Source organism: Pollachius pollachius (assembly GCF_949987615.1).
Source record: "Pollachius pollachius genome assembly, chromosome: 6".
NCBI lineage: Eukaryota > Metazoa > Chordata > Actinopteri > Gadiformes > Gadidae > Pollachius > Pollachius pollachius.
The window spans coordinates 12,578,909-12,723,087 of NC_136939.1; the positions used below are offsets into that span (position 1 = coordinate 12,578,909).

The window sequence follows — 144,179 nt, forward strand, 5'->3', positions numbered from 1 at the left end:
TAAGAGGCCGCACAATGCCCCACACATGACCATGACACGGATGTATTTTTGTGTTCAAGAGCAAAATGATCTGACAAACGCGGGTATCTCCGGATGCAGCCTGGGTTTAAAATACGCCAGGTAAGCTGCTCCGCACAGAATGAAATCATTCAATAAGCCGACGCTAAAAATCTCCTCCACTATGATGCGTTCCTCCCATTTCTCCTTTGCCTCCCCGGCGGTCTCCGAGACAATGCAGGAAACCACCTCCTATGTTCTCTTTGATGTGCCTCCATTTACCCTAACCTGCCGCCTTTACCATCAATTGAAAAGGCCTTCTGAAAGAGATTACTTTATGACTAAATAAAGCCCTGGCTCTAAGAATGTTCTCTACACCTGCCTTTGAATCTGCCCATCTACCTGTCTTCATGTGTCTGTCCGTCTGTCTGTCTGTCCGCCTTCCCTCTTTATCCTCCCGTCTGTCTCTTATCGGTGACTGCCAATTCCTCTGGCTGTATATTTATGTGTGTGTGTCTACCTGTATTCTATCTGATTTCCTGTGTTGTCATTCTGCCTGTATATCCTGTCTGTCTGTTCATCCTATCCGTCGGTTTGTCTGTCTGTATGTGTTGCTCTCGCTGCCCATGTCCTGTCTGTCTCTGTCGCTCCATCTGTCCGCCAATTTATCTGTCTCCATTTGTCGTTATTTCTGTCTATCTGCCTATCATGTGTCTGTCTGCCTGTTTCGTGTGCATCCCTGTTTATCTGTCTGCCTGTTTATCCGTCCGCCTGTCTGCCTGTACGATGCAGAAACGTCAACAGAGCTGCGTGTGTTAGCAGCTCGTGGTGAGGCTGTCAATGAGATCCACATAATTTTGCGTTAACACCTTAACCTAAATAGGATGCATAGCAGATGGAAGATTGATAGGCTACTGACAAATCTTCAAAGCCCTCAGCTGTTTGAGAGTGAGCTGTATACCACCACATGGAAAAAAAAAATTGAAATATGTTAGAATGTGGGATGTTGCTCATCATAACACCCTAGATTGCGATATGGCACCCAGACTGCTATCTTCACCACCAGCAAATGGAAGAAACAAATTATCGAAGGGGGGGCAGTATAGATTTTTTTTTTTTTACAGGAACCACACGCACATGTTCTCCAGCATGGCAAGTTGTCCGCTTGGCCATGCCTCTATTGCCTTAATGGTCGGTGATTCTGCTTGCCACTCCACTGGCTAAAGTTTCAGAGGTAATGACAGGGGTCATCGATGCAGCACTACAGTCTCCCTGTCTTCCGAGAGGGGAGTTCTCCGTTTAGACTGTCCTCACTGCACGACGCCTTTCAGATCGACACATGCGGTCAACTGGGTCTGAGTCGCTTATCAGTAACCGATCCACTTCAACACACAATGTGGTCCACCCCAAGAACATGCTGTCGGGGAAATGGCAGATCCACCCTTCATCTCTGGAGAGGACGAGTTGTTTATCGAATAAGTCCTCATTATGTCTCGTAGTTTGGCTCCCTAACTCTAAGCTGTCGTTTCTAGTATTCTGTGACACGGTATTATATTGGTATTAATGGGTTTCCAATGCTGCGCACACACACACTGCTAGCCAAGGATGAACAACTAATGTCTCATGGCAGACAAGATCAAATCTGGGCAAATAGGGTTTCGGTTTTCTTTGGCTTCTGATTTATTTAACCAATCATCTTGCTGGGGGCAGGGATCTATGGCCGCATGTAACACGGAATGGGTCTCTACTGGATAATACCTGCCCGGCAGAACCATAACAAACATCATATGGCCGACCATTAATCTTGGGTCCTGAAGAAGACTGATAACTAAAACGATAGCATCCTCTTCCCATTGTTGGTATCCCTCCTTGGCCAGTATTGGTAAAATAAAATGAAGAATAAAACGTCCTGTGTAGTAGACATCATCTTCTGAAGAATATATCCATAACCAAACAGGAAACACAGCGTAACCCCGCCCCTCACATTTTCTGTTTTCTGTCTCTGGCGCTCTTACGTCTCCCGCTGGAAGTTTGGCTTTAGCGTTGTCAAACTTCTTGGCTAGAGCTGAAGTGCAACTCATTCTTTTCCAATAACATCACCCAGGTTATTGACCTGTCTGCATCCAATTCCCTCGCTGTTAACGCGATGCTCGGCTTCTCGATTGCTGGGTAGGTGACCTACCTCAAATTGGATTTTCTCTAGTATTCAGAATGCCGATTTTAGCATTTTCAACTTCGGCATTATTCTGCTTTCAGCCAATATGAGAGTTACCGTAATTACCATCTTCTGACATATAAATACCGTTTATGCCAACACACAACCTGTTGATTACACCTAGGAATTTGAAAAAAAGCGCTGTTTATATCCAACTGTTTTTGTTTACACACTATTCAAAGATGCCCCTGGAAGAAAAAAAGCAGCAGCTTATATCTGTTCTTTTGAACAAGATGGTCTCAAAAGCACTGATATAAACTCATAAGCTGCAAAGATCTCCCTCCCTCTGGGAGGGAGGGAGATCTGTAATTCTCTGGGCTAGCAAGTCAGAGAAAGGGGAGGTGGCATCTTCCCTTATGACGACAGGGAGAAAATTACAAAACGGCGCGTCTGAGCTTCGCTTTTTTAAAGGTGGAGCAGAATGCCTAGTGCTCGTTTTTACACCCAACGAAATTTGTAGCTACTGGGGGAGCATATGTAGGCTAGGGGAACTCATATTAATGTTAGAAAACCTGAAATTTTCATGCCTTGGGATCTTTAATGACCCCTTTTATTTGTACAGATCGCAGAAATATTACAGGTGTGAAATTTTGAACTTGATTAAATGGAACACACACTTAATGAATGCTAATGAGCTACACCTGTGTCTTCCCCCAAGGCCCTTCTGTTAATTACAGCAGTAGAAATATTGGAATAACAAGAACATTCTGTGCTGGTTTTGTCTTATAAACTACACAACAACAATAGAGAGAGAGAGAGAGAGAGAGAGAGAGAGAGAGAGAGAGAGAGAGAGAGAGAGAGAGAGAGAGAGAGAGAGAGAGAGAGACTGGACCTCCTCTTCACATTGTATTATCAGTGGGATGCTTCTCTTACGACTGTGTCTTCCACCCCCATTATCTTGAATGAAAAGCCATCCAGCCTTCTTCCGTACCCTTTATCCTAATTGGAAACCATCTCCTGCCTTCACCCTTTCAAAGTTCAGTTTTCCTCTTCTTTTTTTCTCTCCATTTAGTTGGTAAGTATATATATATATATATATATATATATATATATATTTATATATATATATATAATGTACGTATACGTTGACAAGAAGTAATTTGACGCTGTTACCTATTTAACTGCTTCACTTCCATCCAATACTATCTACATCCTCTGCTGAAGTACCCTGTATTTAAGGGGAATGAGGAGATTTTATTTCACTGAAGTTGCTTTTGAACAAATTGAGATCCAAATTTTTCACTTACTTGTTTGACGAGTAATACATGATTACATGTCAAACATATAGCATACAGTGTAACTGATAACAGACCCAAAATAAACACATTAATGCCTTATTTACCCTGACAGAATCCCTATGGAATAAGTAAACGCAGGGCAACACAATTCGGTTTAAATGTGGTATCCACTGTGTAAAATCCATTTCATGTGTCTGGATTTAGGCCCCTTCGTCTCTTCCCCCTCTGGCTTTGCAGTGCCGTTTCTTTTGAGCTGTATAGAATGGGCCCGGTGTAACAACAGACATGCACTCCACCGTGCTCCTTCTTTGAAACAAGGAGGTACTTAAAGGCAAAAAAAGAAATGTCTGGAGTCAGCTTTGGGAATACCGAGATTAGTGCGCAAATGTCGATTTCCTGAATTGTAATCTCCACTTGAAGATATTTATATGTGTGTGTGTGTGTGTATGTGTGTGTGTGTGTGTGTGTGTGTGTGTGTGTGTGTGTGTGCCTGTATGTGTAGCCATGTCTGTGTCCTAGTTTTCTCACCGATTGTCTGCTGTTGAGGTGTCGGCTAATTTAAGATATTAATCCCCAACAGTGATAGAAATAGATGTACCAATTACAAAATAGCTTTCAGACTAATATCTCTTAAATACTCTATCCAAGGTATAAAAATATGATCAAATGACTAATAGCACATAAGGAACATGACATTGTCTTGATGGAAGAAACGTGAGATATTTCAGTCAAGGTCTGTGGTGTGAAAGTCATATGATTAGGTTGTGGCATTTATTGGCAAAATATTAGTGTCGTGGAGGTGTTAGAGGAGGAGGAGCAATATTAAATGTTATATCTAATAAATGTGTCCTATGCATGATAAGTAGGGCAGGAATATTTGACCAGGGGTACAAACAGTTGACTCACTTGGTTATCCTACAGCCTTTCAATGCTCAATGTGAGCTATTGCATAACGTGCACTGCATGAGATTTTATATTCTAGTGGGACGCTACTCAGTGAACTACCAAATAAGTTATAGCCATAGCTCCATTCAACACAACGCATATTTAAACAAGCATTAAACATGGTTTTGCACCCTGGCAGAGTATGGAAGAAGACTCCTGAACAATGTACTAATGTTGAACTGATATAAGGAGCAGCGAATAAACCCAGTTTATATTTATCCCTGAACGTCATCATGTTTGACCGTTGCTGCTGATAGTAGCACCGTTCAAAGAGGATATCAAGTCTAGTAGCCCAAGGATGACTGCACAAGGGGGAACGATGGGGTGTGAATATTATAAACCATAAATGTCTTATTGGAAGCATAGGATCTAGTGTCGGTGATCAGCACAAGTTGCCCCGAGGAGAGCTTACAGCAGTCAATTAAAATCGCATGATCTAGCGCGCCGAACACTGCCCCGAGCTCTCCACTCCTTCGCTTTATTACAGCATGTGTGCTGCTGATCAAAGATCATTTCCAGCTGAACTGGCTAATACGGGGTCAAGGCTTTTCAATCGGGTGTTTGCAGATTTCTTTAAGCTCTGTATACCTAGGGGTATACAGACCCCCTAGGTATTGATTGGAATAAAGCCATGAAATTATATTAAGACTAGGATAGCAACAAGCTGACCATCTTCATTCCCTATGCCCATATGGTTCAACTTGTTGTTGTGAGTGATAAGAGTACAGGGGGAATTACCAGCACTGGTTTAGAAGAGGACTGAATATGGCCTTGCTGCGCTGCCGCAGTTACAAAGAAGGATATAATACAATATAAATATATAGGAGTTATGCAATATGTTCAGCTAATAAATTCCAGATTTCATATGAAAGTGAAAGTTTAACCTCTAGCTTGAAAAAGCTAGAGGTTAAACAAGATGTTTTCATGTCTCGCCGACGTGTAGACCTACTTGGGCGCACTCATCTCGCTGCGTGAATAGTGTTCACAGTGTGTTCATCCAGAACACCTGACTTTAATTAGGGTTCTTAATTACTGTTCAGATGCTTTAGTCGTGTTGATTTCACAATCAAAAGACTACTTTGAGTTTCATGGTAAAATAAGAAGAATATTGTCATAACTTTGAGTTTGTCTTTGTCATTAATGGAAATTTCTTCTTTGGTTTTGTCTGCCATCATTAAAATGAATTGTTATTGATGAAAGGCTTTTCTCAGGATAAAATAAAGTAAATGCATAAAAAGAATGATGAGTCAATATTTTGGTTTTATTAATGATATTGTCTTCAGTGTAGATTCTAGGAAAGAGTCCATTCCAGCAAAAATATGCTAGGTTTGATTAAACTATTACTTGTTTGTCTGGTATGTTTATTAATTCCAGTTATTTTCTACTTTTTTCTGCCCATATATTCTGTACATTGCTCCACTGCAGACTCGTCTCATGTTTCCTGCTAAGCTGGGCGGCTTTTCTGAGCTTAATGTTGCCCCCGGGTACTTTGAATAGGTGAGTTTGTCATTAATGAAAAGGCCTTCTTTAGTATTGTCTGGCATCATAAAAAGAAAAAGAAAATTGATGAAGACCTTAGGCTTTTCTCAGGATTAAAGCAATTGCATAAATATAATGATTGAGTCAATATTTTGGTTTTATTAAGCATATTGGTTGCAGTGTAGCTGTAATTGATTCAATAAGTTCCAATGCAAGGCTTAATAAAAATAACAATTATTCCCCAGCTTTTAAAAGAAGAACAGACAGACAGACAGACAGAACCTTCTAATGTGGGATGATAAAACAATGATCTGTCTTGGTTAACCTTTTTATATATTCAAACTAGCAGCTGCGCAATTTTAGCAAGAGAACAGCAAGAGAATTACATGCATTATATTCCATAGCTCTTCCTGGAGGATATAAATCTCACCAGCATAAACAGTGTCTGTCCACGGGGGTCTGTTCCCAGGAGGCCATGCCTGATGATCCACCACAAGAGGAAGCTGCCCGGCCAGCGCCTAGCCAGCACTCAGCCAGTACCCAGCAAGCACCCAGCCAGAATGCAGGCAGCACCAAGCTAGCACCCAGCCAGCACCCAGCCAGTACCCAGCAAGCACCCAGCCAGAATGCAGGCAGCACCAAGCTAGCACCCAGCCAGCACCCAGCCAGCAGCCAGCACCCAGCAGCGGAGGCTCAAACTCTAAGGTCCACATGCACCACTAAGCACCTCACCCTATCGCCAAGGGTAAGCCCAGCCGCAAGCAGAGGAGGAGGAGGAGGAGGAGGAGGATGGGGGGGAGGAAGAGAGTGGGGATGGCTTAGATCAGGAGGTAGGAATGGTTGAATGGTTGTTAGTCGCTTTGGATAAAAGCGTCTGCTAAACGCCCTAAATGTAAAGTTAAACACGTTGAGAAGATAAGCCCTCCCCCTGTTATCCTCCATAACTTCCACCATCACCAACACAGCCATCCGTGATAGGGAACACTGGTCACACAGGGCCCCCAAGGCTTTGAGGAGTCACGCCGGCCATCCCACATGATATGTGTTTTGAGGTCAAATCACTCCATGAGGTGTTAAAGCGTTCTCCAAATTTACTGATCTACCAATCACACACACGTCTCGTCTGGATGAGCAAACTCCCATGGTCCCTCGGTTGATCTGTGAGAGATTAAAAAGATTATAAAGTGTTCAACTGTACCGCAGCCTGGCTGGAATCTGCATTGTTCAAATATTGGCCTGGCATAAGCTTCAACCCCTAAAGGCTGAGCATATTCATTCTGAGGCCCTGTCTTATAAGGTATATACTAGACTGGAAGCAACCCGAAAGATAAGTTTACTTTAACAAAATATGTGTACTTAAATATGAAGTGCAGTTAAATATTAATTGCCCTTAATTTGAAGTGTAGGCCCCTTCGTTTTTAAGTACACTTAATGAGAATCGTATCTAACTTAGTAAGTTGACCACACTCATGCTTTCATGACTTTTGGTTTGATTACTATCCTACTTCGTAAATTTTGTATTGATAACTGTTGTTTACCATTCTAGGAAAGTATAATGCTAAAACTACTTTGCATACTACTTCTTTATTTTTCTTGAAGACAGTTCCAGCAAATAAACATGTTGAGAGGAGAAACAGGGTGTTCTCAAAGAAGAGACACACCGAGATGCCTCATTGGCTTGTGGGTCCAAGCCTGACAATGTCCTGTATTTGTAGAAAATGTATATATATATATATATATATATTTTTTTTTATAGACAGGAGTAGCCAAGTAACAGTCAATTCCAGCAGAAAGGTGCTAGGTTTGATTCACCTATTACTTGTTTGACTGGTATGTTTATTGAGTCCAGTTTTCTTCTCCCTATATATTCTGTATATTGCTCCCCTGCAGATTCCTTTCATGTTTCCTGCTAAACTGAGTGGCTTTACTGAGCTTAATGTTCCCCTCAGGAATTTTAGGTGAGTTTGAAGGTATGGTGGCTATAGGCTATATCAACCATGGCAAGTAAAGCCACACACCCCAGTTCGATCCCTCCGCTCAACTACCTCAGCTGGACGTCTGGTACCGCCATCGCTAAGAGCCAGCAAAGGTCGATCAGCGAAGTCACAACTTTTCTCTGTTTTGGGACCTCAGTGGTGGAACGAGCTCACTACCGATGTCAGGATCGCAGAGTCGCTCACCAGCTTCCGCAAAAGACTCAAAACTCACCTGTTCAGAGTTCACCTCGACTCTGCATAGAAACAATGCACAGCCACCATTGAATGTTGTACGTCCTGGCACTTGTACATTGCACTTATTCAAGGTACTTAATTGTGTAGCATCTACAGTAGCTGCTTTCATTGCTTTACACGGGGAATGGGTTAGCCTAGCGATTGTAATACTTGCACTTGGTTCTATGAACATCTTTACTGTACCGACAGCGATATATTGTTTCACTTCTTATGACAAATGTACTTATTGTAACAAATGCACTTATTGTAAGTCGCTTTGGATAAAAGCGTCAGCTAAATGCCCTAAATGTAAATGTAAATGCAAGTTGTTCTTGGTTGTGCTGTTTTGTTTCCACTCATCACATAGCTCTCGCTCTGTCTCTCATGTTTTATGTCCAAGCAATTTTTTAAGCAAAGCTGGAGGCTTTAATGTGCACAGATAAAGTTTCCGAATAGTTTATGTTGGAACATTTGTCGGTTGTAACACCACTCTGGAAGTGCGTTTCAAATCTCCCAGAAAGAGTTAAAGCAGGCTACTTTTCTTGCCCTTACTTCCAATACACTGTGGGTTGTAAGCATTATTTAGTCCTACTACACTTTAGGTTGTAGGTACACATCAAGTCCACCATCAATGTTTTTTTAATTTATTTGTAATTATTATTATTTTTCGGAAGACACTCTAAGAATGTGTGTGTGTGTGTGTGTGTGTGTGTGTGTGTGTGTGTGCACATCTGTGTGTGTGGTAGTAAGCATGCACGTGTGTGTGCGTGTGTCACTTTGGTTTGTTGCAGAAGTGACTACTAAAAAGCCATTTGCTTTGATAACTTTGCATCACTGTCGATTGAGCTATTCGGCCTGATTTCCAAAAAGTGAAAAGTGAATTTCTCCTTTAGAGGATCTAAAAGGAGGAAGCGTGATAGTGGAAGCAAAGATGTTTGGAAGGCTGTGTGCGATGGGATTAGAATGTCAAAAATGACCTATCATCAGTATAAAAAGACTTGAAAAGAAATATATAAATTTTGAATTACAAAGGCTTTCATGATGTTCAAGGCCTCAATGCGTTTCAATTTCAGATTCCAACTTGTACTGCATTATAAAAACTATTACATTCTTTCTTGGGCCAACATTGGTATGAGCAGCATACATAATACTATATACTATCAATGCATGTTTATTGTATTTCATCTCTTTGTCATTTTATTTGGAAAAGTTTTGCCTTATAACAACAGATATTTGTAATGCTGAAGAATAGTCACAATAGCTATTGTATATAGCAATACAATAGCTCTACATTGAATATATATACAGTGGGGCAAAAAAGTATTTAGTCAGCCTCCAATTGTGCAAGTTCTCCCACTTAAAAAGATGAGAGAGGCCTGTAATTTTCACCATAGGTATACCTCAGCTATGAGAGACAAAATGAAAAAAAAAATCTAGAAAATCACATTGTCTGATTTTTAAAGAATTTATTTGCAAATTATGGTGGAAAATAAGTATTTGGTCAATAACAAAAGGTCATCTCAATACTTTGTTACATGCCCTTTGTTGGCAATGACAGAGGTCAAACGTTTTCTGTAAGTCTTTACAAGGTTTTCACACACTGCTGCTGGTATTTTGGCCCATTCCTCCATGCAGATCTCCTCTAGAGCAGTGATGTTTTTGGGCCACACGGACTTTCAACTCCCTCCAAAGATTTTCTATGGGGTTGAGATCTGGAGACTGGCTAGGCCACTCCAGGACCTTGAAATGCTTCTTACGAAGCCACTCCTTCGTTGCCCGGGCGGTGTGTTTGGGTTCATTGTCATGCTGAAAGACCCAGCCACGTTTCATCTTCAGTGCCCTTGCTGATGGAAGGAGGTTTTCACTCAAAATCTCACGATACATGGCCCCATTCATTCTTTCCGTCATACGGATCAGACGTCCTGGTCCCTTGGCAGAAAAACAACCCCAAAGCATGATGTTTCCACCCCCATGCTTCACTGTAGGTATGGTGTTCTTTGGATGCAACTCAGCATTCTTTCTCCTCCAAACACGACGAGTTGAGTTTTTACCAAAAAGTTATATTTTGGTTTCATCTGACCATATGACATTCTCCCAATCCTGTTCTGGATCATCCAAATGCTCTCTAGCAAACTTCAAACGGGCCCGGACATGCGCTGGCTTTAGCAGAGGGACACGTCTGGCACTGCAGGATTTGAGTCCCTGGCGGCGTAGTGTGTTAGTGATGGTAGCCTTTGTTACTTTGGTCCCAGCTCTCTGGAGGTCATTCACTAGGTCCCCCCGTGTGGTTCTGGGATTTTTGTTCACCGTTCTTGTGATCATTTTGATCCCACAGGGTGAGATCTTGCATGGAGCCCCAGATCGAGGGAGATTATCAGTGGTCTTGTATGTATTCTATTTCCTAATAATTGCTCCCACAGTTGATTTCTTCACACCAAGCTGCTTACCTATTGCAGATTCAGACTTCCCAGCCTGGTGAAGGTCTACAATTGTGTTTCTGGTGTCCTTTGACAGCTCTTTGGTCTTGGTCATAGTGGAGTTTGGAGTGTGACTGTTTGAGGTTGTGGACAGGTGTCTTTTATACTGATAAGGAGTTCAAACAGGTGCCATTAATACAGGTAACAAGTGGAGGACAGAGGAGCCTCTTAAAGAAGAAGTTACAGGTCTGTGACAGCCAGAAATTTTGCTGGTTTGTAGGTGACCAAATACTTATTTTCCACCATATTTGCAAATAAATTCTTAAAAAATCAGACAATGTGATTTTCTGGATTTTTTTTTTCATTTTGTCTCTCATAGCTGAGGTTTACCTATGATGAAAATTACAGGCCTCTCTCGTCTTTTTAAGTGGGAGAACTTGCACAATTGGTGGCTGACTAAATACTTTTTTGCCCCACTGTATATATATATATATATATATATATATGAAACAGATAGTGGTTTGCTGTTGGTCTGCCTGTCATTGCCTGTATTCCTCTAACACAGGGAGATGTTTTCACCTGCAGCAGCTCAACGTCACATGATAGATTGATGCTGACATCTATTAAATAAGGAATCATGTTTCTGAAGATCGGTTAGAAAACAAACATGTCTTACAGAACCAGTTTTTTTTATTATTAAAACAATTGATCAAATTATTTATTACACACTCAAAGGCACTATCAGAGGAATATTTGATACACACAAAAGCAAAGCACAGCTTGCACCGTGCACTATCCTCCGGAGCGTGTTGAGAAGACTGAATCTTTGTGCTAAGATAACCCTGTGGCACAATAGTACAGTTAATTTACAATGCATACATAATTTGAAATCATATGGGGCATAATGTATTCATCAAGGCATAAAGCTGGAAAACATAATGTATTATTTTATGTAAAGGCCTTCAGTTAATTGTAACAATGTTCAGATTTGTATATCTAGAAAGCAATTTATGTATTCCATCCTCTGCTGTTGTCTGAGGGTAATGTTATTTTTTCAAACAACAATGTGTTGTTTCTAACTTATTGACTTCTAACTTACAGTTGAATTCACAAATTCAAGTTTTCAAAGTATTTCAAGGAATAATGAATAATGATTAATAACTAAATAATAATCAATAGATAATAACATGAATCCTTGTTCATTATGTATTGCTTCTTAATTCCTTCTGTATTTCTTAGAATAAAGCAAAAGTTGTATTCATTAAATATCATGCATTGCATTATAAAACAAAACTTTTGTATGACCAATAAGCAATGCAAATTATTATTGTGTCTTTTATTTTTTGAAGTGCCATTCAGACCATAGCTACTTTACTGTATGGAATTCTACTATCACAGGGGCGCGTCATAGCGTTTCATTTCCAGTCGAGGGCAGCAATATGCACGCAGCGAGCTCCACTGCTGGGGAGAAGAAGGAGGCGACAGGAAAGGAAAACGAAGAAGAAGAATAACAAGAGCAGGAAGAAGAACATTGGCAACAACCTAACAACTTCCAACCTTACTACAGCTCGGCTGCCTGTAAACGTATTACGGTCATTAGTCAACATGCCTTTGGATGTTCATTGTGTCCGTGTGTTGTTTGTTGTGGACACTGCCATCGCCACAGACGCATGCAAATGAATTTAGAATGGCTATTTTTAACGAGCCGAGCTAGCTGTGCTAGCTAGCAGCTATTATCGCTAGGCTTTGTCGTGGCAACGGAGGTAACTAGCTCGTTATTGGAGTGAGTTATTGTTATCAAACGTTAAGCAAGCAAGTGTGAATATGGCGATTGTCTCTGGATCCTGTGTTCGAGTCAACGGGTCCCGAAGTGGGCCCTCTGTGTCAGCCTCGCCCGCTGGGACGGTGGGACAGTCCCAGCCCATGATAGCGGTGTGGGAATGGCAGGATGATCTGGGCCACTGGCGGCCGTACAGCGGCCAGGTGAGCGGACACATCGAGCGGAGTCTGACCCCCAGACAGGGCCCGAGCGGAGGGGGCCCCAGCCCCACCAGCATCTGTCTCGGACAGTCAGACCCTACACTGTCACCCTATCTCATAGACGTACCCAGCTTGAAGCAATTTCGGCAAGACACAGGTAAAACGGCTGGTGGCAGATGCTCATTTGCACACTGTTTGCATGTTCAATCCGGTAGTGCCTCGCAGAGGTTCAGTAAGTAGCTAACAGGCCTTATGTGGGAAGCGGTTTAGCTGGGGGTTAATCTTACCAGTAAGGTGATCGGTGATCAGTCAACGTTGTCTATTCAAACATCGACCTTGGGGTCCTTATGGACAGTATATTACCACTGTGTTTTTGTTGTTGGGGATAATAACAACTTAGTGTAGCATTCAATCCATTTGAATTATTTCGCTGGTTAGTTTAATTATTTATTGGCCTATATTGTATGTTTGTTATGTCTGTTTTTGTTTGTTCTGTCTCACATTGTGCTGTGTTTTCTTTTGTAACTTATTTTCATAATTTATCTATGAATGTGAAGCACTTTGTGACTGTGTATTTAATAAAATGCTTCATAAATAAAGCCTTATTATTTTACTTAGTTACCCACTGTATCATAGCCTAGACATTTGTGTGATGACCGATCCAGCATGACTGTGCTCAATACAGGCGTCAACAGGGCATGGAGGTCTAATAATAGAGCCGACAATGTCGTGTGAATGTTGCATCTGTGATCCTAAAGACATTAAGACTTTTTGGACAACCATAAATTATTCACGGAAACGTTGTGTCATTGACTTTAATGAGATGTCAACAATGATGCATATGTTTATAAATTTTCTAGATTTTCATGAGCCTAGTCAAGGGTCGATATGGTATAACGGAATTAATTGATCCCTGGGAAAATTGGGTCACATTACAGCTTGTTTTTAAAAGAACCAAACAACGTGGTTTCACTATCTATTTAAAAATGTGAAGCTAGGCAAAGGTCACAGGAAATGATAATGTTCCCAGTTTGTAAAAACCCTAACACTGAGTCATCATTGTATTCACTTTTTTGTGTTTGATTATGTTACAAATGGTTAGTTCAGCAACCAAACTGCTAGACTCACTTTTCTGTGTATATTGTTACATTGATATCCCTTGATTCTGTTTGATAACTTGTTTTCTTTTGTGAGGCATGTACTGCTGTGAGACATCTGTGCAGGTCATAGGTTGATACGCATGCATAACGAAGTAAACACTTATCCATAAAACTCTCCTAGGAAACATGCCTGAGTTGCTGTTTTATGGAAGAAACCCCGCATATCACCAGACTTGTATCGTGTTTCCTCCAGGAAAAACCCGCTCTGTGCGGCGCTCCCTGTTCCCCCAGTCCTCCGGGCTGGGCAGCGGCGTCTACTGGGAGTGGGCCAACGACGAGGGCGGCTGGACACCGTACGAGACGCGCACCTCCATCCTGCTGGAGCACAGCTACCAGGCACGGCAGGGCACGGCCGACCTCGGCCTGCACGGCTACAACTACATCGTGGACCTCACGTCGCTGGCCCAGGTCAACAAGGCCAGCGGGTTCAGGCGGCAGGTGCGGCGCCAGTGCAGCCTGCCGTACCCGCTGGCCTCCGCCGGGCATGCGGCCGGCCCCTCGGGGCCCGCCTGCTCCTGCCACCAGTGCTTGAGCCACAGCAGCACGGGGCCGATGCCGAGCCGCTCCCGCCACTCCCTGTCCTCCAACCAGCTCAACCGGCCCAGCCTCCAGGGGCCCGGGAGGGCCATGGCGGCGCACCCGGCCTCCGTCTACTCCCCCTACCCGAGGAGACCCCTCTCCGTCGGGGGCTTGTCCTGGGGTAGCCCCTGGCCTCCGCCGTCCACCGGCGCACACGCCTCTGGCCCGATGCAAAGCAACTCCGGAAGTGCAAATGGATTGAGGTAGGGTGGCGCTCTTCTGGTCATCCCATTATGTTGGTTCAGCGTTGTGTTGTCGAGTGAATGCTTTTAATGTTTGGCTGTGAGAGGTACTCTTGTTGAAACCTGAGTGGGCATTTGCACATTGAGCCCAATCTTTCCACAAGTGAGTACTGGAGAGCTCTGCTGAAATGCATGTTAAATTAAATGAGTGCAGTCTGTACTAGATACAAACTGGATACCAGATAGTGGCTCCGGTAAGGTGGACTATATTTCCTCATTTGCCTGCGTTTTACCGTCTCTCGTCAGGAATTGAGTTGTGCAGAAATATGAAACATTTCTTGTGAGTCAAGTTTCCTCGTTGTGATGAAATATTGTCTGGATGTTTCCCCAGTGCATACAGTACATTTTATGTTCGGTTGTAACTTGCTTCAGAACAAGTCATCGAATGTGTGTTGCAACAAGGTCTTCTCAGAGTGTGTAGCCCAACTAATCAGAGCCAGACACGGGGCTTTTTGGAACAATAACAAGGAAGATGATGTCCAAGATTGGATTTCAGTTCATGACTTGAAAGTCATGAGAGTCCCATCAGTTAATGTTGAGGACCAGTGCTTTTAGCAAAAAGTCGTCAACAACCAATCTTCTCATCGTCAAAGCTTTCCTTTTTTATGAAGTTTAAAGTAATGTGTGTACAATACACAATACAACAGCACATCACATGCTAGGGCTAACAGTCCCCCTGCAACACGGGGGAAATTAAGCATGAACAATTAAACAGAACATCTGTTGTGATTGCAGCAGCGCTGCGAACATTCCCTTTGCTGTGCTTAGCTTGCTTCATGTCGTAGACGGGCATATTATTCATCCCTGCTCGCCCTCGGTGCATCATAATGCCTGCGATGTGAACTTAAAACATGTCTTTTTAAAAAGTGGTTGGGCTAGCACTCATCAAAAGCTTAATTTCGATGCTAAAAGCATTCTCTGCTTATGCTTGGAGCAGCTGTGTAGTGAGGTAAAAAGGACATGCCTTTCACATTTCGGAACACCGTGCTCATCGTATTGTCTGGTGCTTTTCCTGTTTCCTTCAGAAGTGTCTGTGCTATCTGGGAAATGTTGCAATTGTATTGCTGGGCCCTTTGATTGATGTCTGATTGTATCACCGTTTGGGTTTCTAAACGCAAACATCTTTTGTTGTGTTTCATGTGGTCTGATTGCAAAAATAGAAAATACACTGCATAGCAATGTATAGAATGTGAGCAGAGCATTTTTTTCATCGTCATGCAGGCATTGCTTTGTCCTTTGGTGCACGTCTTTGTCTGTGTCTCACTCTCTCTCCTCTCTCTCCCTCTGTCTCCTCTGTCTGTCACTCTTTATCGTGGGCGAAGAAACAAGCTGTTTAAACTGATCTTGTGTTCTTTGTAATTTTCCACACATCAATGAATTGCCACGTTGGCTGATCGTTGCCCTTAAGAATGTAAACCCGGGGTTCTGGACTGTGTGTGAGATAGCAGATGCTGCATCTGTTGCACATTTCTAATTTAGCACCACACTTTCATGAAAAGGCTAACATAGCAGTAAGCCTGTCTGCTGCTATGTAATCAAAGGTTTATGGGGATTGCTTTCCGCTTAACGTGACAACTTCAATGGGGATGGAGACACCTGGAGTGCTTGAACTGTTGGCAGCTGATCGATCTGGACGATTCCCCGAGGGCAGGCATAGCCCTAATGGTTCATGGGACACAGCTAGCGGGGAAAGGAGCGGTCTGTCACCGCAGAAGAGCCGCCAGGTGGGATGTATCAAACATGGGTCGAACTCTGGGATTACTTTGATTTGTTATATATGGCAAAGTGTTTGTATCGCCAGGTTGTTTTTTTGTTCTTTCAACCGATTTTTAGAGCAAAAGAAAAAGAAGATAATACCGCTTGTCGAATTAATTACACAGGGCGGGTAAGCAGTTTGCATCGTTAAGCGGTTTCGTGGTGTCACGGGGATGAGGCCACGAGCGTAAGAACGATGCAGGTACACGGGGAATGAACAGACACACGACGAGACAACGGCGCTTTCATTTAAACATTTAAAACGGTCGTCGAGTTAAGCCACCGAAGCTGATGCCCGCTTCAAACTCCGAGGCCTTACGGTGCGACTTAGCAGGGGTTGTTTTCTTTGTGCATCTGATGATTTGAGTTATTTCCCCCTGTTTTTCTTCCCTTTCCTGCAGTGTTCCTGCAATCCCTGTCCAGCTGAGCGGATCCACCAGCATGACCTCCGCCCTTGCAGGTAAAGAGGTCGCGGGCCATCCGTCCCAAATCCCGCTTCCCCTCTTCTGTGCCGCAGGGCCCCCTGTCAGCCACCACCACCCCCCCCCCTTGGCTAGCATACAGCTTCATGATCTGGGTTTATGCTATGCTGGGGCTAACTTTTTTTCTTAATCAGTCAGCCTGCATAGGAGTAGCGTTTTGCCCCCGCACAGATGCCATGTACGGGTTGCCAGCACGTTTAGCTATGAAGGCAAAGTTACATTAAGTTAAGTTTCTGTTCATTTAGAAGATTTGTGTGTCTTGTTGGAGATGCCAATAACAAACCAGTTCAGGTGGTTCTACTGCCCAGGCTACCCTTACAGTCGATGCATATACTGCTGAACAATAACAAGGGGTTTGTCTGCATTCAGCACTTTTTAAAATGCCATCGCCTGTACATATGGAGCTTGCTCGCCCACCCTCAAATGGGATAGAATAGCTTCACAGATGAGTTTGTTTGTTTGTTTGTTTGTTTGTTTCCTAAGCAGCTTTAGTATTAATTTTTTCACGGAGGGGGTGGTGGATTTTTGGTTTACAAGACAAATAGAATATGTTTAAAGGATTTCCAATGAACTGCTAGCAGTGGGTAAGCGCTTACTTTTTATTGTCACTGCACTTAAATGGATTCATCGAACAAAGCCATTGTTATTTCTTTCGGAATCCATAACCAATATCACATTGAGCTTAAATCCGCCTGGTGTAATTTGTTTAGATGTGAAACAATATTGTATAACAAAAATATAGTCAACGCTGATTTAATTGTCGCAGGCTTTTGCCCCGACTATTATTACTATTGAATGGTGACCCCGTCTTTGGCTTTATCAGGCTCGCACAATGAAGTGAGTACAAAAGCTAATGTTGTGACAGCAGCATATTTTTAACGTGTGACACAGGACTTGTTAAGAACTCCATCGTCTATTACAGGAGCAAGCGCTTGCTATAATGGTACAAGTGACAACAGAACTTCCCCTGAGGGGGAAATTGGAGAACATCTCCCACGTGGAATTCAGTTCTGTTGACCTTTTTATTCTCAAAGAACAAAGCCGCTGCGACTCGTTTCTGTTTTTTTCCCTCCTTAATGCCGACATCCCCAATGAAAGGAGCGCAAGCAGTCAGCAGACAGTGTTACTTCCTGCGCACAAGTCCCAGTCTGTCTAGCCAACGGCAGATGGATGTGTTCCTTCTGTGCCGTCGACTTCCATTGTTGTCTATGCCATAGTGTTCCGGGACTCTTTTCTCCCCCTTTCTCCCTGCTAAATAGCTGTAGAGACCCAGTGAGGCAGGGCTTGTTGTTTTTTTTCCCCCTCTGCATTGCTGGATGACTCAATTGAAAGGATGTCTCTTGTATTGGGTTTTCTGGACAGCAATGGAAGTCTCGGGACACCATAGTTTGGAGTGGTCCACAATAACAAAGAAAATGTACAGTGTGTTTTTGGGCTTTGAAGATATTGACTGACTGAAGTTCACATTATTAATTTATCAAGTGCATGAAATGTTTATACAGAAAAGTTTTAGTTTATATTGTATTTAATCCTCAATTTATTTAGTCTGACCAAATAAATAGTTAATTATAGTCAATAAAAGGAAAATGAAGATGACGCGTGAGATGGAATGACATCTCATCTCAGAGGCAACATCAGACAACCCGGCTCGCTGACTCAAACATACAGTCTCGTGTGGAAGTTGAGGAACGGCCCTCCCTTCCCCCCTCCCCCACGCTACCGCTTTCCTCCAAAAGACTCCTACATATCTCATACCTTTTGATTTCTTCCTCCTCCTTTGCATACCTCCACTGGCTCCTCCACACCCTTGCCTCCTTCCCTTTCCTTCCCCTCTATCCTGCACCCTAAACCCTCCTCCCCTCCCCCCCTCCCCTAACAACACCGACCCCCTCCTCCCTAACCCACTCCCCACCCCATCATCCCACCCTGCTCCACTCCAGGCATGGCCTCCATTTTGATGTCAGCAGTGGGCCTGGGCGTGCACTTCACCGGCGCCCCCCTCCATCACCAACAGCAGCCGCAGCCGCAGCAGCAGCTACAGCCGCAGCCACCCGTGCTCCTTCCCCTTCCTCCGCCTCTCCTGCCCCCAGGCGGCAGCAGCAGCACCACCAGCACCACCAGCAGCAGCAGGCCTAGCAAGGCCCACAGCACCAGTGGCGGCGGGGGTGGAGGTGGTGGTGGTGGCGGCGGTGGTGGTGGTAGCAGCAGCGGCACCACCAGCAGCAGCAGCAGCAGTTCAGTTAGGAGAGCAAAGAGGCAGCACAGGAGAGGTAGCTACTGACAGCCACCAACACCCCCACCCTGTTCTTCTCCCTCCCTCCCTCCCTCCCTCCCTCCCTCCCTGCCTCCCTCCCATTACCACCGCAGATCCGACCGCCTGCCCGTCTGTCCGCCTGCGCTCTCTGCCACCCACCGCCATTTGCCTTATGGGGGGCCGTCCATCATCATCATCATCATCATCATCATCATCATCATCATCACCATCACCATTCCCATTGCTACAATTTGCATCCGTCTGCTTTTGCTCCACTTTGAGTTCTGCCGCAGCAGTGCATTCCCGCATTGAGAGCAGGCCTTCCAGCAGCCAGGAAACATGTTCCAGCATTTATGTCTTTTTTAGCGGAGTGGGGAAGGGTTGGGGGGTTGTTTGCGTTTATCAGCTATTGGCCGTGGTCCTCCGACCACGGCCAATAGGGTTTCCATCTCTTTTTTCTTTGTATTAATGCAGTCTATAAGTTGTCATTGACCAGGCTAGTAGGATGGGCTATAATTGTCTCCCACTCTCAAGTCCTTCACAGAGAATCGCCAAATTAACACAAACACAACACCGTTGGAGAATGTGTCTGTCTAGAGAGTAGTAGCACTCTCTGAGGCAGAGTAAATATGCTGGGAAGGAGTACATTTTTTTTCCAGGATGGTCATTTCCTGTCTCGATTAAAAACGGATAATATGACTCACTTGAAAAAATGCGGGGGAAATTTGTTTAAATATAAGTTTCGGTACACGTCTTAACGTTTAATTAACTTATCAATCGTGATTGGATGATTTTGTCTTTCCTTGTCTCCGCATATTTATAAACACAATTTTTTTTTTGTTCAATCTCCTTTTTAGGAATATTTGCATGTTTCTTAAGATTTGTATAAATAATTCATCGGGCTCCCCAAGTGTGCATGCTGTGTGTAAACAAGTCATTAAACTAGTCGGAATCAAATCACAGGATTTTAAAGTCGTTTCACACTTGCTTTAGTGTAAGGAGAGAGACTGAGAGAGACCGAGAGAGAGAGACTGATTGAAGAAGAGCGTGAGAATCAACATAAGATATGCAGCACTAGGGGGCGACCTGACGATGGCATGTCTGGAACCTCTTCGCTCCTGTAACCATCGCTGGCACTAGCAGTAGTTCTATCAGCATGTGGTCGACTCAGCGCCTCCCCTGCATGTTTTACTTCTGCTTGGAGGCCCCTACTCAGTTCCACTGTGCAATCTGCCAATCAGCCCTGGAATATTCTACTCACAACACTTGACCATCCACATTCTGTCTCGTAAACAGAGTAGGCCTGAAAAGAGATTTTTGTTTATTTTCGTTCTGTCCCGTCACTCCCTACATGAAGGAAAATCCCTTCACTTATCCACCTCACCTCATCCCATCCCATTTCGACAGAGTCTCTCCTAAAACCCTTTTGGTTTGTTTTTGTGTTTTTCCACCCTACGGATGTCTCACTGAACACCACCTTTACTTGGGGGGGGTGATGTTTTTATCCAGCCCATTCTGTTCCCTGCTGATTCTGTCTCCTTTACCCTCCATTCCTGTGTTCCTTCCTCAGCCTCCAGACCAGAAGACGTCATCCAACGATACATGGAGCACCTACCCCAGGCCCCCGACGAGGTAGACCTTTTCACCTCAGGTTTTCGAAAGAATCGATCACTCTCTATATTCAGTTTTCATATTTCTGCTTCCAGCATTGGACTCGACCGAGAGTCCTGTATTTCCTTGAGAAAACGAAAAGGGACGGGTTTTTTTAATTAACAAGATGATTATCTCAGAACTCTGAGAAAGCTTTCCAAGAAAAAAAGAAATCTCCTGTTTCTGAAAAACGAGATGATTATCTCAGAACTTTGAGAAAAGTATTCATGGTGAAAAGAAATTGGTTGTTTTTCCGAATTAACGAGATGTGTGAATGGAATTACTTAAAGACATGAATATCTCCCTATGCTTAAAACACCAATCAAACTAAAACTGGATTAAACCAAACATGCGGGATATTTTTTCCTCCAAACATCCATTTCTGTTTGAAATCAAGCTCTCAATTGAATGACGGCTGCTCTTGGGTTTTTTAAGATATCTCATGAATTCAGAAAAACGGCGTGTGTTTTTTTTTCTTGAAGAATTCTTTCAGAATTCTGAGATGATAATGTGATTGATTATGAAAAAAAGCAGCAGACACATTCCTTTCGGATAAAAACCTTTCTCTGACTACTGAGATAATTTCTTCCAAAAGACAGGTCAAACATTTCTGAAGCGCACGTATTGCGCCCAGTAGGATTCTATTCACGCTCTTCTACCTGATGTGTTTATTCGGAAAAAGAACAGGACTCTGGGGTCTTGATGGGAAACGTGACCTGACCGGCCTGTAACCAAATAACACCCCCTACTTCCCCATTCCCATTCCCGTGCAGGACTGCATTATCTGCATGGACCATCTGTCCAGCCCCTCCAGCTATGAGGCGGTGTCATCAGAGAGCGGCGGCCCGTGCATCCTGCCCGAGACTGTGGGCAAGTTCATCACGTGCGGACACGCCCTGCACATGCTCTGCATGCTGGCCATGTACAACAATGGAACCAAGGTGTGGGCGCAGCCGCCGTTTGTAGTGGTTTGTTTTTAGACGGTTTGACGTTGCATGGATTATTGACAGTATGGTCACATTGGGTAGACTTTAATCTCACAAATCAGACTTTTAGATATATTATGTAAATTCCGGTGGGAGATGAGCTTAAATCTAGGGTGAGCAAGGCATATTTGTTTTTATTAGTTTCATATCTGTTTCAACCAGTCGGGTTGCTTCAGGCATGGATCTGTTATCGTCTTATTCTGTCTGAACACCGACCTTCTTAGGCAAAGGGTCTGTAGGGTTTTAAATCGACACCTTGTGGTCTTGCCGCTGTAGAAATGCTCAATAAAATCCCGTTCTGAAAGCTTCTTCCTGTCACTCAAATGAGTTTCTCTTTCTCGGTAGAATACCTCAGAAACACAGCAGAAAAGCCAGGTGTAACTCCGGCCCTTTAGGTTTGTGGTATCCTGGCCATGCTCCTGTGCCGTCTCTCCCCAGATCGAGGCCAGGGAGGAACATTTGTGTCCCCTGTTCACTTCTCTCGATGTCACTCTTTGTTTTAGTCCTTTTGAAGGAGTTCTGGAATTTTATTTTATTTTATGGACAATTTGTCCTTATTTAGTTAGAGTTGATTTTAATTTTATAAAAAAAAACATTACCTTGTGAAAGTGGCTTCAAAGTATTTCCCGATCCAATGTTAAGCCCACAATCGATGCTCAGAACCTGTGCCAGCGTGCTCCAAACTTGCCAGTTGGTGCTCCCAGAACCGTGTCAAAGGATTACCCCAACAAAATATAAACAAGTTTCAGGCATGCCAGGTGTGCATGGCTCCAGACCAGACCTTCCTCCCTCTCTCTGTCTCTGCCTCTCTGGCTTCCTCTCTGGCATCCTCTCAGTCCGTCTCTCTCTCTCTCTCTCTCTCTCTCTGTCTCTGTCTCTCTCTGTCTCTCTCACTCTCGCTCTGTATGTCTCTCGCTCTCTGTCTTTCTCGTTCTGTCTCAGCAGGTTGAAGTGGTCAAGGGTTTCAATATTATTATTTATTTAATTTTCTCTCAGCCAAAGTTCCCCTTTGAGAATTACTTCAATATTTACTAACTCAATAATATTACAATTAATTGTTCCTTTATTTAATCAGGTTACTCCCATTGAGATAAAATATTGTTATTTATATATAAATACCTATTTATTTATTTTTCCAAGATGGCAGCCAAGTTGCCTTCCATCTGGTTGCATGGTATTTATTTCCCCTGTCTCATGTTTGGCCCCGTAGGACGGCAGCCTCCAGTGTCCCTCGTGTAAGACCATTTACGGCGAGAAGACGGGCACTCAGCCCAAGGGCAAGATGGAGATCTACAGCATTGGCCAGTCCCTGCCAGGCCACCCCGACTGCGGCACCATCCAGATCATCTACAGCATTCTTCCGGGCCTCCAGGTGCCTCCAAGCTCTCCCCTCTCCCCCTGGTTTATCTCTTGTTGTATCGGCGCCCAGAGTATTATGGGTAACGGAGAGCCAAACTCCATCACTACTTGTTGCTTGGTTTGCATTGGGTAAACCATCACACATGTCAATGGTTGGATAAACATTGATATGGTGATCTGTATCAATGGATATGGTGGATATGGATATGGTTTCCCACATGCCCTGAGTTAAACACACTCTAGGGATTTGTTTCTCACCTAGAGGAAGTCATTTATTGCAAACCATTCTACAAGTGGTGTTTGGTGTTTCCCATAAAAGAGCAGAATTTGTGTTTTTGCCGTTGAAATGGTAGTTTAGAGAAATGCATTGTGTAAGGCCTAGAAGGACTTGCTACGCATCCACATTGCTCTTCGAGTTACAGGCCATAGATGCTCACGTCACCACATAGTTGGTTGAACAGTTTATAATGCATGTCACTTGAATATGCAACATTTCAAACAAAATACTGGTATTTAAACCTTTTGACTACTAATATTTACACTGGCTTTTTCACATTCGAAAGAGGCAACCAGTTCTTGTTGTAAAGTAAGCAGCCCATCTCTTTGGCTGCAATTGCCTTCCGATGTTACTCTTAATGCATATCCCCTTCGTACCTGCAAAAGTATCCTTTTAATGTAGTCTATAATTTAATGGCTTAATATAATCTCTTCACGGACCTCATAATGATGCCTATTCCTATGTGTTTGGCAAACCCTAATAGCCAGGTTTTGCCTTTTCATTAATCTCTGTAATCTCTGCGGTAATGTAGTCAATATGTATGAATTAATGCATTAGAGAAGTGTTTTCCGAGCATATTGATGCCGACACCTCACAGATGCGCTTTTGTGTCGCGAAAACAACAAAAACTGAACATGCACGCCAAGAAGGTGTGTGTGTGTGTGTGTGTGTGTGTGTGTGTGTGTGTGTGTGTGTGTGTGTGTGTGTGTGTGTGTGTGTGTGTGGGAGTGGGAGTGGACCGGACGTGGCTCCGTGTGGTGCCAGCTGGTGTGCATGGTGTAATTAGCTGAGACAGGCCTCAGAGCTACTCTGTCTACCATCGCTCCCAAGAAATGCAGCTAATGCATGTCTCCCCTCCCCCCATCCCCAGGGCCCGGAGCACCCCAACCCTGGCCAGCCGTACACCTGCAGGGGCTTCCCGCGCTTCTGCTTCCTCCCAGACAACGACAAGGGCCGCAAGGTAAACTGTCCGGGGCCCCCGGGGCTGTGTGGGATTTAAGGGTGTCCAGCAGTTTGACCCGTGCCTAGCTTAGTACCGTGGTTTTCAGACTGTGGATCAGGGGATAGCCACCTTTACAATTATAAAATGTTTATTAGACAATATTTAAGGGGAAAATGATGACCATGATATCGATTTACATTTAGGGCATTTAGCAGACGCTCTTATCCAAAGCGACTCATCTCTTTTGATGATCATCATCTCTTTTCGGACATGAGGATGACAACTCCTTTGCCTATTTCGTCCATCATGGCATGGAAATGTCAGTGGAACTTCTGGTTTAGCATTTTCTGAAAGCCCAGATTTCCTATTTGATTCCTATACAAGAGGATTTATTCCAAGTTGAACCTCAGTGAATACAGCTCCGTGTCACCAAAGCAAGTAGGGGTAAGGCCTCTTGCTCAAGGATGCTCCCAGGTAGACTGTGAAGCTGGGGGACGCTGGCTAATGTTTGCAGATGGTTTAGTGAGGTCTGTGCTCCAGCGTGGGTATACATTGTTTAGGTTGCATATCGGCTAGGGCTGGGTGATTAATCGATCTTTGATCGCGATTTCGATTTTAGCGTCAAACGATCACAAAATTAACATAATCAAGTTTTTCGTTAAAAAAATAAATATACATTAATATATATATATATATTTTTATGTTTAGGGAAAGGGCAGAACAGCTGGATACATATCTGTGTATTATTTTAAATTGGAACATTTTCTTATTGATCATTTTGTGTAATCTTTTAAGGCGAAATTTGAAAGTTCTGTTACAAAGTTTTTTTTGGGAGAAACATGCTGAATAAATACAACATGTTTTCAAACTCAAAAATAATCGTTTGAATAATCTTGATTTCAATATTGACCAAAATAATCGTGATTATGATTTTTCCCATAATCGAGCAGCCCTAATATCGGCCCACGATCAATTATCTTATATTATACCTCTTCACAAGACGGTATCACGTCTATAATCAGGGAGATTACCGATGGGATCGCTGTACAGATCTTCATCTTCATTATCATTGAGTGGGAGAATTTCACTTCCCTCAAGGGCACAGTTTTAAGTGCAGTTGGTTGTAAAGAAATTACTTTCTTTACTTTGCTGTACTTTATTTTCTGCTGGGTGGGTCGATCAGTCTCCTCGTGTCATCTCAGGGTGGGCAATGTGAAAACACACACACATATACACACAATGCAAAAACGTCTTTGCCCAATTTAAACGTACAGCAATATATCAATAAAACCTTGGTAGGGGTTGGGGAGGTATTGAAATTGCTGTTGAATTGTTCACGCTTGCAGAAAGGCGTGACTAAGTATGAATGTGCAATTACCTCTCGCCGTCTGCTGCTGTTGTTGTCAAAGCCCTGACTACAGCATCCTTTAAGCATGTTTAACTTATGGTAATTAATCATCACAATCGTGTAAATAACCCTCTTTTTAATTTTGTTAGAACTACAAGAAACCAGTTTACGTTGTCTGAAAGGGTGATATTTTGTTTTCCCTGCACACATGCTACATTCATTTTTCAATTTCAATTACATTTTATTTGTTTAGCCGTTAATTACGGTCGCGGTCTCAAAGGGCTTAACAGCCCATACATTTATGGCACCCCTTGACCCTAGCCCCCCAGAGGGAAAGAAAGAACTCCCTTAATTAGCAAGGAAGAGTTCCTAAGGAGGAACAAGGGGGTCGAGATCCCTCCCTCCAGGGATTGGTTAGGAGTGCAATGGGTGCCAGAATTGAAATGCATAGTAATACAAGCAAACATTTTTATTCATTAAGAAAATCTATGGTGATGAGGTGCTGGCCAGTGAGCAGGCATGTTGCAGTCAGGGGGGTCCAGGCATCCAGTCAGTCACTGCAACAGACCATACATCCATTCAGTCATCGCAATAGACCCGGCATCCAGTCACCGCATTGGACCAGACATCCAGTCACAGTCACTGCAACAAACCAGACATCCAGTCACTGCAACAAACCAGACATCCAGTCACAGTCACTGCAACAAACCAGACATCCAGTCACCGCATTGGACCAGACATCCAGTCACGGCAACAAATCAGACATCCAGTCACCGCATTGGACCAGACATCCAGTCACAGTCACTGCAACAAACCAGACATCCAGTCACCGCATTGGACCAGACATCCAGTCACAGTCACGGCAACAAACCAGACATCCAGTCACCGCATTAGACCTGACATCCAGTCACAGTCACTGCAACAAACCAGACATCCAGTCACCGCATTAGACCAGCCATCCAGTCACAGTCACTGCAACAAACCAGACATCCAGTCACCGCATTTGACCAGACATCCAGTCACAGTCACTGCAACAAACCAGACATCCAGTCACCGCATTAGACCAGACATCCAGTCACAGTCACTGCAACAAACCAGACATCCAGTCACCGCATTAGACCAGACATCCAGTCACAGTCACTGCAACAAACCAGACATCCAGTCACCGCATTAGACCTGACATCCAGTCACAGTCACGGCAACAAACCAGACATCCAGTCACCGCATTAGACCAGACATCCAGTCACAGTCACTGCAACAAACCAGACATCCAGTCACCGCATTAGACCAGACATCCAGTCACAGTCACTGCAACAAACCAGACATCCAGTCACCGCAAAGTCAAAGTCAGCTTTATTGTCAATTCCAAAATATGTACAAGACAAATATAGAATCGAAATTGCATTTTGTCTCAGACCCATAGTGAAATAAGTAGAAAAGGATAAAATTAGGTAAAATGAAATTATAGAAGTAATATTTCGAATGAATACATTTTAAATTGTGCAAAAATAATTCTGAATAGTTCAAAGGTAGGCAAACAAAACGGTTAAACAAAACTATATAGATACAATACAGTTAAAAAAGTAAATGGTCCAGTGTTCTTGGGGGCAGATGGGAGGGGGTTTCAGAGTCCAGAGTTTGTGGGGGCAGAGGGAAGGGAAGGGAGAGAGATAAGCTTCCTTACTGCCTGTTGGAAAAAGTCTGGTGGAGCCGGCACGCAGGCTGCGCTACCGTCTCCCAGATGGCAGGAGGCTGAAAAGGCTGTGAGAGGGGTGGCTGGGGCCCCACGATGCTGGCTGCTTTGCAGTTGAGGCGTTGATTGTTGATTGATTGTTCCGTTGATGAGTGGGACACTGATGATCCCACCAGCAGCCTTCACTGTGCGCTGCAGGGTCTTGCGGTTGGATGCAGTGCAGCTCTCATACCACACAGTTATGCAGCTGGTCAGGATGCTCGCAACAGACCAGACATCCAGTCTCAGTCACCGCAACACACTAAAACAGAGAACACAAGAAACCTCCCCGACCTCCTCCATTGCACTGATGAACATCCCGTCATCCCGAACATCCCGAAGAACATCCCGTTTCTGATATAACTGAACTCCGCCTATGGGCGGAGTTCAGTTATATCAGAGACGGGATGTTCTTCCTGGGTAAAAGGAAGGAACTGATGTCCAAGCACACTCCCAAGCCCCACAGTGCAGAAAGAAGAACTAGCTTTTGCCAGTTTGTATTATGGTGCAGTAAGCTGCCGAGTCAAGTCGACAAGCAAGTGACCGGCTGTGATCCGAACAACCTCAAGTACTCCACCCACAAAGAGTGGTGGTGCAGTTCACTAGAGGCCGAACGTCAGTCATGAAAGGCAGATCTGGTTCTTACAAAATCAGTCCCTTTTAGGGTGGGAATTTTCCATTTTAAAAAGTGGTGCCGGTTGTGTTCAGCTTATAAACACAGACCATTACTCTCCATTCAAACAGGACCCACCGGGGATGTTGGGGTACTTTAAGGGAGCCCCCCCCCCCAACTCTGTTCATTTCTACTGCTCAGCGCGGTGCCGAGCGACACCGCGGGCCTTTCACAGCGTGCTCATGTGAAAAACGGTATCTTAGGGTGTGCAGGTCTAGTTTATTTATTGTCACCTTGTCACCTAGCAACCCTGTGTGTGCTGTCCGCCCCCCACGCGGTCTCTGGTGCGTGTGCCTTCGCTCCGAGGCCCCAGCGGTGCGCCTGACTCCCGCGGCTCTCCGCGTTAAGGGTCCCTTGAGAACAGAGGCTGCAGCAGCCCTGGGGGGAAAGCTCCAGAAAAGATTCACTACCGCTCCGCTCACATGAAGCAGCGGGTCAAAAAGAGTCCAAATCCCAAAATGAAAATAAAATACCTTCTTAAAAAGAAAATACAAAAATACCCCCTTTAAATAAACAACACATGCACACGAAAAGGTTTGTTTTTATGAGAAGGTTTTCGCGAAAACCTTCTAAAGTACACTGTGTCCTTCCTCACCTGAATCTCCCTCCTTATCCTCTCCCTGTTCCCAGCCCTAGCTTGTGCGACCACATCTGGTAAACGACCGCATGTAAATGTTGTGGTGGAGCGGCCCGCAGCCCGGCCTGTAACCACTGGGGTTAATAACAAGCCCTTCAGAACAACGCTCATGATAAACGCTGCTGAACGCACCCTCTCTCGCACAGGCTAATGGCCTCCAAAATGATGCTTCTTCTCTCACCCCCCCCCCGTTGTTACCCTGGCCTCAGAAAACAAATGACTTTGGGCATGGCCCGCACCGTCACCGTCAACCTAGGCAGGCCGTCTGTTTTCTACACCTTTTTTGTTTCTGTTCTGCATGAGGTGAAAGCAATGAGGGGCCCCTCATTCCACCAAATCAGTCTTTCAATCAGAGCTCACCCAGGTGGAACCCCGGCCCCCGGCCCTCCAATGTACTCACCCTCCTGTAACGCACACCGATCTTTGATTTGTGGTTTCCACTCGGAGTCGCGTGAGCCACTGCGGTGGGCCAGTGGCCGCAGGTGTGAATTGATGGGGCTCGTTTAGACGCAGCCTCCCCCCCCCGGAGTCTGAAGTCTCTGCTGGGTCTGAACTACTTCCACCTGTCAGCTCGCTACCAGGAGATGCACCGCCCGGATAAAGTGGTTCCTGCCTTTTCTTTTGTTTATTTATTTACCCCCCCTGAATTGTTGTTGTTTGTTGAGATTAAAGAACAGAGAAGCCGGACGGCGTAGCCTCTGTCGGACGACATAACCCTGACGGAATAGTTTATTACGTGGGTGTTGTTGTCGCGAGCCGAGTCTATTTCAGGAGGACGCAGGGATGGGAAGTGACTCGCCCCCTCCCCCCCCTGAGGTCGGCAGGCCGCTCCTAAACACGCCGCTCTCTCGAATTCAATCTGGTGAGCGCGACAAAAGACACGCTGCGGCTCCACTTCTCGCTGGAGCGAGGGTCCACTTCACTCTCGCTCTGAGGCTCAGCGGCCTCATCTCGCCGAATGAGAAGTCGTTTTCCCTGCCGAGCACTGGCGCTTTGGCTCAAACTCATCTTTAGAAAGGGTTGATATTTTTATTTTTCGAAATGTGACTTGGTAGGCGGATGGGAGTTTTTGTGAGGTCCACATTTTTTTTTCTTTTTAAGGATTGAAGGTTGAAGGTTTTGTCCTTTTTATTGTATGGTGAGTAAGACAGGAAGGTATGGGAAATAGTGGGGAGCCCATGCAGCATAGGACCACGGGCAGGAATCAAACCCCGGTCGCTGTGGTAAGGACTGGGCCTTAAAGGACAATGCCGGTGTAAAATGGATCTGGGATATGTTTAATATGATAACGAGTTGGAATGTTCGTTTGGGAGCAAAAAAGCGCGTATAGACGCATTCTTAAGTTGGTTGTTTTTAGCCGATTATACCTAACCGCAATCTAACCCTATACTACCAAAGAAGTGTCGGGCTACTTCTAGCCTTTTAAGTGGTTTAAAGTAGCGATTTAGTTTTTACCATAACAAATGCCCCCATCGTTCAAAGTTTATAGCGTTTTGGTAGAATTGGCTAAAAACAACCAACTTAAGAATGCGTCATCACGCGCTTTTTTGCTGCCAAACAAACATTCCAACTCATTATCATGTTAAACATATCCCAGATCCATTTTACACCGGAATTGTCCTTTAATGGTGCGCACTCTTCCCGGTGAACCGCTAGGGCGCCCCCGGTCCAAAAAGAAGCCAATTAAATGTTTCTGTATGTGTCTTATGAACGCCAGGTGCTGGAGCTGCTGAAGGTGGCGTGGATGCGGCGGCTGATCTTCACGGTGGGCACGTCGAGCACCACGGGCGAGCCCGACACGGTGGTGTGGAACGAGATCCACCACAAGACGGAGATGATGTCCAACCTGTCGGGCCACGGCTACCCGGACCCCAACTACCTGGACAACGTGCTCTCGGAGCTGGCCTCTCAGGGCGTCGCCGAGGCCTGCCTCAAACACCCAGGGGGCAGCTAGGTCTGGGAGGACCGCCTCACCCCCAGCCCCTCTCCTTCTCCATCCGTGGACCACTAAGACTGACCCCCTCCCTCCCCCGACCCCCGATCCCTGTTGACTGTTTCCCGGGTTCAACCTCAACAAACGGCAAAACAAATTAAGTGGTGTCCATTACCATCCACTGGCACGGAGCGGTCGGGTTTTAACTGCGTTATAGGCTGTAGTTGTCATTGTTAGGAAAGGTGAGTTAAGGCTCTGCAGACTACCAAAATCTTCTTGAGAATCCTGTTGTGAGCGAGCGGACGACGGTGGTCAAACCCCCCCCCCCCCCCCCCCCCCTCTCCCGAAGTTGTCATTCCCCCCCAGAACAGTGAACGGCGAGAGATCCTCGTGGAGCACCGACCCTTGGTAACCTATATTTCAGTTTTTCTTGTACTCCACCAAGTGTGGAAAAAGAGGAAAAGGGTCAACGTGGATGCATTCAATGCTACGGAGGATATTTAGGATTTATTATCTTGTCCGGTTTTTTTTTTTTCCATTGAGAGTCTCTCTTGTATACCGGCGTCATGAAAATGGCAGCTTATGTGGGAGATTAAAAAGATCTCATTGAGCACTTTAGTTCTCGCAGTGCAACTAAGTAACATGGTTAGCTTTTCTTTGAATGGTTTGGGGGTTTCTTAATAGGTCATTTATGCAATGAAAAAGAAATGGAGTATTTTGTTTAAACCTTTGTGTTTAGTGCAAGGCAACACTAAAAAATCTATTAGTAATGAGCAGATGTGTATATTTGCCTAATTAATTGTCAAGGCAATATCTTTGTTGTAAATGTTAACCCCAGCCCAAGCCTTTGATAAAAAAAAAAAATGCATTAATTATGCATTGATCTCACTATTGTGGGATTAATCACTCATTGATAACATTATGGAGGTTATTCTTTCTGTAAAACCAATATCTGGCAGAGTTGCCATTCACAAGTAATGGGTTCTGCCCAGACACGTGGACTGTGTTTTAGTCCGAGGGTACCAGACGGGACGAAACGTCAGTTGTATCGACAGAGCCTCGGCTACGTGAACGACACGGTGTGACAATCAAGACGACGGAGGGATAAAAAAAGCTCTTACTCAGACAAAAAGCAAATGTATATTGAACACCAATGTCTTGTTCATGGCTGGCCCACTGCTGCCTGCTCATCTGATTGTTAGCCTGTGTTAATCCTGCCTGTGACACATTGCAGCATTGTCAAACTGAGTCTTGAGATGTATGCAAACCAAGTATGATTTTAGGGGTAAAAATTGATTTCTGCAATAAAGAACGTAAACTGTAGAAACTGTTTTTTTAATTCGAAAGTCTCTGTTTGGTCTGGCTCCATCCCAAACTGATGTCGTTTATAGAACTGACTGGGTGTGATTCTGGGAAACTTCATTCAGGACTATTTTGCTCACTTACTGGTCAAGAACTGAATACCATGTAATTTGATTGCTGGAAATCAACACTGACTATGGAAAATAGTTTTAAAATGGAATCAAAACAGGAAAGAAATCTTGTATGGATTAAGTTACCTCTGAAATCTAGCTTTCTCTGGCTCTCAAATCACCTATCCTACCTTTTATGTCTGCCTGTGTTATTCACACTTTTATCAGTGAGTACACACTTGTGTCCACAAACACATTGTTTTACTACTTGTTGGAGTAGTGTTACAAAATGTCATCATTTCTGAAATTCAGGTTTGAGTATTTTTTGTCCATTCCTGCAAGTAAGGTTTCCCTTTTTCTAAGGGGATTAATTGAAGCACTTGCTGGTCCAACTAAAATTTATAAACTACATTTTTATGATTTGTGTTGAGTCAGATTTCCCTGACTGTACCAGAACAATATTGCCAAACTGGTCTCACGCTGGTGTGCATAATGTTGAATGAGGAGTCTTTTATTTTACACTTACCTGCTACTATTCAATTTTTAAATATTTTTTAAACTAAGATATTTTACTTTTAAAATATATATTTCTTTATTGTTTTTTAAAAAAAAATGTAAGTGCTGGTGGTGTGTATGAACAGTTGATGGTGTCCGACGGTGGAGGCAGAGGCGGAGCCAGACGTATTTGTACATCCGGGGCTTAGCCCAGAGGGGAGTCTGGGGGTCCTCCCCCAGAAAAATTTGAATTTCTAAAATGCAATTTCCTGCATTGTATTCCATTTTAGGGTGACCTGCTGGACATTGACAAATCCTAAATCTCTGAAATATCAGTGCATTATCATTATCAATTTAATTTAATTTTAAATAATAATGATAATGCACTGAAGTCTTATACATATGCACACAAATAAGTACTACATTGTTTTAGAGGTTTGTCCGCATCTATCACTCTGGTAGAACTCATTTAAAATGGGGTCAAAGTTCAATGAACGTGGATATGGACGCAAGCTGAAAGTAAACAAGACAGTCTAGCACCAGCCACGCATCGGTAACATGTTGGCTGCTGGTCAAACAGCGAATGCAGAAACGCGATATCTGTACATTTCTAATCTAAATCGTTAATAAAGTTCGAGTTTAAAATAACCGATATGTCAGACATGGATATTTTTTACCTCTTCATGATATTCAGTGGACCTCAACATTTAATTTAAGGTAACATTTGGTAACACACAACACTGTACAATATTGGCTGAGACAGAATCACAATCAGAAAAACGGATTTCTGACATTTTAAACAACGCTTGTAATCTATTTTGTGTGAAAGGAGTAATTATCATATCAGCCTAGCTAGCCGATGCAGGCTATTTAGCACTAGCACCAGCACTACTGCTCCCGGCCAGCGCGCATCAAGGTAATCTCACTGACCTGAAACATTCGACAGGTCAATGGCAGGGGCTGCTTATGCTACGGTATCACTGGATGTTGGTTTAGAAAAATAATTTCTAATGTCCATGGTAATGTTTGTTACACACCCTGAGGCTACTTTAACAAGACTGCTGAGAGACGTGAATGTTTAGAAAACGTCACGTTGTCCTGGCAACCGTTCTAAACAACCGAACGAGAGATGGCATTTTCCATTGCTTCCATGTGTTGTTTCTTTCAAAATGAAAATAAATCATGACATGAGGGAACATGTCAGGGTTGTCATAACTTCAAAAGCTTAAAATAGATCCGGGGCTTTTGACGTGAGATTCGGGGCTTCAGTCCCGAAAGCCACCCCCAAGCTCCGCGCATGGGTGGAGGGTCGACTCCTCTGGATCTTCTGGTGACCCTGATGAGGTCGACTCCGTTTAGCGCCCCCTCCTGGCAGGTAAAGGCAACTTCCAACAGCAATCAGAACTTGAGGTGATGTACGGTCATAACCGCTATGGAAGGGTAAGATAGTGACGCGCAAATCTTAATTTTCTTCTTTGCTCAGTTTAGTAAGGTTAAGAATCATATTGGTGATTTACAATGGGGATGCTGCAGACATGTCCCCGACCCTTTTGAAATTGCAGAATTAGTCCTTGACACTTTTGAAAAGCATATATCTTTTAAATATTGGTCTGAAAATTGCTTGCACCACACAATTGAGAACGAGAATGAGAAAGGGTTAGGGACCCGAGTTTGTGAGTCGAACGTTCAGAAAAACTGGCTAGCGAACAGGATAATACATCTGTTCTTTCTGCATTTCTCTATTATTTTGGTAACAATGAGAAATAGCATATGATACTATGTTGTCCACCTACCAAGACTTTTAATACAAATATGACTGTCTTGGGTTAGCTGGCACTTAAAAAAATAAATATTTTATAATACGGTTGCATAAACAAGTAATCAAAGAATATCATGCATGCAACATGTATTGAGGCATGTAAAAAAACAACAGCTTTCCCATCTTTTAACATACCCTTTATGTTAAGAAGCCCAGGTAGTGCAGATCTATTTAACACAATATTGAAGTTGTGTTAAATAGAGATGCACTGATACGATACTGGATATCTGTAGCTCAGTCTTTTCTTATTGCGAAACCAAAACAGATAATACAATGGTGTTTATTGTCGATTCAAAACAGATTCGATTTTTTTTGTTTGGTTTTTTGTTGTTTTTTGTTTTGCTAAACATTTATAACATAAAATACTGTCCGTTACTTTTATATTTTTTGATGGAGTTCAGAAATGGGCCAGCCTTATAAGCTTTTAAATCTAAATAAACGTATTGGCATATGGGATCGGTTGTCTTGCGTTGGCAAATATGTGTGTTGGTGCAACCCTCGTGTGTATACTCTCCATGGTTGGCTAGATCCAAGGGGAGCTGGCAGGCTCGGAACCAGGCACGGCGTTATGAGTGGGCCTGACGGACCTAGGATCACCCTCTGTTCAACAGGCCCACCCAAAATTTTCTTGAAAAAAAAAGTTATATATTTTAATTTGGTATATATATATATATATATATATATATATATATATATATATATATATATATATATATATATATATATATAAAGGCTTCTGAAATGCTTTATTTTTGCAATGCAGCAAACTTTGTTGATATTGATGCTTGATCCGATTTGCGTTAAAATGTAGCCTAGGCTACATTTGAATGCATCTACTTTGTATAATAGGCCAAGCTCAGTCTGTTGCTAATGATATCGAAATATTGTTGAAAACTTAAAACAATTAAACAGAATTCTGAAATAGTTGGCCTCATGTTATACGAGCATAGCTAAACTATGTGGGAAATATTCGATTCCTGATGACTTTTACAGTCATAGCCTACTAGACCTGGTCTATAGAGTGACGCGCTAAAGCACAGCCAGGTATGGTGCGTAATTCCAAAGCGCTCTTCTTTGGTTAGAACCAAGAGTCGTTTTTACACTCCCGGACCCTACACACGCTGGCGGTTTCTTTTTGACGTAGGGTAAATGCGATTAGACGCTCCTCTTTGGTAGAGGTGTTGCTGCGTTGTCTCTACAGAGACAAAAACGCAGCGATAAACATGAGCAGTTCTAACTGGAGAGACGGTGAAATATGCGAGCTGCTGACCATCATGGGAGAGAAGGTGATGCAGTCGCATTTACCAAAGACGTTGAAAGATGGTGCGATCTACGAGAAAGACGCAGAGGAACGTTCTTTACGAGGAAAGGCCTAAGGAGCGATCGCTGATAGGTCCGTCCTATGCACCGAAACTTTTTACAATGCAACAAAATATTTAAAGAGCATCAAGCTATTCAAATCTCTATTATGCACAGATAATATAACAGTATATTAGTCAGTCATTTGTATTAGGTTAAAAAGGGATTTGATAACGTTTTTAATTTAAAGACCACCGACAATTGGTCTGGCCCATCCAAAACTGGAATCCTGGCGCCGTGGCAGAACCAGTTAATCAAATTATGTTGGTCAAATGTAGGTATTTCAGTCCTTTGTTAGGAATGACATACCATCATAGTGGTCTTGCACCTATAGGTAAGATATTAGTTTTGTAAAGGGAAAGTCATTAAAAAAAACTAACCAGAAACAACCAAGCTCACATGGTTATAAATGTCACACAAACCCCTGATGCCTGGGTGTGTTCCTGACAGGTGAGTTACACAAACATACATCGATGTGGAACCTTTCCATAGTGATTACCCCACCCACCAAAAACCCAATTAATGTTAACATGCTAAATAATAATGTTTATGGGGTATACTAGGGGTCATAATGGGGTTTGAGTGCATACATTCTTTGCATGGAGACAGCTTTAACAAGGTTGTGTCATGGTTTACAAACACGCAAAAGGTCCAAGGCAACACATTTTATTCAAAAGGCCTAATTGGCATTAAGGTACAGCATTATTAAATATTGTTAGTCCAGAGACGGTCAATTGCAGAATTACACATACCATTCATTTCCTTTACATGTTACATTCAGTTTGACTTACATGAGTTATTTTTACATACTGTAAATGTGATACTAACAAAAATGAAAAAGTGAGGCGGCTATATCTTTTTTTTTTTTTTTTAAACATTTCTTTTCTTAAAAACCAAAGGTTTTATCATGGGCACGGCTACTACTGCAATTCCAACCATCTGGATAATCTTTCCACAAATGTTTTACAAAGGCTGAAAGGCGAAACGTTCATGTTTATCATCCTGTGTCCTTGACTCCTGATGGCTTGTGTGGGCCCGGTTAAGACACTTCAATGCCGGCTGTGTGATCGGTAGTCACCTCTTACCGCCTACGCTACGCTATGCAGCATCTCTGCCGTTTAGTGTCATTGGCCGTTCAGTAAGAACTTGGTATTCTTGTATTTTACATCCCTGCACATATAATTTTTTCCATAATAAATATAATAAATAAAAAATACAAATATCATAATCAGTGGAACCAGATTGTTATCAAAGACTTGCCTTTTTTTTTGTCAGTAAAGTGTTGCAAAACAAAAGACGGATCCACACGGGATCCACGACGTCACCCACGTGGATGGACACTCAGTTAAATGCAAAGGGGAAATGCATTGTTAGTAAGAAATTACATGTAGCTTTTTCAAAACCAATGACACGGTCGCATCAATCCTCTTTTTCTTCTCCCTCTTGTCTCAGGTAGAAAACGTTTGATAGCCGTTTTTGCTAGCTAGCTTTTCGGCAGTACTGAAACCATCCAGTGAGCCGGCTTGCTGTTGACTGATTCAAAATACATTCCATAGTTCTTCATTCCTACGAGGTGGGTGGGGGGGTCGTTTTTTTGTGGGTTTTTCTTTTTTGGTAGAGAACTTTTCAGCAGCGGCACTCAGGCAAAGTGTTAATGTTCCCTGTGGAATAGCAATAAATACCAGGGTCGTGTCTTCATCTCCGTCCCTCGGACGTCACGGAAAGCTTAACTCCGTCAGTACTTGACTTTCCCTGGAACCTGCACATTCACTCCGCTGTAGTCTACCATGTACATGGGCCATTGCTGGAAGAGAGAAAACCACGTGAGTGATGCTTCTAACTTCGATTGGCCTTTTAGCCATCGCATCGCAATCGCAAAACGGGTGTCAGTTTATATTTTGAGATGATGGTCTGCAAACGGATGTCACAAAAGGTATATAATTTTGGTTACTTTTAATCAGCAGCGCTCTGGACATCAGAACTCTTTGACTCAGCGGGCATGCTTATATATGATTGTCAAATACCCACCATTACTGGAATCTGATTAGGCGATACGCCTGTGTTGGATGATTCAGGGAGTCTGTTGCACTCCTGGACCCGCTTGCGTTTGCGTCGATTAATGGAGACCTCTGTCCCCTCTGAGATCAAAACAAAAACATAGAAGGCACATAAAGGCATGCCTTTCTAAGCACTTAGTGTTTCATTTCATTTATTCAAAACAGACCCCCAAAGGCAGCCCAAGGTTACGTACCTGTGTTGCAAGCTTCGGTACATATTTCTGCAAAAGGCCTGCGTGAGGGGAATACAAGAGAGCTCAGATTGTGGCCCTTTTCAGTTGGAAGATGTTTTTTTCGCCACATCTACAGGCAGGGCTCACACCCAGAGAATTCAAGTTGAATTCTCATGGTGAGCCCTGCCTATAGACGTGGTGAAAAGTACGTAAAACAGTAAAATATAAACGTTGAATTCCAACGTTTATATTTCAATCCTGGCAAGAGAAATAAAGAAGAGTGCATAGTCAATGTTACTCTGATGGTGGGTCCACTCACTGTAGCTGGCTCTTGATGTCGACGCTGACTTGGTCGGAGGCTTGGAGGATCTTCTCGAGGCAGAGCAGGTCGTAGTTGTTGGGGTTCCTGAAGGGAACGCCCTCGGGCAGGCCGCTGACCTCCACCGACTCCGGGCTGGCTCGGATCAGCTTGTACGGCACCACCACCGGCTGGTCCAGACCCAAAGCCTCACCTGAACCCACCGACATCACACGTTTCAGACGCTCATGCATCACATCATATCACATCTTCTGGAGGAGCAGCCAACTACGTGACTTATCACGCGTATCATTTCTCGTCTCTCTAACTTGCGTGTGCGCGTGCATCAACCTCTGTTTTACAACCATTTGAGGCTGCTTGAATCAATGAACTTTTTGAATATTACTCGGGGGATATGGCAATATCAGTTTCTTCAGTATTCCCAAGACGTAATGAAGTTGTTAATTAAGACACTGTGTGCTGTGTGATTGTATACACACGCATCCGTCTCTCAAACAAAAATAAACCTGTATTCACCACCGTGATTTGGCGCCCTCACAAAAGCTTGCTCTTTACCATCAGTAATAATAACCTCGGGAGGAGATATTATATTGACATAAATCGTGTCCACACCATAGCGACGGGCTTTGATAAAACCATGCTACACAACCCCCAGCCAAAGTGCATTGACGCATTAAGCTGCTTTCACGTTGAGAGAGCGAGGGCCGGAGAGTTGTGCCCACCATATTTCCTGTTGAACAGCTCCTTAACCTGCTCTCGAAGCATCACTTTCTCCCCCATGCGGTTGATGTCTTCGTCGTCTGTGGGATGAAGAGCACAGCTTAGTGGCACCATACACGCTGCATGTGTTGTGATGGTGTGATGGCCTAACCCTAACAGCCTGGTGCCGTTACACAAAGTCAAGAACAACGTTGGTGTTAATCCAGTCTTTACCGCTTATGGAGCCGAAGGCTTTCTTGAGTAAGGTGACGCGCCTTGGTGCTGTGAAAGAAATACAAACGAAGGTTTGCTCATATCAAAGGGTACAGTTTTATGGAGGTTTAGAGGTACATGGTAAAGAATTGACATTTTCTTGAGACTTTACTCACCAGGTTTTGGAATGAGTCCTTGGAAAGGTCTGCAAAAAAAATAAATACATGATGAGCATAAGCAAATAAAAAGGTTTAATGGTGACTTTTTTTATTACCAGGCATCATCAGCAGTGCAAATGAAACAAGTACGATCAATGTTCAAAATAAAATGTTAGCACATTAAAATAATAGTCAATTCCTATTGCGATATAAACACCCCTATTGATTCATTCTTACTCACTACTTGTTCCAAAAAGTAACTGAATTAGTAACTGAATGACTCTATAATAAAAGTAGAGTCACCAGGGAAAGTCACTATTTGCGTTACAGTAAAAAAAGAAAGTTGCTATATGTCAAATAATTTGGATTTTTCTGAGCAGTTTTTACTTGGCCTTAATGTGTTAAATGGTTGAACTGCCCATTCAAGGCCCTGATATACTTCCAACTGAGTTTTAATTTGCTTGGTTGCAAAGGCTGTGGAACATCTGCCGAATACTACAGAAAATGCCAACTTTTCATCGGATTGCTCCGGGCTTGCCATTTCTGCTGCTTCCTCGAATCTGTTTGGTGTGTGCGTGTGTGTGTGTGTGTGTGTTTGTGGCGCGCATTTGTGGCGCGCGTGTCATGGCTTGTGTATAAAAACACTGGCTCCGATTGGCTACCATGAAACATGACTGCCTTAGCCAATCATAATAGCTTATCTCGTTGGTAACCCACCCGGTCTCCTCACTCGTTTGTGTTTGGAGCCAGGGGTGCGTTCGGATTACGCAGTTTATTCAATCAATTCATAGTAACGCACTGCATTTAACGTACAGCAACGGTAACAGTGTTGTAACGACGGTAACAGTAATTAGTTAGATTACCCCGTTACTGAAAAAATAACGCGTTACCTAACGCCATTCTTTTAAACAGCGTTATTACAAACACTGGATACAATATGGAACATTGAAACAGTCTAAAATGGGTAATGCAGTCGGAATTCACAATATTGGAGAGTGTCTCTGCCTGGCCTCTCCTCCCCAGACTCAAAGCTCACGCGGGTTGCCAGGTTACTGAATTACCCCAAGATAAGCAGAGAATTCCGATATATTTAGAGAGGATCCCAGTTAGTCTATTTTGATTGGACAAGCTACGAGGACTTCTGCACTGCCGAACTACCCAGAACTTCATTAAGAGCTGTAGCATTGTGGTCGGTGCGTCACGTTCATCCTCCGACACGTCCTCTCTGTGTGTTTACGGACACACCGAGGCGTCCCTTTAAACCCATAAGTTTCACCTGGTGATGGTGAAGCAGATCTTGTCGGCCACGGCCAGAATCCGCTCCAGGTTTTGCGAGCCAAAGGTGCAGGGCTTGCGGAAGGGGATGCCCGGCGGGAGGCCCTCGATGAGCACCGAGCCCGGGTTGCTCTTGATCCGCTTGTAAGGCACTTGCACCGGGTACTTGATGCCCAGCGCCTCGCCGTACTTCCGGTTGAACATGTCCTGCACCTGCTCCCGCAGTGTGTTGGCCAGGTCGGCCCGGGAGAGCTTACCCTCCATGCACTCTGAGTCAGAGAGAGAGAGTTGGATGAGGGCCTGTCGTTTAGAGATGAGAAGGTGGGCTGTACCCAATACATCTTAATAGCATTGGTTGGTACTAACTACCTCCATAATGGCTTAACCGTTGGCCTAAATGAGTGTCACACACATTTTATGTAATGCTGCAAAACATGAGGGCTGGTATCACAAGATTAATAATGTATTCGGGGTAGTTTCAACTTTTTAAAACTTTCTTTCCGCACCGTTACCAAATTTTGTCTCTGTAGCCTCTCCAAAAATATGTTTTTGTGGTATTGACTCTTTCCTTTCATTGTCGTTCATTGCCGTGTGTGCTGTGGTTTAATAGCCACATCCGCTATTAGAGCAAGCCTCAGTTGCCGTGGTTTCCTTAAGTGCTTCACCGTGCTTGCGTGATATACCTCTTACTGACATGTGTATGTGCAAATGCGTGGGTATTCTTTCTTCCTATATATTATACATTTGGCACAAACTGAAAGAAAATTTGTTTTTCTTTCAGTTCTTTACAAAACTGAAAGAAAACACTACATTTGTATTTTCTATTCGCTATGTTGTTGTTATCCATTTGCTTTAATCCAAGGTGACTTGTTGACAGCGAGTCACAGACATGTTTTCCTGTGTGGGTAGGTGGTGGTTACCTGTGTAGCCAGGTCTCTTAGATAAAGGGATCATATCATCCGATGTGGTTAAGGCATCCTTGTTATCCAAGTCTGCAGGGAACGAAAACAATGTTTGTTTATTGATATGCGTTTTCCAGAAATATCCGAGATCGGAGGTTTGAGTCTTCCTTATTTCAGTGACACTTTCAAACTTGGTAATACCATAAAAGGCAACCTGAAATGATATACCTGTTATAAATTATCTTAATGAACACAGGCTTTAAGGCCAAGAAATTGGCACTTCTAAAGGGCATTCAAAAAGGTATTTGGCAGATTAAATTTCTCCCCAACCTTTGTTGAGCGCTATCTTAACATTTTAAAATGCCTAATCCATATATCAAAGTTCACAATAATGAAAGCTGAAAAATGCCTGCTATGCTTGAGCAAGCACAGGCCAGTGATATGTGCGTCATAAAACTAGCATCCAACTCTGTAAACAAACACACACACACACACACACACACACACAAAATATACTTGTATCACAGGCAAGTAAAAAAAGCTACCTGCATCACAGAGAGGAATGGGGGGCATCTCTTGTTTAACGAGCTCTGTCAGCAGTTCAGGCCTGCAGTGCAAGGAAGCAGAATGCAAAACGACACAATTCAAATCACCACAAAACAAACCCATTTTTTTTTTAAAGCTATAGCCCATCCATCCAGTGGGTGGCGCTGTTCTCTTTCTACCGTCTCAGCTCACTAAGACATAATCCTGCGTGTCTCCTTCTTACCTCCGGATGATGAACTGGATGTGACTGCCGACGGCCAGGACCTTGCGCAGCTTGGCCGCCCCGAAGCAGTTGGGCCTCCGGAAGGTGACGCCCTCTGGCATGCCGGTGACGTACAGGTCCTGCGGGTACATCTGGAACTTGGAGTAGGGCACCTTGGCGGGCTCGGGCAGGCCCAGCGCCTCAGCTGGAGGGGCAGGAGGGCAGAGAGGAAGGGAGGGATAGGGTTTATCGAGCTATAGCCCAGGCTCTCTCATCCACACTTAAGGCTAGGGTAGGCAATGCGGAGATCCCGGCCAGAGTCAGCTCAATTTTGAAAGTCTCTGCTTGATGAATCTGAGCGACAGCCACAGGCACAGATGCAGATTATTATTTTTTTTGTCCGAGATTCTGATTTTGGATTGCTGTTGGGATGCAAAGAGAATCTCAACAAATATGACCAAAAGGAATCCTCCAAGATAATCTATCTACCCTAGCGTAACCAGACTGCGACACATTCATCTCAATGCTCCTAAGAGCAACTGGTCCATATAAAAAAGTATAAAAGTGCACACAGTGCGCTTCGTGTCCACTTAGGTCAAGGCGGGCCATAAGTGCAGGACGAGCACACTGATGCGTTTTATTCTGAGATACACACTAAGAGGCTGGGATCTTAGGAAACCATCGATTCAATAATACAAGGTTGTGCGGTTAAGGTTTTCAATGTACTTGCGCATCTCGTATGTGCTTCGCGGTTTAAGCACCTGAGAGCACCGCGCGAGGTACAGAGCTTAGTTATCTGTCCATATTCTGTCTCCAGTCATCGGAAGCTCTACAGCAACGTAATGGTAATTCACCCCCCTGCCCCCCCTTACATTCTCCCTATCCTTACCTTAATTGTCAATGAAACACAGGTACTTCAGTACACATTGGTTGTGTGGTGCAAAGATATTTTTTTAACGACTTGTTTAACCACAGAATCACAGCAGAGGAAGGCCAAACCTTCAACATCTCTTGTAAACACTTGCTCAACGGCAACAACATCCCTTGATGCCAGCAGGCGAAGGCTTATCATCGTTGGCAAAAACAAATTAATGGTTCCATTGCAATCATTGTGTTTTCCCTCCCCCATGTCTTTTCATTGACCATCAACAGGTACTTTCTATTCGGAATCGGGGCGCGCTATGAAATCCCACAGCACGGCGTCAATGAGGGAACCGGCGCCGCCCAGACAGCCAAGGACATCAGCGCTTCGACCCCAGTGGGACCCGGCTGTGAATTCCTAACTCAAAGCACTGGGGCAGGATGTGCACTGTTTGAATTTCAAACAGCTCCCTCCCATTAGGAACACGCACACGCAGTTTAGACACATATTCTGACAGTATTGAAATATATGTTACTCTCCCCCCTGAGATTCGTGGTGTTTTTCGTTTGCTACGCCGTTTGAAAACTTCATGCTGGAATGGTTATAAAACACTGAATATTGTTTAAAATTTCAACTGACGCATCCAATATTCCTAATCATCAAAGACAAGGGCTGCTAAAATACTTGATTGAATACACTGATTGGGCTCAATCCATTAAGAGTGCATTAAAGGGAGAGCTGCGAGTTATTCAAAGTCTCCAGGATGACAGGTGCGTACATATTGGGGATAACCCTTCCCTTTGCTAAAACAACCTTACCGTACTTGATGCTGAAAAGGCTCTCAACTTGTTTCCGGAGCTGGAGAATCATTTCACCAATGTCCTCCACAAGATTCCCTACCGGGCAACAATTAGTGAAAAACAAATGAGACCAAACACACACATTGTAGAACGAGACACACTCTTATTGATCTATCGGTGCGATCAGGAAGAAACAAGATCTTCTGGTGAAGGATGTGAAGTACCTTCAGAGAGTCTTCCGGTGCCGTAGGGGCCTGCTTTGGGTGACATATCTTCAGCTGAAAGATGAAAGCAAAAACACTCATTGGACACTGGCTACACTCCCCATTCCCGACCCCTTCAAAGCCTCCACCGGATAAAGAGGCCATCATGGCTCGATGGTCCAAAATAGGATATTATAAAATTAACTATTTTCTTAAGTTGCATCAATAAAAAACTGTTTGAATGGGTTCTAAAGTTCCCATCCCGGAGCAGAGACAAGGGGATCCAAACATTCCTCAAAGTTGCGCTCATGAAAGCCCCACGCTGCAACAACTTGGCACAGGCCCTCATGTAAGCCTCTCTAGCTTTAGCTAAACTTCCAGGAAAAGCTTAAGGGCTTGCCAGGCGTCGACCGGTAACGGCGGGCGATAACCTTGCCAGATTAGGCTTTTTTTTGAGCATGGAGATATGAATCTTGTGATTCAGATGATATCTCACCCCGCAAAAAAACCTCAGTGCTTGGCTAATTGAAAGCACACGAGGGCAGGGTTCCAGCTTATTGCCATGGGGGGATGCTTGGCCACAGACATATTCTGATCGATGCATGTCTGTGAAATATTGAATCACTTCTCTTTTTACTGTTTATAACTAAGAGAATATTTAAAAAGGTTGCTAACTTTTCTACGTACACCAAACTCACCTTTACTTCACTCCTTTAGTGGTCATTTGTGAAAGAAAAGAAAACTTAAAAAGATAGCAGAAGCAAATTAATAAAAAGGAAAATACAACTGAGTCACTTCCAAAGAGCATTTGAGATAAGGTCCTTGGCTAAACAATTCAATGTTTCCATGCAGTCCCATCGAAGGAGCAACCCTGATCTATTGCCACACTAAAACTGCAATATATATCCCAATTAAATGCAATATATCCCAATTTAATTGTGCTTTTCTGGATAAATATGCCTTATTTAAGCAAAGGCTATCTTCTCAAACACTCTTGGTAGGCTTAATTAAGAGAGAGCCACTGAGCCATTTAAATGACTCACACATTTAGCCAGGAGCTAGGGGTCAGGATTTAAACAAGGGAATCTGAAGGGACCGTTTGGGCACACAGAATTATTCAACAGCAGCCCCAGGTCCAGGACGGGAGGAGGAGAAGGAAAGCTCTGCTCCCCATCTGGAAACACGCATAATAGTCTCAAGTGCAAATAGAGAGATTTCCCTGGATTATGACTTGACATTCGCACCTGTGAGTCATAATTCTGTTGATTTTTGGACTTTGAATGACCCGATTTAAGCCCTGGATCACCGTTGCTTACAATGGACGTGCTTTTTTTCCAGGGTGAGAGCAGAGCGAGGATGAGTGGCGCTTGCTAGTGGGTCTGGGCGAGGGGGGAGACGCTACTGTTCTGGGAGGCTAGACGCTACTCGGCTACAGGGAGCGGTGTTGGGAGGAGAAGGGGGTGGGAGTTGCAGTGGAGAAGTGGGGCAGAGCTGGGGCGTGACAAGGTGTAGGTGAGGAGGTAATGCCTAAGAAGTGGTTCCATACGTGTGGCCGCGACACGGCAACCCCGAAGCAGATGCGCAGCGGGAGCAGGGGGGCCCCAGAGCGGCCTTGTGGTGGTGGTGGTGGTGCTGGTGGTTGGAGTAGTGGTGGTGGTGCTGTGGGTTGTTGTAGTGGTGGTGGTGGTGGTTGCGGGGGATTGTGTTGGGGAGCGTTACAGGAAGAGAGAGGGGTGGTGTGTGAGGTGGAGGTTGGGTCGGGTGGGGGCACGGTTCGGGGGAGCAGGTGTGGGTTACCTGCGTGGTTCTCTGGGAGTTGGTGATGGAAGAGAGGGTGAGGGTGGAAGGGCGCAGAGGAGGGAGAAGTGGTGGCCGGGCACACGGCTGCGACCGGGGTCTCCGCCGCGGGCTCGGGGGGCTGCTCACTGGGCTCCTCCCCACCACCACCACCACCACTGCTGCTACCGCCGGCACCGGCATCTGGCGAGAAGGACATAGATAAGATGGAAGATAAGAGAAGTACACCAGAGGACGCAAGGAGCGACGGTAAAGGAGCAACGGCCCAAGATGACACCCTCAGAAATGTGGTTTCCGCCCTTCCTCCACTCATAAACACCTAGCCGATTAACTCGTTACGAATCAAGTCACGCATCAACACTCGCGTGGAACACTGTTGCACATCTGCAGGGATCACACAACATTTTGGGTGGAACAGGGAAAATTGCAGTTGTGGGTTGTGAATCAATTATTGCCGAACAATTTCATTTGCCCTAGTTCGGATTGTCACCACCTGGCGCCAATTAGAGTGAATTGCCTACAGCTACGGCAATTAGCGGTTGTTTGGTGGCGATCCTGTGGAGTTGAGCCCAGGATTGAGGTGGTCCCCCGGGGATTGAGGAGACTGCATAGAATATCCCAGAATTTGTTATGCATAGCACAACATTTGTTATGCAATGCTACGCTATGACAACCCCTGCAGTAGAGTAGACCACTGATTTATTGGCCGTTGGCATACGTCTCAAGACTTTCCAAACTACTCCATGCTGCTCAGCTCTGCAACGGGGTGAACCAGCGATCTCGTAATATTTTTGTTGTTTTTTGGAAACAAATGAACTCACTGAACCATTTAGCTTATCCTAGAAATTATGGAATAGACGCTAATTTTGCCGACATAATGATATCATAGCATGATGCCAAACATTTTTCTGTTCCGCAATTATTGTCAACTTTCCAACTGCTTCAGGAGCCGGCTAGAGAGAAGTGTTTACAGTTTGTTCATTGTGTCAAAATGAACCCTGTGACCCCAACAAAATGTCAACCACAGAATCCTTTACCACAGTGAAATACCAACACTTCCAGTGTTGTCGCCGTGACTGGAATGAGAAGCACCGTCCCGTACCTGCCACTGTCACCTGGATGATGTCCTCTTCAGAAGGCTCAGTTTTGATCCTCTTCAAGGGAAGGCACTCTCCCGAAGGACCTGGAGGACAGGCGGCAGAGGCAAAATAAACAGGAGGCACAAGAGGTCAATCAGCTCATCTGAGTTTGGCTTGCTAATAGGCCCGCTACCATTGCCAATAGCAGGCCTCTGGCGTTGGTTCCAAATAAAGAGAGGTTGTTTGTGTAGGGTGCCCATGTTTAGATATCCAGGTGTTGTGTTGGCGAGATTGAATGTCAATTCTCTATGGGATGTAAAGAAAAAAAGTGAAACCAAGTTATCATTTGTGTTTCGTAGCACTCACCGGCCTCACAATCGACAAAGGGACTGCCACAGGCGCTGGTTGATCTGCACAAAAACAAAAACAAAAGATCATGTTACTGTGAACAGACAAGCCTGGCGGGTGTGTGCGTGTGCATGTGCATGTGTGTGTGTGTGCACTGGTGTGTGTGTTTGCGTGTGTGTGTGTGTGTGTGTGTGTGTGTGTGTGTGTGTGTGTGTGTGTGTGTGTGTGTGTGTGTGTGTGTGTGTGTGTGTGTGTGTGTGTATGCGTGTGCGTGTGTACCTGCTGCTGCCATGAGGGTTGCTGATGAGCTCCAGGGAGGAGGAGGAGGAGGACGCGACGGCAGGGATGTGCGGGAGACACAAGCTGTCCGGGAAGCCGTCCTCCAGCGAGGAGCACATGGAGCTCAGGTCGTGGCGCCCGTCCTCCTTGGCCATCTTGCCGGCAGCTTTGTGTTGTTGTTTTTTAAAACAAACCCCACAAATAACAAGAAGAAGACAGAAGGCCGAGGAATGAGTCAGATGACCGAGGGGCTTGTTGTTCTTTCAGCACAAATGCAGCCCTGTAATTGATCAGTAGTTGGAGTTGAGCAGTTGACAGCTTTGCCTCAGCCAACACACACACACACACACACACACACACACACACACACACACACACACACACACACACACACACACACACACACACACACACACACACTCTCCAGCTGTTGAGTGTCTGCTGTGTGGCCATTCACTTGAAAGTTAATGTCAACAACGTGTCATTTGTGTCAGGGCACTCTTGCATAGAGACTTCCCGTGACGGCATGTCAAAAGTTGGTAGAGTATTTATCAGCTATGTAATTCTTCAGGCAAAGGAAGGTTTTTACACTATGTTAAAATGGTTTTCATGTTTTCCCCTCATAAACCCGTTCTTGTTTTCCCATTAGGATTTACGGGTCCTTTTTTATCTATTGGTGGACGGGTATGTGCCAGTGGAGTGCTTTTTACGCACAACATAAAACCTCTTGCATAGCTTCCGTTGCAGAAAAAAGCGAGGCGCCCTTAGACCTCCAAATTAATCTTCAGGAGATTACGTGCAAGCTCACAGTGCCTTTGTTAGTGTGGTTATATTATTCTCTGATGGGCGTACGGTCAGGTTGGACCGAGAGGGCGAACAAAGTTAATCAAAAGTCATTTTAGTGTTGTCATTGGCCAACTCCGTGAATAGCAAATTACTAACAAAGAAAACCCATTTCTTTTGAATAGAACGATTGCATGGCCACCACACAAGGTCCTGTTTTAATAACACCTTTTCTATGATTCAGTCCCGAGTGATAATGAGTTCAGGGCCAGTTTGAGAAACACATCTGCGGCTTTCTGTGGGACTGCAGAACTGGGTAAACATTGACAAATTTAGTGGGCTTTGAATGAATGTTTTAGGAGAAAGAAACCAATATGCAGGCCGAAGTTACTTTCCTGTGTTGCTTTCACTCTATTCATGCACCATACTTGACACCTCGTTCGTTCAGCACAGCCAGACTTTTAAGCCTAGCCTAGACACAGCAACTGTTTTAACAACCCGTATGTAGGTGTGTAGCGGGTCCTTTTTGAGTGACATAATATTGCTCTGCCAATTGCAACCATTGCAAGCTTCTGTCCCTGCTAGATGATGTAACAACCTTGGGGATTCAAAGTCCAGTGGAGGTAAAGACATGCAACCTTCTCTTCATATGCTGGATACATGTTGCATAATTGTTAATTAAATGTAGCCTTACCTGTGAAAATCCTTTCATCAAACATTCTGGAATAGAAAATCAAATAAAATGGTGATTAGTAATTGTGGTCACAACCTTTGTTCTCTGGACATTTGGCTGCATTCAAAGTAAACTAAAGTTGCATTTTCTTAACTGCACACCTTTGGAAGATAATAAAGAAGTATCTTTCCTTCCGTGGCAACACTTTTTTCGCAATCTTTGTTATTAAAAGCCCAGTAACAGCTAATGTTTACCTAATTGCATGTGTGTTTAGGTTACTAAAGTAGCATTGCAGCTATCGACAATGCTACACCATAGGCCAACATTGCGGCTGTAATCACTACCATAAGTAGCAGGTAAACAGTAGTGCCTCAATCTCAGTACGACAATATGGGAAATTGAGCTAGATTTAACTTAAGCCAGAAAGAGGCCTGGCCATTCAATTACAGGGAGAAACCTTGCAGCAACAGTTTAGGTCTGTGTTAAATGCCCCCGATTACCATCAGTATTGGTGGCCTATTAACAATAAGTAACACTAACGAGACAACACAGCAGCAACCACATTTCCGTTAATTGTTATCATCCTATATAGCAGCGAACGGGCAGAGTAGTAACAAAGAAACTGATTGCATCAATTGTGCAGACTATCTATTCAAGATAGTGCCTTTTCACTTTCCACTATAATCCATCTAATAAACTGTGCATGCGAGATGAACCGTGGTTATTAGAAACACGTCCACGCTCATACTGCTGAATTAGTGGACGACCACTAGGGTCCAAACATTACCGTTTGACCACGAAGCGGATGGCGTGCCGTTCGTCCAGGATGCGCTTCAGCTTGGGAACGCCATACGTGCATGGTCTCTTGAAGGGGATTTGGTCTGGGATGCCGAAGATCTCCACCGCCCCGGGGTCGCACGCAATCTTTCGGTATGGCACCGGCACCATGTGGTCCAGACCCAGGGCCTCCGCTGGATAGGGAGAGGGGGAGAGAGCCCGATGGACAAGCAACAGGCTTTAAAGCAGGGGTCGGCAATTACGTTTGGACGCGGGCCAATTGTTTTTCAGACAATGGCATCGCGGGCCATAGCTTTTTTTTTTGGGGGGGGGGGGGTCTACTATTTAAATTATTATTTATTTTATTATATTAAAATAAAATAAACATCATCTTACTTTTAAAACGCATTTAATTTAATTCCATTAAAACGTTTATTTGCTTATGTTCGCTGTTTTTATGCCGCCTGCTGCATCTCGTGTCGTCGCTCATGAAACAGGCGATTGCCTAGCAACCTGCCGTATACAAATATTCTTTTAGATGACGTGTAAAAATGATTAGCTGAACATTGCTATGCTAGTTATCGATGCAAAATGTCGTTGTCGAAAGCCTTGAAAAGAAAAATTGATTCAGAATGCAGGACCTACAAAGAAGAATGGAAGCAGAGGTATGCGTTTATCCTGCCTGCATTTATTAATGCCAAGCCTACATGTCTCATTTGCAACGAGGCTGTTGCCGTTTGCAAAGAATATAACATCAGAAGACACCATGAGACAAAACATGGCCAGTTCATAAACGCATATCCTCCTGGGACAGAGGTGCGAACGAATAAAATTAAAGCATTGGAGGCTGGATATGCACACAGCAACAAAATACTTGTCAGGTCATTCACCGAGCAGCAGAGGGTTACAAGTGCGTCCCTTAAAGCAGCATGGGTTCTTACCCGTCACAACAAACCATTTACGGACGCAGAGGTTTTTAAGGAAGTGATGGTGGCTGTTTAGGAGGAGCTGGCTACAGATAAGTCAATGGATGGAGTGATTGCCTCAGTGAAACAAATGCCGCTCTCAGCGAGGTCAGCTTCCCGACGCATAGAGAGCCTATCTGACGATGTGCGCGGATCAATTATGAGTGGCCTGAGTCAGGCCAACTACTTTTCCGTTGCCATTGACGAGAGTACAGACAACACTGATATCAGTCAGATGTGCATATACGTGCGGTATTTTGATGGGAAGGAGTTCAGGGAGGAGTTGTTGGCTCTAATTCCATTAGAAGGGAACACCACTGGGGATGTTATGTTTGCCAAAGTGGAGGAATTGATTAAACAACATGCACTACCATTTGAGAAAATAAAACTCATCGTGACAGACGGTGCACCTGCCATGGTTGGTTGCCACAGAGGTCTGGTGGCCCGATTGAAGGAGATAGCACCACAAATGCACGCACTACATTGCCTAATTCACCAGAGTATCCTGTGCGCCAGACTCAGTGGCGAGCTGAAGAGTGTCATGGATAAAGTGATGAGAGTCATTAATTTTGTCCGGGGTGCATCAAGCACACAGCACCGTCTTTTTCGCCAACTTGTTGCTGAGTCAGAGGCCTGCTACGAAGATCTGCTACTTCACAATGACGTGCGCTGGTTAAGTAAAGGAAAGGCACTGGAGCGCTTCTGTGCGCTACTAGATCAAGTGAAAACCTTCCTGCGAATGAGCAAGATGCGTGCTTCAGACGATCACCTGGCCTTTCTAGAAGGTGAAATGTCCATCTCAAACATCGCGTTTTTAACTGATATTTTTGGACATCTTAACCAGCTGAACCTGCAACTACAAGGGAGAGGGAAAACCATTGTGGACCTGATCGAGAAGATGGATTCGTTTACAAGGAAGCTGGAGTTGTTCCAGTCTGATCTAGCAAGTGGAAGGCTCTTGCACTTTGCAACATTAAAATCACAGGGAGGGGGGCGAGTGACAGGAATTATGACTGAATTCCTTGACAAGCTACGGGACAACTTTCAGTCGCGGTTCCGAGACTACTGTGTCCCAAGGGAAATTGTTGGCTTTGTCCGCGACCCATTGTCCACGCGAAGCGAGGAATTCTCCTCACTGGCCAAAACAACCATGAGCTCGTTGGACGAGGCAACGCTTCAGTTGGAGCTCATCGATTTCCAGTCAAGCTCCCTCGTCCGTGATGCGTTTACTGCGCATTCCGTGGAGGATTTCTGGATCGGATGCTCAGAAGAGTACATGGGTATCAAGAAACTTGCCCTTTATGTGCTGACGATGTTTCCATCTACCTACACGTGTGAGTCCAGCTTTTCGTCAATGAATGCAATCAAGACACACGAGAGGAACCGTCTGACCAATGCAAGCTTGGAGAACTGCTTGAGAATAAAAGTGACATCCCTGTCGCCCGACATCCACAAAATTGTGACCGAAGGGAGGAGCCACTTTTCCCATTAAGTGAGTAGCCTACTGGCCTTTTTAAATAGTAGGCCTAAAAAAATGCCCAGTTATATTGTTTGATCTTATTTAAATTGTAAATTCCCTTTTTTCTGTCTTTATTCAGGAGCAGCGCAGATCCTTCTCCCACGCGGACAATGTGCATTCATCTTTCACTTTCTTTAAGTTTTATTTTATTTGGGCCATTTCACATTTGAGCAGACCTTGTTATGTTGTTAATTTAACGAAACGTAGACTATTTTTTACCTTGCCCACTGGAGGAGGGAGACGGGACACTTTTGGGTTTTTTTTGCACAAGATTACGCGCACTCGCGTGCCAATACCGTTCCGACCTGTGCGTCATGGATAACTGCACAGATGTTCCACCTGTTGTTTTGTCACTTTAGGACTATCATCTATACCTCAATAAATGTTTCGAAATTGATGGGATTGCTGTATGCCTTTTTTTTTTTTTTTTTTTTAAATATGGGGTTGAAAATAATTTTTTTTAAATTAATTATTTTATTTTTTATTTTTTTTACATCAAATTAACGTCATCTCGTGGGCCAGACAGAATAGATGGCGGGCCAAAATTGGCCCGCGGGCCCCTATTTGCCGACCACTGCTTTAAAGGGACGGAAAGTATTGTGGCCATTGCTTCAGTTACAGTCCAGGACTGTGTGACTGCAAGACGGAATACACTTCTGCTGACACTAGGAAAGTAGACATGCTTGTGAGCAGAGTCCAATATTAAATGACTATTAATTGACAATTTTGCAGGTAAAATAATGTCATGTTTGCACTTTAGAACAATGCTAGGCCAGTAGAGTTCTCCACTCTGGCAGCTAGAAAAATTTTGACCCTGCCCCTGGGATTGAAATTATTTAATCCCATGGGAGCACGGCCCCGACAGGTGTGACCTATAGTCTATGATGCAGGCGACCTATGGAAGCTTTACAATTGTGGAAGACGTGCTCACCATATCTGCTGTTGAACAAGATCTGGACGCATTCCCTCAGTGTGTTGATGTCCTCCGTTTCCCGTATGAACGAGTCCCACTTTTCTGAAGAGTAGAGCAGCACAGTTAATAGGCGAATCTGGAGGAATGGTTCGTAAATCCTTTAAGTGGGCGGGAGGGCCGTCTAATAAAACATACCTATACGAGACAAACCAACTTAATGAGAGACTTCTCTCTGGGGGTGAAAGTTTCTTGGTTCAAATCACTAGGGCCATACATGGGAAAAGCGTTGTCTATATTGGCATAAAATGGCTGCGTGTAATGCGATTCTGGATTAATCTTCTCCGATCTACTCAGTCTTTCTAAGTATTGTGTCTAATCGTATTAAAAGATTAGCCTTGACATTTAAACAGCTTACCCCTCAATGGTTTAGAGGTTAGTATATTCTTCGGTGAAAGTGGTTTATCGTTCATTTTTTCGGTCCAAACTTTTCAAGAAGTTTGGACTGAAAGTTTAATATACACACACGCATACTGACACACACCAAACCACACCCACAGCCATACATATAGCGGATATCGTCAAATATTCCTTTGGAAAACCGGCCCACTCTTCTCACCTGATTTCTCATGCACTATGGAGAACAGCAGTCTCTTGGAGATGTGGACACCGGGTGGGCTCTGTCCTAGGTCATTGGGCACTCCGATCATCTCTTCTGAAGACACAAACATATATATAGACCCTCTGGCTTGGGAACAGAATTTCAGGTGAGTAGCCTTCATACACCACAGTGTTTCCACTCACCCTGGCAATAACCGTCCCTGGCCGATGCGCCTATGTCCCCCCCGGTCGCCATGGCACCGGCCCGTTCCTTGCCCAGGTTGAGGAGACAGACGGGCTTGATGTCGAGGTTGCTGTCCAGGGGGTGGGGCTTGGAGGACATGGGCATGCCGTACAGGAAGCTGGAAAGCACCGAGTTGCTGGCGGTGATGGAGGAGGAAGAGGAAGAGGAGGGGGGGCTGGAGGATGTGGAGGGTCCCTGGGGCGGCTGGGGCTTGGCAGCGTTGCCGTGGGCGCCCGGCGACAGCTTGGCCGGGGAGGGGCTGTGGTTGATGTCTGCGGCGGGCCTGGACTCCCGCGGCGAGTCCGCCGACGGTCTGTGGAAATACATAAAAAACATTGAGCAAGGGAACATCCAACCTTGTTGTGGGTTCCTCCTGGTTTCAACGGCTCTCTAAGCAGCTCCCTGAAGTGGTTCTCCCTCGTGTTGTACGAGAGCTGCCCTTGCATGGAATAGAGAGCCTAGCGGTGTGTGTCCATTTATTATAACAAGAGCACACGGCCTGATTACCCTCATATCCAAACCCTGAGGGACTTGTTGTTGTTTCTTTGGAACAGTTCTTCGTGGGATCCTTTCTCTAAAGATGTATTAACAGGCTACGGAGTAGAGATTGATCGTTTGATTCCAACTTGCGATAGCAAATGCGTGCAGCATAATCACCGTCCCTTTTCCAACATGGAGCCGCCATGGCTTGATATTAAATTGGTTTTGTCTTCTTCCCCGGGATGTATAATCTGGTGTCCTTGGATAATGATATCACCTTGTCCTGTGCATCAATATCCCACTGCTGCCCCCTCCCTCAACCCCCACCCACCCCTCCCCTCAGGGGGATCTGAATGTTTTATCTCATCTAATCAAAACAATTATCTTCTCCATCAACAGCTCATCATACGCAGGGGCCCAGACAACCTAATTATTAGATAGACGGGGAGAGAGATGGAGACCGAGAGAGACACAGAGAGAGACCATGAATAAAGCCTCCAGTTAAGTTAATTTTAGCCAATTTACCAGACATAGCTTTCCTGCTTTTGCCCCTAACTCCTCTTTGTCTTTGAGGGGAAGAGTCACTTATACATCTCTTCTTCCTGCACTGTCTATATTTTCTGTGTGCTAGCCGGCTCTCAATTATGTAATTTATGTAAAAGAGAACGTGTTAGTTATTCAGCCTTGAACCCGATTGAATTAGCCTTCACAACATGCTGCTTCAAATAATGAAGCCATAGCAAATTTTTACCCTTTAAACTAGAATACCACAGAGCCATTGCCGGTAGGAAAATTATAGATTTTGTCTAGAAAGACAAAATGGCTTTAATAACACCAAACGCAATGAATACATAATACTACTAACATAATCATTTTTAAGAAGTGAGAAAAAAAGAGAAAATAAATCGAATGCAAAATGATTATCCTACCCACCCATCTTAAAAATATTGTAAATCCTGTTTCTTTGGTTTATAAACCAAAGGGAAATTGCAGTAGACTATTTACTACTACATTATAATGAACTAATACTATATTATACTGAAAACAACACACATTGTCTTCTGTGTTTTTCGCTTGGTGGTAATGTGTGACTTTGCAACCTTGTGAAAGCCAGTGTGTCGAATGCGGCCTAATCACATTAAACTCTATTACCCAGCGCGTTGGAAAAAAACACATTAGGTTTGTAGGGGAGGGAACGTGTGACATCTGTGATGTTAATGGCGAGATGGAGCCTTCATCTTCTCAAAATGGGACAGAAGTTCTCCTTTTTACGGCCTAATAAAACAAATGGATGTTTCGGTGGCTGCATTAGCCATGAAGAGAGGCTATTGAGCTCATGTAATTTATCCTTAATGAGCCATTCACATTGTATGTGTTATAGAGGAGCTACTAGGGCTGCCATTGCGGGGAGTCTTTCGACCGGGGGGTTACATTGTAAGCTACGAATAAAGAATTATTGTAAGGTGTCTTCCACAGGTCGTTTAACATAAGACTTCGGTCGACAAACTCAACAGAAATTGTTAATCTTTGACTCTTTCGGTGGCGTACACAGCTGCAGACGCTCAGCGAAATCCCAGCGTCGCCTGATTCAAAACAGTTGTTAACAGCAACGCTCACCCTGCGCTGTGAAACACATTATCAGCACATTTTGTCCCACTCAATGTCACCATTGAACAGCACAGCTAAAACCGATCCCGCTGTTGCACAGACGCACGGTTTCGTGAGACTCACCGCTTGACGGAGAAGTGGATGCGGTGGCTCTGCTCCAGGATCTTCATGAGGGTCTTGGTGTCGTACTCTGAGGGCTTCTTCAGGCAGACCCCCTCCGGCAGCCCGTGGGCCACCACGCAGCCGGGCTCTTTCTGGATCCACTCGTAAGGCACCGGGACCAGGCTGCTTTGTCCAACGGCCTCGCCTGCAGGGACCAGGGAGACATCACGGTGAAGCGGACTGCCTACTACTACTTAATACTACCACTGTCCCCCTCAGAACAGGGCAACCCCTTAGGCTCTAACGCGGAGGAGTTCTGCCGAAAACTAGCTTTTGGGATACGGGGGAATAAACGTTGTTGATGGGGATTTTTTAACATTGGAAAAAATAACCAAGTATTTTGGCGCATTATCCTCCGTAGCATTAGTAGTTGGTTTTCTTTTCAATATTAAAGGTACCTGCTCATTTCAGAATACTTGATAATAATAGGCTTGATGTATTCAATGATTCCCTTTAGACAGAGCACATTCACAGGAGCGGCAGTGGGTATCAATATGTGACTATCAACTTCAAAAGAGAGGTTCAATAAAAAATCGGGTAATTAGCTCAGCTTCTACCCCATGCTTGGAATTATGATAATATCATATCACTGGTGTAGCATCTTCACAAGCGCTGTCAGCCACTTCTGAGGATCACAGTTGAAAATGATTTGAATAGCTTTTTTAGATCTCATCCCCCTCTTCCCCTCAGACCTCCTCCTATGGGCCTCTGTGCCCCTGCGGCATTACGGTCCTTGTATATCCAGCCAAGGTCGACACTCAAAACTTTGATACCAGAAAGAGAGTTTTCTCTTAGGCGTGCTGTGGTTTGGTGAGGAGGAGATCAGCTTTTTGGCATGTTACCTGTGGTATGGTCTGGGATTCTATTGTTCTCATACTCCTTACTCACACTCATTCCACTGATGTTGCCCCTGCCTCTTTTTCATTGTCTTTTAATGTATTCTATCTTTCTATGCTCGTTTCGGATCATTACAATATCCTGTTTTCGGCACGAAGTGCTCATAAATATACTGTTTTTTGTCGTATTTATGAGAAAGAGAAAGCTAAATTATCATGGTAATGATTATAACACTATTCCTATTAAAGAGGCTTCACGGCCTCTTCTTACTGTAAAGCACGGTGAAGACTTCCTCCACCATCTTGATCAGGACAAAGATGTTGGACTGGGGGTCCGAGAGAGACGTGTGGCTGGGCCTCTGCTTCAGGGTCTCGCCCTCCAGGCTCTTGCTCACATCACCCTCCTGGACTTTGATGTGTGAGTTGGCTGGCGTGTGCGTGGCACTTTGCAAACACGGCACCCCTGATGTTATACAAAGAGAAAGAAAAAAAGATTACATGGTTTGCATCTGCCTTGGCCGATGCACCGAATGCACTGCATGACGGACAGGAGTCACACTGCATCACTTTCATTGATTGAAAATTAAATGTATGTCAAGCTGAAACAAGCGCATAATTCAACAACCATGTGGTGAAGATGGAGAGAGTTCACAACGTGATACCGCAGCAGAGAGAGGGTTATTTGCATTCATAGCAATAAGAAAAAGCAGAGTTTGGAATTACTTAGGTTTGTTCTTCAGTACAAATTTGTTATTGAGGATATCAATAACAAATCATTTATTTGGTCTCACTCCCGTTCTCAGGTCTCACTCCAGCACCAACTATGGTTCGCACACAGAGACAGAGGCATAGAAAGATGCCTTTAAATTAAGTTAACAGTAACAGTGTAGGACACTATTTATTTGTTTATTTTGTGTGTAGGTATGAAGATCTTTAAAAGACATGTTTATGTTGAAACCAATATAGATACAAGTTGTCTCTTGTATTGGTTTGCCCTCTTATGGAAATAATAGTAAAAAGATTATATTCAAATGGTTCCAACCTTAGTGTTTTTTTAAGAGGGAATAATCTTCCAAATTTGTGGGCCAATTTGTAGAGCCCTAGTAACTAAAAATATCCAAGAAATTGACAATTTTAGTTTTAATAATAAAAGCGTCCCCTCTTTTGAAGAATATTAATGTCTTCCCTTTAGAGAAATAATTACATCACAGGCAATCTAGTTGCTTTGTACCTCCACGGGCACATAATGTTTCTGCACTTTGATGCATTTGTGGACGAATTTCAACGACCATTTTATGTGGATATTATTGTAAATCTCAGGATATTGTTTACTTTTACAACTCACAATGCACCTATGCGTGGAGTTTATTTGTTGCCAAAACAATGATAATGTGTTGTGTCTTCAAGCGTCCCATCATTTATTAGTTTGGAAAACTAATTTCACAACGGGATGCAGATTGAAAGTGAGCACTGTTTGCACGGCACATCATTTCCATAAATAGAACAGCTAGCCATGCATACACGTATTCATTTCTATCATTTGAACCAGCGTTTCCTCCATAATCTAAAATTAACCAGTTTAAATTAATTTTAAAATAAATAAAAAAAGATGTTTAAATATTAAGATCTTACGGCAAAACTTGAAGAAGTCTGTTTGGATTTCCCGCCGAGAGTTGAGGAACACCCTGCCCTTTTCTGTGCCCACGGCGATCACACTGTCCTCGTGCACGGTGACACATGCCACTTCTGCGTTCAGCTTGGACATGGCCAGGCACTGTAAAGACAGAACAGCCATTTATTTACATAAAAACCTAGTCAAACGATACAGAAACCAAGGAGTCCGTTAGGATGCTTATAATACAAGTGGGTCATCTTTTTGCCATCAACTGTTAGGAATCTAACACTTACTTGACCGTTAACAACAAGATTCTTGCAATTAGCAGAATTAAGGCTAGATAATGGGTTAAAACTAAACTTTCAGAACACAATAATGTGGACTTCAAATTAAATATTAACCACAAATAACTGACGGTTCAAACTTTCCATTGGTTGAAAAGCATTCTGGCGGTACATGATAACACAAATGCCTCCAGGCGTTTATGAGTGGAAAGCTCTCCATTCATAGCTGGGGGAAAAGCGGGGAGCTTTCCTCTTCTAGCTAGTATCTCATACTCCCTAGCAAGGAGCTGGGAGCTTGGCGATTTATGAAGTGAGCTCTCAGTCCTAACAAGCTAAACGCTACTACTAGCATTTGTAGGTTATTGGGTTTGGGGGAACACTTAGCCTCCAGATAGTACATTTGGAGGTCTGGTCCTTGGCCCTGATGATAGGCATCGAAACAAGCATCAATTTCATAACAGGCCCAGCTAGAACCTTTGCAGTTGCCTAGTCTAGCAGTTGTACTTGGTGGAGCTGGAAAATATAAGCCAAATAACATCATTTACATCGATATAACAAAGCTAAAATGACTATATTTTATGACATTTTAGAGTAACACACATATCCCAATGAGAGTATTAGCATGGTTGGCTGTGTATGCTGAAAGTTAATCAGAATTCAAACATGCTCACTTATAGGCTATACAGTCATAGCAGCTACAAATTACAAACTCATTCTCAATAAAAATAAAGACAAAATAGAATTACGGTCATGGTCTTCATTGAATGGCATGGCCGAATACTGATGTTGGGACGAAGACGATGACCATAATTGTAGTATGAGACGATTAAAGTTCTTGCCTATTGAAACAGGGATGCGACGTTTACGTACCACAGAGTCCAGGGCGGACACCAGACTGGTGAGGATCTCCTGTCTGGTGGAGATCAGCGGGCCAGCATGGTCCGCCCGGAAGTTTGTCCTGACACCTTCACATGCAGACTTTCGTATCTGAGCCATGCCGCTGCAGACAAGACATCCAGATAGACAGACAGACAGACAAAACGAGATGTGGGTTGATTAGTGATACTGGTGGTTTGGTGTAGTGATGCTGGCACGTCTTATGTTGATATGATGAAAATATCCGGTGGAAATGGTGCAGGACAGTGGGACTATTATGGCCAGTCAAAAAATCTGATTATGATAGGCAGGAAAAAAACATGTTATAGCAAGTGGTCCTGTGAGCTGGTTACAAACACTGGGTTCTGGCGTGGATTATATTCAGGCGCCCGTCAAACATGGCCACAGTTTTCATGTTTTCTTTCTTGTGAATTCTATATTCACATTAAGGAGAATTTAAAGTAAATAAGCACAAATTTAAAGAATGGCTAACCACACTTGTACTATATATTTGGAGTATTATAGTAGTAGTGTCATAGTATTATAGTGTTTTTTCTATGTATAACGTTTAGTGTGTAATACTACAGAGAAGCATAACACATATACAGCCAACTCACTTTTCTTTGCATGTTCAACATCAACCCAGATTTAACCGGTTTAACTTCCAAGGACAATCTTTTCTAATCCTATATTCCTGTAGCTTTATTCTTTGCTGTTGTCCCATTTTAATAAAATAAAAAAACGTATCTGATTCCCAATAATCGACTCTAATCTGAAAGGAATGAGTGATACGCTTTTGAAGGATAGTGTGAGTGATCGTTTCAGACTTTCCAGAAACTAGCTAGATACCATGGAAAATACATAAATAAAGTCAACAATTAAAATAAACATGGCTGGGGAATTTGCTCAAATAAGAGGCTTATGTGATGATAACAGCCTTATTTTAAGCAAATAGCCAAGACTGCATAAAGCAGGCTACATGAAATGCAAATACTTTCTCGAAAATTTGAATAAACACCAAAACCAGATTCACTCTCTTTATCCTTGATTTCCTCCCCTGAGAAGGGACACACATTGTAAAGTTAGGCCTACCTCTCAAATGAATAACAAATACACTATTTATCCAATGTGCTAAAAAGCCCATCTGCCTTTTGGCTTGAACAGCCATGTATCCGGATGACTCCTATTACAGAGCACTGCTGACCACCGAGATTAGATTAGATTAAATTACATTAGGTTGCAATTCAATAATCCCTTTAGGAAAATTGGGTTGTTGCAGCAGCCATGAATTGGGGCAGAGACGGGCATTGAACAAGGATGACCACAATACTGAAACCCAGTGGAACCACTGTAGGCAAGGACATATCATTAACGTGTTTAATAAGGGATATGTGTAGAATACAAAGCACCGTAGATAAATAAATGAACAAATAAGATCGATAATTGTAAATAGTAAAAGACAGAAAATAAAAGAAGCTAATGGGAGGGAAATTTAAAAAAAGGGTGCCATCCTAAAACCAGGCAGTGTTTTCTCATGGCAACTGAAATCCGTCACCTTGGAAACTAATCTCTGGGCATTCGAACAATGCAGGTCTGGCCTTTAATCTCTCCAGACACTAGGAGCCATTATGTTAGCCTCCAGCGAGCACCAAAACCCACAGACTAAATGGAGAAGAGAGGGAGGGAATCATCTGCACCGGTTGGAACATGCCAGGTCGGTTTGCCCGTCTAAATCCACCTTCCCTGGGGGCCAGGGTAAACATTAGCCCCCCTCTCTTAAATGATGACGGCCTTGAAATAGACGGCCTCCTCCTTCCACTCACGTACTGAAAGCAAAGGGAGCAACAAGGGAAGCGGAGATGAGAGGCATGCGTGTGTCGTCGTCGGCCATGAGAGAAGGGGTCTGGAATGGTCTGCAATCAGTGTTTCCCTCAGCACTGTATGGTTAAGGCGGCCGCCTTAACAACAATAGGGCCCCGCCTTGACTACCAATGTATAAAAAATATATATATGTTAGAAAAATATATATTTTTAATAAAATCTAAATATTTTTGAATAATTATGCATAAACAAAGTATAAAACTCTCGTAGGGAAAGAAAACATACTTTCATCAGTATAAAAAATAAAGTTAAATAATGCGTCAGTAATACCGTCCACAACAATGGTCGTGCCATGGAAACAGACCACCTTGACGAAGACATTTCCTGGTAATGTTAATGTGGTTCTCATCCTGGGCTGGAGTAGAGGCCCCATTTGTGAAAAATAAATTTGGGAGACTGGATGGCTGTTATATCAACGATCAATAATCAAATGGTATTGTACGCGTGTGCGTGTGAGCGTGTGTGTGTTTGTCATGACACAAGACGAAGTAGAATAGTTTTGGCATCAAGTTACAAGTTACTTATTGGCATTATGGACATTGGGTTCTAGCTTAGTTTAATTTAATTAGATACAAAGTACATTCTCTATATCAAACAGGCTCTTTAAAGTCTGCCTGTTTAAAGTGTGACATTCTGTAAACAACATTTTGTTTGAACATCATTGGCATGTATTGAAAATCTCTGAAAACAATTGAGATGGTCAGAAAAGGCACAGGTTTCAAAGAAGGGTTGGCAACGATGTTTTTCAAAACCACCCCCTTATTCCGCAAACCACTGTACAAATCCTAGGAGAAAAAAAAATGCAAAGTCACAAATGTTATCTAGGGCAAGAAAATCCCCTTTGAAACATCTGCCCTCAGGCAAGCCCAAGCAAAGGCCTACCAATAGATCCCTTCTCCTGTAGATGAAAAACGTCACAACTGTAACAGTATGGCAGTATAAGAGACTGTTTTCTGACTCTTTACCAACTTCTAGTAGTGTCAGTGTAATAACCATATCCAAGGGGCGGAAAATAGCTTGTGATAATCGTTCTACCGATCCTGCCAAGTGAAAGACTTTCTGCCTATAAATTCTCAACTACTTAAAATGTTGTCAATGAGAATTAAAGAACAGCTACCATTTATATAACTCAACGATTTTTGTATCACCCGTCATAAAGCATGATGTGCAATGATCTGCAAATCCTGCTTTAGGTTTGGAGAAAAATAAATCCACCCTGAAAGGAAGGCAATAAAGCCTGGCAGAGTGGGACTTTTCCCCGACAGGATTCAATGTGTAGCATAATAACAGAGATGTTGCCACCAATTATTTATGAAGAAATCCCCTTAAAAAAAATCTTCCAGATGTTAAACAAGTGATCAAAACTTAGAATGAAGCTTTAGCACCTGGGTTTCCTTAATATTAAGACTCTTGTCTATTAAAAGTGCTGCGGTTGCCGAATGCGTGTGAGGTTAAAACATGCATTCAATAACCAGGGCAAACCATTTAAACTGCTGCTGCTTACAGAGGCAAAAGGTGAAAAATGAATCATGGCACCATCGCAAGATAATGCATGCACACATGTATGCTTGCATATCGACTCATTGAGGGTAAGGGTGACGTCAATATTTGACCAACAAATAGGGGAATATAGGGAAGGTCAGGGTGTCTCTGAACAGTCTGTGACTATCAGCATCTGGAGAGTTTGTACATGCATTCCCAGCTGTGGTTAGGGTTTATTAAAATCAATGAGCCACAAAACACACCGAAGCATTGGCAATGTTTTGTGCTGGTATGGTCTTTATTGCTGTGCAATTTGACACTAAATCTGAAAATGATTGTGGGGACTATGAGGATAGAGACTTGGCCTTAAGAACAGATGGTAAAATTGCATTGCTGCTGATCGATTCATACGTTAAAATAGTATTTTTGTATATCTACAGTTGTATCAAGAATAGATATTTATAATGTCTCTCAAGATTAGAAGCATTGGAATTTGGGTTGAATAAGGGCAGCAGAATTATGCAGCGACCATTACTAAAATAGCTCATGTAATCTTGAATGTGCCAACGTTGACCATCCATGATGCAATTAAATGTTCCATAGACTTGTATACCTTTCATAAGAAAACAAGGATGTGAGCATGTAGATATATACTAGGTTATACCACATGTTTGGGCTATTTAAATCAGCAGCAACCTAGTTCCATGTGTGCTGCCTGACTCGTTTATCAAAACGTGTAAGAAAGCAAAAATCGAAAGTAGGAGGTTCATTTTCACAACTTGAAAACAATCCAGGCAATGACAAATCTTAAACAAAACATGTGTGTGTGTGTGTGTGTGTGTGTGTGTGTGTGTGTGTGTGTGTGTGTACATAGGAATAGTACTTGGTCGATGAGTAATAGTCGGGGCAGCAATTGAAAGGGACTAAGACAAAGCGTCTGGAAGTGAACCAATAATGGACATGTTTAGAGGGTCAAAGAGGTTAGACATGCCTTGAGAATATACTAGACAGTTGACAAAATCTGTAATACAGTGTAACAGTCCCAATTCCCAGTAAGGCTTCATGTCCGAGGTATAAATGAACAATACAAATAAATGCTTTATCATTCACGTCCACCTATTTGGATGATTACATTGTAACACTGCGTATTTCGGTTGGCTCAGGGCTGTGAGGTCACTTTACTTTGCTAACAATATCGTTATATGAACAAAATAATTATTATATATATATATATATACAAGTATAGGCTTAGGTTTGCCTACATTGAATAACTGCCTCCTTGGAAACTTTACAGGTGTACGAATGTGTGGCTAACATCTTCCTTGTGCAATACAAACAGGAGAGCTGCTGGTAGAGTTTACGTCCACGGAGGACACATGGATAATCTCATTAGGAACCGCTCGTTTCAATAAACCCCTATATTCTACAAGCCTATTGAAGTTTGTAATGCTGGCCAAGTTATTACGAAGTAATACTGGCGTGTGTGGTGCTTACTAGATGGCTGAGATAGAGTTATATTTACTACGAGGTTTTGTGTATTTCCAGAGAGAGGGTAGGTTTACAGTATTGTAGTGGCTCATTTGTTATTTTCTCCAACTAGATAGCTTGCAGTTAGAAGAGCAAGCACCATGACAGCGACGGCCAGCTTTGTTGTACCAGCGGTTTAGCCATGCATGGATAATAACGCTACCTCTCAGAGCTTTACCGCAAAGCTAAACGAGCTAAAGCTAGCTTCCATGACAGACAAATGAATTCCAAACAAAACATAGTATTGCTGGTGAGTCCACTAGCGAGGGGTCAAACGGACTGTGCGCGGTGGCAAAAGTCATGAACATTGTCATTCCCTTAATTAGTATGCGTGTTTAATCACGTAGGCTAATTAACGGGCTCCTCAGAACGCTTATCTAACTAGCCATCTTAACTGGTTAGCCCCTCTTTGCCTTAGCCTCCATGCTAGCAGACGTTAGCACTCCGCTTTCATCTCCTCCCCGCTGTCGAATTGGGTTATAATCTGTAATTTCAAAATGAACAACCGTGAAAAGTCACGTGCTCCACAAAGACATACTATTGGCATGTTGGTTGACATAATGAATTCTTAAAAATCTTACCTCAATTAACGATTCAATATCTCCGTCGCTACTGTCAATCCCGGAATAGGTTTATTCCCCGTTTTAATCCATCAGAAACACTCACTATTCCCATCTACAATGTACCGCCGCCGTCCGCTCAAACACCGTAATCTGAGGCATCACAACAACACACTCGGTCACAGGCCAGTTTGTTTATTTGTATATTTCAGTTTCTTTTTTTGAAACAGCAGCAGTCTATCCTTTCCCCTTTCTTTGTTCTGTAATCCAGTAAAATTGAAACTCATTCGCTTTTGCTAATCCCAGCCCAACTCAACAACATCATCTATTGGCTGCGATTTACATATAGGATTAGGGAACCTCTGGAAGGGAAAGAAAACAATGGAGGGAATTTACCTGGAATGGGCTGAAGACGTGATGTAATTAACAAAGCTCACATTTAACTTGACCTTTATGTAAGGTAAAAAAAAAACACATGTTTATTATGATGTGTGGCGTTTACATTGTACAATGCACTGCGACCGCATCGCATTTGTTTTAGTTATCAACAAAAATTGCCGGTTACAAAGATGACCTATTGAGCTATCAAACTAAAGTCGGAAATAGTGAAGATTTTTTGTCAACTAATAGTGTGTAAATACTCGTGTGTAAATAAGTCTCACAATAACACGCACGCACGCACGCACGCTCTCTCTCTCTCTCTCTCTCTCTCTCTCTCTCTCTCTCTCTCTCTCTCTCATATTTTTATAAAACCGTGAAGAAGAATAATCTTAAAGTAAAAGTATAAATATATTTAAGGTAATCAAATTACCTAATGTCCTTCTTCTCTTAGAATGGTAAAAAGCAAGCCTTAAAGATTAACTAGATATTTGAAAGTATGGAAAGATGCATACGAAAATGGAATCATGAATGTATATTTTAAACAGTTTTCCCTCTTATATAGATGAGGCCAATACAGTGTCCACCTAATCGTCTATATGGTCATTGTTTATTTGTTAGAAGCAGAAACGCCTTTGACTATGTTTGCTGGTCATACATGTGTAATAAAGTAGGCCTATTTATATTTACTAAACTAATACAAATTCTAAAAAATATCGTTATCTCTGAAGTAGTCGTGGGACAATATTCTTTAGATGCTGATCCCATTCCGACATTCTCTGAATTGATCACTTGATTAGTAGAAATTGATCTTAGGCTACTGAAAGGATAATTATGAACTTTATACTATAGCCTACCTGTTACCTACACAATATCAATTAAACTTAATTAATCCATTTTGGCATGCATAGTAAGGATATTTATCATTTCATCGAGTAGGACTACATGTTCCAACATTTTTGAAGCATAATCTAACATTCAGTCCCATATTACTTGCCTCTCTCCTATCCAGTTTCTTCACCGAAGACCCACAATGAATTGATTATAACCCAAACCTTTATTTGCATTTCAAAACCCTCCCAGTAGAGGTCTCCTGAAAGCCATGTACTGACTTGGATGATACGTGTACCTCTGTATAGTGGTGGGAAAATACAAGCTAATAATAACAGCCCAAATGTTAGTTGGTGAGGGGAGAATTATGTATTTTCACTTTAAGTGAGATGTAAAACTCAAAGCATCCAAATGTGCTTAAAACACTTAAAAGGGGACCACTTAAATTGTGCTTGTGTATAATAATTAGGGTTTGGAACACTGACCATTACTTAATTAGATGTTCTCCTTGCTCAATGTAGACGCTATAAATGTGGAAGGATCTGGTAAAAAATGTGTTTGTTGAAGAAAAGGTTCTTGGTGAATGTTTAAGATAGTAATAGGTTTTACTTTTATAGAGGCTGGTTAAATCTCTAGAATAATTTGTATTGTTTGTGATTAATTGTCGCTTTTCCAGATTTTACTACACATGCCTTCGACCTCTACTGACACTGTGTATTCTTTCTCTTCATTTGACTGTTAGACTGTTAGAAAAAAGAAGGAACCTTATTAATAAAAATAAAGTTAATTCATAGTCTAAAATTGAAATATGACTGGGCTTTAATTAAAATAAAGTTTGAGAAAAATAATGCACTGACAAACTGTGAAATAAAGCACCACAACGCTTTGCCCACATTGTTAATATTTAATGACTCAATCTCTGAAACCGTTGCAGCAATAATCAAGGGTATAAATCTTCCATTGGAGAATATCTTATAAAGTATTCAATGAAAAACAAGTAGCTGACCGAAGTCCCCCTAATACTGATAATAATTTTGTGTCCATGTATCAATGGCTCCCAGAAGGACCTCCTAATGTCAGATAACTACATCCTAGTTGAGCGGTGATTTGGAAATTACAACATTTGGAAGACTTCCAGTATTTAGGTTTTGGTAGCATGTTGGAAAATAATAGCTAAGGTGAAGAACTCCCATTGTTTTCCTTCTACTTTAAGCCCTTTTGTCTCTACCGCAAAAGAAAGGCCTTGATGTGCACAATGTTCAGCATCACATTTAATCACATGAGGGGGTATGGAGGGAGTCATATGAACAGGAACACGGGGAAAGTAAGAGAACATCACTGGAGGCAAGAGGTATAATGGTAGTAGATTGAGTTTTATGGAACGCTTCATTACAAAACGACTTGTTAGTCATTCCATTGACACAAGTGGACATTGGAAACACAGCAGGGCTCTCGATTTAATTAACATCCATTTATTTTCAGTCCTCAGATTAAGCCACTTGTTGGGGGGGGGGGGGGGGGGGGGATCTCGCTGGCCAAACACCACTGACTTGACAGAGCATTGTTACAAGGCATAGTAGCAAAGTATGAGCAATAAATAAAAGAGGCGGGGTGCATCGGCCCCCTTAGGTTCTTCTCAGTCGTTGTCCACCAACTGTCCACCAACTGTCCTCAAACTCAGGATACAAGATTCAAGATTCAGGAGTTTAGGGTTGGTTTCCCTCGGAAATACATGGATCCAAGCTGTCTATCACAAACTATCCCATACCAATTTTTTTATTTTGAAACGATAATACCATGTCACTTTGAAGTCCATTTGCCATCCACATTTCATAGTACATTGAGCTGACTCTGTCTGCGATTGGCTAATAGGTGTTTCCAGTAACAGATAAATTCAGTTTAGAAGGATCATTGTTTTGGTATTAACTGCAAACGGAAGAAGAGTTCTTCAGGAGTCCATCACAGCATTAGGCTGAACATCAAATTGTCTTTACTTTCTCATGTTGGAAATGTACCTCTGTGTGACCCAATTCAAGCTTCTCTCATCCTGGCATGTTCCTGGGAAAGAAAGAGTGATGTAAGAGGTAGAAAGTCTGTATAAATGTAATCATGTATTACTAACAGCCATGATAAATGAAAATAATAAAGAAATACAAACATCTTGGGTCAGGTCGCCCTCTTGCTGATGAATGCCATTAGCTGAATTTGCCCCATGAACCTGTAAATCATTGAAAAAAGCAAAAATTATATATGTCGGAATGGACATTGTAACAGTTATAACCCAACTTCATAGAATTTGTCAAGAATAAAATTTCCCTGCTGATAAAATACCAGCACTATTTAAGTATCGGACAATAATTAAAACTAGGAGCTACTTCTTGGAGTTAATGCAAATAAGTGGAAAAATACCAATGGTTTTGTTTTGTTTTTCTGTGTACTATTGGAGCTGTTCCTTCATACCCTAGCTTATCTTGGGTCACATCGTTTTAGACACCACCGGTATTATGGCAACTTCAATGTCTTACGGGGCTTTTGTCGGGGTGTCTGCCCATGGCCTGCACCAGCTGGTCCACGTGCTGGTTGTGCTCCATGGCGTTCCTCAGGGCGTCCTCTGTGCTCAGCAGCCTCTGGCGCAGCCGTGTCACCTCAGAGTCCAAGGTGGAGGGGTCCAGCATGGAGAACCTCCGTTGGTCCGGGGAGGAACGCTCCCGACCCTGGGGAGGTCACACATTTAAGGAGTCAGCGTGTTTGGTTGTGTTATATTTTATAGATCCCAATTAAAGACTATTAAACACAATATCTGTAGTTGCATGCATGGACTACAGATATTGTATTTCGTTTTCGTAACAAGAAATGGAAACACCTTAATCTAATACACAAAATTTATGTTTTCAGTGTTAACACATTCATTGGGATCTGCGTAAACACAGTGCACTGAAAATGGTTTATATCTTAATGCTAAAAAACTTGACACATTCTCTAATATAGTGCTTGTGTTGTTGTAATTCAGGAATAACTCAAACCAATGAACGGATTTTATAGAGGAGAATGGACTGATTTAAGATCAACCACAGGGAAAGCCAGCAAGTTGAGTCGATCCCGGGCTTCAAATATAACCCCCTCATATCGATGACGTCAAACTCGTTTGTTCACCAGACACAAGAGGCTGTTCCCCAGGTCTCACTCGAGGATTTGGTTAAAACCCGCAAGGACACTGTGGACCTTTGAAAAAATCCTAGCACTCCCCCCTACACCCACACCCTCTTCACCAGTAGGAGCAGCTTGTCACGCAGAGTCTTGATGTCCTCTTGGAGCTTCTGCTCCTTCACCCTCCACTCTGCCTTGTGGACCTCCCTGCCCAGGTCCCGCTCCAGGTCTCTCTCCATGTCCCGCGAGTGGCGGTGGGAGTCCAGCAGTAGCACACGCAGCTCGTTCAGACTCCTGGTGGGGAATAAAAGAAAAAGACCATGGTTGATAAAGGGGTTCCCAACCAACGGTACGCGTACCCTTGTGGGCAATGTGAGTAGGGTCCAGGGTTTCCTCAACATTTTAGCTATACCTACAAAACTTAAATTACCCGAATAAATATTTATAATTATTTAGACTGAACTTAAACTTGAACTTTTCTTAAATATTGTCAATATTGACGAAGACCAGAAATAGCCGCATGCCTTCGCTTCTTCAATTTTAACAGTTTTAATATAATAGTTATTCATTAATGGACATGGCAGCACTTGATGTGTTGGTCTATTGGAAGATGACATGAAATGATGTGGGTCTGTATATGGATGCACACCAATCAAAGTGGGTTTACATTTTTGTAAAACTTGTTTTAAATTAGGTGTTAAATAATGACCACATGCTGCAGACTAACTAGGCAACATTCCTAAATTAAAGGGGCGGTCCAATAAGCTTAAAATAAACCAGTGGTGTACATATGGGTTGGCCTGAGCAGCAGTTGCTCACCTCTCCTTTTTCAGTAGCTCCTGGCTTATGAAAACCAGCTGCCCAGATGCATCATGGGACTTTTTGGTCATGGACTCAAGGTCCGCCTCCAGGCGCAGCTTGTCCCTGGCAAGGACGTCGGCTCTCTTCTCCCCCAAGCGCACCTTGCCCTCCAGAGCTGATGTGAAGGGCACACCATAAAAGTGTCATTGTTTATGGTCACTGTTTTACATGGTTTTACATGAGATGTTAAACATTACAACCAACACTCAAGATGAAAAGATAATAATCAATCACTCCCTAAACATTTCAGAATCATTGTGAAATAAACTCCCAAACAAATGAAGCATAATAATCATGCTAGCCTAGATAACAGCGCTAAGCAATAAGTGATCATTATAATTACGATGTTACATGATGATGCATATTCGGTTATTACAAACTTGCACATGAATTCAGTTTACCGGAGATCTGTGATTTCAGCGCATCCACGTGCGTACTGAGAGTGGAGACCTCTTTTTCTCTTTTCACCAGCTTCTCCATTGTTTCTGAAAAAAATACAAACATAATTTTGCCGTTTGTCTTTTTCAGTAAATAGGATATTTTATTATATTCTATAAATAAAACACAAAGTACCTTCAATATTCTGTCTTCGTGTCTTTTCATCAGAGAGCGCGTTGTCCTCTATAACCTAAACAGGAATGAATGACATTATGGTAGAAGAAATTAAGCAACTTTTGCGGGCGGAAAGTACAATTATCTATATAATGGCACAGACATGGGTATGTTCTCTTCCCATAGCTGAGAGAGCATGTGAATATCTAGACACGACTATCCCCCTTGTACCCACGTTGGCATCGTGGGACATGAAGCGGTCCGTCTGGATGGCCTGGAGTCTGTTGGCCATCACCCTGAGCTTCTCCTCCAGCTTCTGGATCTCCTCCCGGCTCTCTATCTGAGCCTTCTGCAGGGCTTGGTAATCGCTCATCTTCTTCTCCGACAGCTCCAGCCTCTCTCTCAGATCCTGGCCGCTCCTCTCCTGCTCTGCCCGGAGCTCCTCCAGCGCGGCCAGCCGGTCGTCCGCCTTCTGCAGCTTCTCGGTGGCGGCGCTGAGCTCCTCCGCGGCCTCCTTCAGGCCCCTTGTGTCGGCGGGCCCGCCCTGGGCCAGCTGCTCCCGGGCCTCCTGCAGCCTCACGCTGAGCGTCTCGTGCTCCTTGGTCAGGATGGCCGCCTGGATCTTGTGCTTGGCCTTGAGGTTCTCCACCTCCAGCATGTGCTCCATCTTCAGGCTCTCCAGGGAGGCCCTAAGCTCCTGCGGGTCCTGGTCTTGGCCGGCCGGGGTGGCCCGGTCGCCGCTCAACGTGGCTTTCAGCTCCTCGTAGGAGCGCTGGTGGTCACTGACCATGGTCTCTAGCTTCACCTGTCAGTCAAACGCCATGGGAGTCGTCAGTTTCACAAGGATTTGAAATTTGTGGATTTGTGCAACACATTTCAGCACACTCAAAACTGCCCTTTTTAGACCTGCTTTTACACGGTGGTAGCTATAACTTTTTTATGAATGCTTTATTTCACGAAAAAATAAAATAACATCTTACCTTCCAGCTGTCCATCATCTCCATGTTCTCCCTGGTGGCCTGTTGGACCTTCTGCTTCAGCAGGCCGATCTCCTGGTTCTGCCGCTCCACCAGCGCCCTCATCGTCTCCATCTCCTGCCGGCCGGCGGCCAGAGCCTCCTCGTGCTTCTGCTTGAGCTCACTGCTCTCTTTGAGGTGCTCGCGGCCCGCAGACAGCAGCTGTTCCCGGAGGACGGCCTCCGGCTGAGCGGCCGTCACCGCCTGGGAGTCCTGCTGACCGCCCTGGCCGTCTTCGCCGGTGGAGAGCTGCTGAGCCTGGAGCTGAGCCACCTCGGCCTGCCTCAGTGTCAGCTGCTCCTCCAGCTGCACGATGCGGCTCTTCTCCTCCACCGTTGTTTGCTGGATAGATAGACAAGGGGAGCCGTCATGAGGAGAAGACTCTGGTATCCGGGGAGAGGGGGGGGGGGCAGAGATAGTCTGCCTCCTGTTCAAAGGCGGTATGGTGAATTGGTGGCACACTAGCTAGGGTGACACGATCAAAGCAGAAACACACTGACATATTTTGAGGTATTTTGAGCAAAAAGCCTGCCACCTATAGAGCAGCAGAACATTGACACTTTAGAGATGTTCTGGTGGATAAGTCATGAAAAACCTGCAGTCCAAAAGAGTCATCATCAGTAACAACCCCAGAATATCGGAACAGTGGCAGATTGTTTTCTGTTTTAGCTCCCGCTGTACTAAATATGTATTAAGCTAAAACATTTTTATTCATAACAATATCTCAAATTCCAAGAAACAATGTTTTTTACCATCAGATTACATTTTGTCTTTCTTTTAGGTCAATCTATTATGCATTTTGTAAGTACAAAGCTAAAAGACAAACCAATGTGCCACTGTATCAAAGATTTGTAGGGCCTATTAAATGTCTAAAACAGGAATTGAGGACAGCAAAAGCCATTCGTATTGCCTAGCAACTGCCAAGCGAAAAGGAAATAAAACAAAGGAGAAAGACTCAAACAAGCAAAGATCAAATATTGTGGCATAATTCTGCCATCTACATATGGACAGGCACTACCAAACAACCTAAAATATATACCTATCACTCAAATGTCAGAGAAAGGGAAAAAGAGAGGAGAAAGGAGTGTAGATGTTATTTAAACCACCAGGACACAAAGTGTACTACATTGCGGTGTTGCAGTGTTGCGGTGTTGATCGAGTCTGGCGGCATCAGATTGTGGACCAACACGCGATAGAGAGAAAAAGATGAAAGGTCTACGAAAGGTTTGACAGCCTTGACGACGTCGCAAGGCAGTTTGAAGTCAAGACATGAGATAAGTCAGCAGAGAATCAATGCCACGGCGTAAGTTCTTTTTTCACCTTGGTTCTCTTACCCAACCTCAAGGCCACTGCATCATGGTTGGGCCTTCCCTGTTGGCAAAAGCAGACCTTTTTGTTTTGTATGGATTTGGATAGACGTGTCGATTGTTCCGAGATCTCTCAACCTTTGGTTGCCATGGTTGATGATCAAGGCACGGCCGTTTAAACCGTATTTGAATTCAACTTTACATATTTTTACCTTTGGACCTTTTTTCCTTTGACTGAGGTTTGTTTGTCTGCAGAGTTCAACAGAGGAATGATTTTGAATGTCAGAGGGAAGGGAGAGTCACCTAAGTCCACGTGTGCCAACCAAGTATGGACCAATATTGATTGACATGAGCGATTTTAAACTCAAATCTTGAAAACGACACGATTAATATTGTTGTTTCATTCTGTAAAATGTCTACACAGACATCCTTATCCATGCTTAAACACACGTTTGGAGACTGAGACAATAACATCGGGGAAAATGAAATGGGAAAATACAACGATAAATAAAAAGAGCGGTGCATGATCACTTGGAACTGATGTAGCGACGAATGCAACCGAAAAATGGGTGCGAAACGGCACGACAAAAAAAGCAACCAAACAACAGGATGTTCTGGTCGAAAGAGGCTACAAGCACCGGGCTTCTCGGGGGTTTTACCCTGTTGGTTTCTAAATCTTTCTGGAGCGCCCCTGCTCTTGATTTCTCAAGCATCAGGCTCTGCTCCAGCTGACGTATGCGTGCGTGCTCCAGTTTGGTCTGAGTCTACAGAGAGAGGGGGATAGAAATAGAGAAAGGGAAAGGTGGAAGAAGTAAGAGAGGAAAAGAGGACAAAAAAAAACGTAGGGCAAGAATCCCGGAATACAGATAGAGTAGACATCCCATGTGGAAAAAAGTTCAAAAGGGAAGAAAATCCCATAATATTTTAATCTGATAAAAATAGGAATATGTCCTTGGGTATGTGGTTGTGCGTTACCTCTACTCAAAACAAATGTATAATGTCTTGCATGTTAAAGAAATAAGTGAGTTCCAGTAAGAAATACATGCAGCATGCCTACACCAAAATGGTTTTATCGTGTTTCTCCTGTGTTCTTGTCAGACCTTTCATCCCATGGGATTGGAAATAGAAATTAGAAATGATACAGACCACAGGGTAATTGAGAGATAAAACTTGCCAGTGGGTTAAATTATCAGCTACAGCGTAGCTGTTGATGTTGGATCATTCAGGGCTTTGAACTGCCAGTGAAGACCCGATGATCACTAGAGTGAGTGGGTGGAGGATGGTGGTCGGGGAAGGGATTTGGATTGAGGATTTAGGTCAGAATCCCCCTCAATCAAGATGAAACAGAGTCCTGCTTGTTAAGCTTGTACTTACCCATGTCATCGATACTGTCAGACCAACTGAATATAGTACTGTGCCACGGTGCCATGGCACGATGATCAACCAATAGGAACTTGAGTCTGCCTTTCCCATCAGATAGAATTTGAACTGTAAATATAGCGTGCCTCATCCTATTAGGTTGCTTTGCCAATTATCTGTTTTATCCTCCTTCATAAGTCAACATTGCTTGTATATCGGAAACAATATGCAAATACAACACACGGTACAATACGGCACACACACAAAGTATACAAAGCACAAGCTAACTTAAATGTTGGCCAATGAATTTCCGATAAATATGTGACAGACTGGATGGGAGAGCACCCATTGTGTCACATGGTGAAACAAATATTTATCAGATTCTTCAGTTGTTTTTTATCAGTCAGACCATGTCTGCCCATCAATATTGTGTTGTTTCTCATGAATCCACCCGGGATGATCAAACTGGTGTCTGGTGTTTGTGTGTGCTGACAGAATACCTCCAGATCTCCTTTTGTAATGGACTCCTCCTCCACTCTGAACTGGAGGTCCTCCACCTTCCTGTGAGGACAAGAAGTCACGGTGAGGTTACAGAATAGCTTCCCACTTCCTGTCTACCTCCCGGCCTCTTTATTGTCATGACACTGTCAATGCAACCTTTGTACGGAATATTGTAATTATTGAACATATGCGGTCTAGAAGTTGCCAAGGAGAGTTGCATACCTTTTCTCTTCTTCAAGCTGATTGGCCAGTTCCACTTTGTCTTTTTGCGTGCTGGCTAGCATGTTTTTCACCTGCTGCATGGTACTCTCATTCTCTGAGACATACTGTGTTTAAAACAACAACAATAAAACATGTATTCGTTAGTGCAAGGACATGTTCGTTTGAAGACAATGTTTCTTAAAGCTGCTCAAAGTTCTAAGAGAATAACAAACCTTTAGGCAGTCTGAGTAAAAAATCAGCTCATTAGCTCCAGTCTAGCCTTCACTTGCGTGCTGTTGCTCTCCAGGCACTGGAGAGGACGGCTTTACATCAATCAGAACTTGGCCGTGATGCGTCCTCATTCACCTAGCGGCCATCTTGGTGCTTTACATCGGTGGAACCTACCCCACTCTATTATGATGGCCGCTAGGTGACTTTTCAATATCTTCCTCTTTTTCGACATCAAATGGCATTCAATATTCCAACCAATAGAATACCAGACCCTCCAGAAGCAAAATAAAACCAAAATACAGTCAAGGAATAATTTAAATCCATACATAGCCTAAGGGTCCCTTATTTTACCATCAAGTCTGATGTTAATTAGCCATAACAAGCCTACCCACTGTAACAGTTGGTAGGCTGGTCCATCTCACAAGTCCAAAACAAAACCAATAAGCCTGATGATGCTGTGACTCCTAAATCCCTTAGGTAAAACTGAGAGCTAAAATGGAAATATCATTGCCCATGAGCATGGGCAATGAAAGCAGTTTGGTTTGAAATGTGCTCGGGACAGAGATGCATTCTGTGCATTTTCAGAAGTGCTGGGTACAATAAGGATGCGCTCTTTTTTTTCTCTTTAGTGCAGGTAATGAAAGGTTCTGAAAGACGGCATACCCATGTAGCTTACTAATGAATGAAATGTATTCAAAAAACGGTGATGTTTGACAGGTTTTATGAAGAAAGTGTTTCCAACTCAAGTTTTGGGTTTTAGTGGTGGGTATCAAATGAATCAGGTACTTGTCCCCAGCGTCCCCAGCGAAATCAATGCCTATGCCCATGCGTAATGATGACTCCACTGACTCAGGTAAATAGATCAGGACCTACGTCACTGCTTGCTATTTCATAGCGAACGACACACACCGCAGAATGGGCCTACCTGCGCGTGCTGGTTCTTGAGGACTCCCATCTCCTTCTCCACCTGGCAGATGTGGCTGGTGGCCTTGGCCACCTCGCCCCGCTCCAGGTCCCGCTCCGCCAGGAGCTGCTCAATGTGCTGCTGCTTCTCCTTCAGGGCCTCCTGCAGCGCCGTCGTGCCCGAGATCTTGCGGGCGTAGCGGGACGACGTCTCCGTCAGCTGAGGGAGAAGAAGTGGCACCGGGGTTAAATGGGGACGGTGGGTGGTGGTGGTGGCGTAAAGCATATTGTCTGTGAACAATATACTTATGTCTCATGTATGAGATCAATCGATCAGGAGAACCGGGATGTTATTATTAATTCAGCTAGGTTTGGAAGAAAAATGCTGAAAGACGCATTGATGCTTTTATTCATCTCCCATACAGCAGCAAAGTATAGGAAGAGAGGGCAGTCCGGGTTGAAAAAGGGTTGGTCGGTTGGTGTTGGTGGTTGGAGGAGGACCAGAGGGGTGGAAAAGAACCAAAGTGAAGTGCAATACAGCATAGGGGCCAAAATAAAGTGATTGTGGAGGGTTTGCAATTAGAGATGGCCTGGGAGTTCTGTACAGGGTACCAATGGTTGGATGAGATAAGAGGGTGTTCTATTCTTGGCCACTAGAGGGTACTCCAGTAGTAGACTATTTCAATCCGTTGAATTCAATGGCAGAGGATTTGCAAATGGTGGGTTTTTACTTCCGTCCCCCCTGGGCTATGCTTGAATAGAGCGGCTGGGTTCAGGGAACACAGGAGGGCTCTCTAGCCTAGCAGCACCGAGGGACCGAGGAACTGGGCTTTTCTGACGCCTGTATGGCCTGGAAACCTCAAAAAGAAATGAAGCCATCGCAGTTTTGAAACCAACCTTGAGGATCCCTGCATGCTACTAGTAATAGTAAATGTTGTCTGTTAACTGTTGACATAAAAGCAGATTAAACATGTCAACAACAATAACATTGCATCTCCAGACACATAACCGCACACATCTTTGATTTGCATTTCTCATTTCTCAAACACACTAAATACACACTGAGAATATATTATTTGTGCACCAAATATACCGGTAAGCTCAATCCATCAGGAGAGCCTAGACATATTATCTATTCGGACTAATCTAGATGGAAAACCCTGAAAGGGATAATGATGCTGTTATTCATCTCCCATACAGCAGCATAGCATTGTCCGCGTAAGTCGCCGGGAAGGAGTGCACACTAGCTTGAAGGAGAGAGGTTGGTTGGTGGTGGTGGTGGGAGGAGGAGAGCCAGGGGGACGGAGAAGGGAGGGGAAAAGTGAGCTGTGTTGTAAAGAGAAGTGGACTGGGAGGGCTGTACAAGGTAGCAAAAGGATGGATTGACGGATGATGTATTTCAGTTCTTGGCCACTAGAGGGTACTCTAGTAGCAGACCTTTTAGATCGTTTCAATTCAATGGCAGATGATTTGCAAATGGTGGGTTTTACTTCCGTCCCGCCTGGGCTATGCTTGAATAGAGCGGCTGGGTTCAGGGAACACAGGAGGGGCTCTCTAGCCTAGCAGCACCGAGGGACCGGGGAACTGGGCTTTTCTGACGCCTGTATGGCCTGGAAACCTCAAAAAGAAATGAAGCCATCGCAGCTTTGAAACCAACCTTGAGGATCCCTGCATGCGACAAGCTATGGGAGCCGTTCTTTTCTTGTTTCTAACATAATAACAACCAACTATTAAAGACAAGTGCACTAAGTATTACCTAGTAATCGTTGATGTTATCTTAACTGTTGTTATATGAAGCAGTTATAGCATGTCAACAACAGACTGCATTTCTTAATTCATTACTGCACACATCTATGGTTGGAATTTATCTTTGTATTTCTTAAATGCTTCTACCAAACACACTGAATACATGCTGAGAATACATTATTTGTGCACCCAAATATAAGGTTAATCAATCGATTTACCTTATAGAGCTAAGACATTATTATATGGATACAGGTATTGGACACTGGTCTGAACAAAACAGATGTTATTCCATAATTATCTGAGGCATAGCTACCTCTACCGAGGTATGGCTGTCCAAGAACAACCCTTAAACAAAGATCAAATTTGAGAAGTCATATTGAGAGGTAAGTGAATCAGTTCAATCTGTAAGTGTACACTGTAGTACTCTCATTGCAATTGATCCAAACTGCATTCAAGATAGGACTGTTATTTTAACCAGCCTTGGCATATAAGAAAAACGGCTGCAAATCAGCCCAGACCATATATTCCCTCACACCTGGCATCCTTTGGCAACATTGTTTTAACAATGGGCATGGATTAGTTTAAAACCAGCCTAAGCCTCACACGCTGTTAACATTCTCCACTTCCTCATGAGGACAGATTGTTGGATGTGGGGAGACAGTGGCTCAGGAAGTAGAGCAGGCTGTCTGTCAATAGGAAAGTTGCTGGTTCAATCTCCGGTTCAGACTAAATTGTAGTATAGCGTTACCAGATGATCGGAGACCCTGCCACCTATCAAATGTCTGAGAATTTCTAAAGGCAAGATAGGGCAGCTAACAGACTTTCCCGCGATTACGTTTGACAGAAATTACACCTTACTTGAAATGATGCTCTCACCCGTGCTCCCCTCTGCAGTGAAACAACTTGGAGGTATAGAGTCACCTTGTGACCACAGGAAGCTTTTTAAAACGTTGAAAATGGATTTACTGGGAAACGGTACAATATTTGATTAGACTTCAATATATTTTACCCAGGACTAGAAAGACGTAGTTACAATCACACACGACTTCTGCCATGATATGAAGGGCCACCCTTCATATCGATGGGTTCTGCAAGGCAGAGTTTTTTTAACTCTCTGATCGTTTCCACTCAGTTTAAGCAGTTGAGCGAGGCGTTTAGAGACTTGTGAGTCGAAGCAAAGCTCAGCGTCTCTGAGCAAGACACCTGAACGCCCTAAAATTAAACCAGCTAGCTGTTGCCATGCATGTTTGACCTCGCTGTCAGTTTATGGATGGGTGAATGTTAGGCCCTAATTATAAAGTGGCCACAGGTTAGAAAAGCGCTATATGAATGCAGTCCATCTAATATTAATCCCACACGCTCAAACCAACACAAGAGTAATGCTTGACTATGCTTACCAGTCCGGCGCGGCTGGGCCTCCCCCCTACGGAGCTGGCCACGGAGCTGACAGAGCTGATGGAGGAGCTGCTGGGGCTGTGGGCCAGGGAGGACACCCCCATGGCCATGCGCTTGCTCTTCTTGGCCTTGGCAGGACTGGTGGAGGGGAAGCCGATGCGGATCACCTTGTGGACGGGGGCAAACAGCCCGAATTTGGGAAGGCACTGGAAGTACCTGTTTGAGATAGAGTGTATATAGACAGGAATCTAAGTGAGGTCTGAGTTTTTCGTCAGAGCAACAAAAGGTATGGGTCGTTTTTAAAGTTTGATTGGTTAGTTAATGCCCATGGGTCGCCTGCCATCTGCCAAGTGTAAATACATGAGCTGTATCGGTTTTTTTCCACAGCTCTGGACACGGATGAAAGTTTAATTGTCAGCAATTTAGTTATCATGAACATGTATGACGTACGTGTGGTGCCGTTTGCTGTTGTAAATAGTAACTGCTGACAGAAAATGCTGCTAAGGCAGTTGTTTAACAACTAAGGAAATGAGTGTCTTTTAGTGATTCAGCGTACAACATACTAACACTGTCAGCAGTTAATGCTCCATCTATATATATCACGCGATGCGGATTTCTTTTTTACGTTAAGTGGATTAAAGATGTCAAAAAGTGTATTTACTGACGATGAGAAAGTAAGGTGCAGAGACAGTACTTTCAATCGAATGATGAATGACACATGATACATATCAGCAAGCGTTCAACAGCAATAACATTCATCGGACTACTTCCCAGTTCATTCATTCCTGCTGGGCACATTGCTGTGTGCCACTTTCATCTGCGTACCTGGTCCCAGCGACTGCACCGTCGTTCTTCCCCAGGGGCTCGTCCAGCTCCACGCCGCACCACTCCCCCTTGGCAAAGTCTGTCTCGCCGATGTAGCGCACTGCGCCCATCTTGGTGCCGCCCACCTGAACACACACACCGGCCACACTTGTCAGCGCTCTGCTGACAGCACAATCTGGAGGAAACGGAGTGGAGCCAATGGGGGACAAGGATAACAGCTGTTGGGGTTAACTGATCATCCATAATACATAAAGTGAACAGTATAAAAATCAGAATATGATTGGGGCTATTTGTCAGCTGATCAGGAAGACCCCTGAAAAAAAAGAATCAAACTATAATAGATCTGTCCCTCGGAAAAAAATTTATGTTGCAAAAATAAGAAAAGAAAAGATCTATAACATTAAATTGAGACCATACACACACATCATTTAGTAATCTCAAGTGTTAAGGGAAATCCCAACATCTTCATCTCTATTGTCATCAATATGTAAAAAAAAGAGCTGCACATTGAGAATGGTCTTGAAATGTTCTACACAGAAGAGCACGAGAGCTGTCGTCGACCCTCTGGCAATACAGGGGAACATGTGATGAAGGGTTTAGCGTGGAACAAAAGATAAGAGGAATGCTTTCAAGATTCTTCAAGATTTGATTTGAGTCTTGCTGCTAAAATAACCGAACATGGTAGCCAGCTATGTGTTTGCCTGCTCTCTATATAATAGAGAGCAGGAACATGAAATCATCCTGATCATCAAGTTATGGTCACTACCAAGAATATTGAGCAAATTTCATGGTGACTTGTAGGGGAAATCCCCATTTAACAAAAGTGTTTACTGTACTCAATATGTACTCAGAGAAGTACTCAATCAGCTATTTGCTATTGGATTAATTATCATTTGGATGGAGTGGATCCGCAATGGTTTTTAGTATACTACCTTTTAGCGCTGCCAATAGTGTCCACAGTTAATATAGTCTTTTAAAGTCACGGTCTTGACAGGTTGAAGTTGATCTATGTTGCTGCTTGTACCTTTAAGGAACAAACTACTCCCAGTCACTCTCCTCCTCCTCCACCTCATGTCCAGAGTTGGAGGAAGATTAGTCTTTTGCTTGTCATGTGATGATGGAATATCTTCCAATTCATGCACTTTTGTAAGAAAAACACTTGGGAAACACACGTCTTTATCAAAGGATTTGCTGTATCCTTTGAAAATGAATGAAACAACTGTTTAACAGACTTTAACGTCTGCTACAAATACTGCTACAAATGACAAAAATGTTCCAGCATATTCTTTCCTAAATCTCCAGCTTTGACACAAACAAGATGATGCAGACTATGTATCGGGACCAAACTAGACCAAACAGTCTATCAAGACACGTCGGTTCGCTCTTTGTTTACAATATATCTCAAGGATTTCCTGTTTCCTGTCGTCCTCATAGTGCTGTATCACCATGACCAGCGAATGCCTCTCATCCCGGGACACATGGTCAGCACATGTGCAACTGTGACACATGAAAAAAAGGAAGAGCTGTTTAAATCGACCATCGTACAAACATCCTGTCCCTCATTTGCTATGCTGTTGAGTTTCTTAACCGCAAACAGTGTGGTGTTGCATGGAAACACTTTTTACTAAGCCACAAGAGACACCCTAGACAGCGTTTCACACAACAAAATCTTGTGTGCCTTTGAAATCCATTCTATTACATGGATATGCCAATATATACCTTGAAGGTAACCACTCAATGTTAAATGAGTGTTTTATTCCTGACGTGTGTGTGTGTGTGTGTTTTTTGCCACAATAAGCTTCAGAAACGGAGTCATAGCTTCTATATGATCTACCATGGTCCCCTCAGTAGTGGTGGGAGTTCCAAATCACCACATGTATATGGTTATGTAAAAGTGGTTTTACATTGTGATGTATGTCTCTATTAAGAGACGGCCCATGTGATGTGGTTTGTTGTTCCCACCCTTCAAAACCAGAGGAACCCGTCTCATCGGTGCCTGTTCAAGCTCTCTCTCCCTCTCCCCTGTATCCCCCTCTTTCTCTTCTAAGCTCCCTCGCTCTCAAGATTCCTTTTAAAACCACTGCTCCTGCGGTAACCACAAAAACAATAAAAATATTTGTTACATTTCTTTCAAACAACTTAACTGTATTCCATTAACAATGTGAAACAGCAGAGAATGACATTACTGCATTGAGCCCATTGAGTATTAAAGAAAAAGACGGATGTCCAGTAGGACTCCGTAACGATCATACATTGGTTTAAGGTGGTGGAATTTCACTCGAAGTGAAATGACAAATAATAAACCCAAGTGCAAAGGCTCTTTCTAAACGACAGGAAAAAGCCCTTAATTGTCAGACATTGTCAGACATTACTGTCGCAAACAGTTTAATAAAAAACATCTAAAGCCAGTGGGAGCCTGATCTGAAATAAATACTTGAGTCTGCAGCAGCTTCTAGACTGTGGTGCTGATTGGGTTTATTTAGGCGGAGCAGTGGGTGAAGATTTTAGGAGAAACAGAGAATCATGTTGTTTGAACAGCAACTGAGCGAAGTAAGCAGATAGGCCTACCGTCCACCTCTCAATGTGACTGTTAAGACTATTAAGATGACACGGGTGCTAAAGTTAATTAACATATAATCCATATGCAACACATCCAAAAGCAAAATCTCTCTCCCTCTCTCTTCTGTATCCATCGCTCTCTCTCTCAATCTGTCTTTGAACCCTGTGGTCAAACTGCGAGGACACATTCAAGCCATGCAATAAAGAAAAACATCAGACGAATGCCACAATTGTGGCTGGCAAATGAGGCACAAGAAGTCACAGGTTTTGCCACTGAGGTTGGCTTGTACATGTTTTCATGATGAATAACTTCAGATAATCACAGCCCCATGATCTACACCTTCCGTGGATTACATTTTAGGACCGGATTTAATTGGTTGTCAAGCGCTCTGGTTATTTGGATACCAATTCAAATTGTTTCATATTGCAGTCAGATGAATTCATTCTTAAGATGAGGCTTGTACATTTGTATTACGTTATATTATGCTCTGTGCAACCTCTCCACTTTTCCGATATTCTCTGATGTATGGGGTTTTCGTGACTTGAAAAACATGGCCCAGCCCTTTCTGTTCTGACCTGGTGATTCGTTTTTCTGGCAAGTAATTGGGCATAGACGTTGTAACTTTGGTAAGCCATGGTAGAACACCATTCTACCTTGGGGCGCCACTGAAAAAAAACAAAAAGCCTCAACAACCAGATTATCTTGCAGCTAAAATATTTTAGTCTGCTTATCTCCCTGGATTAAGAGATACTTTAATTAACATCATTTTAATGAAACTAAGCTTACTCAAGATTCCTCTTCCTCTTCCAAAACACTATTCCTGACACTGGAAGCAAGCCCTGTTTGCCTCCCTGCCTTTAATTAATGTAATTTTAATGAAACTAAATCCAACTCAAGAGTCCTTTTCAAAACACTGCAAGTGGGCCCTGTGTTCGCCCGCCCCAGCGAGAGAGAGAGAGAGAGAGAGAGAGAGAGAGAGAGAGAGAGAGAGAGAGAGAGAAAAAGAGAGAGAGAGAAAGCAAGAAAGAAAGCAAAAAAGAAAGAAAGAAAGAAAGAAAGAAAGAAAGAAAGAAAGAAAGAAAGAAAAAGAGAGAGAGAGAGAGAGAGAAAGAGAGAGAGAGAGAGAGATACATTACATTGAAGGAGCTGCTTATGGTGAAAGACGCATAGCGCTGATCAATGTCAGGCCTGCTTCTCCCTTCCTAAGTGCTAAAAGTAATCCAGGGTGATTTACAATATTGACCAGTAGGAGAGAAAACGACAGGGCCGCCGCCGCCACCCATTCGCCAATACCCAGGGTGGGTGTAGCCGGGGTCCCTGGTGCCCATGCAGCAGTAAACAGAAGGCAACACGACCCAACGGCCAATAAGCCACAGGGGAGAATGAACTCAAGAGCGCTGATGGGGATGGGTGCGAAAATGCACAAAAAGAGGAGGGGATCGTTTTACCAAACTATGGCCAGAATGACGTGCCCTTCCAGTGGTACGCATAGACAGGATGAGGAATCAGCAGAATGCTCAGCTCGGATAACAGGAGAATGCTAGTACCAGGGAAGATTGATTTTGGGGAGATCTCAGCAGTTTTGAAACTTAGACAAATGCCTGAAGCCAGGTTAGAAAACGAAGCTGACTTTGCATAATGTTAGTCTGCACATAAAGCTAAAGGGAAGATCATGTTATGGTTGGTTTACTGGCCCTGCCTCTTCAATTTAGCAAAATCACAAATCCAAACGATAGCAAAGATAGCCATCCGCTGGATCTGAAATGTAATTCAGAATAGTAGTGATTTATTCTTTGCTATTTTTAGTGTGCTTATTGCCCTCACTACAACAATAACGACCCCACAGCTCCCAGTCCAACCTTACCAAGGTTATAGAAGCCTCGCGAGACAAGCGACCAGCCCTGCCGTAGGCTATCAGAGCAGAAGATTTATAGCCATCAATTAATGGTCTCAGTGCATAAGTTAAAATATCCGGTTGCCACTCAACTGAATCACATAAAAAGGAATGTTCTTTGAAGTCGTTAGGCTCTAGGGCTATCTCTTAAGTGTTTTTTTGTTTTCCTAATGTTTTTAGATCACCGTTTACTAAACAGTCATTTAGCAGACAGCTCTTTCAAAAGAGACTTGAATTCAGATGCATAATAGTAGCAGGTGGGGGTTGCAAATTGTGTTCAAGGACGCCCAGAGGTAATTTCTGACATTCGGGAGTCGAACCCAGTACCTCTGTTTCAGGCATCACCCTAGTTCCATATCCCCCATCCCCTCCCATGGCAAGCCCCTCCCCTGCAACTCACCAGAACGCGGTCTCCCACTCGCAGGTCCTTATCGCCGCCCTTCTTCACTGAGCCGCTGTCGGACATGTTGGACCCCGACTCGTTGCCCGTCTTGGCGACGCTGTTCAGCAGGCCCTCCCTGAGGGGCACCACGATGCGCTGGCCTCCCGGACCCATGCCCCCTCCTCCGCCGCCGACTCCACCGCCGTTACCGCCGCCGCCGCCGCCGCCGCCGTGATGCGTGCTGTGTCCCTGCGCCACCTGGGAGTCGGTGGAGTGGCTGTCGCTGCTGTCTCCCACCTGCTGCCGGGTGAGCTTGGAGGGCCGCGTGAAGATGCCCTGCTGGGCCTGGCACTCAAAGTAGCGCACGCCACCCACCGTGCCGTCGTTCTTCCCCACCAGGTCGTTGAGGACCACGCCGGCCCACTGGCCTGGGGCGAACTGGGTCTCGCCCAGGTAGGCGATGACGCCCAGCTTGATGCCGTTCACCCACACCTGCTCGCCCACCACGTAGTCCCCCAGCACGTCGTCGCCCACCTCCGACAGCTTGGTGGGGGTGATGGGCTTCAGAGGGACGTCTGCGGGCAGAGAGAGAGGGATGTAGGGAGACGGAGGAGAGAGAGACGGAGGGAGGTCATTGGTTGGCATCGTTGTTCAAATATATAGGAGAAACTTAAAGCACCCAATGCCAAAGCAATGAACAGATCGAATTTAAATAGATTGTTTCTATGAACAAAAAAACATAAAAAATAGCATAACACAACAGCTATCGTGTCTCCAAACTGTAAACTCTTTTCAAACCACTTTGTAAAAACCAGGTCATGTACTGAATCTCTGTGTCCCCTTCCGAACTCCAAGCCTATGTGGACCGCCCCCTCAGAACAACCCATCTATCTGCTCCAAAGTTTATGTGATGGCATTCAGCACAATGGCGGAGCTCAGGCCAGATTATCTGGCGCCACTCACCCTTCTGCTAAAGTGGGTCAGAGATCTACGCCGTGTGTCTCTCCCTGTGTGTGTGTGTGTGTGTGTGTGTGTGTGTGTGTGTGTGTGTGTGTGTGTGAGTGTTGTTGTGCTGTGCTGCGATGTAAACCCGACCCGGGCTTCTGAGACGAGTGACAGAGCTGTCTTTGACGTGGTGTTGACAGGCTGCCTCGCCACTGGTTTTACACTGTTGGAGGCCAGGCAGGGTGACCACAGCACACACAGCGTCTGCCGCTGCTATACTAGGCCATACTGCCGGGAAATGGAGCTTGGTTGGTCTGTGTGTATGTGTGGGTGTGTTTCCGGTTCTGGTGGAGTTGAATGCCAGAACGGTCTAGCTGGCACACTGAGAATGGGCCCAGAATCCGTCTCTGTCTCATGCATTGATTGCTCCCATATGCAGGGGTTGTGAGACTGGGTCAACATGAAGGGAAATTCATGACAACTTATAAAAAAAACATTTTCTATGCCTTGTTATCTCATTTCCACATCCTGATACTATGCATGTATTCAACAACAACAACAACAACAAATACAAGAACACCACCAGAAAATGTAGCTATCTAACTTCCTGTTTAAAACAGCAGGTTTTTGGATTATGCCAACATGATTTAAGGTATGGGGGGAATGCAGTTCCTTTTTTATGTATGTTCACTAAGAGCAGGAAATAAATGTCATTGTGTAATGTGTTGCCTTTGGGATTGAATGGGCTTCCATGTATTGCAGTCCATCAACAACTTATGAAGTACTGAAAGGGTGTGGAGAGTGGTGGGGGGTTTTAAAGAAAAAAAGGTTTTAATGTGCAAAACCACAGTTTATAGAGGTTATCATGGGCTTTTAAGCAACAACAATGCTAGCTAGCTCTCTTGGTTGTCTCACATATACACACTTTGCATCGGCAACTGGGGTAACTTAAAGAAGAAGGATGGACAAAAGGACCAGAAAAGCCTATTTTTTGGCAGCACATCATCAGTGTGCCGGTGCTGAAGAAAAATCTACAACTAAGCAAGACCCGTGATCGGTGTTGCTGGGGCAACAGGGAACAAGAAAGGGAGGGGTGGTGGTGGTGGTGATGAAGGGGGGGGCTGGGTGCTGAGGGCAAAAGACACCCTGGCAGAAGTGCAGGAAGGCCCGGGAACACAGCCCTCACTTTCACCATTGTGGCCCCTGCTGCTGCCGCCTCCCACCACCACCTCCACCACCACCACCACCACCACCATCACCACCGCCGGCTCAATCCAACCATTCATGGGATGTGCACAATGGGCTCCGCACAGCTCCTGGGAGCCCTAGCCTGCCCCTCAACTCTCCCTCTCCCCTCCAGTTCCTCCCTCCCCTGGGGGTCTTCCCTTCTTCACCCTATCTTTATTACCCACAGTACATTCATACACATCTGTTGCAGAGAGAGAGAGACAGAGAGAGAGAGAGAGAGAGAGAGAGAGAGAGAGAGAGAGAGAGAGAGAGAGAGAGAGAGAGAGAGAGAGAGAGAGAGAGAGAGAGAGAGAGAGAGTGAGAGAGAGATTAAGAAAGAGAGACTGGACTTTCTCTTCACATTGCCTGTTAACTAAAAATGGAGGCTGCTTGATCCATATGTTACTGACAGGGGTGAGGTTGTAGCTCACCATCGACAGTTGGGTTTTCAAGAGCTTTAAGGAACAAAGAGCTCACACTTAACTCTTATAGGTAGAACTTGACACTACAGACCACAACATTAAATGTACATTAATGTTTGAATAACACTAAATCTTAATAAGTGTGCCTTAGGCCAGAGAAGGAGTAAAACATCACATAATTGGACGAATTATCCTTAATAGGGCAAGGCTTCCTGTTCCTGCATTTATGGGAATAATAGGTGTTAACACCCTTTCATTTTCTAAAGAGATAGCTAAATTAAAAAATTCCAAGGGAAATCTCAACCTTTTTCAGACATATAATCAACATACAATTAATCATCCTGTTTCAAGGATGTGTTTGAATCCCCCTTAGCTCACCCATAAGATCTCTCTTGCTAATACTGCTGATCACGGTACAGCTGGCAAGTGTGTTTATGGCAGGTAGGCAAATTACTGAAGGTGGAAGGAGGATAACTGTATGTTATTTTAGTTCTCCATACATTGAGATGCTCAGGGCGCGGGAACAGTGGGTGGAAGTGGGGGCTTTGGGGGGAAGGGGAGCTCAAACTATTTCACAACTTCCTCGATGGATCTGAAACAGCTGGCAAGAAAGTGGAGAAGGCTGCAGTGCTCTTCCAGCGTGACACCCATCGCTGCAACTCAGCGCACTGCCGCCGCCCACGTCAAGCTGGCCAGACGGAAATGGGTGGTGGTGAGGCGGAGGTGGTGGAGCTGGTGGGCCGGGACAGTGTCACGGAAGTTCATGGGAATATTTGTTTTACATTGAAAAAGCAGGTCTTCTTTAGTGGGCGGTGAATGTTTAGCTTTTCTTATCAGATTGATTAATTATTACAAAAACGAAGTCACTCAGGAAACATAATAAGTCATTTACATTTTAGTTTGTATTCTACTGTTCTAATTTTTAGTTTATGCTCAAGATATATGTATATATATAGAAATGTAACTAAATCAGGGATTTATTTTTTTTCTATGACAAAAGAAAATGGATTTATATCGTGAGCAATGAGTTGTAGTACACTGCAAAAGATACATTTATAGAATTCAAAGTTATGTTTGTGAATTGCATTCATGTACAAACATTTATTGTTAACCCTGTACAACCACAGGAGCATAGACTATCTGCCATTTCTGCAGATATAAAGCGGAGTCCTTCGGTAAATCCCAGCTGTGAGTGTTTTCCAAAAAATACGGTTTTGTAAACAGAAGCCGATTGAAAGCATTCCAGCTTTAAGTGTATTAACACAAACTCTTCTCACGTATCTTATTTTCTAATTGTTTTTTCAATCTAGAATAGGCTTGTGCTATCGGGCCTAAAATGGATAGCCTTAATAATACACGTCCTCAATTAAAACAGTAGACTTGCAGAGAGGAAGTTTATAATTACATTTGCTTAATTCAAATCTACTGTTTTAATAGAGGAACCTTGATAATAAACTTCCTCTATTAAATCAATTGATTTTAAGACAGTACTCTTATTACATTATTTTTATTTACATTATCAACTTTCCATTCATTTATGCGTTCACACTGGGAGTTGTCACAGCCTGGCTAAACGGAAACGGAACGTTTTTGTTTGTGTTCCCCAATACGCTGATGTCATGGTTTCGTCAAACAAGATAACGTCACGGCATTTTACATTGTAAAGAGTGAAGCGCTAGCTTACTGTCTTTAGGGATGACGGGGCCGGACACTGCTCCGGCTGAGGTCCTCCCCACTGGGCCGGAATGCTTTGGCCCCCGGCCAGGGATTTTCAGCCCGCTGGATTTGAGCATATTCATTCTAAACGACAGTCAGAGTGAGACTGGCGGGGTGTTTTGGGCTAAGGCTGAGGCCGAGCTGGTGTCCCCGTTAGGCGTAAGGCGCGTGGATCCCAGGCACTAGATGTGGGAATGGCGTCCGTCTGTTTCCATGTTTTAGCTGTTGGGAGTGGGAGTGGTTGGAGGCATAGACACACACACACACACAAACACACATAGGTGTAAGTAACAGAGCGAAAGGACATTCAGGCCACCGTAGTTACATCTGGGTATATGAGGAGAGGAAAACATTGTTGATCCACGATGAACATTTGGTGTGTTGGACTTGTGATCATGGGAGACCATGATCACACGTCCGCCTCTTGCTTGTTATACAGTTTTCAGAATTAGAATAGAATAAAATTGTGTGTACGGATTAATTATGTTGTTTGTATTGATGTTTTTGCACCAAATGGTTAGCATATATATACCTATTGCTAGAAGGATGATACTGGTCTGCAGGAGATTCACATTGTTGCTCTTTGGTTGTTTGGTTACTATCTAGATCAACTGGAAGAGCAGGCATAAGACTGGAAGAGTTTGGGAATTCTTTCCCACTGGGGCCTCCCATGCTTGGAGCGGGCACTCAACGTACTTTAAAAGGCTTTTGGGAAAAAAGCTTCTACAAAATGGTACATATATTTTTCATCGCACCAGCCTTAAACCTTTTTGTTCTTCTTGAGCTTAGGTTGTTCCACAGTTTTAAACCAGAGACAAAGTGCCTCGGCCTTTGTACCCTTATAAATAAGTATTATGCACACAAGTTGTGTTATCTTTCTGTGTTGCTATTTTAGCGTAAACAGGAAGATGGGTCAGTGAATTTAGACAGTTCATCATTCGAGAACCCCTTTCTCTTTGGGCCCTTGAGAAGACCCTACAGACTATCGGAACCCCTGTCTCTCTGGGCCCCTGAGAAGACCCTACAGACTATCACAACCCCTGTCTCTCTGGGCCCCTGAGAAGACCCTACAGACGACCAGAACCCCTGTCTCTTTGGGTCCTTGAGAAGACCATACAGACTATCAGAACCCCTGTCTCTTTGGGCCCTTGAGAATAACCTACATACTATTAGAACCCCTGTCTCTTTGGGCCCCTTAGAGATTAGTTCCATGCCATCTAGAACTACACAGTGCACTTAAACCAGGCTTATTTAAGATTAGCCTCTCACAAATCAGTAATACAAGTAATGACCCTGATTAAAAGTGTCTGAGTTCAGTCTGAGTTCTGCCAGAAGTGTTTCCACATTCAAACAGTGTTTTTTTATATTGACATAAGGATTTTTTTTGTTGCAAATCATTTATCCAGCCTGTTCTGCTACTATGTAGAACATATGTATGACATACTCATTATCTTGCTTTGTAATATCATATTATTTTAAACAATAAATAATTTCATGATAGGTAATAATCAAATTACAAGCAAGTGCATATGATGATATCATCATTATCGTTATCTATTCAAGCCACTGCTGGTCGATATGTAGTGTATTTAACAGGTTCATTTCATGAATGAAACCCTGCGTAGGCCTATGCCTAAATGGCCGTACCCCAATTATAACCAAAGACCCAAAAGGCCTTGTATCGTATTTGACGTTATAAGCAGCATGTTGCAAAACACAACAGAGGCCCTATTCAGGCAAACACCAAAATATCCTCGCATTATCTTCCATGCTTTGCTGTTGTTACACTGAATCAATTGATATCCTATAATAAAGATGAGCAGTGCCCATATAGAAAGCATCAGTCCTATCCTAATCTATCTTAAAAGGATCCGACATGCCGGTAACATAACTGGAAACAGGAATGTAGGACCCATTGCTGTTAGCATCTCTAATATTGCATTTAGCAATAGATCTACAATAAGGGAACGCATTTCATTCGGAGTGGATACAGGGCATTGGGAGGATAATGCGCACCTCAACAATTGATCACAACGCTAGTTTGATCCATTGTTGTAGCTACTGCGGCAACGTGGTCCAGAGACTGCCCTTCAATTCAACGCACAGATAATATCTCATGCAAAGAAAAACGTTAAACACTCACCTCTACGGATTAAGAAAACAGAGCTTCTGTGGTTCTCCGAAACCGGTGAACTTTCAGTTTTCCTGCAGGAAATGGGTTCGGGTGGGTTGAGCCACTCCCTGGGATGCAAATATGGATGCTGAGCCGAGAAACTGGAAAGCGAGAGTGGGGATCAGTGATGTGGATGATGCGAACACCAGTGTCTGTCAGCGATCGACTTCACAGATCGCCTGTCTGTCTGTCTGTCATTTCGTTGCTATAAGGTGTATTCTAAAAAGGGAAAAAATGTATTGACCACTATCTAGAAAACAAGACAACACTTCACACGGGTCCAATCCGCGTTTAAAAGTCAAACCCAGTACCGGTGACGTTATGGAACCAAACTTTTCCGATGTATATCCTGCAATGGACAGTAGATGTTAATTATGTAAATAACTGCTGTAGAAGCCATTCGCTTGTGTTATTAGAAACACTGCTTTGATTTGTGAGTCAAAAAGCCAATGTTTGACTCAACCCACTGACTAGACAGAACAAAGGGCGGGGAGGGATGGGAACAGTGTCTGGTCGCCAGCTGCAAACGAAGGCACTTACTCTTTTAATCAAAATATGTCTCCACCTTAAGCTTGGACAGTAAACGTAGACACAGTTTGTGATAAACATTTGAATATTCTAAGATTAAAGGGTTTAACGGAAACGTGTATGATTTCTATCTCGTCCTTAAGGGTGGGCGGAGCCAATCAGGGTTTTTATAGCATGGAGTTTTCCACCGATAACTCTTGATATGAACGATGTGATTGGTCAGGGCAGCTCATACGCAGTATCCCAGGAAGGGGCGATTGGTCGCCGTGGATGATTCCAGGTTTGACAGCTGAACCGGGAAACTGGAGGTAGGCCTACCGGTTAAGTATAAGTATGATATGAGTATGTTGATCATAACCATGTGAGCAAATAAAAATAAAAGTTAGTTAAAAAATAATTCTTATTTAATTTTATTCATATATTTTTTATTCATATATTTTATTCATATATTTAATATTATTGAATATATAAGTATATATATTACCAGCAAACAAGTATATTTAGTTTGGCCCAACAAATGAATCGTAAACATATGTTATTGTTACTCAGAGCAGTTTACCCATTCATTTGTAATCTCAGTTTTATACTGCTGTACAATTATTTATGGAACCCCTAATCTTTTAGATAAAATAAATGATCAACGTGGATTATCTCCATGTCAGTGGTGGTTTAGGAAGATGGTGACTCAAAAGTTTTGGTTAATCATTATAATATCTGAATCAGTGATATGTTCCTGGTATAACTCTATTCTTACACATGGCTTTTCCAAAGAAGAAACACAAAGTTATGCATCCATGTGTGAGTCACATTATTCTCAGTCAGAGCCTCTGATGTAGTGTCTGGAAATCCCCAGGAATAAAAAACATGGTTCAAAATAATTAGCAGTATTTCGCTCCTGTCTAAGCCCATTTCTGGTTGTTTGGCAGGGGGGGCTTTGTGTCAACATGAGGGGTATATTGTAGTCCCGCATCCTAATACAATGTGGCTCTCCTCCCACCCACCAACAGCTCTGATAGCCTATCATTACCACCACTGTCTTCTCAGCCAACGCCAAACACGAGGATCTACATTGTTAGCACATGGATGCTAATTAACGGCTGCTGGCGTTCAAGGAGTAATTCCAGTGTTATGAATATCATTTAAATGACTCAAGCATGTCTTGAACCCATGGGCATTTCTGTTATAGGGGGAGGTCCCTTCTGACGTTATTAAAGGAATGACTGCATTGTCCTGATAGCAAAACCATTTATTTAGTGATGATACAGCTGTAGAAGCCCTTCGAGAGCTATAGCCCTACTTCATGTGTCCCATGCAACCCCTTGCCTCAAGCAGCTATGCAGTTAGATTTAGCCAGAACCAGACATGGAGCACAGAAGGCTACTATTAGTTAGCTAATGCTTGCCTTCCTAAAGAACATTGCCTTAAATATGTTTTACTCTGATGGGGATTCTCCCACTACGGCCTGTACTTTTCACTTAAGCCTACACAATATGGGTTATTTAACATTATAGTTTAACAAAGATGATTGGTGTTTATAAAGGAGTTTAAAGTACAGTTTCCAAGTCTTGCTGAAAGGACTGCTAGAGAGCCCTGGAGTTCAGACTTACATTTAACAGCATTTCAATAGTTTTGATTCTCTAGTGTGCTTACTGTTTTATCAGATGAAGTCTCTGCTCTTTGACTTTTATTAGCTTTTTATTATTTAGTTATTATTTATTATTATTGTTTATTACGATTAACTAAGTTATAATCATAGTTGCCAGGTGAGAGAATGGGCTCAGCAGTAAGTCAGAGAATCACATGACAGCCTCGATTTACATCAAAATGGCAGTAAAACTTGCGTGTATTGTTTTTTTACGGACTTGCATATGTGCTAAACACATCAACATCTGTGCCCTGATTAATTTAACGAGATTCTTGACACATGTCAAGAAAAATGTTTTCTGTTGCTATATATACTCCCAAGTTGGCATAAAGTCACAATATTGTGCTCATATTTTCCATTTATATGTTATAATGAATTATGACACCAGCAGCATCAGCAAGGTGCGAGGGGGAAAAATGTAAAGCATGTGTTACAGAGAGGAAATTGGCTCCTTCTGAGGCAATTAGCAAAGACAACCTATTCTCTTATATTATTTCCAACATCATTGTAGACTCAGGATAATGAGCCTTTTTCTCAATTCATTGTATTGTAAATGCTATAGAAGATTCCCTTAATTAATTTAACTTAATCCAATTCATGTGTAATATATGTCGATAGTTGTTGTTGTTGTTGTTTTATGCTAGAGGCTATTTTTTTTGTCCCAATATTAACCCTCCCTGCATTATTGCTTATCACCACTGCTCTCATATCTTACTGCAAATACTTCATCTGCCACCAGATGGCAGCATGCACACACGATTTTAAATTGCTTCCTTCGGGGTCTAGGCGAGAAAATGATCCTTTACCCTGCAAGAAACTCGTCTGGGTTGACTAATCTGCCATTTGCAATGCAAGTACATTATACATGCATGTTATAATTAATTTGGAATCTAAGTTACCTATTGATGTAGTTGTATGTATATTTTCAGTGTTGGTGATGTTCACGCAAAGTCTAATGTGTGTGTCCGTGGAAGAGCTTCACAAATGAGCTCTTGGCTCATTACTTATTTCATGTCGGTGGTCCTTACCCATTTCTTGAAAGGATGAAAAGAAGCACTGTAATCTATTTCAACAACAGACTATTGTACAGAAGGCACCAATTGCCTTCAGTTTACAGATGAATTTAGATTTTTATGTAATCTGTGTGTTATTAACAGCATTAACAGTTTGATTACAAATCACCATCCCAATGCTGACCGTTTAAAAAAATCCCAAATTGCCAATATAATTTTAAGAGCATTGTACAGCCAATGCCGCCAAACACAATTCATCATTTGGACAGTAAAAAGCTAATCACTCCAACGCCATCCACTGATGCAGTAGAATGGAGAAAGCAACTTAAACAGAATATTGATTTAAGAGCAGCAGTCAGATGGAATTACAAATGCATTGGCCAAGAGCAAAGAACAGGAACTCCAATTAACTTCTTTGTTCAGCAGATATGCACAGACATTTAAGAGGGCAGTGGGGCAGGGAACCCCCTCGAACACACACCAACATACGTGCACACACATGCAATCACAAACACACATACACACACATGCGTGCATGCACACCAACACACACACACACACACACACACACACACGCATTGTCACATGTGTTCGTGACAATGATTTGATTTGAAAATTGTAATTATCAAGTTGCATATAAAGCAAAAGATTAACGGATTTGGTTTGATTCAAAGCCCATACTTTCTTTGATTAAGTGTTGTCAAGTAAAAAGCAATGACATACAGTAAAGAGTGTCTGCTGTATACATGTGGCGATCCATTAATGATACTTATTTAAGTCTAAATTGAAAGCGCCCTGAAAATAACTTCAAATGAAGGTTAACATGTAGCTGGAGAATCTGTTTTAAAGTGACTTCAAAGCAACCTAGACAAAAGTGAAGTCTAACTACATAATAAGTTGCAGGATTGCTATACTTCACTTCACTAAGTTATGGTAACAGCACCCCCCCCCCCCCCCCCCCCCCACCCAACCCCCCCACCCAACATTGTAAAAGCACCCCACTATACCTCTGGCTATATGCACACACAGTTTGAACCATTTCTTTCTCCAGCAGATATGTTTGCGAATGGCCATTTCATGTCTGCATAAATTACCTTTAACCCCAAGGCCACTTTTCTCAAAGCGGCACAAAGAAAGTGCTAGCATGAATACAACGTTTAGCACGCTTGTTGTGTTCTATGGAGACTCTGGAATACCTCAGAAGAGGGTCCTCTGGGGATGGAACGCTTCCTGAGCCATGGAGCACGTGCACGTGAATAAGGGAAACACAGTTTGGCGGGCCCCAGTTGGCCTGCTGTGGAGGGGCTGAGGTGTAGGTAATGACATCGTCACAAGCGCTCCAGCCTTCAGCAGTCAGGCCTATTAATATGGATGAGATCAGAACGATTGAGAGGGGCCGACCAGAGGAGAGGGCTGTCACCCTACAAACAAAATATTGAATGGTACTTTGTATGTGTGTGTTGGTGAGAGATGGACTGCCTGCACAATGCAATCCAGAGAGAGGGATAGCCTAGGGGTTGGAGTCTTTGACTCCATGCCGAAAGGTTCCTGGTTTGAACCACGATGTCTGCATTCTACCTTATCGGCGGCAATTGAGCAGGTTGCAGGACCTTACCTGCTAAATGTTTGTAATAATTCAATGTATAAAGAAAAACAATCTCTACGTTGCTTGGATTAAAACATCAAGCGTATATATATGTGTAGACATTTTTTCTTGGGGGGACAAGCAGGCGGGGTATGGCACGCACATGCACGACGCACACACACAAACAAACAACTAAACAAAACCATAAACAACACAAATATATCTCCGTGTTAAACAACATCAACGTTCACAGCGGACCTCAAGGAATCTATTGAAATAGATACATGGCACAAACCCGCGGTTAGCCAAACCACATGCTACCGCACGGCTGTGGTCTTGTCTATTCTTCTTTTTTTAATAAGACACCCTTGTTTTCTTATCATTTGGATTTCACCTTGTGTTTTCTCGCCTGAAGGAAAAGAGAAGAAATTAAAATCCCCGGTAGCGCCTCAATCATCGAAATGAGAGTTTATCAAGTTGAACAACTCTCTTGAACTGCCTCCCGCAGTCATAGCCAACAGGGAGGAATTACAGGTACTCTGGTCTAATTGGGAGTAATTGGATTCGTATAGGGGGCGGGGGGGGGGGGGGGGGGGGGGGGGGGGGGAAGCTCTTTAATTCCCATTGCAAGACATTTCAAGGAACCCTATTCCTTCAAGTGTTATTAACGGTGACTGGGTTCTGCTCTAAAGCACCACTCCCGTTTGTAGACAGGTCACGTCACCGACATGGGAATCCGTTTACTCAATTACAACGAGAATCGCCATCTTAACTTAAGTTTCTCTGGGAATTAGGTAAGTGTGGTGGAGCATAAGGTTAAACTCATTGTAAAACACAAAGATAAGACCAAAGAAAAACTGGCCTGTGAAAATGTGAAAATATGTTTTGCTTTTCATTGCTTGGCCCACTTCTTTTGTTGCATGCATTAAGTCTACATGCAAGTGTAGCGGATTAATTGGATTATTTCTAGTAAGTGTGTAATAAATAAAACTATTATATAGGGCACATTAAGGTATGCCTCTAATTCTGTGCAGGTGCACAGAAAGAGACACAGTTCACATTTTCTGATAAAGCAATAGAGAAATGTCAAGCAGAAACAACTTTTGAATAACAAGTTCTTCAATGGGAATTGTATGGCCCACACCGACACAATTGCCATATGCAAGTAAAAAGTTAAAAAGTAAAAAGTATATTATGCCGAATGACATAAAAGGTATAAAAAAATGACTTTTATAAAGCACACTCCTCTTAACTCCTACACAAAATAGAGCCTTTTTTTTGTCACCAATCAAAAATATCTAGCCTCGAAAAAATAGCAGCCAAGCCAATTAAAATGTGAGCAAGGTACTATTGTTACTTGGAGACGCTGTTCTGCCGGATTTGAGGCTTCGGGGGCGCGGGCTAGCACTCAGCGCCACCAGCAGCAGGTGTGTGCAACGAGATTGACAAACACAGGTGGAGCTTGTGTAAGTAAGCCTCATTACCAGAAGAGCCCATGAAGAAGCAGACATTCAATTAACATGGAGCCTCTGGCAGCTATGGACACTCACTAGCCATGGCAACTGGCTGCCAAGGCGAGGAAAGACGTTGTTTTTTTAAGCGCTAGCAAAGACAAAACTAAAAGAAAAGGCAACTTGGGGAAAATAAGCCTGGTGAATTTATTAAAGGTGCTTTTGGTAAGATTTGAGAGGTAGCCTAATATTGGAGAGTAATCTGTTTGAAATGGCAAAGCCATCCGTCAGCTATAAAGAGTGGAACACGCTGTGAGAATATACGTTTTGAGTGGATTGCTCCTTCCTCTACGAGCCCATTTCTATTTTTTTCTTTCTTTTTTTTTTTTTTTTTTTAGACCACTCCAGGGTCATTCTGACCAATCTTGGATTCTCTTCTGGGATTAGTACGGGGGAATCCCATTTGAATGAATAGGCTTGTTTTTGATGAGGCATGCGGCTTTGTTTGCCATGCGTCAGAATGCATTCTGGGATGAAAAATACCTGTGATAACTTCCGATGCGACGAGTCACCTGGCTTTCTGGGCATTTGCTCTTGAATAAGTTTGGACATAATACACTCCCCTCAACATATCAAAACGTTGCCCCGGTTGGTTGGAATTACCACGTGGAATTTCCTACGTGAGAAATGGCATATCTCCTTTCAAAGAGGCGTGCCCTCTCCCAAACTTTGCTTGTTCAAACAACAAGAAGTGCACCTGTGTCCGACTTGACGTTGTGGGAACTTGAATTATTTCTGACTAGTTCCGGCGGATGTTCTCAAGTCTCGTGCATGCATGCATGCGCGCAAATGCAGACGATCTGAAACTCGCCCATTGATTGATTCTAACACTTTTCATTCGTGTAGTAGAAACGTATAAAGGAAGGGGTAGGAGATATCAGTTGTTTATAGTTTCCTTTATCTTGCTCAACTTGTGCTCTTTTCTGCTCTCCAATCGTACCTTCAGCAACTTTAGGCACATCCGATGTGAGGAGCGCATTCATAATGACTTCATCCCAACAGTCAGTTAGAGTTTTCCAGTAAAAGCTCTCAACTCACCACGATATCTTGTGTCATTTCTGTATTATTCAAACATCATACATTGTCATTTGTGAAGATACAGGTCTTCTTACAGTTTGCTCACATGTTACTAAGCCACTAAATAAAATCATACAGCTACCCCTTTCTAACCGCGCTCACACAACATCCACAGCCTAAAATAATCTTGTTGCAGTTTAATGTATTCTGCATTTCTAGAATACAGTGAACAACAACAACAACAACATGATATGCTCTTAACAAGTAATCTATACACAAAGAATTTTGGACAACGGCTCTAAACCCACCCACATCTTGCAAGTCTTTCGCTACATTTTTTAGATATGTATGAGTGTGTCTGAGGGTCCAAACCAGATCCTGGCAAAAGCTTGCCTCTGAAAATGCTAATCCCATGCAAATGCAACCAGCCCAGAAATGGGTTGGCACTGCAGACAGTTTTGACTGATAAATCACTCACTTTCTCTACCTCACATTGACTTTGCTTCCTAGATGGATAATGAGTGCCACTCAAACAGGATCACGCGGATTCAATACAATTTACTTATCACTCCCGTTCCTCTGTTATGATATATTTTTGGATTCACCTGTGTTTATTTCTTTCTCCTTTCTGTCTCTTCATCTTTCTTTGTTCATGTCTTTCATTGTCATTCATTTGTCGGTCTGTCCGTCTCTCTCTTGTTGTCTCTCTCTTTCTCTCTCAGTTTCTCTGACTCTCTCTGTCTCTGTTCCTCTCTCTTTCTCTTTGTCTCTCTTTTTCTTTCTTTCTCTCTTTTGTTTCTCTCAACTAACATCAAGTGTTGCGATCCCCTGCTGGAAACCTTTTCCAGTGGGGGAAAAAAACCATTATTGTTTTGCATTAAAATAATTCAAATCATATTTTGTACACAGGGATGTTTAGTGTGCATAAGTTTAACACACCTCATTTTTAGTATCAAATCAAAGTGTGTGCGCTTCAGGCAAAATAGCTTTCCCATTGCCAGATCAAATGTAATTTTTAAGCCTGCATGCGTAAATGTAATTTTCTACCTGTCCAATATACAGTAAATCAAAAAGTGCAATACCATTAGCACCATACAATGGGAATATATATTTGAGGCTGTATCTACTGTTTGATTTATGTGTAAATGTCTGACAAAAAATGTGATTTTCCACCATGGAGAATGACACACATTGGCAGTTGATTACAATGTAGTCTATATACACTGCATCATCCTCAGAAGGCAGACCCACTGAGGCTTTAATCCCAGTCCGACCACTAGGAATACAGCGCTGTCTTTCTGTTCTTCTGTACTTCCAACGTGGTCAAACTCAATCAAATTTCAGCTAATGAGCCATGAATGAAAGTTCTGAGTCCAAGGTCCAAACTTTTCCTCTGTGGCATCGGGTACTATTTCCAAGTTATGCCTTGCAAGCTGGCTCTGTTTATAATGAGACAAGGGAGCGCTTGTAATAAAGAAACCCCATAGATGAATAAAAGTGTCCCGCTAAATGGTCTCTGGCGGGGGGTCTGCGGCCAAACACCAATCATTTGCCCCTGCATTAGCACAAGCTAACGTTGGACGGCGGCTGGTGCCTACATGCGCCGCGTGACGCCAATTTAAGGCGCTCCCATGGCAGGTCGCCTCCACGCGAATAATAATAGCACTGTGGAGCGGTGAGGACCAGTGTTTTTGTATTTTTTTAATGAATGTTTTAATTGACATTTTTCAAATCAAAGCTTGGGCCTATGTCTTGATTCACAGGGAGGGGAATCCAAGCAGGGTGGTTCTGTGTAAAATGAAAGGGAAAGATGTTGAAAGCGTCTTATTTGATTAGACAAAACACCCCCTCCAACCAGTAGTGGGCTATAGGCTTTCTTTCCGGCATAAAGGGGTAGATTTAATTTTATAGATCTCTTAATTTAATTGAATATATTTAAAGTGCAACTGAGTTATGTGTTCATCCCAAAATATATTAGGCTATTATTCTACTACTTGACTTGGAGGAGATTTGCAATCGCAGCTCTGTATTTTGGGGGGCACATATAGCGAAAACAATGTTAATGGTGTATACGAAGAAAGAGATAATCCATATTATCAGATAAAACCTTGGCAAACAATCTCAATCCTTTGAGAATGAAATGAATCAAGAATGGTTATGTTCTCAAATGTATGTTATGGATGGCCCACAACAGTTTGATAGTGCTCTTCTTTGGCGTAGGGTTAAAGTTTAAGCCATCGTTTTCTGGACTAACAGCAGTGATGAAGGTTTCATTGAGGGGTTTTAAAGAGTAAGTCCACAATAATCAGCTTTATGATGCATATCCTGCCCCCTAAAGGTTAAAAACCATAAAACGACATTGAGAGCTTTAATGGAAAAAGACAGCTTGGCTCGGACTCAGTCTAGACTGCAACGAACTGGATTGTTTTTTTTTCAAAGAAGAAGCAAGTACACTTTTGGAAACAGTAAAGCAAAGTAGCTTTAGGCAAATATCCCCATCTCCTTTGGACATTTGCTATACGAAAGAACATCTGAGAAACCAAATCCTGTTTGTAGCAGTAAACACAATTGAAACAATTTTTAATCCAGCCACTAGATAACCAGCTGCATCAAAAATTATTATTTTACTTGTGCCACCATGGTCAAATGACATACATTGTCATGGCAAACGTTGAAAAGTAAACCTTATGTTTAGATTCTTCTGACAAATGTACGTATTGTAAGCCCCTTTGGAAAAAAAAGTCTGCTAAATTCTCTAAATGTAAATGTAAAGGTAGTATCGTAGTTAACAGAGAGGAAACACAGATACAGATGCCTTGAGACCACAGATACAGACAGCGTGCAGCTTCTAGCTTATTCTCACCTCTCCAAGCTCCATTTGAACCTTTTCTCTCCAATTGGTTCACGAACACTAGATGGCAATCTCACGCTGAAGTCTTGTGGATTCAACGATCGCCTAAAACTACATGGGTTCCTTTCCCTTGCTCGTAAGTGAGGCAGAAGTAATTGGGATTTTTAAGAGGGTGTAATCATGATAACAAACGTGCTTTCAGTGTAAACTAATGTAGCAAGAGGGTAACAAGAAAACATATTTTAAATAACTTTTGAAGAAAACAAAGCCTTCTTGTTTACACAACTTTACCCTCTTGGTACACAAGCCTTTCTACCAGATGTCAGTATGTAAAAGGAATTCATTCATGAAACACACATGTATTGCAATCAAGCACTTTTAAGCAGTGTGAATACGACTAATATGCATACATACAGGAAGGAGCTGGCTTGCATTTGCAGGAACACAGTGCTCTACATGACCACCATGTTCCATCCCTCCTAGAGCCAATGTCTGCTCCACGCAGCTCATTGATTATTTTACCTCTAAAGCCTTACAATTCAGCATAGAAAATAAAAAGAAGGAAAGCCTAAAAGTTTCCTAATTTCTTTGACAATTAGAATTTAGATTTGCCTTTGACCTTTGGTGATCATGGATTCAAGTCAAAAATCAAGCATTCAATAATATTTCTGCCTTTATCAAGCCTCCTTTGACAAAGACTCAACCACAAGATGCGAACTACATATGTTCGGTAACAGGACTGCAAAAGAAAAAAACAAAAAGGCTCCAGTCGAAGATTACATAACCTTCATGTGTGCTTTGTTTTATGCTACCTTCATGTGTCTGCCTAGTCGGCACCTATTGCACGTCTAACCGTCCCTGGAAGGAGGGTTCTCACCTCTTCTGTGTTCGGAAAGGTTTCTTGCCCTTTAAAGAGCTTAGGGTTAGGCCATCTGGTATCATGTGTGAAGCCCTGTGAGACTAACTGTGATAAAGGGCTATCGAAAAAAAAGTACAAGTGACTTGAGTTAACCTGTTTCAGGTGCAGGTTACTTCCCTCAGGTAGTCTGTTTTAATATGAATGAAGATTGTATGATGAACATATATTTTTTTCCCAATTCACTATTAAAATCTTAATAGTAACAATGATATCCCCTCAAAGGGTCCCTGTCCCCAGTCAGTCCATTCAACAGTCCTCTTGAACAGTCCTGTCCATCAACAGGACCCCACATATGCAGAGCTTCCAACGTGGATGCTTCTGTGATCCAGTTCAGTCGTTCAGTGTTAACATTTCAAACATGAATAATTTGCGCAGTGCTTTTTTGCTATTTTCCTCGTGCACCTTTATATTTGGTGATTGTTCTCTTATCGTTCGGAACGGTGAATTGTCCCATTCATCTTCCACACATCATGAAGAAACTTTACCGGCCTTGTCATCATCTATTTATGCACGTAGCATGCATACATAGCTTGCATAAATTCAGACGTGCATTCTTATGCGCATACTTATGCAGAGAGAGAGAGAGAGAGAGAGAGAGAGAGAGAGGGAGAGGGAGAGAGAGAGAGAGAGAGAGAGAGACTAGGGCTATAACATCTGCTGACATAGGTTGGATGCAATACCGATCCGAATAGACTCATTGTGAAGCAAACTATTCATGAGTGCTTGAAGAATATTACGATGCAAACCAACATGTGCATCACACCCCACCTAAGGGAAGGCTTCCTTTTGCCAGCCATCCAGAGCCCCCAGCCGGGAACTCCTATCTAAATCATATTGGATCTTGCACACACAACTCCCCACAGATTGTTTGCCGACCTCTCTGCCAATCGACTATTAGTCGTTTCAGTTGTTCAGATGGGCAAGTCCTAATTAAATCAAGGAAACAAGGGACCAGCACAGGCATCAGCTGGAGCCATAAATATCTGTTCACTGTGCCAAGACGCTTTTTCCCGCTGCGGATCCCCCACCCCTCTCTTTAAACGACCAACCGCAGGAGTTTAATGGGCAAGGTATCACAAAAATGTGAGCTTTGCATTGGGAATATCCTGCCCCAGCACCACCACCACTAGCACCACACATCACCGCCCATCACAACCACATCCACCATAGCCAGCGCCCCCCCCCCCCCACCCCCAGTTCCACCTAGCGCCACCGTTCACAACCATCATCACCACCACCATCACTATCACCACCAACACCACCACCCAGCAGCACCACCAGTACTAAGACCACCCATCACAACCACTACCACCACCACCACCTTCATCACCACCATCATCATTTCACAAACACCCCCACCACCACCAACACCATCCCCACACAGCACATCCTCCAGCCAGCACTACCATCACCCATTACCACTGAACACGAGCCACCATCACAACCCTCCTTCCAACCACAATCAACCCCCATCCCCCTTCACTACCACCACCATCCCCCTACATACCAAACATAAAAGTACGAAAGACACATGAAAGCAATATTCATTAATTAGTGCTATTCATCAAGTTAATTGCCAGCGTTAAAATAATTGAATGGAAGTAAAAGGAGATCAATAATTGGCCTAATTTAACCATCTTCATGAAGCGTGTGAAGACGCGCTATTCAACCCTCCATTAAGCGCAATAACCATAACACATAGCCACAGATTCTGACACGGGACACGGAATAAATATATTCAGCAGTCAATCCATCTCAAACATCAAAATACACCCTAAGTGCTAGGCTTGAAAAAATATCCTCTCCCCATTAGTCGTTTGACAAAGTGGCTGCAAGACTTGGCTCTTTAGAATAAAATGGCCTTCTCTTTTATTGTTGTTAGTTGTAATCATGAGCTCTCATTCCTCTAACAGCTTTTTCTTTTGTTCGCCTCAGATAGACAGGTCAAAGGTCAATGACAGTTGGCCATTGAATAGTTCTGCGGTGTGAAGTAAACAAGATATTTTTTTCGTGAACACTGTGATCAACATTTTGAGATGTCTGACAAATGCAGCATCTATCTTTCCACTTATTCCACCTTACTAGGATCATTCATGAAAATGAAATGTCCAAGTTAATTTTAAATATCAGTAACTATATGAGTGCCTCAAAATTCTGGCTATGGGAGTAGTTAAAATATTCAGAGCAACATGGCTGGACTTTACAGGAATCAGGGGGATTTACAGTATAGTCTTTTAAGTCCAAATTTAAAACATGCACACATGCCGTAAAAAAACAACAACCCATTTAATTAAGCGAACACCCGAGTATTTTGGCCCAAGTGACTGGGACGTTGAAATACACAAATGCTCAGGTACACACACACATACACACACACACACACGCACACACACACACACACACACACACACACACACACACACAGACAAATACAGACACACACACACAAACACACACACACAGACAGGCACACACATGCACGCATGCAGGCATGCACGCACGCACAAACACATACACAGACACACACAAACGGACAGAAGATATACACAAATAGTATTTCCCATATCAATCAGTGAGTGATATCTTCTTCAAGTAGGATTAGCTTACTCCTCCTCTTCCCTTTCTTGGGCTCTCTCTCGTTTTCTTTTTCCTCCGTCTGTCTCCTTCCTGCTCTCTCTATCCCCCCCTCTCCTCTCTCCTTCTCTCTCCCTCTGCTGGCGCTCTTTCCCCCTCCCTCCCTCCCTTCTCCCTCCTTTTCTCCCCCCTCTCTCTCTCTCTCTCTCCAGTCTGGGGGCTGCAGGCCACCCTCCATCTGTGTCTCTTGAACGGATGTGCCTCTCCGTCGTTCTTCCTCCACTTCACCCTCCCACCCCCCCCACCCTCTTCCTCACACACTTCTTCTCATATTTATCTCCTTCCAACTTCCTCCATCCCCCTGGGGGAGCAACCCCCCCCCCCGCTCATACCCACACGTACACACACACACACACCCACGCACATGTGAGCTAACACAGAGACACACACCTACACAAACAGCACACACACACACAAACACACTGCTCTCATTAGAGGGTCCCCAGACTCTCTGACACATATTGAGTGTGTGTCTCCGCACAGCCCTCTGAGGTATTACATACTCCTAAGCTACTTATACTACTACTAGTACTACAACGTATACTACTACTGCTGCTGCAGCTAAAAGCAAAGTAAAGTAGGATAAGCTGTACTAAACTGCTATAGAACTAGCTCCTCTGCTGTTGTTATTACAGCAACTGCTAATACACTATTGTGACTATTCCTACTTATATACTACTGGGCAATCCAACAACCCAATGGCAAGGCTAGAGAATACACATCATGGATATTGATGTAGTTTCAACAGTATTGTCATGTAGAATCTACACATTTCCAATACAACACTGTGGTGGCATGGCCTGGTGTTTGTAAATGTTGTGAATAATCCCTTTGGCGTGCAGCATGTAAAGTAAATCCCTGCAATTAGATGAGACACGCACAAAATATGGAAATAACTTTGAAACACTGATTCGGTTTCGGTTCAGAAGATTAATGTGGAAATGATCTCCAGATTCATACCGCCGATTCAATTCACTGATTGATGTGCATGTGCTGTTGGGGAATAACACATCTTCCTGCACAGTTGCAAAACATGTAAGCTTATCTAAATATGATCAATGTTAATATATGGTTTAAGCACCTGTAAATATTCCTGAAAAATGATTCTTGCTGATTAAATAGGGGATTAAAAAATGTTATTGCTCAGTCGTAAAAAAGCCTGCTCTGCGTATTATTACTGAGGAGAAATGTGCGATTGCATAAGGATTAAAAATAACAACCTTATTATACAAAGGAAAAAGTATGACAAGTGGGGGATTTAAACTGGAAAGAGGAAAAAGGTGATTTGTACTCAATCTTTAGCCCTCTCTGCCACATTAGCTTTTAGCTGCTTTGCAAGTGTAGCCGTTTTGTTTCACTGATATTTGTTGGCGCACCAAGGAGACAGTGGTGGTTTGAGCTTCCTTCCTGACCACACAGACACTAATGGACTGACACCACTTAATCAGGCTTATGTAATTATAATTTATTCAGCACTGGTTCAATGGGTAATTGGCTTACCATTTTTGTTAAGTATGAATTTGAGGTAATGAAATATCAAGCTTCCTACTCTTTTTTTATGTATGTTTTTTTTAATAAAGTAGCACTTTACAATAAGGGAACATTAATTTGCCTGGAATTAACATTGGTTAATGTAGTAATAAGCATTATTATATAGTACACAGGGGCTGGGGTTAACCCTAACCCAATTCAAAATGAATAAACGAATACCTTAGATAGCATAACTATCATGAGTAAACATGATACCATTAACTTTTACCATATAACATTTAGTTAATACTTATTACTGCATTAACTAATGGTAATTCATTGTTAATTAATCAACCCTTATTGTTAAGGGTTACCAATTTTCCAACTTACTTACAACTTAGAGGAAAGTGGTGCTATAAACTTTACATTTACATTTACATTTAGGGCATTTAGCAGACGCTTTTATCCAAAGCGACTTACAATAAGTGCATTTGTTACAATAAGTACATTTGTCATAAGAAGTGAAACAATATATCGCTGTCGGTACAGTAAAGATGTTCATAGAACCAAGTGCAAGTATTACAATCGCTAGGCTAACCCATTCCCCGTGTAAAGCAACGATAGCAGCTACTGTAGATGCTACACAATTAAGTACCTTGAAAGTGCAATGTGTAAAGTGCCAGGACGTACAACATTCAATGGTGGCTGTGCATTGGTTTCTATGCAGAGTCGAGGTGAACTCTGAACAGGTGAGTTTTGAGTCTTTTGCGGAAGCTGGTGAGCGACTCTGCGATCCTGACATCGGTAGGGAGCTCGTTCCACCACTGAGGTCCCAAAACAGAGAAAAGTTGTGACTTCGCTGATCGACCTTTGCTTGCTCTTAGCGATGGCGGTACCAGACGTCCACCTGAGGTAGTTGAGCGGAGGGATCGAGCTGGGGTGTGTGTAATAGCAGTGTAATAGCTCACATTTCTTTATAGCATCATTTCTTTCTTCATTTCTTTATTTTCCAAATCTGGCCTGCTCTAACTTTTGATTTGGTTTGTACACTGAAAATGTGGATTTATTCATAGTATCTGAGAGTATCTAAGAGAATACTTAATATAAGATGCATCAGTTTCTCTGATAATGCAATGGATCACACAATCAATTACAAATATTGACATTTAGGTTGTACTCGGAATACCTAACACAAGTGATCTGGTATTATCTGTAAGTCAGCAGCATTCGAGCCGCGATGTATTGCAGTCTGAATAGGCTGTTTGGTCTAAGCCCCTTGTCACACCACACACACACACACACACACACACACACACACACACACACACACACACACACACACACACACACACACACACACACACACACTCATGGGCCTCCACAGCTGACTCGACTCTCTCCCCTTGTCTCGCTGCAGCCTGACAATTACATCCTGTGAAATAAAACAAGCGCTGATGTCAAAGAAAACCACCCCCCCCCCCCCTCCCCAAAAAGAAAAACACACACAAAAAACATCACTTTATCGCCGTGGGACTGAGAATGACTGCTGTTTGTGTCAGCAGCATTTGAATCTGCATACATAAATAGGGCAAAGTACTGCTTACAACTGCATTTATGTGAACAATGTGGGCCATGGTTGACATTTACCACAGAGAGATAAAATCCCCCCCCGCGCAAAAGAATAAACATAAAATTATAACAACAACAAAAGTACTTATTGATGGATTTGCAGGCGAGGACGTTGTGCAAAGCACAATGTTTGACCACTAAAGGAACCTAAAGCTGAAAGCATCAGCCTCTAACTGTAACTGTAACCTCATGCAAACAAATGTGCCTTCTATATGTACGACTGCACACTCACACACACTCACACACACACACACACACACACACTCACACACACACACACACACAAACACACACACACACACACACACACACACACTCACGTATACACTCACACACACACGCACACACACATACACACACTCACGTATACACTCACACACACACACACACGCACACACACACACACACACACACACACACACACACACACACACATTCACGCACAGACACACACACACACACACACACACACACACATAAAAACATACACACACACAAACACGCATACACAGAAAAACACACACACACACACACGCACACACATACATACACACACACACACACACACACACACACCACCATAATTCTTGGTTCTGTGCTAGTGCTGATAGTACCGGAGTGGCTGGCGGTCATATAAAGATCTTGCCAAGGGTGGAAACAAACAAAGAAAAGGCAGTTTCAGTGTTGTCAAGGTCAAGCTTGAGGCAGCCTCATCTAACAGTAGATGTCTTTTTAATGCTGAAGAACAAAATATAAAACTGCACACGTGTGCTACCTATCTGTTTGCCATGGACGTGAATATCATGTTACGTGAGCATTTTTACAATATATAACTTGAACTTGAAACTCTATTTGCCAAGAGTTTCAAGCAAGCCCCTTCTCTGAATTCTGGGAAACCCCAGACGTGAAGCGTGAATGTACGTGCCTGACACACAATCACTTCTGACACATGATAATGCCCGGTTGTTTGGCTCTTGTTTATTCCAAGGGTGTGCATCCCCCGATGGACAGTAGTAAAAGCAGCACAACATTCTACAATACGCCAGCAACTTCTCACTTTGGGGCCTGTCCTCTCCACCACCACCAGCACCCCCACCCGCACCACTAGTCCCCAGCGGAGATTACAGCGTCGATGGGAGCACAAGCCCAGGGAAACCCCCAGGGAGACAGCCGGTGACAAGAACAATGTGGTGGATTCCCCCGTTGAAGACGACGTGTGTGGTAAGCATCCTTGCTTCCTTCCCGCCAGAATACCTACCACACGGAAGCGACTTTCTATTGCTTCCTCTATGCTAGCAGCTGACCTGCTTACAGACGCGCTAATCGTAACACTGATAGATTAAGGTGGGACATTTGAGCGCTGTGGACAGTTGCAGAAATACTTATTTTTTGATCCTCCCGTTATTTAGAATCCAGGAGGAAGAGATTTTTGCTAAAGGTTTGTTGTTCCATATTGTGAAGATCTGATTCAGGGCTGGATGAGTTCTAATCCAGACGCTCGTCTTCATTGAATCAACCTTTCTTTGTTGCCTCGTTCCCCTGTTGGTAGTGAGGGACATGCAGGGGTCTGTTGCAATCACTATGGCCTTCCGGGTCCCATTCCATTAGACGGAGCACGGCAACAGCAAACGGTGAACTCTGATATGACACCAACTCAAAGGAGGGGGAGGACCAGCCTCTGTGAAGGGGTCACACTCGCACCATATGGGTCAAATGGATACACACCAACACATACATCAATGACCTCACGCCGGGTTTTGTGTGGTGTACTCCAAATGAAAAGACACCTTTTCTGACTCACTTCAGTGCAGCATTCTTCGGGTGTTTTTTTGAGCAGATTTCCTCCTGTTTGCTGGTCAGGGCATAGTGGAGTGTTTGCTTATGAGCTTACAAACGTGGCTTTATGAAAATCCATCAGCGATTTTCTTTTGGTTGCAATTCCCAGTGCTGCTGATGGAGTTACCTATGAAATCCATAAGTTCCTGCCATTGTCTGCAGGCCGCTCTTTCTGTAACGCTTTTCTCTACCTCCCCGCCCCCCCCCCCCCGCTCCATTAACGATCTTTTCATCACCGGCTGGGCAGAATAATTTCACGCGGATGACAAACTACCCATCGTCCTTTCAGTCAGGGGGTGCTTTTAATATCTCTGATAGCTCCCCTACTCCTCCTCTTTGTGGCGTTCATGTTGTGCCTCACATGTGTTGATGCTACACTCAGCTTTCCAGCACACCCGTTGTTGCTTGCGTTCTGTACTGGAAAGCTCAGCCTCTTTCATCTGAATAAGAAAACCACGGAAAACATTGGTTAAAGAGCAGAAAAGAACACAGGGCTTCGGTGTTGGGAGAGATCCTTGGATACTTTACTGGGGACCAAAACATCATCTCCGAGATAATTATGTGGCAATGGTGATTCGCATTTTGGAAAATAACAGGATAATCTCTAGGATATTTATCAGTTTTTTTTTCTGTACATTTGAAACAGGCTGTCTGGAATCAGATAATTATCAGACCAAGGTAAAATTTGGTATTTCAGCTGATATTTAGTTTTTTTGACTAACCACAGACGATTCCGTGAACACTTAACTTTTTTTCAAAGAACAACTACAACTTGTGTTTATAAAGTAAAACTTTCATGCATCTCTGAAAAGATACTTGGGTGAAATGTCTTAATGATTACAATGTCTCCAACACTTCTTTAAAAAGTGAAAAATAAGGCTTTGGGGAAACTTCAAAATAGCATCAGCAATTTTTCAATGTCTTCCTATGTGTTTGATTGTTAATTGAACACAGACAATTCTAGAATAAAATAAGACACCCGTATTATACCATGACTTTTGTGACTGTGAATGTAAAGGCTATGCCTGAATTGGTCTATCGTTAAACTCAACCCTTATCTGGACAAACAGTATAAAAGATGGATGGATGGATGAGGTGATATACTGCATGATAACTGTCCAGGCAGACATATACAGGCCAAAAGGCCGATATACAAGGGGAATTTGATGCCTCCGGTTCTTTTCCTGCTGTCCCTGTCATTAAAAAGGAGGCACTTGCTAAATAAAACATATTGCTCTTCCACTGTGCCAAACATGATTCTTTAGTAATATGTGTGTATTTTAAGAATTTATGTGTTGTGTTTTTATTGCACACTGTGCAACGTTCCTCATATGTGTCTCCTCCTGTTCACAAGGAGGAAACACAGTTCAAGAGTACTTGTATTAACCATCTCAAAATAAAGCCCTAAAGGATCAGTATATATCCAACCTCGTATCCTTCCTACGATTAGTCGCACCATTTTGACAATTTCGAGCTCATTCTTTCCGTTGGAAATGCATCATGTCACGGTGGCACGAATCTCATTTCCCTCCCCCATCTTTAAAGTTACTATGACCGCCTCATTACAGAGTGCGCCGTCAGATGCACGACAGGGTAACGAAAAGGTTGGAGAATAATACAAATAAAAGGCTCTTGGAAACACTGCCAGTGTGTTGGCGGTGTAAGTGAAAGACGGCTGGCACTGAGCTACAGAGAGAGGGCAGGTTGGAAGGAAAAGCAAAATAAAATATATAATGTGGAACAAAGATGCTTTTCTACCAGGAGCTCCATGGACTCCCGTCCCCGTCCCCCCCCTCCTCCTCCTCCTCCATGGTCTTTTCAAGGCGCTGGACTAATTCCTGCGCTAAGCTGCACCTACCCCGAGGAGCGACCAAAGCATTCAATATGCACTCAATCCATTAGGAAGTGAACTGCCTGCATTAGCGCCACAGCAGAGAGGAGATTCAATTTCCACGGGGCTGAAGACCGAGGGAAAGAGAGCCGAAGAGACTCGCAGTGAATACAATAACAAATGCACCCCATCCCCAAAAAATTAATAATTAAAGACGCAGAAAGGAGCCGAAGGACAGCTGGGGAAAAAGTCAATAAAATGAATAATATGGGAAATAAAATAAACTATACCCTGGTCTCGGTTGGAGGACCATGTCTTCAGTTGCACCTCGGCCACCCCTACCCATCCCAGGCCTTCACTCCTCCACCCCCACCCAGCCCAGGCCTTCACTCCTCCACCCCCACCCAGCCCAGCCCTTAACCCCTCAGATGCAAGCCAACCCCCTGCTCGACCGATGTGGGCAGTGCGTAGTCTGGCTTTTCACAGTACCAGAATGAAAATGTTTGTTGTGCTAGGTTTGGCCACATGTATGCGTCACCAAAGCAATACAAACAAACACACATCTGAGATACGATGTATGACGGCTTTTCAGAAAAACGTCATTGTTAGCGGATTCGTCGTTAGCGGCGCAACCTTTTTTTTTTTTTTGCTCTGTGTTGTTCTTTATAATAACGATAATAATAACAAAAAAGATACAATGACAGTTACAAGCAAGCATCCTTGCTACCTTGTTCTGAGCAGGAGACACCGTGCCGTTAGCGCTAGCGGAGGACCTAGCGATGGGTAATGGGGTCTATTTGTACAGAAGGCGAGGCCAGGAAACCTGCTCCACGACTGACTGATCCTCTGACACGTCTCCTGTGGACGGGGCCCCCGAGCAACTACACAATACCTCTACCTAAACCACTCACACACACACACACACACACACACACACACACACAAACAAATTTGCTCCGCTCCGCTCTAAAGCCCTCGCTCGTGAGCAATTCCCACCGCCCTTCCTTCTCCATCACCACCAGCACCCCCAGCCGCACCCCCAGTCCCACCACCACCACCACCACCACCACCACCACCACCACCACCAGCACCAGCCCATGTCTTTGTGTGCATGAGCAGTGCTACCTAGGTGTTAACTGGAGCAAATTCTCTGGCATGGGAACACAGCGCGGAACCGCAGTCAGACAATGAAACAATAGAGGAGGTGGATGGGAAGAGTTCCAGTACATCACACACACACACACACGCACAGAAAACCTTCCCACACAAAAAACATTGTACCCAGGAGGACCTCCGCGGCAGGTCTCTGATTTGTTGTCTTACAGTAAATACCTACATCTGTTGTTATCGCGGGCCGAGAGGGAGAACCCACGGGCGCCACTGGAGGAGCAGAACAAAACCCACAAACCCATTCATTCCCTGCATCTTTGTGGCTAGCTTAATATGCAATCATGCAACAACGCCATTGCTATTCAGGCCACCGCTAGGTTTTATTGTTTGCTGTTGTCCATCGCTCGTTAATAGTTAGCATTTATGAAAACAAATTCTGCATACTTATTTAAGAGGTACATTTTGGGTTGTTGTTTTGGTAGCATTTATGTAAAGCAGGGATAACAACTCAAGAGGGTGAAGCTCCAGCAAACTAAACGCAGCGTCCAATCTGCTTATACAACCTCCAGTCCCAACCTGACACTATCTCCAGCACCGTGCTTCCCAGGAGGGGATTGTGTCATGTTTAATTTCCCCGCACCCCATCCCCCGACCACCCCCCCCCCCACCAAAAAAAAAATAAATAAATATATGGGGCGAAGGAGGCGGAATTCGTAGCCGAGTTGCCGGTCGGGGGATGTTTTCAGAGTGGATTAAAAAGAAGATGAAGTGGAAGACGAAATAAGGAAAAAAACAGGTTAAATAGAGCTCGGAGTTCCACCCGAAAAAGTTTGGCACCCCACGGTCTCTGTGGCTTGTCCCCGTTCCTCTTATTGATTTATTTATGCATGTGTCGTTCCAGGCCTCGGGCGCGGAGACGAAAAGCAGGCCACAAACAGACAGCCCTACTCTCTCTCTCCCTCTGCCTCTTAGTGAGCTCAAAGGAATCAGGGTTCCTCTCTCACACTATAAGCCATGCATACACAGGCACGTATAACATACGTTGACTTGAGTTCCCCATCCAAATAAATGAATAATTCTCACGTGTTTGATAGCTAATTCAAACCGGGAGTATTGCCGAATTCCCAAAATAATTATTCATGCTAACATGTATTTAAAATTATATTTGTCGAGTGAGTAGAGTAGATTTTTTTGGGGCATTTTGGAGTGCTTCTAATGACAATATACGGCTGCATAACACGTTTAATGTGTGTGTCAGAGTAGGCCAGGAGTGACATTAAGTAATGGCTGTTATGGTAACCAGTTGGGCGCTTCATTCACAACTGTCAAACTTTACAAAGTAAAAGCCCCCGTCATGTTTTAGTTGTACAGGTGCCAGTTGAGTTTGTTCAGTTGTGCTTCTCATATGGTAAGAGAAAAGAAATACAAACTGCATACAAAGAAAAGGACACAATATGGCATACAACTTGCAAATGGAATTTGAAACCTCTAATTTGCACATTTGTATGCAGACACAGCCTATATAAAAATATATCAAGATCAAATCAATTATTTGTGTTTGTACCATATACTACCCAACATAATACATAGATGCATCAAATGAAAAAAGCCTTTCACTTTCTGGGCCTGGAACTTCCACTTCCACATCCACGTGTGGCTGCGTACAGACACCAGGCAGACATCGCAAAAAAACCTAACCGGTTGTCCGCACGGCTTCAAACTCACTTAACCTCCTGTGGGCATTACCCGGCTGACCGCCCCCCTTCCTGCTCCTCTCAGACGTCTCCACTGCTTCTGTTCACCCACCCCCCTGCTGTCCAGTGACATGGCTGTTGGACCATGACAGAGCTATGCTATGCTACTGAGACCGCAGACAGCCAGACAGATTGTCAGACGGGGTCAGACGCTGGAGCAGAGTTCAGCCTCACTCTTTCTCCCGTCTCATGAGGAGAGAGAGAGAGAGAGAGAGAGAGAGAGAGAGAGAGAGAGAGAGAGAGAGAGAGAGAGAGAGAGGGAGAGGGAGAGAGAGGGAGTGAGCGAGATGGAGGGAGGGAGAGAGAGAGGGGGAGAGGGAGAGAGAGGGGGAGTGAGGGAGATGGAGGGAGGGAGAGAGGGGGGGAGAGAGAGAGAGAGAGACTGACAGAGAGACGTGATTGAGAGACAGTGAGAGAGCGTGGGAGCGAGGGAGGATGGGACGGAGGGAGATAGCGGCCAAAATATATAGATGCACAGCACATAGACACACATACACACACATCATTTATAAGTGTGCATCTGTGTTTGTATGCATCTATGTATGGATCTATGCGTGTTTCGTCTGTGATTTATTTTTCATCCGCTGAGCAGCAGAGCCCTTTTCATCCCGACAGAGAAATAATTAGTAAGCAGTACTTAGTTCCCACTTAATCCTGGCAGGCACCTCCATGTAGCGCCCTGTCAGGGAGAGCCTCACAATTGGGGGAATTATAGATCTGCATCTAGGGTAGGGATACAATACATAAACAAGCTTTGAAGAGCATGGATTTCCCATGGAGCAAGGAAGCGATGAAGTGGTCACAGGTTGCCAAAAGTTCAATCTATTGCAATATAATTAACTCGATACTTCAATATTGAATTCATTTCACAATGAAACATTTTCCCCCAGGTTTTAGCATAATCTATTTTCCTGCGTCGTCAAAGCGGGAGGAAGCCATTGTTAGTCATTTAGATATGATGACCAGGCGTCCGTATTGATTGGACCGCTCCACTCAGCTCCAGTACCCTAATGAGTTGAGAACAACGGATCGCTTTACTGTAATCAAACACCGGAGGAAAGACAACATTCAAGCCGCGTGCCCCCAATCTCCCCCCCCCTCCCCCGCAAATGATACCCACTCTCATATTAATATCCCCATCGATTTATCACTCTGTTGCAGTTCAGAAAGAAATAATTCTGTGTATTAGCGGTGATTCACATCTCCACAAACGACTCCCTGGGCCCTCCATGTCTTTCCCTCCCTCTTCGTCTTCTTCTTCTGCAGATTCTTCCAGGCGACGAAGTCCTGAGTCCCAGAAGCCACCCGTTCTCCCCCCCTCCCCCCCCTCCTCGAGCTACCTTTCAATCTAAAGGACCATCGCCCTAAGCCTGTAAATAAAGTGATTTTCTGTCACCCCTCGCAGAGAATGAAGGGGGCTCGGGGTGTTTTCAGGGAGTCTGTCGAGCGCTCCGACTGCATGGTCGCCGCTCTCGTAGTGAGCCAGACAGTGGAGTGGAGTGGAGTGGAGAAGGAGAGGGGAGGGGGAGGGGGGATTTACCGGGGCTCCGATGCCGCTGGGTAAGGTACAGGATAACTGGGAAATTGCACACGGAGGACGGGAGTGTTAGCACCTAAGTCCTCTCTTTAACCCTTCACTTCCCCACCCCCCCTCTTCTGCTTCGTCCTTTTCCTTCACGCCTCTGTCGTTCTCTTCCTCAACCCCCCCTGTACCCTAGACACACACACACACACACACACACACACACACACACACACACACACAGACACAACTGTTACTGCCTCAGGCTTTTTTTATTTATACATTTTTCTTTTTCTCCTTCTGTTTATGTTTATCCACCCTTTCAAGGCAGATTGCATGCCAAATTGACATGGAGGAAAGACAGTTTATGGGAGGGAAAGAGAGAGAGAGAGAGAGAGAGAGAGAGAGAGAGAGAGAGAGAGAGATAGAGAGAGATACAAACAGGATTACATGCTGTTTGCACCTGGCTGTCCCTATTAGGGGGCACTGATGACTGTGGTGGCTGGATCCCATCCAGAATGGGGGAGGCCACTCCAGGTCCCCCCCCCCGCCCAAAAATGATGAGCTCCGAGCTGGGCTAGGATCTGGAGTGATGGCAGGTGGAGGAGGTGGAGGTGGAAGCGTGTGTCTCATACCTAGAGCGCTGGAAGCTTCCTTTTAATATTTATATCAGCCGGTGTCGGCGTCAACGTGTACTTCTGCGGAGGATACAACAGGAGACTGTCTAATTGTCCTCGTGTCGCTTTGTGATACAAGCTCAAACCACACACTATATGCCAGCGCAAGCGGGCAATCAGCCTAACTCATACTAATCTCATTCTGTTCCCGCCGCCTGGCAAAACCTGATCAGTACCCAAACAGGGTAGCGGTGTGCTTTCTATTTTTTATTTGTTCAATATCTAACGATGCAAGAATAGAAACGTCTCACCAGCACCCCTAAACCCCCTGACCACCCCCCCCCCCCCCACACACACACAAACACACACACACACACACACACACGCGCGGTCACACATCTCTAGAAGCCGTTACTGCTGCCGCTCTGGCCTCCCTCGCTCACCCAGAGATCATTTCTGAGGCCATCGGAGAGTGAGTGAGCGAGCGCCATTCATATTTAACATGTCTAGTGAGTCAGGTAAATTATGTAGATTGGGTTTTGAGGAAACCTGGCACTTTTATTCTCCCTCGCTCTCGTCGATGTCGGCGCGCGGCGTGCTGTGACCAGGCCCGCCGTCAGCACGCTCCACCCGGGCGCCCGTAGATGTAAACAGGGAGGGGGGGTGGGTGGGTGGGTCGGGAGGGGTTGGTAGATCAGTTGGAAATGAGTATGATAAGGAGACGGATGTGTCCATCAGTGGCGGGGGGGGGGGCGGGGTATTATGAGCAGATAATCTATATTCAACGGAGAATGATGTTGAACGCAGCAGAGTTTAGTGTGTGTCTGTACGTTCTGTATGTGTGTGTGTGTGTGTGTGTGTGGATGGGTATATGATTGTGTGTAGGTTTTTGCATTTGGGTTTGCATGTCTGTGTGTGCGTGTGTAGGGGTGTGTGTGTGTGTGTGTAGATATGTGTGTATGTTGTTGTGTCTGTGTTGGGGTGTGTGTGTGTGTCTGTGTATGTGTAGGTTTGTGTAGGTGTGTGTGCGTGTGTAGGGGTGTGTGTGTAGATATGTGTGTGTATATGGTGGTGTCTCTGTGTGTGTGTGTGTGTGTGTGTGTGTGTGTGTGTGTGTGTGTGTGTGTGTGTGTGTGTGTGTGTGTATGTGTGTGTATGTATGTGTGTGGGGAGGGGGTAGTCTGGGTCTGATAGAGATGTCTTCTGCTTTTGGAGGTTTCAAGAGCATTTCAGAGTATTCTTGTGGAGTCTTGTTGATTCTGGATTCAAGAATAAAAAAAAACATCACAAGGAATGATGACAACCAAAATAAAGTGTAAAAACAGAAACGGTGTGTTTATTGGCAATAATTCACAGTTATTCCACAGACCAAATTGGCAAAGTTTCAAATATCATTAGGCAGCTCGTTTTTCTCCCTCTCCTTTCTCATACAATGACCTTCCCCAGGTATATTTTGTATTCACTCATTTTATACAAATGGAGCATTTTCTTTCAAATGTGGCCTGGATACGAGGGGGAGAAACCAATGAATTACAGAGCCACGGTCTCTATTAAAACCGTTGTTTTAGCTTCATCTACTTAGACCTTTGATCCATCAATTCATGTCATGCTTTTCCTCCTTTTAAATGAAGTGTGACAAAAGAACTGTTGTTGCATTAATGGTTGAAAGTCGTCCATCTCTTTTGGGACAAAGCCAAATCAACCTGCAACCTCAAAACACATTTGGACTTCAATACAATGACAAAGTACATAGTTTCATGTCTTTACTAACATTGCCTGTGAAAGTTATTCACAGTGCTGAAAAATATTTAAGGAGCTAACATTATGTAACCATATGCATTAGCGTTGTGGCTGGCATGAGCAGCTTGTCATGGCAGTAAGCTAGATCTATATTATATAATGTTTATATAATATGAAAATATAATATTTCCTGCGTTTTCCGGGAAGTTAGGAGTTATATGATGCCATCGACAGGCAACCAAATAAAAAACATCATTATCTTGAATAAAACTAAGGATTTCTCTGGCTTTGAACATTGGAATTGGGTTCCCATCCCAAGAAAATACACGTAACAATACAACATAGGTCTAAATGTTTCTATGCCTAACTCTGAAATCAGTTACTAAGACCTAATTGCAATGTTTTTCCTCTAATGATCTGAAATTTGTACCAGGTAATACCAAAAGATACCCTGAAATTAAAATGTGAGATGTTGCCTCAGGTTCGTTATCAGTATTACTAATCACTTGACCTTTGAGAATGAAAGGGCGAGGTGGGCGTATTGTCAAAGAAAAGTGTCGTTAGACAACATTTTGTTGTCATGGAGACAGCAAGTAAAGCCGCCTATTTCGCTAATACATACGTATTTATGGATGAGTTAGTGAATACATTTAGCACCATTTAACTCTGTAAACTCCTAGATGGATTTGCTTAATTAGCCTCCAATTAGGTAAAATCCTGGGGGGTAAATAACAGGTCATGTGATGTGGCATGCATGCACATCTGGAATGATAGGGTTAATTACCGTAGCAGTACTGTTTTGGTGATGTTAAGTTGAGCAGTGTTTGACTTTGATCATAAAGTCGTCTCCCACAATGAGGATGGAGAAAGAGATAGACAGCAAGGAATTTACAACAAACAGGGAAAATCTTCAAACTCTCAATATAACTACAATTATCTTTACCAACTGATTTGATACTGCGGTGATTCCTTTATCAACCTTGCGGATTAAAAAATGCTGCTATGAAAAAGTATTTTATTACAGTAATATTCACAAAATCATATTTTGCATGTAAAAACATGTAACATAAACATTCAGAGAAAGAAACAACGATCATTCTATTCACCCAGAGGGGGGCGAGGGGGGGGAACCGGTAATAAAACCGAGAACTTCTTTGCGAACTATGTGGTCGACAACAACACAATGTAACAAGCCCGAGCATAACCATTCACAGCGGTGCAAACAAGCATTGTGACCCCCCTCCCTCCCTCCCCGCCCCCCTTTGAGGTCTGCACTGCTGTATGTATCTCACGCAACGCACCACTCCGCACATCTCCAGCGGGACAAGTGATCCAAAGTTGCGCATTGTTGGAATTCAGAGGGAGCCCGACGTATGAAAAATGCCGTCAGCCAATCTTCTGCTACTGCCGCTGCTGCTGCGATTGTGTCTGTCTGTGTTTGTGTGTTTCTATGTGTGCGTGTGTGTGTGTGTGTGTGTGTGTGTGTGTGTGTGTGTGGGGAGGGGGTTGCACTTGTGAGGTTGGGGTGGGGGGGGGGAAGGGACAGCGTAACTGCCTCAATGTTTGTTTACTGGGGTTGTCACCGATGTAATACATCTGACAACTCCCTTGTTTGAGCCCCTTCCATCGCCGGGGCTGGAGTTGCACATTTAACTTGTCAAGAGTGAGGGGTTTGCGTGTGTGTGTGTGTGTTGGGTGTGTGTGCGTGTGTGTGTGTGTGTGTGGGGGGGGGGGGGGGGATGCTTGTTTTGTTGTGGTGCTTTTTTCCCTGTGTTTCAAAAGAGGTGAGGAGAATTGGATTTGCTTCAAATACAATGAAGGAAAACATGATTTATGACAAGCTAGTGGTAATATCTGTATTGTGTTTTGTATTCCTGTCCATATATCACCATCACTCTCTCCAGAGGCGCGGCTGGCTATGCTAATGGTTATTTCAGATTCAGCTTTAAGTTCAACCCATTTGTTGTGTTGTTTTGTCCTTTCATTTTTTTGGCCTGTGAAAAAGGGTCTATGCACCACGGACCAAACGCAACCTAAAACAAACAAGGCAGAACGGTAAACAGAGGCAAACGTTTGAAAGAAATGACTTTTCGTCCAAATGTTCCTTGAAATGTAGAAGACTCAGGTCGTATGCAGAGATGACCTCATTTTGTGAGCTCTGGCTAGGACTATACTTTTGCATTAGCCTTTTAACCTGCTGATATTTGAATCTGCTGTTGGCTGCCAACAGCGGGCATACACACAGACACACACATATACACACACAGACACAGACACACACACACACACACACACACACACACACACACACACACACACACACACACACACACACACACACACACACACACAAAGCTTTCCAGTGTACTTCCTTCGGTATAACACAGGTTTCTAGCAGGCTCCATTTCCCCACAAAATTGCTTTTATCTAACTTAACATAGCTTTTATCCAATTTAGCATGTTTGCTGAAAGCATTTTTTTTTATTTACCCTCTATAGAAATGAACAAATTAATGAGTCAAAGTGAGTGATCTCACAATCCACTCTAAGTATTGTGACATCACTCACTCTAGCAGCAGCAGAACAGAGAACATGATTTGAATCACACACACACACACACACACACACACACACACACACACACACACACACACACACACACACACACACACACACACACACACACACACACAAAGAACCATTGTCCATAAGGGACATTCTAATATGCTTAAGTCAGTTCCAAGTCAGTTTGAATTTGCAGTTCCTTCCATATTGGAGCATGGCCTTGGGGATCGGTTCATGAAAAGATTCCATTCATGATTAGCCAGATTGGCAGAGTTAGCATAAAAGGAAGGGTATAGGTGAATGTGGTGGTATTTGAGGACTTCAAGCTAACAAAAGCCAGCACATCACAATAAACAACTGGACTGAATGGCAGGAGCTGGAACACTTCAGTTTGAATATAAATCAAGTTATATTACAAACATTCCAGAGCATGGTGTCAAAGTCGCAATGTGTAACATTTCAACTAGCTCGTAGATTTAAAATGATGACCTTGCCATATCTATAGTTAATGCTGATCGTTGGTGATTTCAACAATGTTATAAAGAAAATCAGATCTTATTACTGATATATTCTACAAATAAAAAATGCTGGCCAGCCCATATTTCTCTATTTTTTTTCACAAATCGCAAAATCAACAAGAAAATGCTAATTACATAATATTTTACCAAAACACACTTTAATTACATGAAGGTAATACTTAATACTTATTTTTCAATAAGTATATAACAAATGTCCTCTTCTTTTTTTCAGCAGGCACTTTAAATACATGACGTAGGCCTATTGTTGGTTTCTTCGGCCAGCCAATAGGATTGGTGGGACCAGCAAATGTCACATGGGTCGTTTAGGGTCATTTTAGTTAAGCCTTAGTTAAGCCTTAAGTTACAGGGTTAACTAAGCTTTTGCTACGGGAGCTGGGAAGGGTGTTTTCTGTTATTCTCCTTCGAGTCCCAACCGCAAGACGCTGGTTGGCTCGGTGGAAATTCCGGCCGAGCCCAAGACTTCTCACGCAAGCAAACGACACCAGACCTTGACTTCGAGGACATTTTAGAGTAAGTAAGCAGGGATTCATCAGCTGGATCAAGAAAGTTCTGTTTGCATTTCCATTGGGACATCTTCAGATTGTCTAAATAATTAATTAAACCTTTTTTTATGAAATATCTCTGGCATCAATCCACAACAAAATAAACTTATTACCCATATGAATGATATATTGGAGGATACTCTTCAAACTAACTCAGATTAAATGTATTGTCAAGTGGCCTGGTATACACAGCATACACAATGTGCATTGCGAGTAACGAAAAACAACGAATTAAAAATGAATATAAAAGGAAAGTGACTAGAAATGCAAGCTGGAGAACACCAGTTCGGCACTCCGACGGCCCGGGGCTGAAACAAGTTATTCAGTCTGCTGGAGCAGGGTCTGGGGTGAGATAGGTCCTTGAAGATGCTGAGGGCCTTTTCTTACAGAGTGCTTCGTGGAGATGAACCCAGCTGGCGGTAGAACAGAGCCTGTGATGTACTGGGTTGACTTGACCACCCTGTAAAGACTCTGGACTCTGCCGGCCCTCAACAGAGCAGCTCCCCTACCAGGGAAAGCTGATTCATCCGGTCAAAGGGCCATCAATGGCTCATGTAAAACTCGTGGAGAAACAGGTTGCACACACTGAGTTTCCTCTGTCTCCCCTGGAAGAAAAAGCATTGTGCTTTCTCCAGTATTGCAGTGGTGTTGGTCCACACCGGGTCATCACTGAGGTCAGCCGGACCCCTAGGAGCTAGCTCCCGGCCATCTCAGAGGACGCTGCATTGATATGGAGAGGGGTGCGTCAGCAACTCGGCCTCCTGAAGTCCACCATCGTCTCCTTCGTCTTCTTGGTGTTCTCCGTGCACCATGTCTTTTCCCGATAGGCTGTTGGATCCGGATTCAATAAGGAACACTCGTAACACATCCCATGAAACAGAAAGAGTCCAGGGTTTGTGGTAGGATCATCACCATCTATCTAGTCTCTTTATAGCTGTACATTTCCATCCATGGATATACCACTCCCACCATCTTCACCACTGCCTGCCAGTAACCTAATCTAACAAAGCAACAAGTTAAAACATGCAACGCTTGCATAATACATGTGTTGTTTATTTGGCTTTCATGAATTGCCTTAATTAGAGTTAGTTATGGCACAAATAGAACCTAATTAGGAATGGTTGATTATTAAGCAGAAGGCATTTGGTGAATGCTTGAGTGATCACCTAATTAATGGAAGAAAAGTTACATCTATTTCAAGTTGTCACAATTTCCTCCAACTAAACTACCTGAGCAAGCAGCAATGCCCAGATCCATCCTCCAGTAAGAGGAACTAATGCACAGTAACACAAGTGTATGAAAAGATCGATTTAATCATTTTGACTATGTGGCGAGAGCAAAGATTTATAATATTAACTAATGAATATCAATAATTAAGATGTAACTTCTCTTCACATGATAATTTAAAAATATCAGTTTTATTGGTTTGATTCTTTGAATGGTTTGGAGTTATGCTGTCTATAATTCTCTACATCGCTTTTAGACCTTCCTAATAAATGTCAAAATATAATTAACAACAATGTTACAACCAATCAATTATGGGTTGTGCTTCAATTATGCAAATCCTAAATTAAATATCATTGCAAATTGCATTCTTAAATGAATATTGATTTGTATTATGCTTACATTGTGATGGCCACTCCTCGGTATGTGTCTACATTGTCAGTGTAGGCTGTATTTCCATTATTTAATATTTATGCTGAATGTACACCTTTTAATTAATAACTGTTATTAACTAAAAAAGTAATTTATCAGTGAAAAACTGATTAAACATAAGAAGAACAAACTTCCTAGTTTCACTTGCGGTATCGATTGAAATGTGTACGTGTGTTGACCTTCACTGGTTATGTGACCAAAGGTAATTCCTGTATAAATACATTCAGAAATGTATGTTATTCCAATGTTTTTTTCACAAGCATGTGGCGAGTGGAAACAGATGAATATAAGGTGGCTGTTCACCAACAAGATGTATATCAAGCTTCTGCGCCATGTTTTCTTCGTGGTTAGAATGTAATAGATACAAATGATTAATTAAAATTTAATATATTATTAAATGTATTATTAAAAAAAAGAACAGAAGGCACTTCACTTGTATAAAAGTATCTCTGACGAGCTCTGAATCTTTAATGCGTTCATCAGTTTTTCCCCCCAGTTGCCTTTTAATTAAGTATCTGACCTCATTAATAACCGATCATTTCAACCCCCTGGCTCCTGCCCGTGTCCTTGAATTTCATATCGCCTTTGAATTGACGTACAGCCTTTGTTCGTTTCATTTTTTGTAATGGAATTGTTGTCAAGGTTTATGTAATGTCAGTTATATGCCATATAATGCTATGTTAACTTACTTATTAGCACACCAAAGAAACTAATTACAGATAGGTGCAATATAAAATAACGTGCCAAAGTTCAACCAATTTATATATATTTTATATATATATATATATATATATGCACAAAGTAACTACAGAGTTCAATTGAAAGAATGTGTATTTTGTGTTGTTCCTCCCTGTTGTTATCTCCCCACAACTTCCATAAAGAGACAAGCCATCCAACAGACCAATCACAATCCAACCCATCACCAGTCAGCCACCAGCAATCACAGAATACGGCCAACCTATAAAACAGGTCGTACTTCAGTGTTCAGCTCTCATCTCACACCTCAGTGGCCGGGGTCTGTTGTAATTGGATCAAAGATCTCATGAACGTGCTGAAAAGAGCAGTGGAAAACCTTGCGCTCTATGATCACTCCCATTCGGTCCATACATGAGCTGTGGTCTCCCTTTCTGTGAAGTGGTATTTTTTTTTATTTAGCATTTTTTCTTCAGCTGCTGCAGGTACCAATGCCCCCTGTGGAATCTCTCATTAACCTTACTTGAAATGGATTTTGTTTGTCTGTTTGCGTGTTTGATTTCACGGCTCCTTTGATCAGATCGGCGGCCCAACGGAAAGTTAAGCCCGTCCCATTAGCCTTGTCGGCGGGTCGTCAACGGGTTTTTGGTCTTTGTTTGGACTTAATTTGGAATGTGCCGTTTCTTGCTCTACGCAGGCTGCATTCCAAATACCAATCAGGTTTTCTACCATGGCAAGATCGACCTAATGTCCCTTCTTTTCTTTCTTTGATTTTTCCTTTTTCTCTGCACTTCGCAATGCCAACAACTGCAAACAGTTAGCTAACCGTTCCCTACCAATGGAAAATCTGAGAGAGGACAGGTCCAGAATTATGATGTTGTACAATTTCTCCTGGAATAAAACGTTTTCGCAGGAAGATGATCGGCTGAAGTGCTGCGGTTTTAATATCCAAATCACTAGTTCATTCATTCTCACGTCTATAATTGAATAACATTGATTTTTGTTTACAACCTTTTCTGAGCCGAGGGTTACGCCTGGAGGCCGGATTTGTCTGAGGGGGTGCCATCCTCGCACTAGAAAAATACCATATAACTGCCATTATTGTACGATCAAAGACATGCAAAGACCACTTTACCCCGCAAAAACACCCCTTACCCAAAAATAAAATCGGATTCAAAACATACGCAACTATACGAGTAAAGATAGCTGGAACGCACGCGGCGCCAGGGAGAGCAGTGGGGTGTGTACGGATAATTACAAAGTGGTGTAATAACCCCCAAAAATGAAATTGAAAAAATAATTAAAATCCATATTCATTAGAAAGAGAGAGGCTGAGCGGCAAGTTTATTTTTTTTGCTTTCTCTTTTTTCCTTCTTCTTTGTCTTTCAGGATTTGTAACATCAAACAGGAGAAGGGATTACTAACTGCACGGGTATCTCCTGTTAAACGATAGCCTCTCATTTTTGGGTATGGGGGGGGAGGCTGTTCAATCACTTTGTTGTAATGTGGATTCTGCGTGTAAAATAATTACAAAAAAAAGGCCCTAAATGAAGAAACCATTAAGAGTCAAGCAGCCTGTTAGCTCTGCAGCATTATCTCACTGCGCTGCTGTATTACATTGGTTTACATGGTGAGTAATATTTAACGTGTTTGTCAGAATTACCTGCAAGGCAGTTGGCACACACGCAGATACATACCACTTAATTCTGTAGTTTGATTACTGCAACCCCCTGCCTTTCAAATCTACATTTCTGCTGGTATTGTATGATCCTGTGCATTAATATTTATCAAGTGAGGGATTACTTTTATAATACGTTGTCATTATGGTTTTTACCTGGAGGGTGCTGAATGCACTATTTCTATCCTCCACGGGAAAATGTTCTGCTCGTTTTAGAGTTCTTCGGAACCTGGTTAATTCTATCCTGTCCGTTCCAAGCATGCGAGGGCCGCAAGAATACAGTCAGGAGATTGCGAAGATAACTAGGAAATTCTTCAGCAGTCTTATTCCGAAACTGTTTGGAAACTATTTTTCATTTTCTTCACTATGAGGTATGGCCTTTAAAAAATAGTTTTCCCAGAGAAGACAGAAGGACGTTATCTTTGTTCAACTGCAGGGAGTGTGCGTCACACGTCAACTGATGTGTCTGATCCTGTGTGCTGTTCAATCTAGTAAGCTGCTTCTTCATACCAATGCTAGTGCTGCTGCCGCTGCACAAACACACACACACACACACACACACACACACACACACACACCAACAAACAGCAACCCACTCACATATAAGCACACACAGAAACCCACACACACACACACACACACTGAGGTTGCCACATGAAGCAGTCTCATGTCGGATCTTAGAGTAGTTTCTTTTTATTATGATTATTACTGTGTTTTATTGTTATGGTCCATATTTGACTCTATTTGCTGTCTCTTCCTGCTCCCGCCCGGCCCCTGTGCAACCTGAGCTTGCTTTTTTTTATCTCCCACCTCAAACTATTCCATTCCTTGCTTTTAACGTGCGTGCCGGGAGATGGGATGGCCAACCATTCAGTGACATTTGCAATATAGATTTAATTTTCCCTGCTGCCAATTTGCGACAAATCATTGTGGTGGGGCCAGAACTAAGTCCCTCTCAGTGATGTCTTTAAGTGTAGTAAGGAGGAGTGGATGGCCCCGTGCCGTACACCTCGTCTGGAGATACTGAAGATCTCCCCCATTGGTTGGCACTGGTCATACTGCAGTACACAACTGGTGACTAACGGACGGACGGATGGACAGACAGAATGACTGCCAGATGAGTGGGCAGACATACAGACAGACAGACAAACAGACAGATAGAGAGATTGAAAGACAGACAGACAGACAGACAGACAGACAGACAGTCAGACAGACAGATTGAAAGACCGACAGACAGACTGCCAGATTGGTGGGCAGACATACAGACAAACAGACAGAGATATTTAAAGACAGAAAGACAGACAGACAGACAGACAGAGGGACAGATAGATTGAAAGCCCTGCTACAGTCTAATAGATGGATAGCCACACTTACAGGCATATATGGGCACTTTTCATTTCCAGAGGCATCTATAACCCTTACTTAGTCTACTTAGAGCTGGGGCGATTCCTTAATCCATTTACACTGTGCAGAGGGCTCACTTTAATGTGCAGCTGCTGGAAACTTTTACTCCTTATTGACTACTCACTTTCACACTGAAGCGTCTAAACAATATGGATGTTTTTTGGTGCAAGGGGATAATTAGCAAGCGCCCGTTCACCAGGTGATGCAAAATGCATGTTCATTAAATGTTCATAAATGTTCATTTACTCATACAGCTGATTCTCAGGTTATGAAACGTAGAGAGATTAATCACCAGGGGCCCTGATTTATGTCATTTGTCTGGGCGATCAAAAATAATAAATGAAAGGGCAAATGCGCCCGTGTCTAGAAGAAGAAATCAGACAGAAATGAAAACATCGTTACGGAGCTGTTCATGGTTTACCACAGGGAATGTTGATCAATTATAAATGCCACGGTCATAAGGACCTTTAGTTTAATTCCACATCTCGCTCAAGAAGTTTTCTTTGAAAACCGAGTTAGCTTATCTCCCAGCACCTTTTGACGGTGCATAGCAAAGAGGGCTCGGAAAGCCTTCACTAAAATAACATCCAAACTTTGCAACTAAACAAATGTTCCCACAGTATCCTTACACCAAAGTCCTACAGTGTTATAATTATTTCAAATCAGCAAGGCTTATGTCTACGACATGTAAATGAACGTCTTTGCAGGGGAACTTTCTTCCCTGCATAGTGTTGTTGTATTCGAGGGGAAGTGGATAGTGGAGCGGCTAGGGGGTTCCACGCCCCCCCGGAAGCTACCAAGATCGATGCCTAATGTCCACAGCTTACAAGTAGGCATCATAGAGCGGGACGCCTCACCCTCCTCACTGCCACTTAATGGTGTGGATCAGGATTCACTCTGCGTCTGCTGGAATGAAAGTGTCTGCTAAAGAGCAGTAGTAGAACACTCTACACAAGTGTGTATATGCTGGATGTGATTATGTGATTTCACTGCCTACATTATGCACTATGTATGGCCTTTTGTGTTTGAAGGGTTGCTGTAGAAAAATACTCCCCAATGCCGTCCCTGGATATGACTAAATGCTAGCTAAGGATGTGGATCTGAGTTCACTCAGTATGTTGCAACTTAGAAACAGCGACAAGTCCACAGCCTTTTATTGATACTGCTTTGAAAGCATTTTTAATTTCTTCAACGTGATGCATGGCCTTCAAAAAAAAAAAAGTTTTCCCAGAGTTGACAGAAGGACATTATCTTTGTTCAACTGCAGGGAGTGTGCGTCACACGTCAACTGATTGTTTGATCCTGTGTGCTGTACAATCCGGTAGGCTGCTTCTTCATACTAATGCGAGTGCTGCTGCTGCACACACACACGCACACGCACACACACACACACACACACACACACACACACACACACACACACACACACACACACACACACACACACACACTATGTAAGGCCTTTTGTGTTTCAATGGTGCTGTATAAACAGTTTGTCCTAGTCTTGCCTGAATTTGACGAAATACTATTTAAGGATTTTAATTCACCGTACAGTGTGCATTCTAATTAGCCAATCAAACAAATCTGAAATCCTGCCATGAGTGCCCCCCTCCCATCACATTGAGAGGGCAGGAGGAATTATAAATAATATGTTTGTTGCAAAGCAGTCGTTCTGATTATCAACGGGGGCTATTACCATATTTATTAATCACAATTATTATTAGAATTTCCATTGTCGCTTTCTTTTGTTGTTGCATAAACGGAGTATTTTTATTGAAGCAACCACCTACACAGGCAATCAAAGCTTACAGGATATTAAACAAAATAAGTGGAAGTTTCATTTGATATGGAGGTTAATATCCCTCTGACTAAAAGAAGAATAGCAGGTGTAAAGGTGAATGAGATACCTTATCGGTGGGGCGGGCCAGGGTGGGCTCACAGCTGTTAGTTGGTGTTCAGAGTGACAGCCTGTGGATCATGTGTGTTATTTAGGTCGTCTTCATGTTTCTGTCTGCCACGCCAGCTTGATTGACAGGAGCAACTGGGAAGATAAAATGCAAAAAAAATGAATAATTTGGGTTTTGATTGATCGTACGCAGATAAAAAAAACATGACGTTAATCTTAAATTCCATTCAAAACCCAAATAAAAAAAAAGATGGTTCTCTTCCACACGTCTGTAATTTCCAAAGCCTTGTCAAAAATCCTCATGGTCTGCTTTGAAAAATGCAGAAACAGTCAACATATCTGACAAAGCACAGGGATCACCAGCTCATACACCACGCCTCTCTGCCTCCTCACCCTTCCCCCCACCCCACCCTCCTTTCCCCCCACAGCCCATCCGCCCCTCAGTTTGGGTTAAAGTTGTGAGCGTGTCCTTATTACGTCGCTCTCAATTAGCAAAACACCCCGGGACAAAAATAAGCACTGTTGACGGGAGGTCTTTAAGTGTTGGGGACCACATATGGTTTTAGACAGTGATGCAAAGTGCTTCTCTCGGCTCCCATGTTGACGCTGGGATTGTGGTCGGGGGGGAAAACAGAGAGGAGCTTGGAAGATTTGAGGCTTTGATATTAACTCTATAGGAGTCTGGGATGTTCACACAGCATTTATATCACAGCGGTGGGTGACATATACATTTATTTTATTTTCTAGTATAATTTGTATCAGCACAGCAATTGTATACATAATGTGAAATTGATGAGCCAATGATAATGAGCGTTGCATTTTAATAACAATAACTTTTATTGATATCCACATGTTTTAATTAGATTAGCAGTTAGCGCTATAGTATCCCGCACACATTGTGATTGTAAAGATCTATCTACAGTGCTGTTGTATTGAGTTATGAGCCTGGAAATCAAGGACAACAATAACAAGGATGAGAGAACTTATTTCCTATAATTAAATGTTGTGCAGGTTTTGTGGGGGGGGGGGGGGGGGGGGGGGTGATTGTGGATGAGAGAAAGTCAGCCCAGACACAGACAGAAAATGGTTTTCTAAGGAAGAGAACGTGCTTCCGAGTAGACCTACTGAACTCACGTGAAATTCTCAATTTTTTGGGGTGTTTTCAACCAGAAACTGCAAGAGGAGGTGCTCCACGTAGCGTGAATCATTCAGGAACGTCAAAACAGAGAGATGCAGTCTAATGCAGGAGTGAGTGAGGCCAGAACACATTTCAATATGTAGACTTGTGGAGCAAGAAGGGGAAAAACGCTGCAAACTTAAAATCGAATCAAGAAATTAGTCGCCGTTCTCGGCCCAGTAAGGAACAACAGTCGGGATCCAAAAAGCCAAGCCAAGGTGTTTTCAATCGTGTCTTTTTCCCATCTTCGAAAAGGTGAATATATAAATACAAACATAAAAAACAGCATTAAGGACGCTTCTGCAAAGCACTCAGTTGGCCAATGCAGGTTTTGACATCCATTTCTATTGTTTTATGTTTTTAATGCAGGGGAGGATGATTTAATAGTTAAATACATTCCATCCTTCACACTCTGTGTGGCGGGTAGCACATTACGTGACAACGTGTACGAGAAGACGAATGTAGGCTCCATGTAAAGTACATTGAACTTTAATGATCAAGTCCATCGGACCACCAGATGTCTGATGGATACATAAACAGTTTGAACTTACACACACGCACACACACACACGCATATATACATACTAACATACATACTAACATACATATAGTATTCTGTATTTCATGTATTGTCACTTATGTCTATTGAATAGCGTTCAGCTTCATTCACAAGACTAAAATCTGTGTTCTTGACATGCAAACACATACACACACACACACACACACACACACACACACACACACACACACACACACACACACACACACACACACACACACACACACACACACAGATAGAAGGTTCAAGTCATGGTTAGCTGTCTCTTTGATGTGTGACGTCACACTGTTTGCCAGACAGGCGTTTCACAGAAGTGGTTTTCAGACAGTGGTTTTCAATGGAGCTGTCAATCTCAAACATGGCCCGCCCATCCCCTTTCCCCCCCTCCCCCCCTGCTTCTCTCCCTAACACTGTGTGATTTCAGGGAGCAAAATAATACAAATACAAAAGGCAGCGACTTGATACGTTGTCATGCGGCCTCTCGCCTCGTTGGTGCAGATTGTGATACGCGGTAGGTACAGACACACTAGGATTTCACCGCTGTACTGTTTTCTTTATATTATGGGGGAAAACAAATCCCTCTGTTCAGCAGCTCCTACAGCCTGCTCTTCACACGCCACTACCACGCCTTGCGTTTGGGATTTCTCTGCGTCTTCTCCTCTAACCTGTTTAGCCTTTATTTATATATGCGAGGATGGCGTAAATGGAAATCAAGCACAGCGACACACCCCTTAACAGCTCCACTCAACCGCTCCCTCCCCCCCTACACTTGGAGTGAGTCATGATCGGAGATTTGTCTGCTTCTCCTCTACATAGCTTCTTGAACGCAGCGTGATGAAATATTTATCCTAGCGTTAGGAATGTGGTCATCATGCACGATTGTCAGCACATTCATTCATATCCATCATACAGGATTGGCCTTGTGTGTGTGTGAGTGTTTGTCGTTGTGCGTCAGTGTGTTTGCGTGTTTAAGCGAGTATGTTTGGGTGTGTTTGTGTGTGTTTGGTTGTGTTTGGGTGTGTGTGTGTGTGTGTGTGTGTGTGTGTGTGTGTGAGTGTGTTTGTGAGTGAGTGGTTGTATGTGTGTGTGTTTGTGTGTATGAGTGCATTTCGGTGCGCTTGTTAGTATGTGGTTGTGTGCGTGTGTGTAAGAGTGCAAGTGTGTGATTGAGCGCCATGTGTGTGATGCATTTGTTTCTGTGGGGGTGCGTGCGTGTGGGAAGAAGACAGAGGGGAAAGAGGGAAAGGTTTTAAAAGAAGGAGTTGGGGGAAATAGAGTTGGCTGTATAGTGATTATTTTTGAGACAATTATGCATGACCCAAATTAGGTCAAGTCCCAGGAAGAGGCATAGTTATAATATGTATTGCTGTTTCAATCAGCTTTCGCTAATAACTTAATCATCACAGCCGGCGTTGAAACTGAACTGGTACGTAACCGATTGAAAACACAGCCACATTGACAGCAAAACAACAACAATTTGACATTTGAGGATTATAAATAGCCATTTCTGTTACGATCATTTGTCTGTCTGTCTGATCATTTGTCCTGCAACCAAGCTGCAGCCAATGGCCGTCTGTCTATGTGCCTCATGATGTCCAGTAACCGTCTGTAGGTGGTTTGCTGTTGGCAGGATGGTCTGACCCAATGTGTTGCTTTTACCCTATTAGCTCCCTCATATCCACATTCAGATTCCTGCTTGCAGCGGGCACCGGTCCATCGGCCTGCACATTACACCCTTAGACCTGCGTCAAGATCGATCTGTCCAATCAAAGCTCATGTGCCGCCTGATTGGCCCGCCCAAATTGTAATGGTATTCTTCACACTAGTACAACGAAAGTGTCACACAAGAGCCTGGCTAGTTGCAGAATGACCAGACACCAGTCTATGTCAACTTGGAGAAATCTGGATAACATGGATCTGGATAACATTGGAGAAGGCAAACCTACACCCTCACACCGCCTATGTGTTACCCAATGGGGGACGTCAGACATCTTTTTTTAAACTCTTTATCTGCAACTGATGCTGCAAATCAGTTTCTCAAATATCTATCGGAAGGCCATATAGGAAGGACTTTGTTACCCAAATGCACACTTATTTAGTTTCACCCTTGTCTGGTTTCACCGTCTTTCACAGGCGTAGAAAAATGAGTCACGAATCAGCCATTTTAAATATCTTCTTGATAAGCTATCCAACGGATCTCCCATCACTCATGTGACATTTCTGCTTGAGCTAGTTGCAGAAGCGGGTATTATGCTTAAAGGGCAAATTCCTAGTAGTTATTTACAAACGTGAAATATTAGATTAAAATGGCTTTCATGCATTCACCCTAGAATAGACTCAATGAAGCCCTCTAAAAATATATTTAGATCTACAATGTGTCATTTTAAACTGGGCTGATGTGTTTTCACAACCAACACATTGGCTGTGATATGCATATCTGAATTTATAACCCAACGAAAAATCGAATAATGTAACTCCAGCTCTTTTTCTTTTTGCTAGCACGGCCCGGCCCGGGCTGCGGGTTATGCTAAGCTAGTCACAAAAGAATCAATAACCGCTAAGAATATAATGTACTGTGAACATAGCACTAGCCGCCGTGAAAACGACACGCTAATGACCTCTTGGATTTCATCAACGCTGCTTCTTAGGGGTCTGCGACTCAATGGCTGATTGAGGCTCGCCTTACACTGCGGCCTCATTCATTATTCAAATGAAAATGTTAAACTTAATCCTGCTTGAGCATTATCTGATACATCGGACATGCAGAACACCTCCCCCGTACATTTGTTGTCCATGCTGCCAGGCCAGAAGAGATGTCCAGACAACGTAATATCCAATGCAACACACTAATGTTTGAGCTTCTTCTCTTGTGTGTGCGTACATGTCGTGGTGCAAGCACATGTGTGCACACACACACGCACGCACGCACGCACGCAAACACACACACACACACACACACACACACACACACACACACACACACACACACACACACACACACACACACACACAAGCAGGCACATACATGCATGCGCACTCACACACATTCTGCAACACACACACACACACACATGGACGCACATGCACACACAAGCACAGGGGGGGTAATCTAATCTGAGGAGATTGCATTGTTTTGGTGGGTTAGCCGGGGACTGGCAGGTCATAGATAAGGTGAGAAATATATGCAGGAATACGATTAGAAACTCTGAACCCCAATGTCTGGTGCTCTCAGCATGAACAGAGATGATAGCGTAGCGGCGGAGCTGGCTAGCGCCACTGGAGAATTAAAGAAATAAAAGGAAAATGAAGAAATCTTCAAGTGTAGACAGAGCAGCGGAGTACAAGGTGATATCTGATTTAACGCGCATTCTGATCCATCTCTTTATCTATGGCTCTATTTACTATTAGTCTATCTCTCTTTCTATACATCTACCTATCCATCTGTCTGTCTTTCCATATCTGTCTGTATCTCCGTCCGCCCATCCATCCGTCAGCCCACTTTGTGGCTCCATCTTATCTCTTCTGTTGTCTCCTCCCATCCCTCGCCTCCTTCACAGGGCCACTTATACATCTGTAGAGCACTGTTATACTCTTAATGCAGTCAATATTCAACCGCAATCGCTCATGTTTAAACCATTCACAATCAAGGCTGACTGTTTACAAACCCATGCTGCTCTCCACACAGGAAGATTAAAAATGAAAGCGTTGTTTTTCTCAGAAGGCGTCGCTGCTCTTGTATGTCCCTAAAAGCCGTAATACTCATGGCTCCCATTACCAAATTCAACCAGCAAGCGAGTAGGAGGCCTCATACACACCCCACCGTATTCAGACCTCTCTGCAGATTTCAGCCCGGGGCTCCATGCCTTTACAGTAAATAGCCACTCTTCAAGATCAAGAGCGTTGCCACTTGGCAGCCATCCAGCACATTTTATTAGCTGTAAGTTATCCACATTTTCGAACACAGAACGGACGAATATCGAAGAAGGCCAATTCGGAAAAAAGCTCATTACCCAAATGGAGGAGTCCAATGTCTCATCAGACCCCATCTGTTCCCATAAACCCCCTACGGTAGCATTTGAAAGAGCACAGGCAGCGGGGCACAGACAGTAGGTTTAATTCCCAGTGCCAGTCACATTGCTCTGACTGCCACCTACCTCTTTGTTGGAGGGTAAGAGCAGAGGGCCATGTGATCACACTGCACTGGTGGGCTGGGCTAATTGACGGGGCCGCGATCAGCATTTGAGGGGAAAGGTATCCTCTAATCCTGGGCGATGGATGGGCAGCTCAGTCCTGTTTAACCTATCAGAACGCTGCCACCACGCTGCTGTTACCCCTGCTCATGGCCGCCTGCCAGACCGACCCAGAGGTCACGGAGGTCAATCTGTCTGTCCGTCTCATCTTTCTATCCGTCTGTCTCTCAATTTTTTTGATCTGCCGGCCTGCTTGTCTTATCTGTCGGTATGTCTGTCCGTCATCTCTCTATCCATCCGTCAATCTGTGTCTGTTTTTCTCTCTCTGTTTCTTTGTGCATTTCTCTATCTCTCCGTGTCTCTCTCTGTATCTCTGTCTGTGTGTCTCTATATGTATATCTGTCTGTCTGTCTTTCTGACTTTGTGGCTTATCATTGGGCATACAACAGAATTCTTAAATTTGTTTTGGTTTCTGTGGCTTCACGTTGATTTTGATTTTTTATGTGCACCCATTGAGCCAATTAAAACAAAACTTTGTACCTCTTTTGTTCTTAGGTTTATTTATTACATCTGTATTTATGTTTCTCTAAACTGTCACCATAACAAAGTAAGGAGTAGCCGGAAGGGACTATTATAAAACTTCCCTGCAACTAGAACACAATACACAGAGGAATACATGCAAGGTACCCATTTACGTTACATTATGCTTATGTGTTCCTTTTAATACCATCACATTTTAATCATGTGGTGCCGTTCTAATTCTGTATGTTTGCCTTAAAAAAAGAATGCAGAAAGAATCCCTCCCATTAGTGGTAACAATGACGAATGTAAGCTCTGGGGGTCAGTCTCACAAACACACGCGCACATACAAAAACACACACACACACACACACACACACAATGAAATATGGGACGATTAGGGCAAACAAAGGCAGCAGACCACATCATAAGTTTTTTAAACAGCGAATAAAATGCTTTTTAACTACAGATGAGCTGGAAGGAAACGGGAGAGGAAACTTGACAGAGATAAAGGGTGTGTGTCGGGGCTTGGGGGTAGGAGATCAAGGTTGTTAAAACCAGGCGAGACATAGGTATCCCTGGTTAAAAAAGTAGATTGGGCAAAAAAATAAAAGGAAATTATGGAGCAAGAAAACGCAGTCTATTTAAAGCGGATCTAAGTGGTGTGCGCGCGGGTTTGCACACGTGTGTATGTGTTTTCTCCCGGCTTTTGTAAAAAGTGTTACAGTGGCTTAATGTCACTGGGGGGCTGCCTGGGAGAGCCGTCCCCTGCAGGGGCTTGATGTATGTGGCACGCTGTCTCCCGCTAAGGAGCTGTGGACCGCAGCATTTTCCCGCAGCCGCGCTCCAAAAGCGCTCTCCCTAGCTTATTAACGGCACACTTTTGTGAGGGAGAGCAGAAATAGTAAAAAAAAATACACCTTAAAAGTAACCGTGTTACAAACAAAGGGAAATGACTCAGAGTGTGCACTTTTCCATCTGAGTTCTTGAAAAAGTGTGTGGTTGCGCGTGATGACGCACACACTCGGCCTCCTTTTATCCCACCTTGGGTGTTTACCCGATGAGGTCCTTGGGGACCAGAGAGAGAGAGAGGGCGATAGGGATAGAGAGAGAGAGAGAGAGAGAGAGAGAGAGATGGAGAGAGAGAGAGAGATGGAGATGGCCTTGTCTGCTGTACGCGTAGTTAACCCCCATGCACACATACACACACACATACACACACAATGAAAGGAGGACGATGTCTGCACAACAACGCAAACACTATACAGACAAACAAAATAGAAAGTGATTTATAACTTCAGGCTTTATGTACAGCTGCTCAGCAGGGGAAGCAAGAAGCAAAAAAGAGAAATGGATGAAAGGGAAGAGAAAGCTTTGTATATTATACATAGATAAAATTCAATGAAGACATTTGTACATGTATCTGCGTTTTATTAACTTGGAGAGTGCCATACTTCTGTTTGTGTGTGTGTGTGTGTGTGTGTCTGTGTGTGTATGTGTGTGTGTGTGTGTGTGTGTGTGTGTGTGTGTGTGTGTGTGTGTGTGTTTGTGTGTGTGTGTGTATTTATGAGAAAATCATTTTGGACCCATCTCATATTAAAATGTCATTGACTGAATTGGAGTCCCTGATGGAATCACACACGCAAACACAAAAACAGCATACAAATACACACAAAGAAAGCACAGACACACACACACACACACACACACACACACACACACACACACAGACAAACAAGGATCTCATCTTGTACTGATGGGTCGGACTGACATCCTGTCTTTGTCTGCGTGTTATTTCCTCTCTTAAATATAATAAAAAAGTAATACTCAACCTAACAAGATCTCAGCACTCACATCACTCTTACACCATAGGAAAAAACACTAATAATAAAAAAGGGATGACCGATGAAAAGTGTCAACTCAGGCGCAAAGTAGGCCACGCAATCTTTACCCTTGCTGACAGTTACCCCCACCCCCCACCACCCATCTCCACCCTGGCCCGACCCTGCGTCACCACACTTCTTCCACAGAGGCACTTCTTCCACAGTGTTGTTTGGGTTCCTTCTGCCTGTGTTTGCACTAGGCTGCACATCATTGGTTCAAAAAACACTGCAGTATGAAGTTTAATGCTATGAGCCCTTTGACTCTGAGAGTTTTGCCACGAGATGAGCAACTGGCAATATATAATATATACTCAGAAATAGACGCGGTTAAATGTTCCGCTGTTGTCTATGAAGAAATTAAAATTAACAATACCACATGGACACAGTTTTGCATTCATCAGCAGGAAAATATCTTTCCAATCAATTCGGCCATCATACTTTTTAATAACTTTTTTTTTTGCCTAACCCTCGGGAATCCCGGGCCAAAATGTGATTATTTAATTATATACATACATAAAACTCATTACTTTAAGGAGAAAAATCAATGCTGTTGTTTTGGTTGCAAAGCCAAATATTGGGGCTCCGGCTCCAAGCACGGAACCACAGTTCATATTCCCTGCTTGATTTTGCTGGTTCTCTAGCACCCAGCCCTCCTAGGCTTGTATATTTACAACACAGATGTTAAAATGAAGACACGATAGCATCACGGCTCACTGCCTGAATAACCTTTTCCTGCTTTGCACAACTAAACATACATGCATAATAACAGCAGACAATGGAGCAAACAGCCAGAAGGAGGAAGCTCGGCTTCAGCGAGTTAGGCTACGCACTCCTAGCGAGAGCTAAATCCATCCAGAGGTGGCACGGGCTCCCAGGGACGTGCGGTTTCTGCTACTGCTGCAGTCTGGGCTCATGGCTGGTTGGCATGGTTGTGGGAGTAAGCAACAATTCAAAGTGAGGTTGTTTGTATTCGTTACCTTGAATAGTTGATGTGGAGTTTGAACACAATTCAGTGTCTGAATAGCACTAGACGTGCCGGGGCTGCACAACATCATCTTCTTTCTTTTCGCTTAAAGGTGAGTGTTCAGAGATAAATACTGCATTGTGGGTATTAATACCATATCATTATCTTAAAGGGGCCCCGAAACTCGACGGCTATTAACGTATTGTCTCTTTCTTACTGCATTTGTGCGCACTGTGAGGGGCAGTGGAACGGGAGACTTGCAACAAGAAGGTTGCTAGTTCGATCCCCGGCTCCTCCTAGCTGATTGTCGAGGTGTCCTTGAGCAACACACCTCACCCTAATTATTACCCGTGAGCTTACTGTTGCCTTGCATAGTTGACACAGTCATCGGTGCGTGAATGTGTGTATGAATAGGTGATTGATAGGCAACAAGTGAATCGACAGGCTGCTGGTTAGAAAAGAGTCATATAAATGCAGTCTACTTGGCCATTGTTTTTTTTTATCAATGGTGAAGGTCACCATCTATAGAGAGGAGTAGAGTGAATTAATAGAGTTAGTGGGGAACATTTCCTACCATGGCAACTGGAAGAATAAAGCATAGATAGAGACTGTATTTAGAAACATTGGAAAGTGCTGGAACTCAAAGTGTTGCGCATTGAGAGAATGCAAACATTTGCCTGAGCGAGCATTACCAATATGTGTGCATTACATATAGCAATAATATTACTATATGTGCAGCAGGACCAACTCGGCAGACACAGACGATACAGAGGCGTGCGATACCTCCCGCCCGGAGACAATAGGTCCGTTGACAGAAAGTTCTGGTTATATTTCTCTCCTTTGCTTCAAAAGAACAAGTGAGGCACACACCAACGGGCTGGTTTTCCAAACACTGGTTAAAATAACCATGTTTCACTCTTTTATGCTTGTACTACAGGTTCTTTTTAGGAAGTTTGGAGTTCGAGCTGTGCTGGGACATGACGGACCAGAGGGAGGGGGAGGGTCTGAAGGAAGGATCGTTTATCAGCGCTTTGAATTAACGCCGGTTGGCATGCACCACTGGAGAGGGGGAAGTATTCATCTCCCGCTTCCCCCGCAGCTGACACACCGTAACAACAGCACCACCACCACCACCACCCCCAATCCCACCACCTACTGTAGCCCAGGAGAATAGTGTTGCTGCCTCAACATTGTGACAGGAGACTGAAGCACCACACAGCTTCAACTCCCAGAGAGTCTAATTAAACAGAACTATTAGGAAAGCATAGGAGAAGCAAAAATAATAATAATGGAATTATATATATATATATGTATATATATATATATATATATATATATATATATATATATATATATATATATATATATATATATATATGAAAAGCCTCATTAATACAGGGCATTTGTTTTACAGCAGCTTACCGTTATTAGCATATTGACCACCATGTACTGAACAAGGGCTTCAATCTCTGCAGCTCATTGCCGCAGGCGACGTCCTTTTGCTTTTGTTTCCTCTGTCTTATTTTCTGGCAACAAGAGGTTTTTTTAATCACCTTTGTTGGATATGATCTGCTGGGATTGCGTTTTTTTTGTTCTCTTTTTGTTTGACGGCGCAAAAGCCACAAACATTAAATTATATGTGTCAGTGTAGTGTGAGAGGAAGCTGTTCTGCAGAGAGGGGCAGTAAAGCCAATTAGGAGAGAACACAACTATTTGCTTGGTTAAAATGTGGATGTGCCCCTATGGAACATACTGCATCAGGGTGCGGTGCTCCATAGAGATCGGTTCAGTTGAAAGATGTGATCGAGTATATTATGTATATTATTTATGCATGATGAAGGTTTATATGTCTGGTATGTTTTACCAGTTCCTATTGGCTCGAATGAGCGTTGTTAAGGATTCTCTGCAGCACTCTCAAAACTCTCCTTATAAAATTCTCATGCATGTTCCCCTCCACTGTTGGCCCGTGCTGGGATAGGGCTATATATAAGTGAAATAAGGCAAAAATAATAAAAGAATGTGAAATAAATCTCCACAGGCACATTTTGGCCATTTAGTTCCAGTTGGTAGAACAGTCAAACTCTTACACAGTCCTACTTTAAAAGGCAAAATATGGAGAAAAAAGCCCTGAAAAGTGAATTCAGAGTCTGCTGGGCAGAACCGCGTCGTCCAGGGAACGTCTTTGAAGGAGAAAAAACACAAACTGCCAGAGCCAACGCAAGCACACCCACACTGATCTTTTTGATGCAATAAATGGGAAAGGGATTTCAATCCTCTTGCTTCCCATTGTAGGGAGGAAGAAGAAGAGATGTGTGATGTGAAGGCTGTGAAGGCTGAAAAGGCTGCTGGACGCTGAGACGATCGCTGTGTCGCTGTCCAAGGTGCTGAAGCCCAGCTGAGAAGCAACGCAGACATAAACACAGCCTCACCTAGAGACACGGGGCACACTTTCCCCCGATGAAAACCAGACGCTATGGAGACGAGATCCATGACTCACGTTGCCCGCTGAAACTATTCACTAAATTAACAATCGCATGCGTAGAAGGGATTACTCACGCTGTAATACAAATTAATTGTCCAGTTTTGTTCGCCCGAGAACGCTCCGTGACTCAATGATACAACTAGTTTCAGTCTAATTGGTCCCTGCGATGGGCAACAGCAGTAATCAGTAAGCATGAATGCTATTGCTTGGGTGCTTTTGTCTCTTTCAGGACTATGGATGGGGCCCACAGTGGATTGTTGTTAGCATAGCTGTCCCGGGCTTTGCTCACATCTTTGAAAAGCGCGGTGAGAAGTCCCAGATCGGAAACAAAATGCACCGCATGCACTTTTAATGTGGAGCAAGATGGGCATTTGTTCTTTTTTTTTTATTGGCAGGATGGAGAGAATAATGTTCACAGAGTAGGATAATGTTATTGCATTTTTTTTCCCCCTCGCCAATTTCTCTATCTACACACCCGTTTCTCTCATAGCACATTTGCTTGGCTGTGATTCTGGAGAACTCTGTCGAGGATTCCTAATGAGACTTTTGATGGGAATGGTATTATATAGTTTTGCATAGCAATACAGCATAGCAAGCAGGATACACGCCTGGTGATGTTTCTCCATCTCGCCACCACCCACCCCGTTCTGTAACTAGCAGCTGAATTTACACAACAAAAACGAAATCCAAACTCGGTCTATTAGCCAAGTAAGTAAGCACACAAGTCATTAACAAAGGCAGCGATTGTCTTTGTGCACTGTTACACCAGACCAAGAAACATATTATGAGAGGATATAAGAGGCACTATGAACAACACGATACAATACCATTTTAAACACTGTTTACGAAAGAGGGAGTTATGGATTGATAGTCCATAGTATATCATCGGTGGCTGGGGGTTTGATTTCCACCCAAACCTCTAAGCATCATTGAGTAAGATTCCTCACTTGCCCCTTGTTGACATGCATCTCAAAACCCTGTCAGCTATGTTTGTTTTGAGCATCTGCTAAATGATAACATTTGAGGCACTAGTATACACTTGACTACTAATCGGTAAAAGCAGCACTTCCAGTCCCTTCTTTTGACTCTGGTTACTCTTTTCATGCACCATACACCGTGGTTTCACACGCTGTGCAGAAACCAAGCAACTCATGTTGCTGAACTTGTGGCAAACATGCGTCTGATCTCCTCATTAAACGGGCCTTTCTTTGGTAACAACGGGATAGATTTTAGGAGGAACTTGCAAGGTCACCACAGGGTTCACCCTCTTAGATCACTTTGTGCTAAGCAAGGTCAGGCATCAGATGCCTGTGTTGGAGAACTACAAACCTTAAACGATGTCGCTAATGGGAAAATAATCACGAGGACGCAATCTAACGGCGCCAGAAGAAACCATGGTAGCAGTAAACTCATTTGGACGTCACACGACGGTCGCTTTCATCTCGCGGTGGTCCTTCACGGAGGCACAAAATGCCAAAGACTGCCCTCCCGTTCCCCGTGAACATGTCCGAGTCTGATAAAGAGCGTCACCGTTTATTGATGTCTAACAGCAGGGCATACTCCAACTTCCGCCTGCTGTATGTGGTGCACATGATCACAGGTAGGTTATAATAACCAAGAACACGAGACAACATCCTCCAAACTTACCTCATGAAAAGTTGCAGAGACATTTCCTTGTGTGTTTGTAATTCCCTTGGGTTATGTTGGCCGGGAGCAACAGAGAATGATGTACGTCCAATGAAGGAAGGCTGCCGATGGGAGCACATAGCCATTGGTTTGTGGTGGGCGTGGCCTGGCTGGATGATCGCCTTACAGGTTGTGAGTAAGCAAACACAAGCCACCCACAGTTTGGATTGTTTTTCGTTTTTTATTATGATACTTTCTATATTTATATAGATATTTTCTGTTATTACGCCACCACCTCACCCCACACATTGAAATGATCTCGTTCGTTTGAACTTTTCTGTATTATGTTTCCATTCATTTATACTGGAAACGATTAGGCCTTTATTAGACTTTAAAAGCTGTGCCATGTTCAAAAGAGAGGGAGCTGGGAATGTATTCTTTCGCTCCTTTGTGTCTTTTATCAAGTAATGTATAAAAGCTATTTTCTTAAGTTGGCAGAGCAGTGGCCATGATGTATTCAGGTAATACCTTTATTGACTTTTTCTCACTTAAAATATATAAAATATTTATATTTCAATGCACTTTCTTTCTTCTTTCTCATCTTTTGCTGCCAATGGATTTAACCGGCTCCTTCATGGCTCAATGGGTGATGTCAAGCAATTTCTTCCAATCAACGTGCTTAGAGTGGGTTTTATCTGAGGTTTGGCTGTTTTCAGACTCACCAGCTTTGCACATTTGATCAG

At 43.4% G+C, this 144,179-nt stretch overlaps 3 protein-coding genes across 5 annotated transcripts; 1 reads left to right on the forward strand and 2 right to left on the reverse strand.

Annotated features, from left to right (window-relative positions):
• Positions 1-12,012: 12,012 nt before the first annotated feature.
• dtx2 (deltex 2, E3 ubiquitin ligase) lies at positions 12,013-31,808 on the forward strand. Of its 2 annotated transcripts, XM_079738349.1 has the most exons (9): positions 12,013-12,638; positions 13,835-14,423; positions 16,619-16,677; positions 18,640-18,969; positions 20,524-20,585; positions 21,377-21,544; positions 22,800-22,961; positions 24,097-24,186; positions 30,276-31,808. In XM_079738349.1, exons 1-9 carry the CDS (start codon positions 12,326-12,328, stop codon positions 30,510-30,512), a joined length of 2,010 nt encoding a protein of 669 aa, XP_079594475.1. In that variant the 5' UTR covers positions 12,013-12,325; the 3' UTR covers positions 30,513-31,808. The 2 variants fall into 2 exon arrangements, with proteins under 2 accessions (XP_079594475.1, XP_079594476.1); XM_079738350.1 differs by lacking the exon at positions 18,640-18,969.
• A 4,471-nt stretch (positions 31,809-36,279) lies between these two features.
• Positions 36,280-65,476, reverse strand: gtf2ird1 (GTF2I repeat domain containing 1). Of its 2 annotated transcripts, none has more exons than XM_079737834.1 (27): positions 65,292-65,476; positions 59,815-59,944; positions 58,678-58,819; positions 57,317-57,508; positions 56,171-56,354; positions 53,920-54,272; positions 53,735-53,827; positions 53,137-53,220; positions 49,732-49,915; positions 48,966-48,991; positions 47,489-47,654; positions 47,228-47,271; positions 46,885-46,965; positions 45,783-45,965; positions 44,007-44,060; positions 43,801-43,878; positions 42,142-42,325; positions 41,918-41,979; positions 41,391-41,462; positions 40,472-40,739; positions 39,214-39,242; positions 39,059-39,106; positions 38,848-38,925; positions 38,126-38,318; positions 37,828-37,865; positions 37,605-37,714; positions 36,280-37,380 (listed from the first exon to the last, which is right to left on the reverse strand). In XM_079737834.1, the coding sequence occupies exons 2-27, from the start codon at positions 59,938-59,940 to the stop codon at positions 37,312-37,314; spliced, it is 3,141 nt and encodes a 1,046-aa protein (XP_079593960.1). In that variant the 5' UTR covers positions 59,941-59,944; positions 65,292-65,476; the 3' UTR covers positions 36,280-37,311. The 2 variants fall into 2 exon arrangements, with proteins under 2 accessions (XP_079593960.1, XP_079593959.1); XM_079737833.1 differs by having other exon boundaries at positions 53,735-53,830.
• A 2,614-nt stretch (positions 65,477-68,090) lies between these two features.
• clip2 (CAP-GLY domain containing linker protein 2) lies at positions 68,091-89,752 on the reverse strand (the record flags this gene model as incomplete). The annotated part of the gene is made up of 17 exons (XM_079737453.1): positions 68,091-68,537; positions 68,638-68,697; positions 69,005-69,193; positions 69,749-69,920; positions 70,446-70,602; positions 70,889-70,972; positions 71,061-71,115; positions 71,275-71,844; positions 72,020-72,397; positions 74,022-74,126; positions 75,222-75,282; positions 75,445-75,548; positions 76,580-76,777; positions 79,701-79,914; positions 80,524-80,648; positions 85,378-85,934; positions 89,638-89,752. 17 exons carry the CDS (start codon positions 89,750-89,752, stop codon positions 68,511-68,513), a joined length of 3,171 nt encoding a protein of 1,056 aa, XP_079593579.1. The 3' UTR covers positions 68,091-68,510.
• Positions 89,753-144,179: the final 54,427 nt, after the last annotated feature.

Bases quoted from the DNA above. Each gene is read 5' to 3' on its own strand.
- gtf2ird1 (XM_079737833.1), bottom strand. From the start codon at position 59,940: ATGGCTCAGATACGAAAGTCTGCATGTGAAGGTGTCAGGACAAACTTC. The intron at 46,966-47,227 runs GTGAGTGCTACG...CCTGTCCTCCAG, and splicing joins CTTTGTCGATTGTGAGGCCG to GTCCTTCGGGAGAGTGCCTT. The intron at 44,061-45,782 runs GTAACCCACACC...TTCATCTTTCAG, and splicing joins ACTCCCAGAGAACCACGCAG to CTGAAGATATGTCACCCAAA.
- dtx2 (XM_079738349.1), top strand. From the start codon at position 12,326: ATGGCGATTGTCTCTGGATCCTGTGTTCGAGTCAACGGGTCCCGAAGT. The intron at 12,639-13,834 runs GTAAAACGGCTG...TGTTTCCTCCAG, and splicing joins GCAATTTCGGCAAGACACAG to GAAAAACCCGCTCTGTGCGG. The intron at 16,678-18,639 runs GTAAAGAGGTCG...GCTCCACTCCAG, and splicing joins CATGACCTCCGCCCTTGCAG to GCATGGCCTCCATTTTGATG.